General features: G+C 45.6%; 1 protein-coding gene across 2 annotated transcripts; it reads left to right on the top strand.

Annotated features, from left to right (window-relative positions):
- Positions 1-42,860: 42,860 nt before the first annotated feature.
- Positions 42,861-120,462, top strand: Kit (KIT proto-oncogene, receptor tyrosine kinase). 2 transcript variants are annotated; one of them, XM_075942986.1, is made up of 21 exons: positions 42,861-43,024; positions 75,604-75,873; positions 77,847-78,128; positions 79,376-79,512; positions 83,751-83,919; positions 88,592-88,781; positions 90,725-90,840; positions 103,790-103,904; positions 105,497-105,678; positions 107,130-107,236; positions 107,329-107,455; positions 107,730-107,834; positions 107,944-108,054; positions 109,620-109,770; positions 111,659-111,750; positions 112,272-112,399; positions 113,401-113,523; positions 116,300-116,411; positions 116,523-116,622; positions 116,967-117,072; positions 118,138-120,462. In XM_075942986.1, exons 1-21 carry the CDS (start codon positions 42,958-42,960, stop codon positions 118,267-118,269), a joined length of 2,922 nt encoding a protein of 973 aa, XP_075799101.1. In that variant the 5' UTR covers positions 42,861-42,957; the 3' UTR covers positions 118,270-120,462. The 2 variants fall into 2 exon arrangements, with proteins under 2 accessions (XP_075799101.1, XP_075799100.1); XM_075942985.1 differs by having other exon boundaries at positions 42,886-43,024; positions 105,497-105,690.
- Positions 120,463-144,179: the final 23,717 nt, after the last annotated feature.

Genomic DNA, 144,179 nt, shown 5'->3' with positions numbered 1-144,179 from the left:
CTATGTTTCATTTCCATTGGTCAATAAACTGTTTCAGTCAATGGCTTAGCAGAGTAAAACCAGGTGGGAAATCTGAACAGAGATATACGAGCGAGTAGGCAGAGTCAAGGAGACGCCATGTAGCTGCTGAAGGAGAAAGACACCAGACCTTACAGGTAGGCCACAGTGTTGTGGTGATACACAGATTAATAAAAATGGATGAATTTAAGATGAAAAATTAGTTAATAAGAACTCTGAGCTAATAGGCCAAGCAGTGTTGTAATTAATATAGTTTCTGTGTGATCATTCGGGTCTGGGCAGCTAGGAAATGAACAAGCAGTTTCCGATTACAAGCACCAGTTGCTCTTCCAGAGGACCTGGGTTCAATTCCTAGCTCCCACACCTCCATATCATGCAGACCACAACACTAACTCCAGAGAGTCCTCTTTAATCTCTATGGAAACTGTACTCAAGAATACACACGCACACATACATACACAGCTAAAAATAAAACCTTTTTTTCTCCCTAAGAGAATGAGGCCAGCTAACTGCCAGAATTTCATCTTACTAACTACAGTCTGCAAGTTTGGGGCTGACATTAAGAATACTCTGGGCCATGAGGAAAAAGCTAGATATGATGAAGAAAAGAACAGAGAAACGAACTGTGTGAGCGAGGATGAGAGGTTCCTGGAGACACAGGGTTTATCCACTGGGCACATGGAAGAATGTTCCTGCTTCATTTTCCCCCAGAAGATGTCATCAAAGACTAAAAAGTCCTCAAATTAAATCAGTTGCAAGCCATTGGCATTTCTTATAGAAAACATCATCTCTGTGTCAACATGTATAAAGTTGGGATGGCTTAGCATGCACAGATGGTTTGGGCGGAATGTCCTCCAACTCAGAATTTCCCAAATTATTTGTTCAAGTACCCTGTGGTGGTTTGAATAAGAATGGCCCCCAAAGGCTCATATATTTGAATGCTAAGTCTTCAGGGAGTGGCATTACTTGAAATGGATTAGGAGGTGTGGCCTTGTTGAAGTAGGTTAGGCCTTGTTGGAGGAAGTGTGTCACTGCAGTTGGGCTTCGGGGTTTCAAAAACCCAAGCCAGGCCCAGTGTCTCTCTCTCTTCCTGCTGCCTGCAGATCTGGATGGAGAACTCCCAGCTACTTCTCCAGCACCATGTCTACTTATGTGTTGCCATGCTCCCTGCCATGATGACAATGGGCTAAACCTCTGAAACTGTAAGCAAGCCCCCAGTTAAATGCTTTCTTTTATAAGAGTTGCCATGGTCATGGTGTCTCTTCATAGAAATAGAACCCATATTCCTATGACATTTATCAGTACCTCAGAACTAATACACTTCCCATCTGAAATTGGGAACACCCTGGTTTATCCACTTCTCCTTCTCATGGTCTGACTGAAATGGGGTCAGGGGATTGGAGGGCACTAAAGTGAAGTCAAAATTTGACTTCTATCAGCAAAATCCAAGGATAATACCAAAAACACCTACGAAGAAGTTCAACATGACTTTCAGTAAAGGATATGGGTTATCCTTAGCCTATAACCAAATTCAAGCAGAATACCAGCCCTACAAGATCCTGTTTTCTTCTTGAGCCATGTATAAATCACAGTACTGGAGTGCAGCTGCCAGAGGCCTTGCGTACCTTGTTCTTTGATTCCTACTTGCACGCACGAGGAAATAAATGGCCAGCTGTCAGCACAAACTCTAACCTGCTAATACAGGGCACAACTGTGCTACTCTGTGAAATCCACAGAACTGTCACTGCTAGCTAGCCAAGACTCAGATCTCCAGCCACCGATCTTTCTCTCCTTGACACTCCAACCCTCCTGGCTTGCCACCCAAAGTTACGTATAGGGAACAACCCCACCCCTCAGGGGCATCACTCAAGTATAGAAGGAGGTATTTGAACCTGTATCCATTAGGATGCTCTAGGATAGGCTGCGATAACAGATTCATCCAATCAGGTTATGACTTAGGTTATTTCTTGCTCACATGCTGGCCCAGAGTGGCTCAGGCCTGGTAGGGAGGGTAGGAAATGAAGTCTCAAGTTGTCCTCCACCCTCACTGTGGCATGCACTGGACCACACTCACACACATACATAATACACATGCACACAATAATAGTTGTCTTTAGAAAGATAAGATGAAGTACTGCAGATATGTCTCGGTACTTAAGAGCACTTAATACTCTTGCAAAGGACCTGGGTTCAGTTCCCAGCACCCACATGGTAGCTAACAAATGTCTGCAATTCCAATTCCTGGAGGTCTGATGCCCTCTTCTGGCCTCCTCTGGCATCAAGTGTGAATGTGGTGCATTTACATACATGCAGGAAAATTCTCATACACACATGTACACGCACACACGCGTGAGCACACACACAGACACACCCATGTGCATGTGCGCTTGCACACCTTAAATAAATAAAGAAAGACAGGGCTGCATAATATAGAGTTCACTGATCTAACAGGTGATAGGTTTGGGTCCAGACTATCCACATCCTGGCTGTATGACCTAGAACTAGTCAGTTAACTTTTACAACTCCAGTGTGTCTCAACCAATAAATCCCAAGTGCACATATCAAGACACTGAGTGCCAGATGCTCAGGGCCTCCATCATTTCCCCCATTCACTCATGGCAGGGATGAATTGTCATTGTTCAGATGGGCTGAGCAGAGTGCTTGGCGGCTGTGGTAGAAGGTGAAGCCAGCTTAGCTCAAGCACTCTATCGAAGCTCTACACACAAACAGGCCATTTCAGTGAGCCATCTATCTCTCCTTGAAAGCTAATAGAAAGACCAATTTTTCAATAAATTTTTCTGTCATGTCCATGCCACCAATAGCCTTTCTAAATTTACAGGCATTTTGCACTTGAGCCAATTATTAAACTAAGGTACACCCAGTCAGGGTCTAGACTTGCAGATCCTGATGAGGCACACACACACACACACACACACAAACAAACAAAAAACCCTGAAGATGGTGTTTCCCCATGTATTAGGGCATCTTTTATTTTCTGGTATGCATGTCTTTTTCCAAGATTCAGAATCAGCAGGGGCTATTTTGCATTATGATCACAATACTATATAGGAGTATTTTAAAAATTAAGCTGTATTTCCACTATTCTCATGGGTACTACTACAGTTCTGGTCCCCCAGGAAAATCCAACAGTGGTGGTCACGGTATGATTTGTCATGGGCAAAGTAAAGATGATGTGTGATTCCCCTCTGTATGCTGTGAATACCATTGGTTAACAAAAAAAAAAAAAAAATTGGCTTGGCCTGATAGGGTAGATATGTGGGGAAAACTAAACTAAATGCTGGGAGAAAGGAGGTGGAGTCAGAGAGAAGCCATGTAGCCCTGCTGGACACAGATGCTGGAACTTTACCTGGTAAGCTTAGACAAAAAACAAATAAATAAAAAAATATATTTTTTTTCTGGCCTGTTTTTCTATTTGTTAAACAGATATTTGCAATATGTATTTATGTTGTAGGAAGATCACTTCTTGGTTCCTGGCTGCTCAGCCTTGAAACAATCACACAGAAACCATATTTTTTTAAATCACTGCTTAGCCCATTAGCTGGCTTTGTATTGGCTAACACTTATATCTTAATTTAACCCATTTCTAGTCATCTGTGTATCACAAGGCTGTGGCTTACTGGAAAAGATCCTAACCAGTGTCCATCTCAGGCAGAGGATCCATGGCATCTATCACTCTGCTTTCTTCTTCCCAGCATTCAGTTCCCTTTTTTCTGCCTACCTAAGTTCCACCCTATCAACTAGGCCAAGGCAGTTTCTTTATTCATTAACCAATGAAAACAACACACAAACAGAAGAAACTATCTACACCAGTGGATAGATAAATGATAGGTAGCTAGATGGATGATAGGTAGGCAGATAATAGAGAGGGATAGATGATAGATAGATAGATAGATAGATAGATAGATAATAGATACATACATAGGTAGGTAGGTATATAGATGTATAGATAGACAATAGATAGATACATACATACATACATACATAGACAAATGATTGATAAACAAATTATAGATATATAGGTAGATAGATGAATGGATAGATAGGCAAGCAGGCAGACAGACAGATAGGTCAATAGATAGACAGGCAGACAGAAAGATAGAAATCAATAAAAGTAAAATCAGAATCTGGGTGTATTTTCTGACCTCTACCCTGCATTTTGTTTTATTTACTTTCATTCATTCACTTACTCAATCAGTTTTTAATATAGCATGCACAGCTGCAACTTGAACTGTAAAGCACAGCATCAAAGGCTGGTAAGAGAATTCTTAGCACCAAGCACGGTGACCTATTGAAGAAAACAGAAGGAACGCAGATAGAATAAGCTAAAGGCCACCAAACCCAGTGAGAACAGTCTGGTTCTGGTTGCAGGAGCTGTTTGAGGCTTGAGATTGAGCATGGACAATGATGGCAGAGGGGTTTTTAAAGGACAGCAAGGAAGCTGGCTTAGACTTGTCAAAGGAGATGTTCTGATCTGCATGTTTGTATTTCCCATCATGCTGAAACTCTAACCCCAAAATGACAGAGGCAGGAGACGAAGCCCTTGGGAGGTGATTAGCTCTGAAGGAATTAATGCCCCTTTGAAAAAGACCCCAGAGAGGCCCTTTATCCTTTTTGTCGTGTAAAGACAGCTGTCTATGCAGAACAGGCCCCAGCAGATACCTAGTCTGCCATCTCCTTAACCTTGAGCTTTGACGTCTCCAGAACTGCAGCAACTGAAGCTTGGTTGAAGGAGCCACTGGTCCTGGAGACAGCGTTCTGATCCAGCCAGACAGGACGGTGGCAGGCAGACCAGGAGGAAGGCAGACATGCAGAGCTCATTAGCAGATGGTGGTGACTGACTTGAAATGGACTTTCCTTTTGGAGAGAGCCAGTGAAAGGAGAGAAAGGCCGAGAGGTAAAGAGGAAAGGCCCGAGAGATGGCTCCCTGGTTGAAGAGCTTGCTCCTCTTTCAAGGGGTCAGAGTTCAATTCCCAGCACCTGTGTCCAGTGGCTCACAACTGCCTGTAACTCCACTGCAGGAGATCAGACCTTCTATTGACCTTCGAGGGTACCCACACACAGACACATACCAATGCATAAATAAACAATAAACTATCTTTTTTTAAAAAAAGAAATTGAGCTTGGCGGCACTTGCTATACATTCCAGCACAAGAGAGTGAGAGAGAGAGAGAGAGAGAGAGAGACAGAGAGAGAGAGAGAGAGAGAGAGAGAGAGAGAGAGAGAGAGAGACAGAGAGACAGAGAGAGAGAGAGAGAGAGAGAGAGAGAGAGACAGAGAGAGAGAGAGAGAGAGAGAGAGAGAGAGAGAGAGAGAGAGAGAGAGAGAGAGAGCAATGAGGCAGAGACTGAGAGAGAGAAACGAAATAAGGGCTTCCTCCCTATTTTCCCAGCTGGCACTGGGAGCTGCTTTCTCTGACCTCCCTTATGTTTATGTATGTTGGAAGCCTGACAGCAAATGGTGATGCTTTCCGGCCCCTTGAATTCCGGGTTGTGGGTGTTAATGAGGTTCAGACAGCAGCATTGGCTTCTGGGCATGAAACCCACACCATCGCAGAGGTCTCTCACTCAGAAGGGCCACAGGTCTGCTTTCCTGCTCTGCCACTGGAGTCTTGAAATCCTGCGTACGTTTGGGCATTCCCTGTGGGGGCAGCATGGCGGCCGTCCCTTGTTGTTTCATTTCCATTCCTGTTCCAGAGTGCCTCACAAACTCAGACTGGTAGATCGCTGAGGCACCAGATATCAACAAGACTCAAAACTAGGACCAACCTGAGTGGAGTCGGCGTTCCTCCCACAGGCAGGCTGCCCCTGCCGCGAACAGAGGAAGCACAGGCATTATGAGCCACGCGGGGCTCTGGTACCGTGTCCCCCTGTCGGATCTTTCTTACTTGTGGGTTTCTTGCGGCTCTATGCTGGACACTGACCAGGTCTACTAAAAAGGAAAATGGAATGAGAACTTGAAATTGGAGGGGCCGAGGACGGTGGCTCACACCTATAATCCCAAACTGAAACAGAAACACCAGCAGTTCAAGGCCAGCCTGTGCTGTATAATGAGTTCTTGGTCAGCCTGGGATACAATGAGAGCCTGTCTCAAAGGTGAATGAGTAAACGAAATGAATGGTAGGGAAAATAAAGACAAAAACAAAGGCCTGGTAAGATGGCTCAGTGGGTGAAGATACTTGTCATCAGGCCTGACAATTCGAGTTTAATCCTGGAAACCCAAATGGTAGGAGGAGAGAGAGAACTGACTCCTGCTAGTTGTCCTCTGACCTCCACACTTGTGTGTGTGTGTGTGTGTGCGTATGTGTGTGTATGTGTGTGTATGTGTGTGTGCATGTGTGTGTATGTGTGTGAGTGTGTGTGTATGTGTGTGTGCATGTGTGTGTATGTGTGTGAGTGTGTGTGTATGTGTGTGTATGTGTGTGTGCATGTGTGTGTATGTGTGTGTGAGTGTGTGTGTGTATGTGTGTGAGTGTGTATGTGTGTGTGTCTATGTGTGTGTGCATGTGTGTGTATGTGTGTGTGTGAGTGTGTGTGTATGTGTGTGTGCATGTGTGTGAGTGTGTGTGTATGTGTGTGTGAGTGTGTGTGTATGTGTGTGTATATGTGTGTATATGTGTGTATATGTGTGTATGTGTGTGTATGTGTGTGTGTATGTGTGTGAGTGTGTATGTGTGTGTATGTGTGTGTATGTGTGTGAGTGTGTGTGTATGTGTGTGTGAATGTGTGTGTATGTGTGTGTATATGTGTGTGTGCATGTGTGTGTATGTGTGTGTGAGTGTGTGTGTATGTGTGTGTGTGCATGTGTGTGAGTGTGTGTGTATGTGTGTGTGCATGTGTGTATATGTGTGTGTATGTGTGTGTATGTGTGTGAGTGTGTATGTGTGTGTGAGTGTGTGTGTATGTGTGTGTGCATGTGTGTGTATGTGTGTGTGAGTGTGTGTGTATGTGTGTGTGTGAGTGTGTGTGTATGTGTGTGTGTGAGTGTGTGTGTATGTGTGTGTATGTGTGTGTGTGTGAGTGTGTGTGTATGTGTGTGAGTGTGTATGTGTGTACACGCAGAGTCATTTTTAGGCTGTCTTGACATACTTTGCAGTTTATCCTCAGGCAGGTTCTTAGGACAAGGGTAGAAAGCAGTCACATTCTTTGCCAAAACATCTTAAGAACGGGCTCAAGCCCAGTTGGTAATATTATTCTGCTCCAAAACTTCTTGGGCTTCGCCTCCATGTCCACATTGCTCTTGGTACTGCTGTCATTCAAACTCCTCCTTGAATGGCCAGTTAATCTCCACTTACAGCGTTTAACTGCGTTCCTAGCCCAAAGTCCCAAAGTCTTCCACATTCTTCCCAAACTCAGCCCCGTCTCTGGCACCAACTTATGTCTCCGTTACTTTTCTATTGCAGTGCTAAAACATCATGGCCAAGGCAACTTCTAGAAGAAAGTGTTTAATTTAGGCTTTATAGTTTCAGAGGTCAAGAGTCCATGACCTTCAGTGATGGGTAGCGTGGCAGCAGGCAGGCACAGCACCAGAGCAGATGCTAAGAGCTCGTATTTCATCCTCAGGTAGGAGATAAAGAGAGGGGGAGAGACATTTGGGATGGCATGAGTTGTTTGAAACATCAACGCCTGTCCCAGTGACACCTTCTCCAACAAGGCCATACCTCCTAAGCCTTCCCAAGCAGTTCCACCAACTAGAGACCGAATGTTCAAATGTATGAGGCTATGGGGCCATTCTCATTCAAACCATGACAAATACTGAGTTATTTACACTGTTCAAGTTGGGTTTTGCTTTGTTCAAATTATGACCGTGCCCTGGCTTTTCCCTCTTGAAATAAGAAAGTATTTAACTTGGTTTTAGATTTTACAGGAGCCCAGAGCTGAGAGACTTTGGAGTTTTATTGAGACTTTGAATTTCTACTGAGATTTTGGATATTTTAGAGAGAAAGTAGATATTTTGGAGAGGTTTGAACTTTGAAAGAGACAGTATATTTTAAAGAAACTGAACTTTTCAAGTGTTTGAATTTGTAAAGACTGTGTGACTTAAAAAGTTGGAATGCTTTATATTGTGATATGAATATGAGATCGTGGGGATGAACAAGAAAGGAAAAGCTATGGATTAATAAGAGATATGTCTGTGTGTCAATTTGACAAGGGGCGGATTGTGCTAATTACTTTTATGTCAACTTAAGACAAGGTAGAGTTATTTGGGTAGAGTGAACCTCAGTTGAGAAAACTCTCCGCAGCTTGGTCTATGGGTCATTTTCTTGATTAACGATTAATGTGGGAGGGCTCAGATTATTGTGGGCGGTGCCACCCTTGGACTGGTAGTTCTGGGTGCTCTAAGGAAGCAGGTTAAGCAAACCACAGGGAGAAAATGAATTAATAGTATTCCTCCATGGCTTCTGCATCAGTTTCTGCCTCCAGGTTCCTGCCTTGGCTTCCAGCTGTGGCTTTCTTTGATGATGAACCACAGTATGGAAGTGTAAGAAAAATAAACCCTTGATCCCCAAGAATTCCCATCATGGAATTCTTATCACAGCAATAGAAACCCTAGTGAAGACAGTAGCTGTTTTATATATGTGTGGATATGTGCATGCCGGGACGGGTGCCCTCAGGAGGCCAGAGGCCTCAGAGCCCCTAGAGCAAGAGTTACAGGCAGTTGTGAGCCCCTTGACCTGAAGGTTAGGAACTAATGGAGGATCTTCTGGAAGCGCAGCACGTGTTCTTCATTGCTGGGCCATCTCTGCAGCCTCTAATAACATCATGTAAAAGTATCTCATTGTGCTGAATGTGGTGGCAGAGGAGGAGGCAGAGGCAGGCATTTATCTCTACGAATTCAAGGCCAACATGGTTTACATACAGACACTTCTTCAAATAACAACAACAACAATAAATTAAGTAGCATTACTGCGCTGCTCTCTACTCTGCACTCTTGACTCCCCAAAAGGAGCCACTTTCAACTCTTAGTTCTTCATCCTGGTGTGTACCTCTGCCTTTCTTTTCTGTTTTGATTCCAAACTTGATTTTACATATATTTATTTACTTATTTATCTGTGTGTGTGCACATGCATGCAAACACACAGCCCTTGTGTGAAGGTCAAAGGGCAACTTGTCAGGAGTCCGTTCCTCTCTTTCCATCCTGTTGGTTCAGGTCATCAAGCTGAGATCATCAGCCTTGGCAGCCGATGCCTTCATCCGCTGAGCCATCTCAATGGTTTATAGTGCTAATTTATTTGTCATTTTTAGATAGTATCTGCTGCATTCCTCCCTTGAATTGTCCTGCACAGATGTCCGTGTGTCATTTGCATAATTAGCCGTATACCAATTCCTCCTCTTTCTTTCTTCTAAGGTCATAACACGGACAGTTTTTTGGTTCAGATTCTCATTCCCAGTTGGCTTACTGTGACCCTGGAAGTGGTGCTCACTAACAAGCCAGGAGTTTTACTCTTATGCTTTTGCTTTGGGGAACTGACAGAGTCTTTTCCGGGTTCTCACCTGCTGGAAGACCCCCAAGCGCATCTCCAATCCCTTCACTCACCATCTATACTCTCACTTTTTCTTGACCTCCAGGCTTACAATTCCTTGGTCGAGGCTGCCAGCCTCACTGAATTCTAAACAGGACTGGAGTCATCTACTGCTAATGTGACATTTGCATGTGGGTCTAGTAGGCACCACTTAACTTGTCCACACAGAACCTTTATACCCTTCTCCCCTCAGGAAATAGCCTGCCCTTTCCTCCAGTTGGTTAGACTGTCAACCTCGGAATGCACCCCCACTCTCTGGCTCCCCCCATCCACCTACTTAAAGTAGTTAGTGTTAATTGTCAGCTCTATAGAATATAGTCGCCTGGGAGATGGGTCTCTGGCTGCAGAGAGATCATCTTGATGTGTGAAGACCTATCTTCACTGTGTGCAGGATTATTCCCTGGGTAGGGGAGCCTGGTGTATAAAAATGGAGAGGGGGAGCGTAGGCTCATCTCTCTGTGTTCATGGTTGTGGATATGATACAACCAGGAGCTGCCACCTGGACTTCACCACCATGAGACAGCATACAGAATGGGGAAAGACATCTTTGATAGCCATACATCTAACAGAAGATTAATATTAGAATATACAAGGAACTAAAAAAAAAACCAGAGTAATAATGGGGCCAGGCGTGGTGGTGCACACCTTTAATCTCACACTTGGGAGGCAGAGGCAAGCAGATCCCTGTGAGCTCAAGGCAAGCTTAGTCTACACAGCAAGTTACAGGGATTACACAGTGAGACCTTCTCAGAAAAAGAAAGAGAGAGGAAGAGAGAGAGAAAAAATAAATTCAAAACTAATGTGATGGTGTGATTTCAATGAGCTGTCCCTACACTCGGGCATTTGAAGACTTGCTGCACAGCTGGTGCTCTATCTGGGAAGGGCTGGGAGCTGTTGGAGGAAGTACGTCACTGAGGACAGGCTGTTGAATTTTCAGAGCCTCTCCCCATCCCCTATGCATATCACAGTTCAGAATGTGACCCTCGGCTTCCTGTCCTTGCCACCACGCTTGTCCTCACATCTCACTCATCACCATGGCAACAGACTCTGATTGCTCTGGAACCGTGAGCCCAGATAAACTCTTTCTTCTTTAGGTTGTCTCGGCCCTGGGGTTTCACCACAGCAACAGATAAGTGAGTACTATCATTAGTAATTACAATAATAAACCCTAAATCACCAGAAATCAATAAGTGGACTAAGAAAACAACAAGACATTTCCAAAAGCTAAAATAAATACAAATGGCAAATAAACAAGAGAAACTGTTAACCTTGCTAGTCATCAGAGAAATGCACATTAAAAGGACATTGAGATTCTTCTTCACATCAGTCATGATGACGGTCATAAAGAACACAAATAACAGCAAATACTACAAGGAAGGTGGAGGGTAGGGAATGGCTGGACTCTGAAGTAGAGGCCATGAGTCACACAGCCACTGTGGAAATCAGTATGGCGGTCCCACAGAAAGCCAAAACTAAATCTACCCTATGCCCTAGCTGTTGTATTTCCTTCACAGGACTCCAAGCCCACATGTCACAGAGATGCTTGAACATCAGTGTGCTGTCCTACCGTGATTCGAGAGCCAATGGGACCAACCTAGATGGCCAAGCAGGGAGGACACAGACGCATGGACACAAAACCATCTTTCAGCCATAAAGAAGAATGGAGTTGTGTTGTCTGCAGGAAAATGGATGCCACTGGAGCTAATCATGTTAAGTAAATTAAATCAGGCTCGGAAAGACAAATAGTGCATGTTTTTTCTCATCTCTGGTCCCTAGATTTTATACACAGTCACGAAGACATAAATGGACACATAATGCAAAAATATAAATAAAACTGCCTAAGGACACCAAGGAGACTAACAGGAAGTGGGAGGGGCGGAAACGGAAGGCTAGGGAAGTGGAATCAGCGTACGGTATATCTGTAATTTATTTGGACGTGAAAGTGTCCTTATGTGAAACAGTTCACGTCCAAATAAATTCTTCTATGAGGTGCCTCGGCCGAGGGGTTTTGTCACAATGCACCAATAAAATAATACGCATGTAAAAGTCAACTTAAAAGGAGAATATCTCATCTAACCATTTCTCACCCCCCACCCCAGCCTTGCCATCCCAAGTTTAGAACAGGGCTGACTCTCCCTGACATCGAATGGTCTTCTGCCCACCCCCACCTTGCCCCCTCAACAGTTAATTCTCCACACAGCAGCCAGCTTTCTCCTTTTAAAGGCCAGGCATATCCTGTCGCTGCTTCTTCAAATCTCTCCAGCACTTTCCTGTTTCCCTAAGACGTCTGCCGCCACCGCTCTGTCTTTGGTCTAATCGGCCACTTTCTCCTTCCTGCTCTGATCTAGTAACAGTGAGCGACTTCCTGGCTGTACCTGGGACACACTGCAAGTTCGTTCTTACTTCCGGGCTTTCACACTTGCTCTAGTGCTGTCCCCACCCCCACCCACCCAACTCCAGGCTTGTTTCTTGATTTCTCAAACGACTCTCCTGTTCACATGTCACCTCACTGCAGTGACTGTCGCCGATTAGTCCTCACGAATGAATGAATACCCTCTTGTGACTCTCTGTATACCTCTTATCTCACTTGATCTCTCCTCCCAATATTTATCACCGCCTGACACATTACATATTTATTTTTTTGTCTGCTTTCTTCCCGGGGAAGGCAGGGAATGTGTCTGTCATGTGTATCTCGCCTTATCCAGAGCCCAGAGTGTGCCTGGAATACAGACAGCACTCAATAAATATTTGATGATGGAATGGACTAATAACAAGTGTCAATAAGTACATGCATTCACCCTCCAGGGAGAAGCTGGAAGCAGATTTTTATATTCCACATTAGGTTCACACTCTCTTCCTGTTGCTTTCCCCAGAATGCAGGCTCTGTGTTTGGGTCCCTTTCTCTTCTGAGACAGGAGCTCCTAGGTGCCTGGCACGGGGCCACGCTCCCTAAAGTATTTGTACCACTGCACACTTTAGGGATTTCAGGAACAAAGGAGTTGAAAGACGCCTGAAGGTCACACGTGCTCCTCTCTGAGGTGTGCTGAGGGGTGAACCAGTTACACAGGAGTCAGGAGATTGCACAGCTTCATGCAGCCACCGATAGAGTGTTTGCTGCTCTGAGCGTCTTCATGCAGCCATTGTTCGAGTGTTGTTTGCTGCTCTGAGCGAGCATCGTGGAGCGCCTTGCCACCCACCTCTCTGACTCAACACTTTTCTCTCCTGACGTCCAGGCTACCACTCCCTCACCCCTTCCAACTGCTATAAAATGTTCCTTGGTCTGACCTCGGTGGAGCTGGGCAACAGCTGGGTCCTGGCATCTGCCTAATCACCCTTCGTCCCTTGGCAACTGTTAAGACACGTCAGGATGCTCTTCGCTGATGTCTGTCAGATTTGAAATGGGAACACTGGGTGTTCAAAGCGGAGAGGGTCTTCACCTTTGGAATAACGGCCTCCCCTTTTCCTGTCAGAGAGAAAGGCGTGGTTGGTAATTAGCGGGTCCAAGGGAACCTTCCCAGTCGGTCTTAGTGCTGGCGATGAGGCTGGAGACCCTGGGCGGACCTTCCCAATTTGTCACAACACGGGAACCGTCATTCTTAGAAACCCTGTGTGCTGGCCCAGTTAAAGAGGGACAATGGTCTAAGCATGAACTTGAGTTCTATTGTGTTAGTGCTGAGCAATTTCAAAACACCGGGGTGGGGGGGGGGGGTGGGGGGGTGGGGGGGGGGGTGGGGGGGGGCCCGGGCGGTGGTGGCACACGCCTTTAGTCTCAGCACTCAGGAGGCAGAAGCAGGCAGATCTCTGTGAGTTCGAGGCCAGCCTGGTCTACAAGAGCTAGTTCCAAGCAGGCACCAAAGCTACAGAGAAACCTTGTCTCGGAAAAACAAAACAAAAATTAAATAAAAATACGAAAATACGCAGGGAGAGAAATGAGGCCTCTCTGGGGGCGGGTGCTCCCTCCGGGCAAGGAGGGAGTTTCGGGCTGTTTCTTTACAAAGTCAAGGACTCCAGCATTTCCTCTTAAACCCCTTGCTTTCTTTGGATGGAAAGGTAGACTTGCCGCAGTCGCTGAACCTCAACCTGCTGTGTTATGCAAACACATCTGTTTTATGGGAAAGTCCCCTGGGGCCTTTAGCTGGAGGCCCTGTGCTGAGGTCAGAGGCCAAGGATTGGGAGGGCCTTTACCAATTGATACAATTTTGCAACAATCACTCAAAAATAGTGTCCTTTTGGAAAGCTGAAAGCTTGCAGGTTAAATCCATGCTTGGGTGCAACATACAAGAGGTAAAAGGTTCATCTTTTCAAATGCTACATCACCGCTACCCCTTCCCCCAAGCGTACCTCATTAGCCCTAGCCGGGTGGTCTTTGGATGAGCAGGCAGCCCTGTTCCGTGTCAGAAGACTGTGGGTTCCTCGGGGGATGGCGTGCCCTCAGCAATTCGGGTAACACTTGGCTCTTGCCTTCTGTTTTTCTGACTCCGGAGCTGTTGTATTCAAAGTGCCCCAGCCGTACATATGCAGGTTGAGCGTTTATCAAGAAGGGGTTTGGGGCTCATTTGCCTGGAAAAGCAAGCAGGGTTCCAGGCTTTAAAAGAAACTCCCTTTGGCTCCCCATATCTGTACCTGAGCAGCGACCTACTCTGCCCTAATGAGGGGGGTTGTTGCCCAGAGTCAGCTTGCTGGGCAGCTCCCCTGGAGTCAGTTCATGACCCGCGTGGGGTGGGATGAGATGGGGGCTGACCTCTGTACCCCTCCTAGTTGAGAAAGAGCATCTTTCTTTTCTCTCCCAGACTCTCAGAATCTGGCCAGTGATGAACTCTCCGACAAGGTGATTGTCTCTGGGCAGGTGTGGACTCCGCCTTTCTTAAAGGGCCCTCATTGTCTTCTGCTTTTTTATAATGTTTTCAGAAACTCTTGCCCAGTGCTTTCGCAGCTTCTGAACCTACATTCTCCCGCCCCCTCCCCGCCCTCTCCTGCTGCTAAGTCTCCTCTTACCATGGATGGAAGCCAGCTGGGCAACTTCTGCCTGCTGCCCTGTACAACACCGTACAGCCCAAGCCACCTTGGTACCAAATAAACAAGCACTGTTTGTTTTTGATGGTGATAAGTCGCCAAGCTCAGATAGTAAAGACCCAAAGCTCAGGGGCTGCAAATTCCTTTTCCAACATGACCTTGACTTTGTAATACTAGTCGCGAGAACTCAAGAACTTCAGATAACTTCCCAGGGCTATTTTGAGTAATACATATTAATTGGTTTAATCTCACAGTGATTACAAAACATTGTAAACGCAAAGCTAGAGCCACTCCAAGCGAATCGGCCTGATTCATAAACAGATGGACTAAAGGAGAAATGCCCACCTTGTTTTTGGTATTTACTCCCATTTTCCCTTTTCTTAAACTGGAGCTGGCAGGTGTAGGTGTGTGCTCTAAACGCCTGGAGTTTGAGCTCCAGAACCCACATTAACGTGGATGGAGAAGAGAAAATGGACTCCATAAAGGTGTCAACACACACACACATAGACACACACACACACACACCCTACCCCATTTTAGCAACAGAGACAGTGAGGCACAGCACAGCTCAGTAAATTCCCAAGTCTTGAGGCCAGGAGTCAGGACCACGGTGAGGCCATATTCCTTCATTTTCAGGGTTGCCCTCCTCCTCTCTACTTTAATGGTCACCTGTGTGTGTCTGATAGTTTCTCAGATCACTATGAGAAAGTTTGTAATTCTATTCAACTAGACTAGAATTGGGACTGTTGAATGAAGTGCTTTCTAGCTAACGTTTGTTCAGTCAGGTACAGTTACACAGACTAGACCATTAAATCCTGGCCTCATTATTAGGGCTGTTATTTCCACATCACAACTGAGGCACAGAGATGTTCAGAAATTTTCCCGAGGCCACACAGCTATTCAGTGGCAATAGCCGGCTTTGCATGAACCAGAGCTCATGCTTTTAATAAACATGCCAGATTAATACAGATGTTCCTCAGTGAGGTGTGGTTACATCTCAATAAGCTGATATTATAATCAACAGAAAACCAAGGGCATACATAACGACCGCGCCTTCTTTGCCGGCTCAGACCTTATGCGTCCTTCAGAACCTTCTGTATTGAAGGGCTGGGCCCTGTTAGGATACAGACTTGCTCCTAAAAAGCAGGGGTTGTTTTTTTTTTATATTTATTTATTTATTAAAGATTTCTGTCTCTTCCCCGCCACCGCCTCCCATTTCCCTCCCCCTTCCCCAATTAAGTCCTCCCCCCCCCCAGCCCGAAAAGCAATCAGGGTTCCCTGTCCTGTGGGAAGTCCAAGGAACCCCCACCTCCATCCAGGCCTAGTAAGTTGAGCAGCAGGGGTTGTTTTTAAAGGGCCAGATTCCAAGATGGCATGAAGAGATCAGAGTATGAGTTCCTGCAGCCCTCTTGGGGACAGAGACTGAGAAGCTGGCTGTGACCTGACAGCTCTCCATTGACAGTGTCTGGCTCCTCTGTGCCCTTTGCTGCGTACACTAGGTGAACTAAATCTCAAAACCTTCCTGCTCCCTTCCCCACAACGTATAAAAGTCAAATTTTCCCTTTGTGCTGGGGAGTTGCCTGGGACTCCTGGGAGGTGAGGGGCTTGACCCGGAAGTGTTCTGAAGGCTTCCTTCTGGAGAGGGTGCTCTGGTCTCCTCCTGCCAGCCCTCTCGTGGTGGCTATTCTCTCTCCCCTCCCCCCTCATTTTTTGTTTTGTTTTTGTTCCATTTTTTTTTTATGACAGTGTTTCTCTGTAGCTTTGGAGCCTGTCCTGGAACTAGCTCTTATAGACCAGGCTGGTCTCAAACTCACAGAGATCCACCTGCCTCTGCCTCCCAAGTGCTGGGATTAAAGGCGTGCGCCACCACCACCAGGCTATTCTTAACGAGGCACCTCTCCAGGTCATTCTTAACGAGGCACCTCTCCAGGTCTTTCTTTCCTCTTGAGGTCCTATCATATTTAGGTCACCAAATATTGTATTGTTTCTCTCTAAAGTTTTTTCCCCCACTTTGAGGTCTGACTGTGGAGGAAGAGATGCTGGGACTGTGGTAGGAAGAGTCCAGCTTCACAGACAGCTTTGCCACCATGCTGTGACTTTGATCTGACGCCAGGAGGAGACCAATCCAGTCCTACTGTTCTAGCTAAGTGTAGTGGCAGCGGCTCACTCTTGTGATCTCAGCTCTCAGGAGGCCAAGAAAGGAAGATTTTTGAGTTCAAGGCTAACCTGAACTACTTAGTAAGACTCTGCCTCCACCATTCTACCTCCTCAAAAACACTAAACTCTAGCGGGGTGTGGTGAGGCACGCCTTTCATCCCAGCACCTGGGAGGCAAAGGCAGGTGGATCTCTGAATTTGAGGCCTACGGAGCGAGTTCCAGGACAGCCAGGGACACACACACACAGTGAAACTCTGTCTCAAAGTAAATAAAATAAAATAAAAGCCAAGTTTCCAAAGAGTATAGAAGGCTTTAACGGGGGACAGATTGGGTTTAACGTCACCTCTGCCACTCATTGCCTCTTTATCACATGTCAAGGCCGGTGCCTGTGAGTTTTTATATTACTGTCATCTTGACACAGCTAGAGTCACCTAGGAAGAGAGAACCTCAGCCGAAACATTTCCCAGATCAGATTAGCTTGTGGCTACATCTATGAGAGATTGTCGTCATTGATGATTGGTGCAGGAGGGCCCAGCCCACTGTTTGTGGCCCCATCCCTACACAGAGGGTCTGGTTGTGTAAGAAAGTCAATTGAAGCCGGGCGGTGGTGGCGCACGCCTTTAATCCCAGCACTCGGGAGGCAGAGGCAGGCGGATCTTTGTGAGTTTGAGACCAGCCTGGTCTACAAGAGCTAGTTCCAGGACAGGAACCAAAAGCACAGAGAAACCCTGTCTTGAAAAACCAAAAAAAAAAAAAAAAACCAAAAACAAAACAAAAAAAAAAAGAAAGCCAATTGAGCGACAAGCATCATTCCTCCTTAGGTCACACTTCAAAGTCCTGCTTGAGTTTTTACCCTGACTTCCCTCAGTGGTGGGCCCTGACTGGCAGTGTAAACCAAATAAACCCCTTCCTCCCTTTTGTTGCTTTTGGTCAGAGTATTTATCATAACAACAGAAAGAAAACTAAAAAAGAGAGTTTTTTGTGTTGGTAAAATACCACTAGGTGGGACACAGTGAAAGACACAGGGAGGTAATCCTAGCACTTGAAAGGTGGAGGCCAGAGGGTCAAGAGTTCAAGATCATCCTCTGTGACTTCCTGAGTTCAAGGCTCCGCTGGGCCAGGCTGGCTTTAGTGGTAAGTCCTATCCTGTTGGGTAAAAAAATAAACAGCTCTCAGGCATCTCAAGTCAGAGCTAGACAGTTTTTTGGATTCATTTAAACGTTCTTCAAGACTAACCCTTCATTTGTTTATTTTGGGTTAAAGGTCACAGTAAAACTTGTTTAAGTATGGTGTCAGGATTTTTTTCTTCTGTAAGAAAGCAAACGAGCAAATATACTGAGTATTTTGATAAGACATGTTCATCGCTCTCAGAACTCAGAGAACTCTCGGTGACTCAAGCCCTTGGCATTGAGGGAGTCATTTAGACACATCACACCCTTCATCTCCAGCTCTGTGAACTTACACGCAATGACAGTCGGTCCAGAGACACTGATGTCCCCTCCCAGTCCCAACATTCCTAGCAGGAGTTAGAGAAAGCTTTCAGCCCTATGATGTTTGTTTCCTAGAGAAAACGTAAGAATGAGCAGATAGAGTCGTGGGACTTGAGGGGAACCCCAGAAGACCAGTGGCTCTGAGATCTCCATCCTTCTACAATGCCATCACTCTGGGGTCGTCAACCATCACGGTAGGTTCTTCCCTACAGTTGGCTGCAGCTTGTTCTCACTGCCTGGGTCTGGACTGACCTTCTTCATATGTGCATTCTGCACATACACAGCAGCCAGGGTGATATGTGTAGATTAGATCCTGCCTCCCTTGAGTGATGTGCTTTAGTAACTTCCTTTAGGCTTGGGGAACAGCCCCCAAGCTGACCACGCAGTCCCTGCTTGTCTTTCCAGGCTCAACCATTGTCGTAGAGTTATAGAGGCTTTATCCCACGGCTCCACTGTAAGAAAACTATGAAAACCTTATTATATTCTGATCTATTTTAAAATGTTCTTTTTCCCCATCCCTCACTCCATTGTCTCTCCTCTCTCAGCTTAAACATGGCTTCCTTGTGGACCATCTTCCTGATCATCCTACTTAAATAAGACTTCTGTTTTTGAAACAGGTTTGCTCTGGAGCTCAGGATGGCCTTTAGCCAGACACTTCTCTACTTTAGTCTCCTTGTGCTCTTCTTGTTTCTTTGACAGAAGATCCCATGATGACCTCAAACTGCCTATGCAGTCAAAGATGGCTTGAACTCCAGACCCTCTTCTTGCCCTGGGTGATCTTGAGCTCCTGATCCTCCTGCTTCCACTTCCCAAGTCACGGGCCCACAGCATGATGCCTGACTTTCACATCTTAATTGACTCATCTTTAAAATCTTTATCCCCCGCCCCCGTGTGTGTGTGTGTGTGTGTGTACATATGTGTGCACAAGCAAAAATCATCTACTTTCAAATTTATTTGCTTTTTTCCCCTTTAATTTGTTGTGTCCACGGGGGATGGGGAGTCAACTCCTCATACTTTGTTGCCTCATTCTTTATGAATTCCATGAGCACAAATACATGCTTCATCTTATGTGTTCTGATGCTGCTGTCTCTTCAGCGTCTACACCACTGCTTGGCACATGACAAGTGTCACCTGTGTATTAGCTGCCATAGCAAAGCTTCCCAGGTAGACATTTCTAAATTGACTGAGTACTAGGCCTACAAACCCACAGCGTAATGCTTCCTTCGTGGTTTGCAAAGTCTCAGGCTGCCAGTTCCAAGTGTCTCACAGAAGTGTATTGTTTAAGCCTGCATAACTTTAATCCCAGCACTGGAGCATGCTCGCCAGATTTATAGGTAAACGTTAGCCTGAGGTTAACAAGCCCCCTAAGGGGCGGGACTTATTCCTACATCTCCCCTTTTTGCCTAAATAAGACAGAACTAACCCAAATACAACTATATACAATAATAACAAATAATAAATATAACGAACAATATTGAGAACAAAAGTTTTGCTAAACATTCTATCTTAAGGAGCCTAAATAATGTAGAGAGTAACTACAATTATATAATCTTCAACTCCATCAAAGATCCGAGAAGGGAATAAATATTACTTAACAAGTGAGATATATCCAAAATGTGCAACAATTGACAGAGACAACTGACTACCTGGGAAATCACCCAAAGTCTCGTTTGCAATGTTGAGTCAACCAACTTTGGCTAAGGCCTAACATAACTGACATACCATTATTAAAGGCAAGGAACTTTTCAAAACTATCTTACCCTGTCTTGGTAGGATATGACAGTCCTGTTTTATCCATTGATGCATGCTCAGTATCTCTGTCAGTGGTTGAGGTATGGGCATTTCTTTGCCCAAAGGCCAGTTCTGCCAAAAAGAAAGGCTTCAGGTGGAGTGTCTTTGGTGCTCAACATCCTCTTGGGAATAGAGCTGTGTGGCCAGGAGCAATTGTGTCTCACTATCACAAAACTTTGAGTTAGATTAAAGGGCTCCAGTTATTGGAGCATCACGGACGATTCGAGGAAGGATCCAAGAAGTTCTCTTTATGAAGTTAAGCCTCTTGCTTTTTGGATAGTTGTTATTAATGTCTCCCAAAAAAATTAGCACAAGCCCCACGTTGGGCTCCAAAATGTAATGACATAAACGAATGCAGACAGATTGTAAAAATATATACAGCTTTAATGGAGAAAACAGACTTACAGAACCACTGTTCCTGCGGAGACCAATCAAGTCCATCTTCCTCACCATCATCTGCATCATCCTCACCATCATCTGCATCATCCCCACCATCATCACTCATTCCTGTCATACCCCTTCATCTTCCCGATCAAGTCCGTCATCCCCACCATCATCTACATCATCCCCACCATCATCTACATCATCCCCACCATCATCACTCATTCCTGTCATACCCCTTCATTTTCCCGATCAAGTCCGTCATCCCCACCATCAACTGCATCATCATCCCCACCATCATCACTCATTCCTGTCACATGCTCTTCATCATCCCGATCAAGTCCGTCATCCCCACCATCATCACTCATTCCTGCCACACGCTCTTCATCTTCCCGATCAAGTCCGTCATCCCCACCATCATCACTCATTCCTGCCACACGCTCTTCATCTTCCCGATCAAGTCCGTCATCCCCACCATCATCTACATCATCATCCCCACCATCATCACTCATTCCTGCCACACGCTCTTCATCTTCCCGATCAAGTCCGTCATCCCCACCATCATCTACATCATCCCCACCATCATCACTCATTCCTGTCACACGCTCTTCATCATCCCGATCAAGTCCGTCATCCCCACCATCATCTACATCATCCTTATTATCATCCTCCTCAACCCCACCACTGTTCCTGCCATTGCCTCAGTATCGCCATCATCATCATGGAAATTTGAGTTTTTAATATAGATGTTTGAAAATACCTTCCCCCCCAATATAAAATCAAATTGTTTATCCTTGCTAGAGAAGGGTTAAAGTTATATTTTTTTATCAGAAAATACTCTGGCTATGTGGATAACAGGGTGGAAATCAGAAGAAATGAGTTTGCTCCCAAGCAAATCCGCATCAGTTTCAAAATGATAATTAAGTTTATTGTAAGCTTTTTGCCTTTTGCCTCTATTCACTGTTTTGGTCACTGTGGGAAAAGAAATAGACCTGATGAGGATAAAAGCATCCAGCAGTACTGAGTCTGATTTAGCCTAGCAATTAGATACATTTTTATAAGTACTAATTGTCCCTTAAAATAAACTGGAACGCTGTGAAAATGGATGTCACAGTCTAAAATTACTCATCTATTTTGAAATCTAATTCATAGCTTCCACTTAAATGTTTACAAATTATAGTAAAAAATAAGAACTATCAAAATTATAAAATGTTTAAGTATAATTTATGACGAATTTGTCATTCATGATTTAATTAAGTAGTTCTTTGCAGCTGTTCAGGTTCATGCCTGAATAAAAATATCTAATTCTCAATTCTACTGAAAACCAGAAGTTTTACCTCACTATCTTTTTATCTTCTATTTTTAATCTTTTTTTTATTATGTATGTGAAAGAGAGTGTGCCTGTGTGCATGGGGCGTGGTCTGCGGTAGGGTCAAAGGACCATGTGCAGAAATCAGGGCTCCCCTTCCGTCATCATCATCAGGCGGGTCCTGGGGATTGAACTCAGATCATCAGGCTTGGCAGCCAGCACTTTTACCCACTGAGCCATCCAACTGACCCATTTTTTTCCTTTAAAAGCCTGAGAAACATGAATTTGGGAAATGGAAAGATTCATTTTGTGTGTGTGTGTGTGTGTGTGTGTGTGTGTGTGTGTTCTTGTTTGTCTTTAAGACAGGGTTTCACTACAGAGCTTTGGCTGCTAGAACTCAATATGTAGACCAGGCTGGCTTCAAATTCACAGAGCTCCAACTGCCTCTGCCTTCCAAGTGCTGTGATTAAAGGCGTGCGCTAAGTCTTGAGGATGTATGTATCCCAGGTTAGCCTTAAGTTTGTTACATAGCCTAGGCTAACTTTGAACTGTTGATTTTCCCGCTCCCACGTCTCAAGAGCTAGCATTACAGGCATACATCACTACTAGGCTCATATGGTCTTAAATGAAATTCAGAGCTTTCTGAGTGTTAAGAAAGCCCTCTACCAACTGAACTACAACCCCAGCCCATGGGAAACAATCACTTTCTGTTGCATGGGTTTTTTTTTTATCTGATAAAGGGTCTCACTATGTAACCCTGGCTGTCCTAGAACTTATGTAGATCAGACTGGCCTTGAACACAGAGATCTGCCTGCCTCTGTCTCCCCAGTCAGTGTTTGGGGTTAAAAGAGTGTGCAACCACTACTTGGAAAACCTAAGTGTTTTTTGTTTTGTTTTTTTTTTTTACTGGGACAGAAGCACAACTTGGATAAGGGTTGATCTGGGGTTTCTATATTCTCTTCCCGGCATAGAGTGGCCAAGTTTCACCTTGTAGGAATTTTCCTGTCTAGTTATTTATTTAGAAACAGGATCTTGCTATGTTGCCTAAGCTGGCCCTGAACTGCTAGGTGGAAGCCACTCAGGGAGCTGGAACTACAGGTATTACCACCAAGTCAGGTTGGCAAGTGTCCACTCAAACTACTGATGTCCTTCATGCTTCTGATTACTTGGTTCTTATTTGATCTAGACATCCACATATTGTAGGGCTCCTTGGGTATATCTGATAAGTAAAATTAGGGAATTGTCTAATTCTTCAGAATTTTTGACACATGATATTTACTTATTTTATTTTACGTGTGAAGGTATTTGCCGGCATGTAGATTTGTGTATCACCATGTGCCTAGTGCTCATGAAGACCAGAGGAAGCACTGGATCCCCTGGAACTGGAGTTACAGATGCCACGTGGGTGCTAGGAATTGAACCCACGTCCTTTGGAAGACTAGTTTAAATGCTTAATCACAAGTCTGTCTCTCCATCTTCTATTTTTAAAAAGATTCATTTATATTTTTGTGTGCTTGTGTATATGTGTATGACATACATTCTTGTCATATATACATGTATGTGTATGGAAGCCTGAAGAGGGCATTGGATCCCCTGCAGTTGGAGTCACAGGAGGTTAGGAGCTGCCTGGAATGGGAACTGCCATCCAAATTCTGTCTTCTGGGAGAATAGCAAGGGTTCTTAACTGCAGCTCCATCTCTCCCACCCCATGATGCTGTGTTTGAAAAGAAAGATAAAATTTGAGCCTATAAAATAGCAGAAGATATTTAAATATCTCTGTGTGGGGAAAATAGGCACTGTAATTTTTAAATGTATCTCTGTGTGTGTGTGTGTGCGTACGCACATAGATATAAGTAAGCATACCACACATGTGTGGAGTCAGAAGACAACTTTCTGGATGGTTCTCACTTCCATGCTGAGACATGGTCTCTCTTGTTTCTGCTGCTGTTCTGTGTATTCCAGTCTAACTGACCCACGACCTTCCCGATGAGTCTCTCTCTACCTCGACTATCTCTGTAGAAGCACTGGGATTACGGCTGTGTGCCATTATGTCCAGCTTTGTAAGGGTGAGAAGTCAAACTCAGGTAGTCAGGCTTGAGGAATTTGCACCTTTACCCACTGAGCCATCTCCTGGGCAGCCTCTGGACGCTTTCAAGTAGACTATTGTTGAGAGGTAAGCAGTGTGCTGTGGATAATTGGGCACGGTAGCATTGTGATTGGGCCTGGAACGTTGATTTAGTTGAGGGGTGAAGTAGTAAAGAACATTTACGCAGAAGACTTTGGCAATCGGCAACACCTGATCCAGGTCTGCTGGGGCTGGAGTTAGAGCTTCATGGGAGAGGGGACAAGAAACGAGGCTAGAAAGCTGGGCTACAGCCGAAGCAGAAAGGTCCCAAGTGTCAAGGGTCCCAAGGCACCCAGACAATATCTTTGCAGGAGTGAATTGTTTGTCTCTGCTGTTAAGACTTCCCTGCTATGATGCAATGCATCCCATAACTGTCAGTCACAAAAGCCTTCCTCCCCACCCCAAAAAAAAAGAGGGAACTGTTTAAGGCTTTTGAGCAAGGCATCAGAATTATCACATTTTTATTTTAATCAGACAGCTGTCACCACGGTGTCCAGCATTCACTAGAGAGGTAAGGATGATTGGGATAGGGAGAGAGGGAAGAATCAGTTATTCTGAAGTTTCTAACCTGGGCTTGTCATTATCTTTAATCTTACAGAATGCAAAATATTGATTAATTTCTATTTTGTTTAATGACGGTCTTGAATGTGAACTTAAGGGCAGGCTTAAACAATACACCTCCCAGGAAAGTGATTTTTCTTTCTTCTTTAATTGAAGGGATAGATATTGAGATATTGAGAAAGGGCTGACTGTGTACACATAAATTGAGCATGCTAAGTAATTCTTAGCCACTCTGCTCTAATCCTAATCCTCAAATTATTATTATTTTTCAATTGAATTTATAAGGTTTGGGCATAGATCAGTTGGAGTAGACTTGCTTCTCCTCCATACATAGGAAGTAAATCTGGGTAGATAAATCTACAAAAAAAGAAAGAAAAGAAAAAGACCAGGCAGTGGTGAAGCCTTTAATCCCAGCACACCAGAGGCAGAGGCAGGTGGATCTCTGTGAGTTTTAGGTCAGCCTGATCTACAGAGTGAGTTGGAGGACAGTCAGGACAGTTTCACAGATAAACTCTGTCTCGAAAAGAGAAAGAAGAGTCAGGCAATGGTGGTGCATGCCTTTAGGCCCAGCACTCACAAGGCAGAGGCAGGTGGATCTCTGCGAGCTCGAGGCCAGTCTGGTCTACAGAGCAAGATCCAGGACAGCTAGAGCTGTTAAACAGAGAAACCTTGTCCTGAAAACCAAAAGAGAAAGAGAGAAGAAAAAGAAATGTATTATTACTCAAATATACTTCATTGATAAACCAAAAACTAACCACATTTATTTAAGGATTGTATGAGACACATGCCATGAAGAGTACTTTCCCTCCCTCCCTCCCTCCCTCCCTCCCTCCCTCCCTCCCTCCCTCCTTCCTTTCTTGCTTTTGAGACGAGGTCCTGCTTGTCTCCCTAGCTGTCCTGGAAACTGCTGTGTATACCAGGCTGGCTTGGAACTCACAGAGATCCACCAGCCACTGTCTCCCGAGTGTGGAATGGGAAACTATTAAGTAAACTGTAGTAGCAAGTGAGCAATCCGATTGTGATAGGCTATGGAGAAGTAAATAAAGCAGGGCTCCCTGAGGTAACAACGGAGTGTGTTCACGTCCTGCTCTTCTCTGTGCTGCTAATGTGGGTCGTTATATATGGAACCTGTTTCAGCCGGACAGAAAACAGGTGATTTGGGGGTAATGTCTACCAGTGACTGTCCTTTGAGGCCTTTGAAGGAAAAAGAGAGCCCTGAACATAAAATCAGAACTGTGTGAAGTGTCTTTTGGGGGTTAGAACTCTGCTCTGGTAGAGATGTCCCTTAGATGTCCACTTCCTATGAATATGCAAAGTGACAGCAAGGAATATAGGACTGTTTTATAAATTTCACATAACGTGGGACATTCTTTCACCAGCAAGCACAGCTGGAGAAAAAGCAGTGAAATTTGGCAATGCCCTGGAACATTTCGAGTTGTTAGAGAGAAGGGGGCATGGGGCAGAGATGTGGGTATTGAGTGAGTGGACCGGGCCCACGGACAGTGCTCAATTTTCCATGAAACACAGGACAGCCACAAAACACCCACGGCAAAGGAAAGACTGAACTTGATATTTCATTATCTCAATAATACTTTTATTATTTTGGAGAACTACTCATGAACTCCTTCATGAATATTTTTATTAAACATTACTATTCCTAATTATAAGTCAATATTATCTTAATAAAAATAAGCCAATGTCAGGATGTTTTAGTTGGGAAAGGTGGCACAGAGTTGACATTTTCTTTTTGAAGTCTAATTTCTATTTATTATTATTTATTTTTCACAGGGATGGAAAATATGTATTTTGAGCAAAAGAAGGCAGAGTTGAAGTCATCTGCTTCCAAGTCCGTAGAAGGGGACGTTGGTGGACACAAGGAATGTGTTGTGAAGAAGCATGTTATTTAATGTGAAAAGCAAAGACTTGGTCAGAGGTCGCATGCTCGTGTCCACACACAGTCCATCCCTAGAGTAAGGACTCCGGAGTCAGTCAGCTTTGGACTAGAAAATATTCTGCTGCTATGAGGTTCAGAGTAAGTTTCTTACTGACCTTGAACCTAGGTTTTCATATCTGCAAATAAAAACAATAATCTTCAAGGTGTGTGTACATGTGCGTGTTGGGGGAGGGGAGGAAATTCGCCAACAGCAGGCTTCATCGCCTTTGAAACTGACAGTGCTGGGGACAGACAGTTCTTTGCCATAGGTGACTGTCCCGTGCTTTTGGGGAAAGTTGAGCAGTGTCCCTGACTTATCCACTCAATGCCTGTATCCGTTCTCAGTTCCCCTCTACCCTAGTCCTGACAGTTCAAAATGCTCCAGATGGATTTGCCGAGTGTTCCCTGAGGGACCAAACAACCCCCTTACCAAACCTCTGACTTTAAGAATTGATCTTGTGAGACAGGTAGGGGTGGCACTTGCCTTTAATGCCAGCACTTGAGAAGCAGAGGCAGGTGGATCTCTGTGAGTTCAAGGCCAGCCTGGTCTACAAAGAGAAACCATGTCTCAAATAATGAGAGAGAGAGAGAGAGAGAGAGAGAGAGAGAGAGAGAGAGAGAGAGAGAGAGAGAGAGAGAGAGAAGAAAAAGGGAAAAATTGATCTGGTATATAATAAACGGTCAAAGAAGCTTAGCTGTTACTGTCATCATCGGTGCTACTTTCAGGAGCAGCAATTCTGTACTCACGACAACCTTTGTTCCTTTTGTTGGACCTCATTAGGATGTGCAAAAAAAAAAAAAAAACCCTCAAATGCAAGAGGGAGAGAAAGAATGGCCTGAAGTGTAATCAGCTCCCAAACACTTTCTCTAAACACAGTGATTTTCTCTCCTTCTTTTGTGAGAAGATAGTGACCCTGTAACCCTGTAAGCCACTTTTTGGATGGTTCCCAACATTTCCCAAGTCTTACCAGGTCCTGCAGCTGCCTGGGTAAAGAGAACCTTGTCTCCGTCCCGAGCTCGCTGTGTGAGGAAGGGGACAGACAGCCTGGTTAAATCGCTGGCATGCTATTATCCAAGTTTCGCTCTGGTGAGCCAAGCCGTGCTCGAATGTAATTTCCGTGTATTCCTTCACCTCTCACCTTCCTCCACAGTTATTACTTAACCCACTGACCCAGATAGCTGCTTATTAACATTTAATACATGTCGAAGTGTTACTGGGGCTTTGAACAAAACACGAAGAAGTTTCTGATTTGCTTTCAACTCGCTGCCCTTGAACTGTTACACGAGTACATCTGTAAAACTCTGCCCTGCCGTGGCTCTAACCGGAGCGTATATTATGAAGAAGTAGCAGGCCCTCCCCCACACAGGCCAGCTTTCATTCATTTAGCAGATAGTGATGAGCTTCTATTGTAATGGCCATGTGACAGAAAGGAGGTCACAGTGCAGACTCGCAATGCAGAACAGTTTATTCTGCTGTTGCTGGTAGTGGGGGAGGGAGCCCAAATGAGCCAAAGGCACAGTCATCCAAACAGATCCCCTAATCCTGTTAGACGTATCTGGGAAGGAGGAAACTCGGCTAAGGAATTGCCTCCATCACATTGGCCTGTGGGCAAGTTTGTGGGGCATTTTTTGATTAATGACTAATGTAGGAGGGCCCAGCTCACAGTGGGTGGTGCCACCATGAGGCTGTGGTCCTGGGTGGTATTCGAAAACAGGCTGAGCAAGCCATAGTAAGCAGTCTTCCTCTATGGCCTGTGCTGTTCTGCCTCTAGGTTCTGCCTTGAGTTCCTGTCCTTACTTTGCTCAAAGATAGACCACAATCTTTGAGGTTCAATAAACGCTTTCCTTCCCAAGTTGCTCATGAGTACGGTGTTTGTCATAGCAATAGAAACCCCAAAAAAGACAGTTCCTTGCATTTAAAGATCAAATGCAAGGTGAGCGTGGTGATACACACCTGTAAACCTAGCACTTGGGAGGCTGAGGCAGGAGGATGGAGAGCTGAAGGCTAGCCTGGTAATTTACATAATAAATTCAAGGCAAACTGAACTTCCCTCCCTGTTCTCCATCCCCCAGTTTCACCCTTTCAGCCAAAGAGGAACAATGATGGTTTGGTGCATCTCCTTCCAGTGAGCTTGTAGGACAGAGTGATTCTTTTTACTTCTAGTCAAAGCCTGCTGACTCGTCCACAGTTCTGTAGCATCAGCTTAGCATTTGAGCCCATTGAGATCGCCCTCCACATACTTACGTTAACAACTCATGCCATTAAACATACTTGCTCTTCACGTAGCCAAACATATCATTCTTGTTTACCATGCACAGACAATCTCTAAACATACTAATAAATGAATCTTGAGAGGATGGACGGAGGCTACAGAGAGAGAAAATGTTGCCCATGGTGGAGAGAGGGAGAAAATTACTCGCCACAAACTACATTAAAAAAAAAAATAGTGCCTGGTCACCTGAGCTTAGTATATTCAGAAGGTAGAGATTGTTTCAAACGGCCAGTGTGCTGGGTTACAAAGCTTCTCAGTGTGCAAACAAAAGAGCACCCTAGCCGCCTTCCCTGAGCTGGGCTGGCTCTCTGGTTGGTGTAATTTACCTCCCAGTCACCCAGTGCTCTCCCACAGCTCGGTGCCGGGCTCCAGGCTGTCTGGGAGAGAGGCCGGCTGGCTCCACGACCCTGGGGCTGCAGTCTGCGATGCCAACTAAGTTTTTGTGTTAATAACAAACATTAACTTATTTTTGGGGGGTTGTTGGACTCTTCGGGTGCTACCAGATCCTTCTAGATCACTGCCTAGCTTAATCTGTCAACCTTTCCGGCTTTTCATAACAATGCCCTTAGACGAAAATTGGAGTGCAAACAAGGCTGGATTTAAGGTCAGAAACTTGCGTTTAAATGTCTGCATAGCTGTTTATTAAAACAGATAGACTTTGACCAAACTGCTGTCATTACTGAGCCACAGTTAGTTTCCATAGCTATTAAACAGAGCGAGGAAAAGGTGTATCTGCCATGGATGGGGTGTTCAGTATATGCTGGACACAGCTGGCTCTCTGCACTGTGTAGGAATTATTTTACTCGCGTGACTGTGACTGTCGTCATAGCCTAAGGAGGTGGTTAATGTTCTCTACTCACCCCGTTTTACAGACCAGAAAACTGAGAGGTAGTAAGGGCCCCAAGTTAGGCTGCTATCAGAGCAGTGTGCCAGGTGTGAAGAGGGATAGACAGGATGGTGTGGTGTCCACAGCCTTTCTTTTTAAAAACCACTTTCTTATGACAAACTCACAAATAAAAACTCTACACAGCTAGACTAATGCAGCCACGCAAACACAAACTCTTGCCCAACTCCAAACTCTATGCAACTCAGTGAACTTCTGTGCAGTTAAAATGACCGTTCTGAAGCCAAGGAACTTTCCTGGGGTTCTACACTTTTACTACCAATTACATTTTTATAGAATTATTCAACATGCACAGAAGGAAAGAAAGGAAGGGAGGGAGGGAGGGAGGGAGGGAGGGAGGAAGGAAGGAAGGAAGGAAGGAAGGAAGGAAGGAAGGAAGGAAGGAAGGAGGGAAAAGAAAAAAAGCCCACTAATGGACCCAGCTATTTTACCACTGGACACATACCCAGAGAAACTCCATATCTGACCACAGAGATATTTACACATCCATGTTTATTGTTGTTCTGTTTATGACAGTACTGGACATCTATCAACAGATGAATGGATCATGGAAATGTGGCATATATACAAAAAGGAATATTATTCAGTGAAATAGAAAAATGAAGTCTGTAGAAAAATGGATAGATTTAAAATGTGAGATTACCCAGAAATTTTGAAGAAAAAACATATTCTCTTCATATGTGGATCCTCCGCTATAATGTATACATGTTTGTATACCAAAAGGATGAAAGCATCAGTTTATTGCAGCGTTTAGAAGAGACCAATAAAGGGTAATATTAGATCATGAGGAATTACACAGTGTAAGCAGGAACGTGAGACATGAAGGACGATAAGAAATGAGTTGTTTTCCTAGTTCCAATCTTCATAATTTTTTTCCTTTCTTTTTCTAAGCAGATAAAGGTTCACTTTTTTTTAATGACTGGTCTATGTGATCTATTACCAAGGTCACTAAGTACAGACATGGGAGAGATAATTTAAACATATGGAAAACAGTAAGTTTGCATGCCATCTTGCTCAGAGACCACACTAACTTTCTCTGTACTCTTTCAATTGTAGCAGAAATGCTCCTGAAACAAGTATGGTCATTTCCCTTCCTCCCTTCCTCCCTTCCTCCCTTCCTCCCTTCCTCCCTTCCTCCCTTCCTCCCTTCCTCCCTCCCTCCCTCCCTCCCTCCCTCCCTCCCTCCCTCCCTTCCTTCCTTCCTCCCTCCCTCCCTCCCTCCTCCCCTCCCTCCCTCCCTCCCTCCCTCCCTCCCTTTCTTCCTTCCTTCCTTTCCTTCTTCCCGTATGGATAAACCCACAATTCCTCTTAAGATTGAGCTGGCCACTGCAGAGGTGGTCGGTCAACACTTCTGTTTAATTTTCCCCTAGATGAGGACTGCTAACATTTCGAGCTGGATGGAGCTTCAGAGAGTGCCAAGGACAAACCTCTCAGTTTCAGGCAGGATGATTCTGGACCCAGAGCAGTCAGGGGGCTTGGGTGCAAGCATAGATTTAGCTACCCCACATCTGTTTGTTCCCATGGCTTTCTTTCTCCATTTGGTCAAAAACCACAATTTTTAAAATCCCCACAACCATTTATTTTGGATAAAGGCAAATATCACAGTAATATATGTCCTCCAAGGCCTCCACCACAGCTTCAACTACCACTTGGCTAATCTTGCTCCATCCACATTCCTTCCTTTCTGTACCTTCTTCTCCCATCTTCCTCCCATTAGAAAATTTCGGAGTGATTCTTGAGCATCAAAACACCTTGTCATAAGCACAGTATACATCTTTAAACTGTAAGGTCTCTGGTTTTAACGTTAGTACCATGCTATTATTATACTGGGATTGCTAATCTTGACTTTAAATTTGAAAGGATTTAAAATAACCTAGGAGACAAAACCCTGGGCAGGTATTTGAGGGTGTTTCCAGGGAGATTTAACTAATGTGGGCTGGGGTCCAGGCTGAACAAAAAGGAGAAAGTGAACCAAGCACCAGCCTTCCTCTCTCTGCTTTTTGACCCATCGATGATACAGTGAGCAAACTTCCTCAAGTTCTTCTCTGCCTTGACATCTCTGCTATGGCGAACTACCCCTTCAAACTGTGAGCCAACATCAGTCCTCTCTCCCTGGTGTTGATTTTGTCCATGATGCAGCATCTAATAAAAATAACAAAACAACAACAACAAAGTTTTGGAGGTTGGAGCAATGGTTCAAGGGTTGTTAAGAGCACTTGTTGCTCTTGGAGAGGACCTGGTTTTAATTCCCAGGATGCATAGAGGGTGGTCATAGCCATCTGTAATTTTAATTCTGACCTCCTTTGATATCGGGCACACATGTGGTATTTAGGTAAACATTCAAACAAAACATTCATACACATAAAATAATAATCCAAAAACAAAAATAAATAAAAGGAGTTGGGAGTTTGGTGGCTCATGCTTTTAACTTCAGCCCTGGAAGGAGGCAGAGGCAGGTGGATCTCTGTGAGTTTGAGATCAGCCTGTTCTATATAGTGAGTTTCAGGACATCCATAGCTATATAGCGAGACCCTGTCAGGAAACAAACAGTAACATAGAACTTTGCTCAAAATCACCAACCATGATTTCAAATTGTTTCATTTGTCACAGATTAAAATATTAGTTGTTCTATAGTAAGTGAATATGGAAATTTTTCTCCTCCAGCATTCAATGCTGTGGGGGATACAGGGGTGATGCTTCAAAGTGGTCCTGCCCTCTGGTTCCAAGCAGTTTCATATGAAGCTGGAAACAAAACCACAGTGCACCATGGTGCAGAGTCGGGCAACCCACATAGAAGCCATTTAGGCTGTCAGGGTCCCAAGACTGCTCTGCCGCTTCCTAATCAGGTGACCTGTGGGTGAATGCCTTCCTTTCCCATTGACTGTGGGGCTGCTAACAGACCTGCCTGAAAGGACTGTGTTAAAGAAAAGTCTTGTAGTACAGGCGGTCGGGTCCATCCATGGAACTTCATAATCACTCAGGAAACAGCAAGGTTATATCCATCACGGGTTATGACCTGTTAATAAGCAATAGGCAAGCCTCTCTGCCGGCTATGTCACAAAGAATAACACATAACCTTTACTGTATGTCATTATTATAATAATGATGATTTGGACCAGGAATTGCTTTTTGCTGTGGCTGTGATTTTTTTTGCAAACAGTCTCTCTATGAAGCCAGGCTGACCTGGTATTTTCTATGTATTTTCCCAGGCTGGTTTTGAACATCCAATGATTCTCCTGCTCACGTAAAAGCAGTGAGGCCCCTTAAGGAAAAATGCTTCCTTCTGGTCCAGAGAATGAACTCTCTGGCCTGGGTGGTGACCCAGAATTCTAGTGCCTAAAGCCTATCCCTCAGGAAAGCAGTGTATTTGTGTTAAGCTAAGCTAAAGAGACGGGAGAAATAATTAGTCTGTTAAATGAGACAATGTTCTTTTCCTTCCCAGAGTTCCCTTAGAGCCACAGCCATACTGCTTTGTAAGGGAGCCATAACTTTTCCCCCTTCTTTCTCTCCCTTTTCGTTCTTTTCTTTTTAACAATGTATTTATTTTTACTTTATGTACATTGGTGTTTTTGTGTGCAGGTATATCTGTATGAGGACATCAGATCCCCTGGAACAGAAGTTACAGACAGCTATGAGCTGCCATGTGGGTGCTGGGAATTGAACCCAGGTTCTCTGGAAGAGCAGTCAGAACCCCGCTTTCTCTTTTCTTTCTGTTCTCTTCCCTTTCCTTTTTCTTTCTTTTCTTTTTCTTTTTTCTGTTTTGAGACAGGGTTTCTCTGTAGCTTTGGAGCCTGTCCTGGAATTTGCCCTGTAGACCAGGCTGGCCTTGAACTCACAGAGATCCACGAGCCTGCCTCCGCCTCAGGAAGGCTGGGAGTAAAGTGTGTGCCATCACTACCTAGCCCCTGGTTTTTTGGTTTTTTTTCCCCCTCTCTCTCTTTTCTAAGCATGCTTTCTTTAACACTTGGAATTTCACTTTCTCTGAGCTCTTCCCCACAGTGTGTGACTAACATCCTTGCCTGACTGACTCAAACTCACGCCCTTTTCTCTGCCTTTTCTCCGTTTTCCTCTTCTAGGCAACTGCTGAGTTTACAGCTTGCCTACTCTGGGCTGTGTTTTTGTTTCTCAGCTCAAATAAGATTGTCCTCGACTTTCCATTTGAATTTGTCCTTAAATTCTTTTATTAATGAGACTCTTCCAGAGGGAACCCTGATTTTCCCCAGTGACACTATCTCAGCCTCCCTGGTGCTGGGATTACAGCCCCTCTACACTAAACTTTGCTGGGAATTTCCCTCTCTCTCTCCCTCCCTCTCTCCTTTCCTCCCTCCCCCTCCCCCCTTCCTTTTTACCTTCCTTCTTTCTTTTTTACTTTTGGACACAGTTTCCTGTATACCCCAGATGGCCTTGAACTTGTTAGCAAAGAATAACCTTGAACTTCCAGTTCTCCTTTTCTTTTTGCCCTCTGTCCATTGTTTAGGACTGCAAGTCCGTGTCGGATTAATGCCATGAAAGCTGTCAAACCCAGTGTTTAAACCAAGACAGTCAAGCACTCTGCCGACTGAGCTAGAATTACCTTTATCAGTTTTTAACAGTTGTGTGCATATGTGTTTGTGAATGGCCTATGGGACTGGTCGAGGAAGTTGTGTAGGTCAAAGGACAACTTTCTCGAGTTGGTTCTTTCCTCCCACCTTTAGACGAGTTCCGAGGATCAAACTCAAATCGCCAGGCTTTGGGGACAAATGTCTTTGACTGCTGAGTCATCTCTCAGGTACTGAAAATGCTTTTCTTGTACAAGCCAATGCTACAGAGACTGGGTACAGCCACCTCTAGGCAGAGATCAGAAGCTTTCAGCCTGTTTAGCCACAGTTCCAAGATGTTTGTTTCCACAGAGGTTCAAATCTCAGAAGAGGAACCATGATTGACACAGAAACTCCAGGTTGTATCTGCCTGTAATGCCAATTAATACTATGGAGGCTGAGGCAGGGGGGCCTTGAGTTGTAACCAAGCCTGGGCTGGAAAGTGAGTTCCAGACTCTCCAAGTAAGATCGTGTCTCAAGATAAAAGAGAATAGATAAACAAAGCAAAGGAAGCAGCAGAGGCATGGCTGTTACTCAGAACAAGGGGAACGCCACCAGAAATATCCCAGGATGGATGATAAATTATGCAACCACCCCACCCACAGCCAATGCAAAACGTCAGGCTTGTTTGTAAAGATCACAGTTTACTCATCTTTCCCCCATTCAGCTCCATACTCTTGCCTCTCTTCCTAGGGCCATAAATAGCCCCACCCCCAGCCACTTTAACCTCCGGAGCCTGGGGACTGAAGCCTGGGGACAAGCCCTGAGCTGAGAGGCTGCATCTGGCTATGCTAGCTCCAGCTTCCAGTCTTTTCCTTGGTAAAAATAGTGTCTACCAATTAAAAATAAGAGGTAGACCCTAGCGTGAGTTAATCACTTGCAAGTTTTAGGAGCCGCTCAAAGTTTGCAGACAACTGTGCCTCCCTGTCTCCCACCTATCAGGAAACCTGGTTGATCTGGACTCTAGTTAAATACATATTTACTTCTTATATTTACTCAACCATTGGAGACTTGCAGACTTAAAGTGTTTCTAACTCCTGTAGCAGCAGCGTGACTTCTTTATTGGATGAGAAGGAGAATACAAAACGATGAAGAGGTTAGGATATTTACTGTGCAATTAACCTAGATTTAGATTACATATATTTGTCAAAATAATAATGAGGGTGCTGACATTGGATTTTCTGGATACAAAGCAAACCCTGAGGAAAATTTTAAAACTCAAAGAAAATGCACTAAGATGCATGATCAAGAATTCAGTTTTGCAAACTTGCGGGGTCTATTAGGTGCGTGGGTTTTGTTTGAGTAAGATTTCTTGTGAGACCCACAGTTGAATTACAGTGTAGTTTCCTCAATGAGTTGTTACTTAGTGGAGAGAGTATCACAAGGTTACAGATAATTCTCATACAAGCCCAAGAAAAATGTGTGACCTAAGTGGTGTGCCAACCAGCTTCCGAGGGGATTTATGAACTCAGAATGTCTCCCCTCTCTGTAGGTGACAGGGATTTAGATAAGGGGCCCTACTCTTGCTTATTTCCTTTTCTCCGGGTCCTAGGGATCAAATCCAGGCCATACACAGGGCAGGCAAGAGCTCTACCACTGAAATAAATCCCTCGCCTCAGTTTTACTTCTAAAAAATATTTAAGATAGCATGTCACTAAATTGTTCAGGCTGTAAAGTCTATGGTCTTCCTGGCTCAGTGTCCTAAGTAGCTGGGACCATAGGCCTGTGTTACTAGGTCTAGCTCTTTAAAGAAAAACACAAAAACAACAACAACAAAACCAAACCTGTTTGAGCAGTACCTGGGATGCAATGGTGTGCACCTCTAATCCCAGCCCTAGCGGGGCAGAGGCAGGCAGATCTCTGTGAGTATGAGTGTTAAAGAAAGCATGCTTAGAAAAGAGAGAAAGAGGAGAAAAAAAACCAAAAACCCAGGGGCTAGGTAGTGATGGCACACACTTTAATCCCAGCCTTCCTGAGGCGGAGGCAGGCTCGTGGAACTCTGTGAGTTCAAGGCCAGCCTGGTCTACAGGGCAAATTCCAGGACGGGCTCCAAAGCTACAGAGAAACCCTGTCTCAAAACAGAAAAAAAGAAAAACGGTCACCCAAACAGCCTAGCTTAAGTCTGGTAATGTTGGAATTTAGCATGAGTGACTCCATTTTAATTTTTTTAGTCTTGTCTATCGGCAGAGTCTAGTCCAAAACAATGGCTTCCTGTAATTTTCATTCAATATGCCTGTCCTTTCCACGCGGGTAACTCCCTAAGGAGACAACATCTGCCTTCTGCCTTCCTCGTCATACACTCAACGGAGTGAGCTCAGCCAGAGCCAGGCTGCAGCTGCCTCTCTCTGGGGCTCCCGTGCTGAGCCCCAGGCCTGCACGTCTGGCTGCGTGCATGACGCTTCTCACTGCTCCCTTCCAACTGAGTTGTCTGTCATGTTTTAACTCATCCTTCCCTGAGCTTCCTCACTCCCTTTACAAGAGCCCTTTAGCGAGTCTGTGTCCTTCAGGGGATGAAGGTCCTATTTATTGACTTATGAAGACTCTTGTCTATGTGTGGTCCATCGTCTTACCTATAGGCTCTCTTTCCTCCTCCTGCTCTTCCTCCTGTTCTTCACATCCCACAACTGTTTCTTGCCTCAAGCCCTTTGCCGGGAGGGCTTCCCACTGTTTGCTCACTACGTCTCTCCTCTTTGCCCTTGTCCTCTTCCCTGTCCACAGGATCCAATGGCTGCCTCTTTGAGGAAGTCTCTTGGAGTCACGGCATGTCTGATTTAGGTGACTTTGGCTTCAAATACCATCCAGCGAGTAACTGTTAGAAGACATATCAATGTAGTTCTTGCGACTTCCACGGGGTTCACTTCTTCCCCTGGCAGTTTCATGAGGTCAGCATATCTGCGTTTCAACAAACTTTGTTTTCCGTGTACCTAACACGGTACATTTGGCACACCAAAGATGTTCAGTACATACTGCATCAGGGACCATCCTCACAAACCGTGAGGTATTTTGTTAACAGTGTGTCTCACAGTGAGGGTCCTCTATGCCTGCCCTTAACAGAAGACTTCCAGATGACTATTGACCAAGCAAGGACTGTTAAGTAACAATGCTGAAAAGGCTTATACTGTTGGTGGAGGTGGCACAGCTGTGTCCAAGGCCCCTTAGGGAAAAGTTCTGGTCTTGAAAATACAATCTCTGGCCTTGGTAGAGCCCTGACATTCCAGCTGGGCATGGTCAATGACCTGGCTAAGGGGTCACCATTCAGGAAGGTGGAACTGCCCCTGGGAAGGCAGGACCATCTCCAGGAAGATAGGATGATTCCCAAGAAGGCAGAACCACACCTTAGAAAGGCAGGTTCTCCTTGAGCCATGCTAAAGAGATAGGTGGAATAATTATCCTTTTAGTAAGAGAATGTACTTTTCCTTAGATGTCTGTACAGGGTCACGGGCGTGCAGCTTCGTAAGTCTGCCAGAAAAGCATTGCTTTCTTCCTTTTCTTATTTTTTCCTGTGTTCTAAGATCATTTTCCCTAAGACTTTGGGCTTCACTCTCTAGCTCCACTTCCTCCCTACCTTGCTGCCAAGGGCCACACTGATTTAACTCAAGCAGCAAGGCTTTTATTTTTATTTTCTTTCCCTTTCTTATCCTTGTTCCTGTGACAGTGGCCAGGATTTACAACTTGCCTCCCCAGGGGGTGGTGGGGTGAGGGTTCTTTTAAACCCTAATAAAAGTGTCCTCAAGTGGTCCCTCTGAGTCTGTTCTTAAGGGGGTTTTTGTTGTTGTTGTTTTATCAGCGAAACTAAGAACCCCTTGAAGGTACCCCAGGTTCCCTGGTATCATCTGGTGTCCACAAATGGATTCCCCCAAACTTCCTGGTAGCCAAGCCTCTTCTCTTTTCGGATTCACCTATGAAAATACTCAGAGGCAGGCAAACTTTACCAGGATGCTCATCAGAGAGTAATTCACAGCAGCGAAAAACACCAGAGAAAATGCAGAAATGAGGGCTAGAGAGACAGATGGCTTAGTGATTAAAAGCACTGGCTGTTCCTCAGACGGCTGAGGGTTCAATTCCCAGCACAGATAGCAGTTCACAGAGGTCTGTAACTTCACTTCCAGAGGATCCAGTGCCTTCCTCCGGCTTCCTTCTGCTCTAGGCACACAAGCAATACACAGACATAGAAGCAGGCAAAACACCCATACACAGAAATCAAATTTATTAAAAAAATACAGAAATAATTGGGTGTCTAGAATTGTGATACAACCATACAATTATACATTGTGCCGCCATTTTCCGTTATGTTTCATAGAGCCCTAAGTGATATGAAACAACATTCATATCACTTACAAGAAACATGGATTGAAAATTAACAAATGCAGTAAGATCTTAAATTACACAAAGGAAAAACCACACATGCTTGCAGAAAATGTTAGGGGGGAAACATTAAAACGAACTGTTTGATGTTGACACCTTGATTTATTTTTGGTTTGTTCTTTCTGATTGTTGGTATTTCCTAAATCGTCTACTTTTAGAATCAGAACTCTTTATTAAAAGCAAAAAAATACTGGGCGTGGCACATATCTGCATCCCAGCCCTTGTGAGGCAGAGGCAGAAAGATCGGTTCAAAGCCATCCTCACTTACACATAGTGAAGTCTACCTTGGTTGTGTGAGTTCTAGAGTAAACATTGTTTATTTTTTAAATAGGTTCTCACGATGTAGCTCTGGCTGGTCTATAACTCCTTTGTAGACCAGACTGGCTTCGAACTGACAGACTGGACTGCCTCTGCCTTCAGTGTTCTGGGATTAAAGGCATGAGCTACCGTGCTGGGCTCAAACATCTTATTTGTCCTTCCAGTGAAAGACCTGCAGTTTTCTTTGGACACATACCCTCTACTATTTCAGCCTATAGAATATGGGTGAAGAAGACCGCCAACCCCAGCTCCACTGGGGGATGGGCATATGAAACAGAACCAGCTAATCCTTGAATTTTTTTCTTTCTTTCTTTTCTTTTCTTTTCTTTTTTTTTTGAGACAGGGTTTTTCTGTGTCGCCCTGGCCATCCGGAAACTTACTGTGTAGACCAGTCTGACCTCAAACTCGACAGAAATCTACCTGGTCCTGCCTCCTGAGTGCTGTCACCACACCTGAGCCTAGGCTCTGTCTTCTATCCCTCTGGCTTCAGGGATGAGCAGGTGACTTAAGACTGGACAGTGAGACTCAGTCACTACTTTTATTTTTAATTTATGTGTTTATTTATTTGAGACAGGGTCCCCCTATGTAGCTCTAACTGTTCTGAGATCTGCCTGCCTCTACTTCTCCCAAGTGCTGGTATTACAGGCGTGTACCACCACTGCCGCCCAATCACTATTTTTATAGAAGAGGATGATGGGGCAGAAAAGTTGTGGCTCGGTTGGCAAAAGGAAGCTGTAAGCCCAGGACACCAAGAGAGCAACACAGGAAAGTGTGTGTGAGGATGGAGGTGGAGGGGGAAAACCATCTTCATTCAACACACACACACACACACACACACACACCACACAATCACCACCACCTTTCAAATCCTGACAACCTGGAGTCCTTGGATGCAAGAAAGTCTGAAATGCAAGCACCCCTGAGCCTTTCAGGTGTAAGCACCAATAAATTCTGTTTCTTTGTTTGCTTGCTTAAGTCAGTGTGAAATGCCTTCCTGCCAGCTGCAGTCAATAGCCCCTCACTAAAATAATGACAAAGACAGTAATATATATATATATATATATATATATATATATATATATATATATATATATAACACAATCATGATAGCGTCTATGGCTATCACAAATACAGTATAGAACTGACCCGTCTATACTCTCTGAGCAATAAGCAGTCCCATCTCTGAAATGTTCACTTGGACAGTGCTCATCTATAACACAGTTCCTGCCCATAGCCCTTCACTAATAGTGCCTTACACATGTCTTCATGCAGTACAAAGCAGGCAGGGGGTACTGCTGGAAATATCTAACAACCCTAAAAGCACAGGTACTGGAGGCTTTCTGCTGTGCTCAGCATTCAATTTGTAATTGCTGGATCTAAGGAGAGGTGAGGTGTCTCCAGAGTGGGTTCGAAGAGGGGGGCACTTAGGATGTGTTTAGGGGCTGGCTTTAAAAACAAAAAATCAGTACAGTAAGACTTCAATATTCTAGCAGCCAACCTGTATGGCCTTGTTGGAGTGTACGGGCTCAACATGAGCTCCGTTCTCAGATATTATTGTTTCTTATTCGAGAGGCTGTTTTCCCTGTTGCACTGTGAATTCCTATAGGCAGGGATTTTTTTGTCTTATTAATTTGTGCATAGGTCTTGGTGCCTACAGGCAAGTCCCGGGCATTCAATAATGTTTGCTGAGTGATAAATACGAATGACAATTCAAAAATTCTGTAATTCTCCATTCTGATTTTATTTTTCCCTGATAGAAATTTCTTGCCTGGAATTAGATTGCAGTGTGTTTTCTTTCCACCACACTCCCAAAGATGTCATCCTCTCTAATGTCAGCTGATTGAAGAAGAGAATCATCATTTTTCTCTCTCAGGCATAATGTTGATATTTCAACTCAAGTGGCTTTTTTCTCCCTTAACATAAAATGGATTTTAGAAATAAATCAAGATCCCAAAAATTTAGGATTTCTTTTTTGAGGTGGTTATCTCTTACCTCTGCTATCCTAAGAATAAAGTGTAGCTTGACACCTCTCTACAAATGTATGACCGGAACTATCTCCTGGGACCATGAGCACGGGCTCCTACCTTGGACCCTAAGAATTGTGATAATAAGGCCACATCTACTAATAATGTGCCTTCCTCCTCCTTGCTGTCCAATAGGCACTTCACAAACTGCTTTGAATGAAGGAACACATAAAATGGTTTCAGGAGAGGCAGTTGTATGCCTGGATCATTTGATCATCCTCTGGTACCAATAAGTTTTAAGTGGATAGCTTTAAAAAACTATTTTCTTAAGCCAACATAGGACCTGTCAACATCCAAAAGGACAGCTTCAAAATTAAATGAAGTCAGAGAACTGGGACGTGATATATCATTCTTGATGATACTCAAAGAGGCCACATGTGTGTTTAAATTGTTTTTCTTGATGATTATCTCCCTTTATTTTCCATTCTTAAAAAAATGTTTACATATTATCTATCTGTCTGTCTGTCTGTCTGTCTGTCTGTCTATCTATCTATCGTTTGTGGGTGTGTGTCTGCCCTGTTTCACTCTCTTAAGCGCCCTGTGGGGGTGTTTTATCCATTTGCCAGGATGCTCAGACCACTCAGAGCACTTGTCACCAAGCGAGACAGACAACTTGAGTTTGACTCCCAGGACCTACAGAGAAAAGAGAACCCACTCTCGAAAGTTGTTCTCTGACATACACAGGTGGCAGCTTCAATTAAGTATATCAGTAAACTAATAAAAATGATGAAAGTAGTAAAAAATATACAGGGAAAACACAGTTCCCAGAGGAAGTCTTAGAATGAGGCCTCAAACTCTAAGTCTCTCCACTATTAGGTGTGTAATCTTGGGTCACTTTAAGAACTAAAGTAATAGTCATTTTTTTTCTCCCTACTTCACAGAGTTAATTGGAAGCCTGGATAATGGGGTACAGAACTATAAAAACCCACTACGGGCGATTGTTACTGTCCACCCACAGACAGCCACAGTGACCACAAAATGCTCCTAAGTAGATGCTGTGTTAACAGGATTACTTTAGGAGCTGGAGAGATACGTCACTGGCTAAGAACAGGAAGAGTTCCCAGCAGTTGGGCTCCCAGCACCCACAAGGTGAGTCACAACCATCTGTAATTCCAGTTTCAGGGCATCTGACGCCTTCTTCTGACCTCCCTGGGCACTAGTCACACACGTGGTGCACAAATATATATGTAGGCAAAACAGTCATTTTTTTACTTTTCAATTTGCTCCTAAGGCTGGCCAGAACAGCAGAGAGGTGTGTGTGTGTGTGGGGGGGGGTTGTGGGTGGCGTGGGGATCAGGGTAGTGGGTTAGATTAAAAAAAAAAAAAGAAAACCTACAAGAGAAAAGGCACCCAAATGCAAATGGGCCTTAAAACTCGTGTTTCCAAAGCTAACTACTTTGCAAGGAGCCTCACCACACTCCACTGGCCCAGTTTCCACAAGTCTCAGCAGGAGCTTGGTTGGGCGGAGGTCCACGCTGGCCAATGGAAATCAGCTGTGTTCTTACAGGTTTCACAGCAGGTGGAGAAACTGAGCAAGAAAAATTACTTAAACGTGGGCTTAGCCTTTCATCGCGGTGCGGGGCGCCACAAATAAATGTTGCCCCTTTACTAGCAGGAACGGAGAACAATGTAGGGGACCCAATTTCCTAATCCTTTCGCCCGGCAGTCCCTACTCCACTTCCACTGCAGGCGGAGTAAAGCCTCTCCGCGCCGGACCGTGTAGGGGCGGAGGGGAGGGGGGACCCCTGCGGTTGTCCTTTATTGTCTAGGGAGCACCTGCCAGGTGGCTGGCCGGTGCCTGTCGCGCGCGTGGCGCCAGGCTTCACAAAGCGCAGGCAGCACCTGCGTGACCAGCGAGCGGCCTGGGGCTGGAGGACCACCGGTGGAGGGAGAGTGCCGGGAGGAAGAGGATCCAGGATGGAGGGGCTATGGGTGCTCCAGGTCTCAGAGGGCGCAGCGACCTCGGGATCAGGAGCTCCCGAGAGTCCCGGGCAGCGGGAGGGAGCGCGACCCGGGCTGGAGGAGGGAGGGGCGTGGCCGCGCGCTGGGGGAGGGCGCTGGAGGAGGGGCTGTCGCGCGCCGCTAGTGGCTCTGGGGGCTCGGCTTTGCCGCGCTCGGTGCACTTGGGCGAGAGCTGTAGCCGAGAGAGGATCTCAGAGTCTAGCGCAGCCACCGCGATGAGAGGCGCTCGCGGCGCCTGGGATCTGCTCTGCGTCCTGTTTGTCCTGCTCCGTGGCCAGACAGGTGGGAGAGCGCGGCAGATAAGAGGATTGCACCCTCCACCCCGTGGGTGCAATCCTGGGTCCGGGAGGGGTGCCACCAGCAGGGGTGCGTTCAGAGTGGTGACTGTTGGCTTTTCCTCCGCCTGAGCGTTACAGCCCGTGCGAAGGTGGCGGGCGGCTGCGGGACTCTGTTGGCCCGCCTCGCTCACCTGCGCCAGGAGCCGGCAGCTGCGGGCTGTGGAGACCTGGAGCCGAGAGTCTTCCGGGAGCCGGGGCCGCGGGGCTGCGGGCGAGTTTGGCGATGCTTTTGTGCGGGCTGAGCCCGGGTGGCAGTGGCGGGCGGCCTCGGGCTTCGCACCGAGAGAGTCCTCTTTCAGTGCGAGGCGCGGTCACGGCTTCCTTTTGTTAAAAGTTGCTTGTGGGTGACCGGCACCCGTGAGAATCAGCCCACGGGTCCCCGGACGCGCGCCGGGCAAAGTTGGAGAGCCGTTTTCTTTACACTGAGACCGCTGCTTTCCCACCGTGGGCGCTCTTTGTGCACAGGGCTGGGGATCCAGCCGCAGTCACTCTAGTCGTGCGCGGCGCCACCCGTGGAAATGAATCTCGGGCTCGTTTGTGACCCCCCTCCCTTATTTTGCACGGGGAACACGCGGCGTGCGGCTCTGGGGCGGGACCCCGCGATCCTGTAGGTGGCGGCTACTGGGACAACTTGAGCCAGGCGTGTGGCGAACAGCCGCTAGGTTGCAGACTTTTTCCTTTTGTAAATCTCCTGCTAAAGGCTCGCCCCTCTCTGCAGCCGCACGGTGTTCATTGCTGCCACGCGCCGGGGAGCTGCTGCAGCCTACGTTGGCCGCCAGCTCCTGGGAAGCAGGGTCCTCGTGCGGGGACGCAGCTGTTCCAAGCCACCTTGTGCGCCAGTATGAGGAACGAGCCAGGCCACCCCAGCTTTGGAAACCCTAGTCGCAGTGTATAAGACTTGTAATCGCAGGTGGCCGTTTTCTTTGGGAATCCCGAGATCTAGACACCTCCTCCCACGTGATAGCCATCCTCTGGCCGCAGTGGGTAGGGTGGGGTGGGGGGGTAAAGGGGTGAACTTCGTGCAAATCCCATTTGTTTCTTCAAGTTGTTAGGAAAACCAGGGTACCTCTGCACGGGAACTTGGGTCTCAAGGTGGAAGAGGATCTGCAGGCTCCTGGAGCTCCTTAGCCCTGCCCCTTTTTGCCAGGTGTCGCTGGTGCGCTGCCTGTGCGGGTCGCCTGGCTAGTCCCTGAATCCTTGTTTTCTGCCAGGTCGTTTTCAAAACAAAACCTAGAAACCCTTTGAGGTTACCCTGATGCTATAGGTTAGGGAGAATCGGGCTCTGGAATGAAGCACTCAACGGCCAGCAACGCTGTGACCTGTTTGGAGCCCGCCGCTGGTTGCATTTTCCAGATCCTACTCCCCGATGCTTTTGAAAGGCCAGGGAGGGCTTTCCTGTGGGGGAGACCTTGCATCTGGACCCCTGTGCCAGAGGAGGGGTCGCCAGGAAATACCAATGAGTGTCTGGATTCCTAGACGTATTTGACCACTTCGCCGAAAACGACCCCAGCGATCTTTACACGTTCCACCTTGCTCTTTAGACAAGGTGGAACACCAGAAAGATCATAGTTCCCCTTCAAAAGCTGAAACGACTCAATGATTTACATCTCCCTCCTGATTAGTGTGCTCTGACCAGTAACTTTCTGGCAACAAACCCTTGCTCTGCCCCTCCAGTTTCAGGCCCCCTTTCCAAACCTACAGCCTCCTTGATTCTGCACTCTAGGGTGGGTCATTTGAATTCGGAGTGGGTGGGGGGCTTCGGTTTCCCTGTAGGTGCTATAAGACATTGCATCATGAAGGATCGTGGTCTAAGGGATGTGTGCGTGTGCGTGTGTGTGTGTGTGTGTGTGTGTGTGTGTGACTGTTCTGCTGGGTTAGCAGGAAGCTCTTTTGTGTTTTTGTTTATGTTGTGCTCTCCATTTGGAGGGCCAGCAAGTGCCTGCTCTGTAGAAACCCCTCCTCCTTCCTGGGCATTCACAGCTTTTGGAGCTCAACAGGATGGTCCTGAAACAGTGAATCAGACCTTCCCCCTTTCCTGCAGGTGCAAGATCCTAGTAATTTATGCACCTGGCATTCTGGTTTATGATCCTACTGGAAATAATCTGATAATTCTGGAATAGAGAGAGCCTTCCCCACCCATCCACGCATTCTTTTTTTCTTATGACGTTTTAAATCATGCAAGGCGTGCCTTTGCAACATGCTTTCTAACGTGCCTTAAATATCATATCATGGATGTGCTTTGTGCATCCGTGGAACTTTATAATCAACAAATGTCTGCCAGGCCCCGTGCTGTGGGCTTTCCCTGCTGTTTCCCTATTTAGGGGGCCCGGGAGGTTGGGCCACTACAGCCTCTACTATTTTCTTATTGGAGAACAAGTTACTTGCCCAAAATAATCAGTGAAGGACCCTGAGCTCAGCTCCATATGCCCACTGCGTATCCATTTAAACAGCTCACCAGGATTTGCTGTAAAGTAAGACACGTACAAAATCATTTAATGAGTGCTTACTATATGCCCAGCCCTGTTCTGAGGGTTCAAGGACACAGGACTGCTGATTTGGGTAAGAGGGCTTCAGGCTGTTTGTCTTAGAACATTTGGTTAGTCTTTTCAATTTAGGTGAGTTAATTTGCCAGGAGGATTCACTGAATAGCTTGGACCAGGGGCATGTGAACCTGTTGTATAAGGGGTTGGGGGAGGGGTTAGCCTGTCCCATCTAGTTAGGGTTCCTCAGAAAGGAAGATAAGTTATCTCTAAAATGAAGTTGGAAACCATTCCCAGCCCCCCTCAAGTAAAGATGATTATACCGTTATATATTTGTCCCTGATAACTGGCTTCTCAGCTGCCGTTTACTCTGGCCCAGCACCGAGAAATACAGTGACCATTTTACTGCACTCCCAGAAGAAATTCTCCTCAGAAATGTGCCAAGTATTCCGTGGACTTCCTTGAGTGAGCTGAGGTTGCAGGTGTTGTTTTGGTAACGGATTTTGCCATGGTTGTTGACAGTCCTTAGAAGTTACTTCTAGGACTTTGACTCATTACTTCCAGCTGATGAGAGGACACGAGGAAATGAGCAAACCAGCCAGGATGTCCAGAACCGACGTCTTAGCTGGATCCTAAGCCCTTAGAAGCAGGGGGCCACAGTCTCATCTCTCTAGGATGAGTTAGGTTCAAGAGTTGGCGGGCGGGAGTGTGGGAAGTGCTGTAGTCATGTGTGGTAACTTTTCCAAAAGTGGGATTAAAAGACATTTGTAGGGATCCAAATATGTAAAATCTCATATGCAGCTTCAGCAGCACTAGTCGCTATTTTCACGGCTGCAGTTCTGGGGTGAGCAGAGCTTGGAAGGGAGTCAGCGGTAGGGAGACGCTTGAATCAAGGACAAATCCGGCATGGATCTTGCTGAGCCACAGAGACCTGGGAGCAAGCCTGGCCCCCTGGCTTGGATTGTGTGGTTCATCTCGGACTTCAGTCTCCACTAAATGAAGAGTCGTTTGAAGCCAGTAGCCAGCGAGCTCCTAGGCATGCTTGTTTGGCTGACTGGATGCTTCTAGAAAACATGGAAGACGATTCCAACAAAATGCTCCAACCTGATCACTTGCCATCCCTCTTATGTGTCAGCTTCCGTTTTGGCCCTGACATGTGTCCCCATGCACACCTTGACAGAATGTAGTAACGTTTAAGTTCAGTTATTTAGGGCAGATGGCATCAGAGTTCAGGGCTCAGTTTCTGGAATTGACATCCCGTTCTGCCACTTACCCGCTGTGTGATCAGATACCAGATGCTTACCCTCTGCGTGGGGGGAGGGGCGGCAGGGTCAAGGCGCAAAGGCTGGGGATTGATCACAGGAGGTTCTGTAGTTGGCATACCTAGCATGGAGCCCCTCTCAGGAAGTGGGTGGTCTCTGCAGGGCTGGGATTTTATAGCCCTCTCAGCTTAAGTCTCTTAGGGGGAAAAGGCAACCGTGCAACTGGCGTAAAACCTGATGGCTTTGGTTGTTTTATCCGTTTGGATTTTTTTTTTTATTAAGATGAAACTTATTCATTGAATGACTAGGTCTTTAAAAACATCTTCTGCCCATGGTGATGTGCGCTGCTTTTCCTGACTCTGTAGTTGACCTCACCTAGGTCCCTTGACTTTTTTACTAAAGGGCTTACAGAGTTTGGGATAAAAGTTTAGGGAGTGAGAATCCAGGTGAATAAGCCCCTCCTCTGGTCTCCGTAGTCCTTCCCTTACATAAAGTGGCTGTGCAAATATAGAACCATAGGAATTTTCCGGAGGGGCTTTCCTGGACTACTTTCCTGGGAGTGCAGCAATCTTGTAAACTTGCCCTTGGCTGGGTTCCGACCCACGGTGGGCTGGAAACCATGGCTTTAACAGCTCTGCCATTCACCTGACCACACTTTGAACACAGGCAAGGCTAGAGAACGCTGGATCAGTTTAACGAAGCTTATCAATCCTTTGCTGTGTCCTCACCGGGACAGCAGATAGGAGCTTCTGTGGCAGGGACGTGCTCAGAGTAAAACTGGGGGTGCAGATGCGTGGTGGGTGGGCAGCGGTTTCAAAGAGAGGTGTTGGGCGGGTGTTTAGCACAGACCAGGGGACTGTGGATCTCCACATAGGAGATCTTACTTTGAGATAAGACTGAACTCCTCAGAAGGGGAGCAGAAGATCTATAGTTGTGATAGTTGGAAGAATCGAGAGAAACGTGGAACAAGATGTTCAGATCTTGCTTGAGGATCACCCAATCTTTGGTCAGATGGCTGAGGGTAAGGAAACAGAGGGTATAAAGGTAGAAACCTGGGCCTCTCGATTAGATTAGCCCAAGGAATGGGACTGGGGAGGATGGGGAAGGGAAGGGAGTGTATTTGGTGTTGAGCTAGGTCCAGATTGTGAGGGAGGCCTTGGAGGCCAGGCCAAGGTGGACTTGACTGTGAACAAGGTCACCAGTCCAGGGCCACCTGCTTTGCCTTCTGTTCAGTTAAGCACAGCTTGGAAAGCAGTGCCCCGTCCTGCCCCCAAACTTGGGATAGTCTTCCTATAGGCAGTCAAGAAGAAGGGAGAGTCCTTTTAGTTATTATTTTTAAAGTAAAATTGTATATCCTAAAATTGACCACGTTAACACTTTGGAATGCACAGTTCAGGGGTATTGAGTACATTCGCATTGTTATGAAACCAGCTTTATCGCTTCATCTTGCAAAACTGAAAGCCAGTACCCACTAGAGAACTCCTCCCCACCCATCCCCCTGGCTACCACTGACTCCGAATTGTGTTCTGTGTCTGGGACTGGTAAACCCCACAGTATCTGCCTGCTGGTTGGCTTGTTTTAGTTACCATAATGTCCCCCAGGGGGTCTTGTGTGTTGTGTAAGGCCAGAATTTCATGTTAATGTTTGTGTTTCTGAAACAGGTCTTACCATGTTGACCAAACTGGCTTCTGAACTCCTGGCCACCTTGCCTCCCTCTCTCTGGTGCTGGTGCACATGCTAACACCACGCCTGACAGGGTTTCCTCCTCCTAAGACTGACCAGTGTTTCTGCTGTTAGGTGTATACTGTGCGTGCTGTTTCTCTATTCACAAGCTGATGGGCACTTGGATTGCGTCTGCCTTCTGGAAACTGTGGATGATCCTTTCATGGCGGCTTGGGAGGAGCCTTTTTTTTTTTTTTAAAGGGTGCCTCACCTCAGAATGAGAGCCCTGTGTTAACAGAGAGCTGTGGAGAAGGACAGTTCATTTAGGCTCTTCGGTGGTATTGGACAAAGGGGATGGGAAGCTGTACGCGTTAGGCATATTCTAGAAACAAGGAAGAGACGGAGATGGGTAAAGATGGCATCCAGTTGGCACTACCTGCCAGCCACCAAGCCTTGGGAAAGAGAGCTGGAGTTCTGGTGTGGCTGCCTGGGAGTAATGGCAGATGTTGGGGTTCACAGTTCAGGCCGCGCGTGGGCTCTCTATGGGGAAAAGCATGGTGACCATCTTGTTCATTCATCACCTCTGGGTTACACTTACCGGAAACTCAATTTCACAGACACAAAGCTCGATACCAATGAAATTCTTTTTTTTTTTTTTCCGGGTCAGGTCCATGTAAGAAAGAAAATGAAACCCCATAGTCTCAAACTCTGGCTCAACACTCTTATGAAAGGATTTGGGGGATTATAAAGAATTCTGTTTTAAGTGTGCACCGGTCATATGACGAAAAGAAAGATGTCGTGAAAGGAACTGTCCAGTGGGGATGTGAATAAAATGGATGCTTTGGGTGGAGACGCAGACAGAGCACTTTGGGGAAACAAGGACTTTGAAGGCGGCTTAGAGGAATTGGATTTATTAAACCTGGAGACGATAGGGTGAGGGAGGTTTAGCGACTGTCACTCTTCAAGTATTTGTAGTCTGTGACAGGAGTGTCACAAGCCGCCAGTGGGCATGCCTTGCCCTGGAAGGAGACTGGGATTGTTTTCGGGAAAACAGTTCTTTAATTGTGGGCTGAGAAGGACTACCACAGCTGGCTAATGGATCTCTGCAGGAGATAGGAGGGAAGCCAAATGTCATTTTGATATGGTCCCATCCTGCCTGTCTCAGCTGGCTTGGTGTCCCCTCTATGGTCTGCAATCCTCGTTACATAATTTGGAAATGAGAAAATAACTGGCCTTGCTTATTTCCTCACCCCATTGGTGTGGGGTGGAGAATTTCTCATATGTGTTGCGTGGGCTTCACAGCTCTTGGCTCTGTGGAAAACAGCCGGTGAGGAAGCCACAGCCTAAAAATAGGCTATTGATCTGTTGGGGTAGGTCACCTAACCACAGAGTAACTTGTGCCATGGAATGTCAAGATAAGGGACCTAAGGAAGTCTGAGGTCTAGAGAATCCATCCCCACCTGAGGATGGTATGTTGCGGGGGTCGCCTGTGCTGTTGGGGGTACCCTGCACTGTGGCTGGGCAGAAAGCTCAGCGAGGATGCAGAACGCTCAGCCAGGATGCTCAGTACCACCCTCCTTTCTCCTTGGTTACTCAGGGTGAGTTGCTCCTTCTGTGGCTTACCCAACACTCTTCCTTCCCATCTGCCCGTTTCCTTGGGTCTTTTCCCAGTCATGGTTCAGAGGCACACATTAGATCAACCGGGATCTGGAGTAAGGTAGTAGAAGCCGCGGCATGGCTCATCAGCTTCTTTTGGTCATTAACATCATGAAAGAATGAATGATGGCGTGTAAGGTAGGATTCCTGGCTATCCGTAGGGAGATCAGGGCTGAATGTCGTGTGTCAGAAGGTTTAGTTGGCAGTCTGGTCATGTGCCTTACAATTGGGTTGGCGGACAAGGCATTGCTCCTTGAGTAGAATGGTGGGTTCAGAGACATTTCAGGGACCCGAAGTAAATCTTGAAGAGGGCTGTGATTCTGTCAAGGTTTGAACAGCGAAAGTTAAGTGTTGAGTGAGCCAAAAGGCTCCCACACGAAGAGGCTCTGGAGAGTGGAGTACAAGGTGATGTGAGCTCATCTTCAGGGCACCTGGATTTTTCAGAACGCTTCAGAAATTGAAGCATTTCCCACAATGCCATATGTGATGAGATTTTTGTAAATGAAATCTGGTCAAGTAATTGCCTATTCAAAGGAATAACTTTAAAAAATGGAAAAGTATGCATCTCGCTTCTGCATGTGATTATGTCTGTGTGTGTATCATGCAAATCCAGTTCAGGTATGAGCTGTGAGTTGTTTTTAAGTCCAAGGCTAATTGCACTCCACCTTTTCCCTCCCTGCCACCCTCTGCAAGCCTCTTCCAGCCGCGATTCCTGAGCATCTGACAGTGATAGGAGATGACTCCCGTTCTTCATTCAGTGACAACGTAAATCTTTAGTGAAATGAGAAATACGGTATTCAACAGGCCTCAAAAACTTTTTTTTTTAATGTGAATTTTTTTGATCTAGCAAAACGTGGGATGAGCAAGACCTTGGAAAGGTCTCTGCTTGGGCTGAAACACATAGGTTCTTTCCAGATTCTGTGGCTGCTGCTGCTGCGTTAGAAGGCTCTTAGAGCCAAGCAGTGGTGGCGCACACCTTTAATCCCAGCACTCTGGAGGCAGAGGCAGGCAGATCTCTTTGAGTTCGAGGCCAACCTGGTCTACAAGAGCTAATTCCAGTACAGGCTCCAAAACTACACAGAGAAACTCTGTCTTGAACCCCTCACCCCCCAAAAGAAAAGGGGAAAAAAAGCTCTTAGATTACTGGTGGGCCCTCTCCCAAACAATATGGGAAAGATGGCTAGGTCTCCGGCAGTCTGTGTTTTGGAGTTTGGGAAACTGGTTTCCTTTGGACCTGACAAAGAGGAGGTGGCTGTAGTGGGCACAATACTGTCACATAAGGGAAGGTGTAGGTTCTTGACACTTGACCAAGTGGGAAAAGATGAGGAGAAGAATGAAAAAGAGGAGAAACTTGTCTTCTTTGTCCGCCTCTTTAAATTGTGAGGCAAAATATCCAGCTTGCCTCAAGTGACTTGGAGTGTTTCAAAGGTTTAGGAAGTGGGGGAGGGGTCCTCCCAAATGTTCTGAAACTACCAGTAATTTGAAAATAATAGTCTACTCTTAAGCTGAGAGTTTTCTTTCTGTGTTGAGAACAAAGAGACGGTGGTCACAATGGATTTGACAGTCATTGTGTCTCTATTGGGAGGAGCTACGCACAGAATGGAGTCCAGTGCATGTATTTGATTCAGGGGGGAAACTGTACTGGGGATATTAGAATGTTCAGGGTTGGTGGCATTGACTGTCATTCTACCAGGCTAGTGTATGCTTAAAAATGAAACAGAACTGTATTAAAAGCAGAGAAATTAGACAGGCATTTTAAAGGTGCTTATTAGGTCGTAGAATATTTGAAACACATTTCTGTTTCCATCCTAATTGTCACAGTGTAGATTTCCTTCATTGTTTGACCCCACAGTGTCTCACTATGTAGCTCAGGCTAGCCTCATAATTACTATGTTGCCCAGGTGGACCGCAAACCCTTGATCTTCCTGCCTCACCCTTTCAAGTGCTGGGGGTATAGGGATGTATGTGCCGTGCAACCAGCTGTGGTTTTCTTAATATGAAGGCATTAGAATAGCTAGTAACAAATTTGTCCTTGAATGTTCTTGGATTTATTTTCATATACTATGTGTGTTTAATGCAGGGAAGTAGTAGGTACGTTTTGAACTGGACCAGAACCAGAAAGCACCATTTTGATAGAAGACCCCCTCCCCTGCCCCTCCACCCCCTCCCTCCCCCGCCCCAGTTTTAAAATAAGCTAGCATATGTAGAAGGGGTTTTGAGGTTTTTTCTTCAGATCTGAATGTGTTGCCTAATTTACATTTCAGCATTTTCAAGGGACATTATTTAAAATGATCATCCAGTTTAGAACCCCTGTCTTCTAAAGGGGCCGGGCGAGTGAGGTGCCAGTGGGGAGGGGCCCCTCCCGATACAGGGGGTGCGTGACAGACAGCTGACACAGGAAGTGTGTGACAGCCGCGGTGGTGTCCTCCGAGTGGTGGCGCAGCTTCATTCTGTCATATTGTTCTTTTGTTTGTTTTGTTTTCTGAGACAAGATTTCTCCATACAACAGCCCTGGCTGTCCTGGAACTCACTCTGTAGATGAGGCTGGCCTTCAGTGAACTCACAGAGATCAGCCTGCCTCTGTCGCGAGTGCTGGGATTAAAGGCGACCACTGCCCGGCTAGGCTATTGTTCTTAAGTTGAAGTGTTGGGTGGGGGATAGCAGGGAACACCCTTGACCTGGGGCCTCTGTTCTAGTGAATTCTTTTCCTCTCAAGAACCCTGTCTCGAAAAACCAAAAAAAAAAAAAAAAAAAAAAAAAAAGCCCAGAAAAGCAGGGAGGGGAAAAGAATAGAGAAAACATTTGAAGGCCTGTTTTACAAAAATCCATTGAATTTAGACTTAAAGACCAGCAGCTTCTGGTCAATGAAGGACAAGCAGAGGGAAAGGTCAGAGAAGGTGACCGTGAAGGAAAAAGAGATAGCGTAGAGGGAACAGCAAAGGAACCAGGTGGGTGGGATTTTTTGGGTGATGGGACCATTACCTTCCCGGAAAGGACTGACCATTGGCTTCTGTCCCAGTGGTTTGCCATTCTCGATTCAGCTGGAACTCATTTGACAGAAACACTGGGTCAGCCCTCACCTTTAGGATCCGGGAGGGGGGGCAGATGTACCAGTGTTTCATCCATACCGCCAACCTGGCCGTCTCGATCCCATTCAGAAAATGTGGGCTTTATGAAGAAAACTATATCCGATGATCCGCCCTCTGTCAGTTCTCTTTGTGTCTCTTTTATCCCCAAAGCCGATTCAGGTGTGCCCTTCTAGAGAGCACCAAATACACACACACACACACACACACACACACACACACACACACACACACGCACGCACGCACGCGCCGGGCGCTGGTGGTGCACGCCTTTAGTCCCAGCACTCGGGAGGCAGAGGCAGGTGGATCTTTGAGTTGGAGGCCAGCCTGGTTTACAGAGTAAGTTCTAAGATAGTCAGGGCTATGTAGAGAAACCCTGTCTTGAACTCCACCCCACTCCCCAACCCTCCCACCCCCGAAAAAAAAAAGAGGAAAAAGTCTGGGACCCAGTGAACTGAGTGTTGAAACTGTGGGATCAAGACTAAAAGGTCCTCTCTGTCTGCCCTGGATGGTGGAGATCTGGCCCTTGTGGAGGGATCTAGGGCCAGAGGATGGCCCCCCTCCACTGGAACTGGGAAGGACACCTCTGAGTTGAGGGTTTTAGGGAGGAAGCCCCAGGAGCTTGACATGTGGCATCAAGCACTATTGATAAAAATCGCTGGCTTCGAACAGGCACACGTGTGTCACAAAGCCAGTTGTCGGAAATGCTTGTTCAGAGTTTGACCTTCTGTCATGGGATAGGACCTACCGTTTGGGGTGAGAATTTCAGGGCCTCTGTTTAACTAGACCCTCGTTCCCTCTTTCTGTTGCTGTGGTAGGACTATGACCAAAGCAATTTGGGGAGGAAGGGGTTTATTTCACCTCCCTGAATAACAGTCCATCATCCAGGGAAGTCAAGGCGGGAACCTGGAGGCAGGAACCCAAGTAGAAACCATGGAGGCGTGCCGCTTCCTGGCTCCTCCCACCCGACTTGCTCAGCCTGCTTTCCTACACAGTTGAGCCGCAGCTGCCTAGGAATGGCGACACTCTCAGTAAGATGGGACTGCCGCCTCAATCGCCAATTAAAAGCCTTACAGACAGACATCCGCAGGCCAGTCCGATCAAGACGATTGCTCTGCCTGGGCTTCCTCTCCCTAGGAGATCCTAGGTTGTGTCAGGTTGATAATAAAAACTAGCGAGTATAACCGTGTTTAAATTTATTGTCACTTGTCTGGGAAAGAGCAAACACATTTAAAACAGCAGCAGGAAGCCTCTGATTTGTATTGCTCCCTGGCCTCTTTGAAAACCTTTCCTTTTGGCAACCATTTTTGTTTCAACATGGAGGAGCAGACATTAATTTTATGGTTGGATTTCCTGCTGGCCTTTGAAGACGTTGTTTTACGTAACCCAGGCTGGCTTCAAGGTAGGCAAGGATACGTCAACCTGGTCTTCCTGCTCTCAGCTCTCAAATGTTGGGATTCCAGGTGTGTGTCACCACACCTGGCTAACACAGGTTTTTATCAAAGTGACATTTCAAGGACAACACAGATCCACAAGGCCAGCCGGTCCTCATCATTCGGCCTTGCCCCTTCCCAGTTCATCTGCTTATCCCGTGAAGCGCAATTTCATCTATAAATATTTTCAGTACCTGGCTGTAAAATACCGATTCCCTTTTCTGAACAATAATCATATCATTTCTGATCATTGCACTGCCTCCCATCCCAAGCCCTCGACACGGGGGAGGGACACTCTATTTGAACTGGAACACGAATCATGTCTCTACCCTGCGGTGGAGTATTCAGTACTCACCTTTCTCCTGTTGAAGTAAGTAATATGAAGTTTGTAAATGTTCGACTGAATTGAGGAGCGCGCCTCGGTTGGTTGGGAGGTTCGCCCTGCCATTGCTTCTTGGCGGGGTTCAGCCTCGCTCTCCCGCGCGGAAGGGGTTGTGTGTTTGCCCTGTCAACGTCAGTCAGCGGGAATTACGCTGATTGCATTCCCGCCACAATTAGCATGTTTCAGTCCCTGCTTTTCCTGTAAATTGTTGATTGAGTGGTTCGAGCATGATCAGATTTTGTTTTTAAAGAGAATGCTGGGTAGACAGTGTGTTCGTCTTTTCCGATGGCAATAATGTTCTTCTAATGGGTGCCTTTAGGCAGATACCTTAGGTAGCGATCTTGTCTGCTTTTTCTGAGAGCTGTTTTCTATTCGTCTCCTACCATGAGTGACATTTGAATTAGCAGCTAGTCTGCTCCCTGTGCCTGTTGTGCTAGGAACTGGGGATTTGAAGGAGTAAGTGCCCGTTTTGCCCTCAGCTGATATCTGTTTGCAGAACTTGCTCTCTCCTGTTTTCTAATCAGCTCTTGTCTGAGGAGAGCTCACCTCTTGCCATCCATCCCTTACTTTCGGCTCTGCATGCCGGTGTACACCTGGTGCTGCTGGCGGAGGTGTTCTGTGGAGCTCCTCTTTCTGAAGGGATGCGCTGGCGGCCGTCCTAGCGATAGGTTCTCTGTAGTCTTTATTTTAAAGGTCAGATGTCTGATAGAAAGCCACAGCCATCCTGTCTTTGCTCAACTATCTTTAGTATTTTTGCTGTACTGTCTCTTTTGGTCATGAAGTGCTGTCAAAGTCAAGAACACTAATCTGGTTTTCCATGCCTGTGAGTTGGCCATACCTTTACCTTAGACACCTGTAGGAATGCTTGCTCTTACCCTCTAAAGGTCAGATGTCTGATAGAAAGCCACAGCCATTCTGTCTTTGCTCAACTATCTTTAGTATTTTTGCTGTACTGTCTCTTTTGGTCATGAAGTGCTGTCAAAGTCAGGAACACTAATCTGGTTTTCCTTGCCTGTGAGCTGGCCACACCTCTTTACCTTAGACACCCGCAGGAATGCTTGCTTTTACCCTTTGCAGGATAGTAGTTTTGAGTGTTGGCTGCTGGGGTTGACTTTCCCCCAGATGTGACTGCTCCCTTGATCTATAATCCCCAGCGTGGCTTCCATGTTCCCTCCCTGAAGACGTGTCAAAGATCAGAAATGTTTGTTCGGTTCTCCCAACGGCTTCAGAGCCACCAGCATGGATCTTCTTTGTCTTCCAGACCTACTTTTTTCTTGGGAAATGATAGTTCCTTTATCATTTGTTTAGATTCAAATCATCCTGTTTGTCTGAGGTATCCTGCCACCCCCACTCCTGCTGCTTCCTCAACCTTTAAAACAGACACACACACACACAAACACACACACACACACAAACACACACACACACACAAACACACACACACACACAAACACACACACACACACCTGCCCCTACTACTACTGATGCTGCTGCCGCCGCCGCCACCACCGCCACCACCACCACCAAAACAAAACAGTCTAGGGTCTTTCTGTATGGTCTAGGATGGCCTCAAGTTCTGGATCTTCTGCCTCAGCCCTCCAAATTCTGGGATTACAGGAAGGGCCACACTGTACGTCCTCTGTGACACACCCACTTGTGTTTGTTCTTGTGTTCTGTATTTTATTTCTGGGTGTTTTTTTAGTTCTTTCATGTCCACTTTTTAAATCTCCGTTTTTCTCAGCACGCTTCCAAGTTTTAAAATGATTTGCTTATGTGTATCTGAAAGTATATGCACACCTACATGTATGCACACACACATGTATGCTTTTGTATTCGCATGTGAATGGGCTCAGAGGAGGCTGCTGGGTGTTCTCCGCCTATATTCCTTTGAGGCAGGCTCTCTCCCTGAATCTATAGTTTGGGTTTTCTCAGCTAGACTGCAGTAGGTTTCAGGAACTCTTTTCTCTCCTTCCACACCCCTCTGGGCTGGGATTACAGGTGTGTGCTGGGTGCCAGCTGTCACTTCTCTAGAGGCAGTGGGACCTGAGAGAATGGAGCTGATAGAAGGGGCGGGCTTAATTCTCATGCCACAGCCAATTTGATTCAGAGAGCCTCAGGCAGTTCATATAAGAAAGTCACACGGGTTAAGTTATCATAAATGCAAGCTGTATCTATCAATCACAGGGACAAGATCTGGCTGTGTTTACCTCCCGAGTGCTAGGGTTAAAACCAAACTTCACTATGCCGGTCTTCCATATGCTTTTTTTGTTGTTGTTTTTTGTTTGTTTTCGAGACAGGGTTTCTCTGCAATTTTGGAACCTGTCCTGGAACTTGCTCTGTAGACCAGGAACTCATAGAGATCCTCCTGCCTCTGCTTTCTGAGTGCTGAGTCCTGAGTGCTGAGATTAAAGGTGTGTATCACCACTGCCAGCCTGTTTTTTTTTTTTTTTTTTTTTTTTAGGTAGGCTCTCGTGTATCCCTGGCTGGCCTTGAACTCACAATTTAGTTGTGTCTGGCTTTGATTCTTCTTCCCTCACCTCCTACATACTGGAATTACAAGGGTGTGCCACCAGCTGAAAGATTTTATTTTCTACACTGGAGATGCTTTTCCTCTCTTTAGTTTTTCTCTCTCCTACCTTTTGAAGAGGGCAGGTCCTAGCTATCTGCTCTTGTAGCTAAATGGTAATCTTACTGTCTTTTGTGCCTGTCCCCAGCCCCTCTGTCTAGTCCTTCCTTCCTTCTCCTTGCCCTCATTCTGTTTGTAGATCCCATCCCCACCATGTCCCTTCAGAACTCTCCAGCATGTTGGACACAGTACTTCCCTGCCTCCCCTGCCCTCATCTTTACTGGCTCTTTTCAGAGTGAACTGTGGCAAGCCATGTTTACAGCTGGTCATTTGTCCCACTCTGGCGAGCCACGCACCAGCTCACACAGGGCGGTGACATCATACTCTGGGTGCCCCACCCACCGGATCACACAAGGCTGTGATGTCATCTGGAGTATTGGATTCTGCTCTTCTACCCAGTTTTGCGATTGAGATTCAGCAACTTGGTTACTACCCCTGAAGCCAAAACAGCTCCCGGACACCAGAGCCCCTTTTTACTGTATAGTTTGTTAATTTTTGGATTTGCTAAGCCTGGGCCAAAGTGAAATATTAAAAGACTTGCTGCTGCCTTTGCAAGTACTTTTCTTTTAAAGTATAATTTAAAGACATTTGTCGTGGAGACGAGTGGCATTCGTAAGCTGTCTGGAAAGAGATTAGTGTGCAAACGTACTTCCTAGCCTCTGACGTCGGCTGTGTAAGCTTATTGTTTACAATAAAACATAATGGTGGAAGCCGCCAAGGACCAGGAAGCTCATTACTGAGCTGTTGTCTTTGAGGAACATTTGTAAGAAATGACTCGCTGTGCCATTGGTCCGCCTGGGAGTTCTGAAGGAGACAATCGGTTTGTAGTTTTTCAAAGCATTAAAGCCACATCTATTCTTCTAATGCCATCTAGTAAAAGATATCATTGCCACCTGATTTAGGGTGCCTTTTCCTCTTTTTCCCCCCAGTGGAAAATATTTGTCTATTTCTAATTATAGTCATTTGAAAAAAATGTTGCCAGCGCTTGAAATATTAATTTAAATTTCCAGAAATTACCAAATTTTCTTCCTCCAGCGTGAGTTTCAGTTGATGAAATCAATCGGTGATTGATTTCAATCACCATATTAACAGGTTTCTAGCCAGACGTAGAAGTGCCTACACCCCTTGCACGCCTTTAACCCCAGCACTTGGGAAGCAGAGTCGGTCAGGAGGATCTCTGTGAGTTCGAGGCTAGCCTGGTCTATATAGAGAGGGGCAGGACTAAACAGAGCCTCAAACAAAAGGAGGCTCCCCCACCCTCAGGGATGGCCATATTCTAAAGCTGTGGGAAACCAGGGACATACTGGAAGGGTTTGCTGTTGTTTATTGTTGATTTTTCTCAGTTCTGGAAAACAGATCAGTTACAGTCATTTTCTGCTGTTTCCTACAGGCACTGAGATCATTTTACACAAGGGGCCACTCATTAAGAATTCCTTGCAAAAGGGAAGCGGGCTTAATGTGTTGCTCCGAGAGAATATCACCCCAGAAAACTTAAGAGAAAAGTGAGCACTCATTAAGCAAATTGACCAACAAGCATCCTGATGAATGTTGGATCAAATCTGAATACCCCCAATTTTGTCCATTAGTGTGCTTTTAAAACCAATGCGATTGTTTGGGTCTAATTATTTTCTATTTTGTGTATTTGAATGGAGAATGGCTATAGAGTTAACTCTTGCAGGGCAATTATCTCATTAGCAATCGAGGAGAAAATGGTGACTGGTAGCTGAGTAACCAAGAAATGCTTGGTTGGTGATGAAACAATGCTGCGGGACAGACAGACAACCGCTTGGCGAGGGCTCGCTCTGAAGAGAGTTCAGGCCCCGGTGTTAACAGACCAGCGGGATGGGGGTCTCTGAGGAAAACACCCACGGAGGTTCTGTTTCTCCTGCAGGCAACAGTTACTCCTGTTTGCGAGAATCGAGAATAGTCAGTCCTGTGTCAGAGCACGGCCTGTGGAAGCGACCCTGGTGTTCCTTGATGCACCAGAATGGCTCGGAGGACTCCGGGGCGGGGGCGCAGGAGGATTGGGTGCCAGGCCCTCTGACTCACTGAGCCAGATTGAGGTCTGATGCGCTGCAGAAGTTGTCTTCGTCACCAGTGTCACCGTTCTGGAGTCCTGTAGCTGTGACTGGTGCATTCTGCAACATTTCCCACTTGAAAGCTTGGGGATTTGAGAAATCTGTGCGCGACTGGCTGCCAAGGCTTGTCAGGGGGACCCAGCGCGAGGCCGATTTCTAGGTGTAAAAGCCAGGCAGATTCGCTCACTCAAGAAAATCTGTTTCTGCAGGTTTGACTCGAGTTCCAAGATAGCGATCCTGGTACAGTTTCTTGCTACGCTAATGTCCCGAGTCTGGGTTCTTCTGCTCACTGTCTGACTACCGTGTAAGGTAGGGGGCTACTGGTTCCCCAGTTGTGGTCAGGATCAGCCACAACAACAGCCCCTGACACACCAGGCAAAGATATCAGCACCCGCCTCGCCGAAACCTGCTGCGTTGGCAATGGTGGGAACATGGCTTCCCAGTCCCTTTAACCAGCCCATCAGGGGAAGCCGTTGCAGGCTGAAGGCTGAGAACCACCGACTAAGGGTGTCGGAATTGTTGAGCCTCATCTCAGCACGAAGCCCGGGGCCTCTTGAGTCTCTTGGTGTTCGGACAGGGTGCAGTTCTCAGTTCTCCTTCTGTCAGCCTAAGAAAGATAGATAGGAGTTTCAGTTAGTCCAGACAGGAAGACAGAAAGCTGCAGCACTGAGGGGCTGTGCAGAGGTTTCCAGAAACATGCAGCAGGAGAAAAGTCCTTTCTAGAGGTGATATCTTCAAAGGATAAGTAAGATTGATACCTGCCTGACTCCATGCTTTCAGAGACTACCCGCCCAGTGCTGCTCACCTACATGGGGAACTACAGATATCCCCTTGGGGGGGAGCCTGGTTTTCTACTGTTCTCACCTACATGGGGAACTACAGATATCCCCTTGGGGGGGAGCCTGGTTTGCTACTGCCCTCACTTACATGGGGGACTACAGATATCCCCTTCAGGGGGGCCTGGTTTTCTACTGTTCTCACCTACATGGGGAGCTACAGATATCCCCTTGGGGGCCTGGTTCTCTACTGCCCTCACCTACATGGGGGACTACAGATATCCTATTGGGGTGCCTGGTTCTCTACTGGCACACCTGCCTCCTCCTTTGCACTCAGAGCCCCTTGACTTCCATAAAGGTATGAGCTTCCTGCCCTCTGCTCACTGTCTGGTGCACAGAGGAAACGGTGCTTCTTTCTGGCCTCCTGATGCACCCCAGTTTCCATCTCCTGCCTTTCCCCCTTGCTCTTCCACCCCTGGGGGTGGGTCAGGTCCGCTCGCTCATGCTGCCTGACTCTTCACACTTATCACAGAGTAATTATACAAATGCATAATTATTGGTCTATTGCCTAACCAGGAGATAGTATAAACTGCACCATGGGGGCGGGGAGGGCTGTGCACTGTTGCTCCAGGGGCCCAGCACATAGCAAGACTTCAGTGTGATATTTTTGGATGGACGAATGATAGGAATGGAGGCGGAGTTCAATCCTCACCATTATTTCAAGGATGCCTGGATTGAAGGCTACATGATAACTGTCCGATTTTGCTGAATTTTAGGAAGGCTGGTCCAGCTGAATTGGCAGCAGCATCTTCTTGCTTGGTTTTCATCTGAGTTCTGGCTGTGGGGTACTCAAGAGAGCAGGTTTTTGAGTGTTGTCCTTAAGACAACAGGGAGGTGGTGGAAGGACAAGCTCCCCTTGGGGATGTCATGGTCCAGGGTCAGAGGCCAGCAGTCTGCACTGGAGAGGTGTGCTGGGAAGGCTTTTGTTGAGACGAGTGCTGTCTTGTCTCCTCCAGGGCTTCTGAGCACCGCTTCTTTCTTCGTACACCGAAGGGGTGTCTTGTGCGTCCCACACAGTAATAGAAGAGACATGCAGGGGCTGGAGAGATGGCTCAACGGTTAAAAGTGCTTTTCGTTTTTCTAGAGGAATCAGTTGAGCCCTAGCAACCAGCTGCGGTGCCTACCACCACCTTAGCTTCAGGGGAGAACCAGTGCCTTCTTCTGGCTCCTGAGGGTGCCTGCACACAGACGGACAGACAGATACACACACACACACGCACACACACACACACACACGCACCCCACCCCACATACACAAACAGACATAGACCCACGTAAATAAAAATGAAAAGAAAGATACAGTTACTGGCATTGGTTTGTTTTGCCCTGGCTCAAGCCTTGTATTCCCTTCCTAGAAGGTGACAGCTTGTGAGCCCAGCCATGCAGAGGCTTGAGATGGGGCCTTTGTCTAAGATAAGAAAGCCAGCTCCTTTGGTCTTTATGTGAAGAGTTACAGTAACATTCATGCACACCATTCACAAAAACCGCTTAGTCTTGAGCCTGGGCTTTGAGGATGGCATTTTAAGATCTATAGAGAAGTGCCCAAAGGCTCATGGCAGTCTTGCTTTGGGTAGAGAAGCTAGTGATTTGTTGACTATTTGAAAATTGTCAGGGGGTGTGTGTATTCGTGTGCATTTTACATTGACGGCCCTACACGCTCTGTTTTTGCCATGCTAAGGCTCGAACCAAGGGCCTTTTGTGTGCTAGCCAAGCACTCTGCCCCTGAGCTACACATAGTAGTCCCCTCAACATACTTTTATACCTGTTGTAAGTTCTGCTTGATTGAGTAAATTTAGGGACAGAAGCTCCAGATTTTAAGAATCGTGTGACAATAACTATTGTACATAGCTGGCTGGGGGCATTGTTACCCCAAAGGCATGTGGTTTTGGTTCCTGTGTCCTTTGTTTTAATGGTTTCATCAGGTACCATTACCCCCTAATCTCAGCACATTCTGGACTGCCTTTCCCTCACTCCGACTTCCTACTTGTCCTGGGCCCAGGGAGTGTTTTCTTCCAAGTGCCCTCAGGTCCTTATCCTCTGGCTATCACATCAGTGATGGCAGCAGCATCACAGCAAGTTTTGTCAAGCATAGGTTCTTAAAGAATTTGGAGATGATGCAAGGATCCCGAACAACTCTGTGCATGGCTTCTAGACATCGTCACTGAGGCCTGGAGAGGCCAGTGGACTTCCCCAAAGCTTCGTTGCCTTGGCTCGGGGTCCCTGTACCTGGCTCTAAGACCCCACTACCTGTGCCACACTGTATTCCTGGGGTATCACCTGCTATCCTAAGGTTACTGCAGCACCTGCCACTTACACCCTCTGGTCAAGATTTTAAAAAGTGATGTATGAAGTCACACAGTTGGATCCCCCCACGCCTGTGCCTGTTAAGGGTTTTGATTTTAAAAAGTGATGTATGAAGTCACACAGTTGGATCCCCCCACCCCTGTGCCTGTTAAGGTTTTTTTTTTTTTTAAATCTGGGTAGTGTGAGGTGGATAATTGCAAAGGCCCAGAGAAGCTGCAAGGTGGGTGCAGTGGGTGCAGAGAACTCCAGGCTACAACTGCTAGCATTTGATACTTGCTTTTTTTCTCTGATGCTCTGAAAAGCATCTCATGTGCTGGTTTTCTGAGCACATGCAGGCCACCCAGGCTGCCTCTGCCCTTGGCTAGAGGGCTGTTTTCCTACCTTCCGGGAAGGACCAAGAAGGGCGCTTCAGGTTCCTGAGGGAGCCCCTTAAATCCTGTACCTTCTGCGCAGGCTCACTCTCTTCCTAGAAATCTCTAGCACCAGCAAAACAGATTTTCCTCTTTGGCAAGATAACAGGAAGGAGAGTGGAGATGGGCTCCCCAATTGGTTCCCTGGGGATTCGACCCGGCCTGTTAGCCGGCCTGCGGTACACGGTTGCCCCTCGAGGCACTGAAGTCTGGTGGCAGAACAGTTGCCACTGCCTCTGCCCCCTTTCTCCAGCAACTTCCTCAGATAAAATTTCTTGTCGGAAGCGGTACTGCTTTCGTCCCTGCTTCTGTGAGATGACATCTTGACAGTAGAAATAGAAGGAAGATTTCCTGTTTGCTCTCGTGTGTAGGAACGGGGAAGGTATGACTTTCCTTATTTGACAGGTCCCTTAAAAGTAGATTTTTAGAGTATATTTATGAGTAAAATGTATCGACTTACCCATTATGAAGAAAATTAGCATATTCATCTAGTTAAGTCAAGTATAATTAATTCCTAGCATCTTTCAAAGCTAGAAAATCAGAGAGGCGTTTCCAAAGTGTTGATCACAGTTGAAAATGCCTCAGGGAAACCATCCAAATGTCAGGATGAGCACAGAAGAAAGTGTGGCACACACTCACAGTGGAACATTATTCAGCCTCGAACAGGGGTAGCGTCCCGACACGCGACGGTGTACGTGGGTCTCTACGGCATGACGAGGGGAGCGTGCAAGTCACGCGAGGACAGATAGCGTATGAGTACTCTTACTCACGGTATCTAGGCAGCCACATTCAGGGAGTGGGAAAGTAGGCTCACGGAAGTGGTGGACATAGGTGTTGAGAGTTACTGGCTCGTGGGCAGCGTTTCTGTAAATTTGTAAAAATTTGTAAAAAACGAATGACGATAACGGCCTAACAATGCCAATGTACTTAATGCCACGACTTTCAAATGGTTAAAATGGTAATTAAATATTATGCATATTTTCGCTAATAAATTTCTGAGATGCCCCAGTTACCATATGCATGTCCATATGTATGTGTATGTGTGCACACACATACACACGAATGTGTGAAAATGTTAATCGTTTTCTTACCTAATGTCTCATTTGACACCATTCGAACTTGATGCTGTAGGATTGGAACTAGAGCCTAGGGTCGCTGATGCTTTGTTGGCAGAAGTTTGTTAGTCCCCGTCACCCCTTACTTTCCCTCCTGGGCCTGCAGAATTCTGGGACTCCTGAGAGAACATAGCATGCCGGGAGGATACAAGCTCTACTGTATCCATGTGTACAGGCCACTCCAGCCACAGTGAAGACAGAACACTCCTGACCTGGATCTATGAGGCGCCTACATAGATAGATGCCTGCAGGCGTGGCTGTGCGGAGCTGTCTGTGTGCGTGGCCGACCCTTGCCTCTCTTCCTGACCCATCTCCTGCCTTGTTCTCTGCTGTTCTTTAAGTTAAGGAAGTTGGTGTTGAAAGAAGGGGACATCCTCCAACACCATCCCCAGCCCTGGCTGAACAGATGGCCGGGCCCCTTTTTTCTGGTGTTTATTAGAGGCCGCTCCTAGCACTTCTTATCTGGTTCACATTTCAGTAAGCGCTTTTCAGAAATCCAAACACGGAAACCTACGTATTTACAGCAGGGGCTGTGCTGGTGGTGGGGAAACCCAGTGGAAATGAGGACGGCCTTCCTTCCCTCTGTGCTGCGGCCAGTCTGTTGTCCTTGTCAAACCCAGGGCTTATCTGACTCCCCAAAGGCCAAGTCCATGAGTAAGGAGCCTTTCCTCTCTCTCTCTGAGTCTTTGAGTGACTTTGGGAGTTGGGGGGCAGGGTAGGAGTCCTGCTTCCTCAGACGCTCAGCTGGATTTTTCTTGGGATGAGAGAGCAGGGATTGTTTCAAAGGAAAGTATTGTCCGGGGAAAGCCTGGACTTCTGGTAACTGTGTGTTTGGAAGAAGTTCTCAAAAACAAGAATCTTTGTTGGAGTGTGGGTGTGAACCAGGAATTACTGACCTGTGGCCTTCAGTTGTGCGACAGGCATTCGAGAACCTTCTGTGTCCAGCCCCTAAGTCTGTGAGGAGAGTTCTTTATCTCCTTACATCTTTGGTTCTAAGTATTTCATTATAGGTCTTTATATTTATCTTTAATTTTATTATTTTATTTTTAAAAATATTTTATTTATTATGTGTACTGTATTCTGCCTGTGTATATGTTTGCATTCCAGATTGCCCTGTAGTGAGATTGTGTAAAACAGATGGTTGCGAGCCACCATGGGGTTGCTGGGAACTGAACTTGAGACCTCTGGAAGAGCAGCCAGTGCTCTTAAACCTCTGAGCCATCTCTCCAGCCCCTTAATTCTTATTTATTTACTTTGTGTGTGCGTGTAAGGGCATGCGTGCGCCACAGTGCATACGTCTGGAGGTCAGGAGAGAATTTTCCAGAGTCTATTCCTTCTTTCTAGCCTGTGGATCCCAGGATTGAATTCAGCTTACCAGGCTTCCGGCAAAGTTCCTGCTGGCTGAGCTGAGCTTTCTTGCTAGCCCCCTGGAATTTTAGGCAAACACCTTAATAGCAGTGATCTAACTTTCCTGTAGTGGTGGGGGCTTTGAGACAAGGTCTCAACAAGCCCAAGGTGGGCCAGGAGCTGGTTGAGGTCAGGGATGGCCTTGAACTCCTGACTCTTCCTCAGCCTTCAGGCCTGTGTGCCTTGCCCCAGCATAAGAGGTCCTCAGGAGTCGAACCCAGGACCTTTGGTGCACTAGGCAGGCTTTACCCAGCAGGCCCCGGACTCTTAGTGCCCTTGAGACTTTTGAACTTTAATTCTTGGGTCAGGACAATTCCGAACATCTGGGGGTCTCCACCTGGGGTATTCCTCTTTATCCTTAACTAGTTGCTTAAAAACAAACAAGAAGCAATTAGGTGTTTTATTTACATGTACAAATATTAAATCACGTCTAAAGCAAACATTTCCCATTTTTGCTCATGTCCTTCAATCCATGCAGGGCTGTGCTGAATACCGCGGTTGTAAAATCCTCGGCGTCCTTGTCAGTCTCTTAGCAGCGGCTGAACATGTGACATCCCTTTGATCTCAGGGATGCTTCTCACGGGGCACAGGCAGCCTGAGGGCATCTTCTTTGCCACTGGAGAGCTTGCTTGGGATTTTGGGGTGGGACACATCCCGCTAAAATGAATTCAGTACGCAGCAGAGTAGGAGGTCCGCCGGGGGTGTCTTTGTCTGTGCCCTCCTCTAGTCCTTACTGCTCAAGAGTAACAGAGATGAGGAACTTGGAGGGGGGGCGGGTGTCACCTCAACTCTGGCACTGAAGACCAGCCTGAGCCACATAGCGAGATTTCATCTCAAAAGATTGAAACAACAACCAAAATAAAGCCCCAAACTCCAAAAACCAGATTGGCAGGGATACACGGACATTACAGGAAAGGCAGTCTATGAGCCCCCGGCTGTCTGTGTGGTGAAGGCAGAAACTGGGGGAGCTGCTGAAGCCGACCGAGTTCCTGCTCTCAGTAGCAGAGGCAGGAAGGGGCCAAGCTGCAGGTGGATCCCCCTGGCCCAAGTTTCCCTGCAGCAGAGCAGGTAGAAGGGAGGGTGGAGGGGGTGGGCAGCCTCTTAGCCCTGCCTCCCCAGAGCAAGGGCACTCCTGTTTGTCAGGGTTTCCTTCTCTAGTGCTTCTTCCAAGATCCTGGGGATCCCCCCATCTCAGCCTTTTAAGCAATGGAACTGCAGGCTTGCCCCACACTGTCCAGGTCCCAGCTCTTTTATGAAATCTGGGCAAATCAGCGGTCTCATTGTCCGCTGTTCTCCACTTGGACTCCTGTAGAACGCAGCCAAGAGCCTCATCTCCCCTGTACTGCAGATATTTTCCTTACAAGACTGGGTCCAAAATATGAGAGGCTTAACATAGTGCCTTACCCTGACTTTGGTGCCCTTCGGCTATCATGGGCTCCAGTAATACCGAGCCTCCTGATCTCCCAGCTGCCCCTGGTCCATTTGCACTATTCCCGTGAAATGCCCTGGATTAACAATCTGCTTCCTCCTTCACTGACAATGGGTCCTGTCCTTGATATCTTTGGCCTTTGTAATCCACCCCTTACCCTAGTGATTTTACAGATACCCCTAGTTACTATTTGGGCTAGTAGGAATAAGTGTGTCCCTGACCCTCGCCTCTAATCTAGAGAGTTTAGCCACACACGGGGTCAAATGCCCCTGAGTCTGTTTTTCTTCTAGTCACTTGACACTGCTATCATCCCATCACAGAGAGCTACAACAGGTCTTGTTTCTTCACCGACCAGGGCCAGCCCACCCCGAGTCCCCTCAAGCACCTGGGTATGCCCGTCTCACCTGACTGTCCTATAGACCGCTTGTTCTCACCGGCTGCTGCCTTAGGCTCTTCCTTTCCTCAGCTGGCTTTGTTCTAGTCCTGTTCCTCAAATGGCAGTCAGGGTAGGCTCTCTACCCCTCCTACAGAGAAGCAGGCCCTGGGATGGTCTTCCCCACCCTAACCTCCTGCTGATACGGGTACTCGGGGGGGCCCCTTGTTGCCCTCTCTCATCCCACCCTCAGCCTGGCCGCGCACTTTCTTCAACTTGAACTTGGAACTCTAAGGAACCCCTTTCTGATTGTTAACATTCCATTTCTCAGACCATTTCACTTTAAATATTCCTCAAGTTACAACAATATCAGCACTAATAAAATCAGTGGAAGTTTTCAATGTATTTAATGAACACGCCCAACCTTAGCTTAGCCTACCCGATCTGAGACTAAGAACACCGTTAGCCCACACTTGGGCAAAATAATCTAGAACAAAGCCTGTTTGATTTTAAATTGTTTATCTCGGTTGGCAGAGTCCTTGTAAGAAGTACCTTGCTAATATCCGAAGCCCAATTTCCTCTGAGGATTGCCGCTGGGCCCTCCGAAGGTGAAGAGCCAACCATGGCTAGCACTTCTGCCAATGCTAACTTCATTGTATGGTAATGACCTCTGGCTGGGAGCCTGCCTCCTGTCAGGTGGGGTGTGGGTGGTGTTTCCTTGACCCTCACCTTCCCCTAGTTAACTGGAGGGGCTGAGTTACCAACCGCAGCTCACACCTGTTGTGTTAATTTCTGGCATGCCCACTTTGGTGTGTCGAGTTTCTCAGCTCTCTTCTGCAGACAGGCTCAGCTTTAGGCCAGCCTTGCCGTACACTGCTCAGGGAGCTGCTTTTAAAAATACCCCGCCAAGATGCCTTGTTATTTCGTGGGCTCCGAACTGACTTGCAAGCGGCGGCATTTCTGTTGCTTGAAACAGCACAAATTTGGCTCATAAATCTGACAGACTTTGTACAACCTCTAAATAATCTACATCTAAAAGCTAAACAAATTTGCGTTAAACCAAAAGGTTGTTTTCAAGGCCCGGACCTGGGAGCTGCTGTCAAAGTTCATTTACAGTATTGTGTCTGAACCTGTGTGACCTTAATGATGACTTCTACTAGAACTTCCATCTTTGTGTTACTGGGTTAAATGTTACTCAGAAAGTCCTTTGGGGATCTCAGAGCAGTGTGTGTGTGTGTGTGTGTGTGTGTGTGTGCGTGCGCGCGCGTGTGCCCGTGCGTGTGTGTGCACGTACATGCTCAAACTTGACCAGGAAGATAACTTTGAAAGGTAGGCAGTCCTTAGTAGTTTGGGCATAAAGTAGTGTTGTTTCATTTCAAAGTGTGTGCTATCCCCCAAGTACATTTTATTATTTTTATTGTGTGATATGTAAAACAGAATAAACAGGTAAGGTTAATTTGCCACACATCGTGTTGGGATTAAAGGCGTCTACCACCCAGCTCCCTCAGGTTACACATTGGAGCTGACCTTAATCAAACACGTGAGCAAACAGTTAGCGGCCCCTCTCCTGGATGCACCTTCTCGTTCCCTGCCCTCTTGCGTTTACTGAGCTCATTCTGTGCCCCTGGTCTCTAAGAAACTCCCGAGACACAGACAGCTGCAGGCTGTACTGGAGGCTGAGAGCTCACCACTGAGGTACTGCACGTTCCTGCCCTCCCTCACAGGCGTAGCTGACCCTGAATCCCTGACACATCTGCTTTGAGAAGTTGCTCTCTGCCTGAAGCACAGGTGCCGATTCCCCAAACTCAGGAGTCATGGCCGCTTCCCCCAGACGTCTTTGGTCTATAGGGCAGCGTACCAGTCTTCATTCAGTCTGTAACCCGTAGCTCTCTCACCTCGCACTGTCTGTTCCTTTCATATCATCTGTCTCCTGCACAAGGCTCTGGGGTCCCCACCAGCAATGGGTTTTAGTTATGTAACGGATTTGTGCTAAAGGAGTTGGCCTCTGCCTAGCAGCGTGCAGATAGTTCTAGACCCTGCATGGCCTGTGTTCCCCTAGCGTGTGGGTGACCCGGAGTCCCCCTACCCCTGGGAGTGGTTCGAGGGCCCCTATGACATTCACTGAGCTCTTCCTCACTGCCCCCAGTGGTGTTCGATTCCCAGTATCATCTTTGTGAGGTCTCCGGGGTATTGTGGGTAATTACTAGCTCCTTCCATCACGGTTCTTAGCTGCTCTGGTCCTACGGGGCTGCAAAAGTATGTCAGAAACAATATGACACATGCATCATTAGCTTTTGTTTTGATTATGGGTTGTAACCAAACCATACAGAAACTGAGGAGTAGTTGAACTACAAGGTGGAGGCTCTGTCTTCTCCTGGCCTACTTCCCCAAAACCAGGCCAGGCCCCTCTGCATGGGTTTCCTTCCCAACCATCGTTTTACCTGGTTCCTTATATCCACCCCCAAAGGCAGAAAGACTACGAAATGACTTCCCCACTTTTAACCCCAGCTAGAAATCCAGGTGTTGCCGAGATGATCCCTTGTCCAAAAATACGGCTCTAGAAGTCAAGGTTAGTAAGAGCCAAGCACTACCGCAGGGGCTGGAGACCAGCAGACTCCAGAGGTCTGTGAGGATGGTTTTGTTCATTGATATATTGTAACAAATGCCTTAGACATTTTTTTTCTTAAAAAAGAAAGTTGGCATATGACATGCATACTATATCTCCAGTTAGAGGACCGAATGCTTTTGAGCCGAGTTTTCAGGAACACTCTGAGTAGCCATCCTTGCTGTACAGACACCATACCCCAAATGCAAGCTCTGTGGATTCTAGCTTAGTTCCTCCCAAGCCCTCCTCAGATATGCTGAATGCGGCCTGCGAGCTGGAGGCCCTCTCTAATCTCAATCTAATCTAAACGTTTCACCCACGTTAAATCCAACAGTGGATGGCAAACAGAAGCACCCCTTAGAGTTTCCGTTAATCACAAGCCTTCAGCTGTTTCCCCCTTACACGCATGCACACATTGTGTGTGTGTGTGTTTTCACAACATGTACTTCAAACATGTGTAGTAGTATGCACATCCTGAGCAGGCTTGGGGATAAAGTGGGAGTGGCTGTTGGCTACCCTGGGGCACACATGTTTTGGGCTCCAGCCTGTTATGGGGTCAGCATGAGCTCCCGGGTCTCCAACTCCGAGTGAAAAAAACCTCTGATATACATTGGCTGCTTCTTGGAAGGGACAGCGTGAACATACCTGCGTGGAACAGCGGCCAAGGAGGGGTTTAATGTGTTTTGCTTTTGTTCGATTCAAGCCACACTGGGGGCCTCAGCAGCTTGGTCGGGGCTGGGAGTGTTATTTAGGAAAGATGGTCCTTGTTGAGAGTTTTTGCTTGTTTTGTTTTATTTTAATTTTGCGGTTTTTGTTGGCTTGTTTTGTGAGACAGGGTTTTTCTGTGTAGCCCTGGCTGTCCTGAAACAGAGTGTAGACCAGGCTACCCTCAAACTCAGAGATCCGCCCACCTCTGCTTCCCAAGGGCTGGGACTAAAGGTGTGCTCCCCCGCTGCCTGGCTTAATTTCAGGTCCGACATACGTGACATAGAGTGCTACCTTAAATGATCTAGTTCAGCTCTGAGGAGAGCGAGTACGCGGTGTGGGTCAGCCACTTTTCCTTCTCATTCCAGGCCTCTCCACCCTCCCAGACAGGGCGGCAGAGCTGCCATCTGTTAAACGGCCTCTTCTTTCTCCCCCATCTCCAGCCCCTAGCGACCTCTGTGCTACTTTCTGTCTCTGAATGGCCCTGCTCTGTGTGCTTCGTGTAAGGAAGTCCTCCCTGCATCCGTCTGTGCCCTCCCATGCTGTAGCCTGTGCAGACGCTTTATCCTTTTTTACAGCTTACTAATATTTCATTGCACAAACAGCCCACATTTCATTTTGTCTTTTGGCAGACAGTTGTGTTCTTTCTGCCTTTTGGCTCTCCTGAATGGCGTTCTGGGTGTTGCCATCCAGTGTGCTCGAGCTCCTGTCTTTAGCTGCCTTGACTTTGGACGGATTTTACCCAGCTCACAGGGAAGACCTGCGTGTGCGTGAAGAGGCTGCGAGCAGAGGCTACGCCAACATTTCTTTCGCACTGGTGTCCTCTTCGCTGTTTGTCTATGTGCCCCTCCCCCCCACCCCCGCTGGTCCCTAGGGTGGTGAGGCTCATCATATGTCATTTTCTTTTGGCTCATTAAGACACTCAGGGACAAGAAAATAACTCTCACTAATATCAAGGAAGTATCACATCTGGTGATACAAAAGTCCCGGCGTAGACAAAAGACGGCCAAATCGTTAAATTGTTGGAGGCTTGCTGAACAGCAGGTATACATTTCAGAATGTATATCTCAGAGTGGTTTCACAGCTCAGCTGAAGTATTGTGTGTGTGAGTGTGAATGAGTGTGTGTGTGTGAGTGTGTGTGTGAGTATGTGTGTGTGTGTGTGTGTGTGAGTGTGTGTGTGAGTATGTGTGTGAGTGTGTGTGTGAGTGAGTGTGTGTGTGAGAGTGAGTGTGTGAGTGAGTGTGTGTGAGTGTGTGTGTGTGAGTGTGTGTGTGTGAGTGTGTGTGTGTGTGAGTGAGTGTATGTGTGAGTGAGTGTGTGTGAGTGTGTGTGTGAGTGAGTGTGTGTGTGTGAGTGAGTGTGTGAGAGTGTGTGTGAGTATGTGTGTGAGTGTGTGTGAGTGAGTGTGTATGAGTGAGTGTGTGTGAGTGAGTGTGTGTGTGTGTGAGTGAGTGTGTGAGTGTGAGTGTGTGTGTGAGTGAGTGTGTGTGAGTGTGTGTGTGAGTGTGTGTGTATGTGTGTGTTTGTGTATAACGGGCACCTACACCCCTGTGCACAGAGGTCGGAGGAGGACCTCAGGTGCCGTCTTTGCTGTTTGTTACCCACACACCGGAGACAGGGTCTCTCACTGACCTGAAGCTGCTGTCTGGGCTGGGCTGTCAGAGAGTGAGCTTGTGGGATCTCTCTGCCTGCCAGGCTGGACTCACAGGGACACTCTTTCATGCCTGGCTTTTTATGTTGTGCTGAAGATCCAGACTCAGACTCTTGGGCTTGTTCGGCAAGCCCTCCTACCCGAGCATCCCTATAATCCTGGAGTAGCTTTCTGAGGGGTGCTACTTCAGTGTGAATCTCTAGTTTTCTGAACCTGAATCTCTGTTACTGTTATTTATTATTGTTATTTTTAGAGAGGCCGTGATGACAACATTGAAGATTGTTTGGAAACAAGGCAATAAACATCACCTTCACTTTATCCATAATAAAACTATTTTTATTTTATATTGTTTATGAAGACTGAACTTACGAGTCATTTTTGAAAATAAAACCCTGAAGACTCCTAGTGGCAGTTATTTTTAAATTCCACGAAGCGATGTAAGGCATCAACTAAATTTTTGGATTAAATTTGCTGTCAGTGTCAGAAGCATGCATTTTCCATTCACTGGAACTAGTTCCTCCCTCCCTCCCTCCCTCCCTCCCTCCCTCCCTCCCTCCCACTTTTCCACAGGAGGCTACATAATTGGAATATAAGGAACTGCAACAGTAGCCTCTCCATTTGTTGCTACCTCCACTTTTCTTCTAGAATGCTCCCTAGGCCTCTGGAAATGGTCCCCACTGTTCCATGTCCTTAAGCAGGCTGCGCCATTGGGCTCTGAGGCCTGGTAGCCCAGGTAGGCTCTGTCACCCCTATAACGTCTCGCTGGTTTCCGGTGCTTAATGGCATCTGATGGCTAAAATCCCTGCCATTGTTATCCTGGGCAGAGTCTTTGCTCTGGGGTGACCCTTTGCATGGCACAATGGGACCACAGTTGAGCCGTTGGTCTGGATTTAGACAGGGATTGAAACTGAATATGCATACATAAGCCCAGAGAGTACAATTTGAGCCTTCCTCTCCAGCGCCTTCCTTCTGTCCCCTTCTCCAGGCTCTCTGCCTTCTGTCTGCACTCCCCTGCGTTCCGTACTTCGCAGACGTCTTTGCCTGTACGTTTATTTTTTTTTCTCCGTCTCTTGCCATAAGGAGAGCTCCATACTTGAAGCCACCTGCCCTGGAACAGGCAGAAATTCCACTCCATTGTGCCCCTGAATTCCAGGAGTCTCTTAGGTTGTGTGTGTGTGTGTGTATATGTGTGTGCGTACACACACGGTATCTTTATTTTTGTTGTTGTTTTGTTTTTGTTTTTTGAGACAGGGTCCTAGTGTGTAGACCAGGCCTCAGATTTACAGACATGAGACTATCCCTGCCTCCCCGGTGCTGGGATTAAAGGTGTGTGCCTGGCTAGCTCCCAGGTGTGTTTTGTCACTGACTTAGAGGACTTGTTTCTTGCCTGAGCTCTTACCATGTGGTATCTGCCTCAAACCCACTTTTTTTTTTTCCTGGCACTTTTTAAAGCACAGTCTTGCCTTGGCCTCCCTTCTCTCCTGTACTTCCCTTCCCTCCCTTCCCTCCCTTCCCCCTCCTTCCATCATTGGTGATTTAGCAACAGTTACCACAAAACCAGCCTTTGCACGGCTTTCCCACCTGCTTTGGTCTGGTAGGACCCTTGTTTTTATGGGTTCCCTCCTGAAGCCATTCCTGTCCAGTGTTCATCCTGCAGGCTGGACCAGGCTTGCACCGAGGTGTGGGGACTCTAGGTGGTCTTCCAGGCTCTTCAGCCTTACCCATCACGCCCCACAAGGACTGTGGGCACCTCATACATGGGCTTTCTGGAGGCCCTTTTCCCTCGCTGCCTAGTCTCCTAAAGTCTTGGCTTCCACTTTATCTGGTAGGGCTAAGGTCTGGCCCGCCTCTTTTTCTTCACTCTCAACTTACAGCTGTATTTCACTTACTCTTGTACTTGAAGAGAGTCCTTTTAAAACATCTTTATTTGTTATTACTGCATGTGTGTGTACACTCATGTACCTTCAAAGGTCAGAGGGCAGCTCTTAGGGACGGGGTCTATCCTTCCACTTTTAGTTCTGATGGTCGGGTTTCCCTGACAACGCTTTCCACCCTGGCTTCTGGAGGAGAGAGTTTTTTCCTCAACTCTGAAATGTGTGTCAAAACCCTACGCCATGCCGATGTGGACTTTCTGGGCATTCGGTTGATCAGATTGGAAGCCAACAAATGTGGTCAGCTGTCTCAGGGTCTAATCTGGAAGGTGCGGTCATCATTTTTACCTTGACATTTGGAGCTAGGTAGATATTTATTTCTGTGAGCATTGTCATGTAAGGAGTATTGTGTGAAAATAGGTGAATTCCGAAGTTTGAAGAAAAACAGAAGGATGTCTTCCTGTCGTGTACACTCTTATTTTTGAATTTTTCACGGTTATATACACACATTATATATGTGTATATATGCATATGTGTATTCATCATACCTGCTGCTATACATAATATTTATCATAACTGCCTACAGCTGTCCTGTCTCCTCCCTCTCCTCTCAACCTCCTCATCCCCAGCCACCTCCTCCTTACAGAAAGTCTTACTTGTTTTACCTTTGGTGTGACCCACTGACTTTAATGTGAGCCATGTTTATGGGTCATCTCTTTAAGTTGGGGCAACTTATCAGGGGCTACCCCACTGAGGAATAAGTCATGTCCGTGCTTCCCCAGAAGGGTGAACAGTGGATCATCGTTGTTTCTGGTTTCCATTGCTGTGGTTTTTAGGGTGAACATAAGTGTTGTAGCGCCATGAGGGGCAGACCTTCATCAGTGCAAGCCCTGTGCGCGATTGACCTGAAGAAAGGCGCGCATCCAGCTCAGGAGCTCGCATACCAAATGTGACCCATAGGACTAATTGAAGACTGCAGAAAATAACTTTATAGATGAATTTAAACTTTAGACAGAATTCCCTTTTCAGCCACAAATAGCAGGGCTATTTTTATTGTAGAGTACACAGAAGATGGAACTCAATATTAGAAGAAATGCTTTATTTTGCCAAGACAGCTCACACTCAACACAGTCCTTGTTTTTCTTGGCAGGAACTTCCCAGCCATCTGTGAGTCCAGGGGAGCTGTCTCCGCCATCCATCCAGCCAGCGCAACCGGAGTTAATCGTCGAAGCTGGTGACGCAGTCAGGCTGATGTGTGTCGATCCCGCCTTCGTCAAATGGACTTTCGAGACCGTCAATCAGATGAGTGAGAATAAACACAATGAGTGGATTCAGGAACCAGCCGAGGCCACGCACACGGGCAAATACACGTGCATCAACAGTGCTGGGCTCAGCAGCTCTATTTACGTGTTTGTTAGAGGTAAATGCTGGCCTTTCTCTGTTGCCGTGGCATAGAGTGTCTTGTACCCTGTTCTTACTTAGGTGACAGGTAGGTGACCAAACCACAGACAGGATTTTCCTGGCTGGTCCTAGAAGGCCTAACATAAATGTTTGCCTTTGCTGGCCTCCTTCATCTTTTGATTGGCAGTGGCTTTGAGTGCAGCCCTAGCTGGGGGTCTCCAAGGCCATAACTGGATTGCAATCTGGTTAGCCCATTTGTCCTGGTTCTTGGAGTCAACCCTCAGAAAAAAATTAAGCCCTTTGGGAAAACTGCATTTTAATGCCTTGAGATACTAAATATTCCCACTTAGTAAAAACACTTCAGGGAAACCAAAGGCCTCCAAAGTCCTAAACAGACTAGTACTTCAAAAGACTTGGCCCACTCTTCAGGGAGTAAATTCCAGAGAAACATCTCAGACAGCTAAGCATCCCTTATCAGTCATATGTTATTTTGGAGTTGGCTCTTTTCAACAGTCACAACCCCTTCAAAACAAAAGACGAAGGGATGAGGCTTCTATTCCCATACCTTGTTTCCTAGACAAATCCATCAATCTATACGTGAGCTTTTGCTATGAGGTCAGAGCCCAAAGGGCTGCATCCTTTGGGTGACATTAAAAACAAAGCTAACGACAGTTTAAGAGGCAGGGAATGAAAGCCCCGTCCTGGCACTGGGGGCATTGGTACCGGGCCTGTCGTTTAAAACGTGCTTGCGGTTCTGAGTGTACATAGGAGATGTCATTTGTGCCTGGGAGGTGAGCTGCCTTGCCTGGCACCTTCATTTCTCACTGTGGTCCTTAGATAAGATGAGCAGTCTCCCTTAGGGGATTGTTAGGGAGACACAATTATAAAAATCTTCGCATGCTCAAACAGGGGTTAATAAAGCTGCCTCGGAAGATTGCCACGAAATTGACTGCGCCTCTGCCTGCTTTATCGGTTGTCCTTCCTTAAGTGGGCAGCTGAGGAGACCTGCTCGCCTGATAAGCCACGGTTTAGCTTCAGGGTTCGGCTCCGAATCGTTAAGCCCACCCCCAGCTGCTGGTGACATTGGATGGAGAAGAAGGTGTTCTGTAATTTCCAGGCGGTAGTGAAGGGACCATTAGGCCTGACGATGAGCTGCATAGACAAGTGCCTGTCTGAGGAAGCGGCCGAGTTAGCTGGAGCAAAGCTCACACCGTTTCTTCACGCTCAGACCCTTAACCAGCCTGTGGCATTGTGAGGAAAGAGAATGGCACCTGTTGGAGACTACACCCTGGTGACAGAGAAAGTCTAGGTAGAAAGCCAGCTGTGGCTTCTGATCATAGTCTGGTCATGAAGGTTTGATTTTTTTTTTTCCTTTTCCTTAATTAAACGATAAACACGTGTATTTCAGTGGCAACAGATTCCGTTTGTGTGTTTGTAGCATTTGATTTCCAGGTGGAGAGGATAATTTTAAGACAGCTTCAGGGGGCTGGGATGCTTGCTTAGTGCAATGAGTGCTCTCCACACAAGCTTGAGGGCCTGCGTTAGATCCCTGGTGCTCACACAAAAGGCCAGTGTGTTGGACGCTGGAGAGGAAGCACCTCCTTGAGGGGCACACGCTGCTTTTACTGGGGACCCAGTTTGGTTCCCAGCACCCACACAGGGCAGCTCACAACCACGTATAACTCCAGCTCTAGGAGATCTGACACCCGCTTCGAGCCTTCAGTCTGCATGCACGTACTTGTAAATTCAAGTTTAGAAAAATGGAAAGCCATTGTGTTATGCAAGCTTGTAATGCTTTAAGTCTTAAAAATGTTTTCATGTGGTAGTGTACCCCTTTAATCCTAGCTGAGGCAGGTGGATCTCGTTTGAGTTCAAAGCCATCCTGGTCTACATTCGAGTTTCAGGACAGTATAGTAAGACCCTGTCGAAACAAACAGAAACAGTGTCCACGTCCAGCCACGCAGCATGCTGACTTTTTGTTCTGCTTCACAGATCCCGCCATACTTTTCCTGGTTGACCCTCCCTTGTATGGGAAAGAAGACAATGACACGCTGGTCCGCTGCCCTCTGACAGACCCGCAGGTGTCCAGTTACTCCCTCAGGGAGTGTGATGGGAAAACTCTCCCCAAGGACCTGACATTCGTCCCAAACCCCAAGGCTGGCATCACCATCAAAAACGTGAAGCGCGCCTACCACCGGCTGTGTCTCCGCTGTGCTGCCCAGCGGGGAGGCAAATGGGTGTTGTCGGACAAGTTCATCCTGAAAGTGAGAGCAGGTATGCTTGTGTCTTACGGCTCGTGGGAGATGGAGACCCTGTTCCCGGCGCCGGCTTCTCTCTGCCCTCTTAGCCTAGGTCATCAGGACACAAGCTGCGATAGTAAGATTACCAGCTTCCAAAGTAATGCCATTTGTGAATTCCTGTAGGGCGACAGGCCCATGGCAGCTGCTGGCTGAGATGGACACTAAACTTGCTGGTTTAGGGCATCCCAAAGTGACAGCATCCTTGCCACCAGTGTTCCTGCTCAATGGGAAGATTTGATTTGAGAAGATTAGTCAACAAGGGGTTTATTCTTTAATTTGCTGTGGACAAGTGACTTGGTTATTATTTCTTTAGCTGATTGGTTCTAATGCATTCCCAAGCCATTCAAGCTCTGAGAAAGAAAGTGCCCACGGCCTGTGGACCTTAACTACTGTGGGGTCACATCGAGCCTCTCAGTAGCCGAAAGATGAGCAAGGCTTTATATTTGAGGTTATTTAAATCAGCATCACTTTGGGATTCAACTGATGAGGAGAACTTTTAGTCCACTTTTGAAAAGCTGTATTCATTAAAATGAAGGAAATTTTAATTATTTAAAACCTGAAGTTTTTAGAAATAAGCAAGATGTGATTGTATAATACATAGGAAAGGTACCCACTGGCTAAGAGCCTATTCTTAGCTGTAGGCGAGGTCCTCAAGAAATCACCCAGTGTGTCCCAGGTAGAGATTAACCCTGCTTCACTATGCTAGCATCTTCCACCTGGCTGGAAAAGCCAGCGGTATCTATGATCTAGTGGACACTCCTGTGTATTTCACTCAGCATGAATGGCTATACGTCTGGGATAAATGGCATAACTGGTAGTGTATTTAGATGTGCAAGCAATACCCATAGATTAGCATGTATTGTGTTTTGTATTTTATTTAATGATATAATGCAAGCTATCCACAGTTAAGGAAAAGCAAGTTTGGGCCTAGAGAGGTGGCTCAGGAATTAAAAGTGTCTGCTACTTCTCCAAAAGATCAATTCAGATCCCAACACTGATCTTGAGTGGCTTACACCTGTCTGTATCTCCAGCTCCAGGGTGCCTACACCCTCCTTTTGGCTTTCCCAGACACCCACAAATGGCATACACTTAGACACACACACACACACACACACACAACTAAAATACTTTTTAAGAAAATGACCATTGAACTAAGAGAGGTTAAAATTCGTGCTGTGTTGGAACCACTGACTTCAGGCGGATATTTTTTTCTGATTCTAGCCATCAAAGCCATCCCAGTTGTATCTGTGCCCGAAACAAGCCATCTCCTTAGGGAAGGGGACAAATTTACGGTGACATGCACCATAAAGGATGTGTCTAGTTCCGTGGGCTCCATGTGGATAAAGGGGAACACGCAGGTAAGGAGCTTTGCTTATTCCTAGTGGTTTGTGGCTGTCCCTGTGTGGGAGATTGTGTTCTCTACAAACCTGCTTGCAGATGACTCTACTGGCGGACACCACATGGCTGTTAGCAACTCGCCGAGAGTGTGTTCGCTTGCTGTTTGCCTGTATATATTACAACATATGCATTTTTATTATTAGTGGGAACTATCTGCCATATTCTCACTATATTTTGAGAAAAGAGTGGACACTAGCCTCAGGTTATTGCTTAATACTTTCCTATTCTTTCTTTCCTTTTTTAAACTTTAGTAAGGAAATTCAGAAACAAAGCAAATGAATCACTGTATAACCTGCTTAGGCCAGATGATAGCAAGCGTTGCCAGCAACCCTCTGTCCTTTTGGAGGATAAATGGTGTGATGTGGGGCCCACAAAGCTCTTCTGAGCCCTGAAGAGTGGCCAGGGATGGGGTTCTCCCTTCACGCAGCTTGAACTCCCCCTTTGAGCCTGGTTACCTGAGATTAAGTTGCTAATGGTTTTCTGTTTGTTTTAGTTGCTATTAATAAAACTGTTGTCGTGAATGTGAAACGTTTGGACGTGCTTATGTTCTCATTCAGTTGACAAATTCATATTGAATGCCTACTGCATGTCAGATTCGCTGTGTTGGGCAAATCTGTCTATCTTAAATAAATTCTAGCCAGATACTCCACTCCCCCATCTCTCTTTCTTTCAGTGCAGAGACTTGAACCCAGAGGCATTATGCCTGCTAGGTAGGCAAGGGCATTGTCATTACAATTTTAGACAGTTTTATTCGGAGATTTCTTTTTTTTTCTGAAATAACTCAACAACAAGGCTTTTGAAGCGCTTAATTTTCCTAACATTTTGCATTAAAATTCCCATTGACTGAGTTTCCTTCTATTTTTAAATAATTTTAGTAGATGATTCCCTAGCCCATTCACATATGGGAATGTGAAATGAAAAAAAATACATTTCATTCCTCCTCTTCCTCCTCCTCTTGGCCAATGTTCAACGTTGACAATTTCATGCCTGCATAAAGAGTTTTGTGCTAAACGCATAACCATGGTGATCCTCACAATGATGGTATTTGTCCAGACCTTGATGGATGATATCTTGCTCCGTCTATGAAGCCTGCTCCTGGCCTGGAGAATGGCTTGTACTGGAGACTCATTCTTTTAAACCAATGACTCAGAGAAGCAAGGCTTAGTTTTTAGACCATTTAATGTAATAAAAAGCATAGCTTCTGTATGGATTTTGGGCTAACCTTACAGAGCGCAATCCCATATTAATTGGCTTTCTATAAATTCTTGATTTCAGATGAGAGAACAATTTAGGCTGTGTGTGTGTGTCTATTTGGAAATTAGCCCTGTTAAGATGAGAAATTCAATTGCCCCAGGTGGTTTTGCTCTGAACCACGTTTCCCAGGAGCCCTCATGCCATTCCCAATTAACCCTCTGGCGATGCTAGCTAATTCTTTAGTGTTCGGAACTCTTTGGGGAGCTCCCAGTGTGTGCCTCCAAGGGTTAAAGCAAAGCAAATCATGCGCAGACAGCATGCAATGTGTGACTTGCAGATGGGGCTCTTGGCTCTCAGCCAGGGTTCACCAGGAATCTTTTATTGATCCTTTGGCATAATTTGGAATGCTGTTAGCACTATCAGATTATTTAAAAAATCCATAATATTTGCTCCTGACCATTTAGAGGAAGTTTCACTCATGAGAAATGGAAGCCACAATGCGATCCTAAGATTGGCTGTGATTATTTGCTCAAGCGTACGTCTCGGGGTTTCTGTGGTGGCTGTTGATCTCGGCTGGCTTTCCTAGTGCTTTCCAAACGCTAACGTTTCTATTCGCTTTTACTTCTGAGCTTGGTGGTTGCTAAGTTGTGGTATTTGACTTGAGGTGTTGCTAGGATGCCATTTTTGACCAAGCTGTTTTGTTCTGCTCTGACCATCTCAGAGTTTGTGCTGAGCGCCCTTTTGGGGGACTCTCTGACCCTAGAAGGGAGTGGTGTCCCATCTGCTCCGGTGTCACTGTGGCTTTGGAGAGAATTCAGAAAGAGTGGCCTGAAGGCCATCATGAGGGTGGTTCATTTTGTTTCGATAGTGATCCTATGTGGGAGAATGGCAGCTTCCTACCACTTATAAACACCTAGAAGTGGTGGCCTGGAACCTGCAGCTGTCTGTATGGGAACAGCGTTTGAAGCACTATTGTTAGCTCACACCTTTTAGAAACAGAGGCCGAAGCCAGCTGTGTCTTTGACTTGATCAAGAGCTCACAGCCAATTAATGGCCACATAGATTCTCTTTTATTAATCCTCGGGCCATCAACTTTTATGTATGCTTATTTTAATGTCATGGGATTCCAAACCTCGTGGGCTGGGTGTCAGTTCTGTACCAGAGTGCTTGCCTTGCCTGTGTAAGGCCTTCGGTCTCCATTCCTGAATAACAGTTCTTAAACTATAATTATACGAGGAAAAAGAAAGGCATTGTCTGTGTTTGTCGCTAGCAATGCTGTATATATAATGGAAATCTAATGTGACCTTCACAGCCTATTTAAAAATTTCCAGTAGACACATTCCAAAAGTAAGTGGTTTTAATGTCATATTTGACTCAGAAATAAGAAATACCATCATTTCTTACTAAAATTACCATAAAGGTTATTAATGTATTCTGCATCTTAGCTAATTCTAAGTAGCCAGAATCTGGCATATCTTGTATGTGGACTCACAGCCACCACATTTGGAGTGCGTGTTCCATGGTCACAAGTGGCCAAGTAGCCTGTGTGTTTGCCATGTTTGTTTCTCTTGTCTTTTCCCCATTGTGCGTGCCTTTTCATTTGGTTGCAGTTGTAAGACTGATGCTTGTTTGTGATAGCTTCTCACTACTGTAGCCCAAGCTGGCCTTGAACCTGTGGCCGTTGGCCTTTCTCAGCTGCTAAATGTTGGCTCTACAGAGGTGAGCTACCCTGCCCTCTCCTGTGCTAAGTAATAAAAAATATTTCTCTCATTTCCTAAACAGTCATAGTCTTCACTGTGACATCCACCTGATGGAAATTCATGTTGTTTCAAGTGTAATGGCAGTCACATCCTGGAACTTTTGTCTTGTCCCTTAGACACAGATGATCTGAGGACCTGTGGGTCCTTTCCAGCATGGTTCCCATTACGAGCACCGGCCGTGGGTGAGCTGCTGGGGCAGTGTAGCTGGCCATTGCTCTTGCCCTTGTTGCCTGTATCAGCTCCTGCTTGCTTGTGTTCTTTAGTGGCTCTTTCCCTATTGTAACAGCAACACACATTGTGCGCATGGCAGCAAATGCAGCCTAGCGCTGGCTGCCTGTGGTTCTTCCCATGCAAGCGTCTCTCCATGTGTGGTCTGCAGCCAGATCACAAGAGCCGTGTCACAAGGGCAGAGCCGTGGTCCTTTCTGGTCAGCCTGCTCAAATGCTTTGTGATGTGGTCTTGTATGTGTCATGTGCCCCGTCCCTTCCGTAGTTCAGAAAATGTGACAGGGTTGATTAACTGTGGTGAACCTCCAAGTCAGCTGTACGTATTGTGACTCCCATTTTAGTTTGGAAGAGACTAAATGTTAATACAGAGATTATATGTTTCCTTTTGGTCCCTAGATGCACACATGAAAAGGTAACAGGAGGGACTCGAGATGGAGCTCAGTGGAAGCCTGCTTGCCTAGCACGCATGCGTGTGAAGCCCTGGGCTTAGTGCATAGCACAGCAGAAACTGTGGCATAGACCAGTGACCTCAGCACTCACGCGGAGTAGGCCAGTGATGCCAGCACTCAAGCAGAGGTTCTAGGTCATTCTTGGCTACATAGGGAGTTAGAAGCTACCCTGGGCTATCTTGGGCTGCTACATTGAGATCCTGCCTTCAAGGGGGTAGGGTCGGAAATGTTCCTATGATGTAAGTGTGCTGACTCATTATGAAACATCAGTATTCTGTGATAGTTCTTCCGTGGGGACGACTAAAAATCTAATACGGCGGAGAACTTGGAATGAATTTTTCTCATTTTCCCCCAATCATTCATAATGACTATCTTTCAATATAATCCTGTGATATGAAGGGTTCTAGTGACGGGCTTGTCACGACGCCTTATTATTCCTCCTCGGTAGTGTATAATGAATGCTAATATGGAGAAGTTAATTGCTGCTATTTTTAATTTAGGAAAGATCTTGAATATAAATTATATGGTAATCTTTGATTTTTTCCCCCTCCCTTTCTGAAAACCGCAGGCTAAAGCGCAGGTGAAACAGAGTAGCTGGCATCGGGGTGACTTCGATTATGAACGCCAGGAGACACTGACTATCAGCTCGGCAAGAGTTAACGATTCTGGAGTCTTCATGTGTTATGCCAATAATACTTTTGGATCTGCAAATGTCACAACAACCTTGAAAGTAGTAGGTAAATATCTCTATGGGAATGTATAAATTACCGGCAATAGTGAGAGGAGAAACTGCTAGATAGTTTCCTTTTTATGCAAATGGGATTCTAAGAACCGATTCGTAGAATGTATTATCGCCGAATGAATGAATGAGTGAATGTTATCCCTGGAGCCTCTTGCCAGAAGAACACCAAACCAAATCCTACCAGTTGGTCCCAAAAGACAATGGAGAACAGCCCCTGAAGTTCATTCTGTGCTCCCACCTTCCTCTCCCCCAGCAAGCAGAGCACACCCTGACTTTGCCCCCACACTGTAGCCTTTGCTGGGGGATATGAGCCTGGAAATGACCATAGATGTTCTTTGTCAGGCATCAAAGATGCGTAGAGCCTGGAGGAGTTCTGTCTTCCATACTTTGCTTTTGCCGGTTGTCGGCTTTAGTCCCGCTGTGGTCTGTGCTGAATTGGGCTTCTCCAGCCTTTTTTACTCTTCTCCCTCTCTGCTCACTGTAGCTTGAAATTTCATCGCTGAGGCCTTCAGGAAGGTGGGATTGGTCCTGGCAAGCATTGCTTAGGGCAGGTCCTCTCTCTGCCCCAGAGTCTCCACATCTGCTCTGTAGAGTAGGGTTAGCTTTGGTCTTCCCAAGGCTAGACATTCCACAAGTGTTTACTCCCCAGACAGCTGCTCTTAAAGAGAGGCAGCACATAGTGGGTTCCTTGTTATTTTTTGTTTTACCCAGACCAGTAATAATTGTCTCAACATTATTTTATTCATAGGTTTCTTCTTTCTTTTTTTTCATTCATTCATTCTTTGTGTTTTTTTAATTGTCCATCTTTAATGTAATTGAATTGCAAAATTATATATATATATATATATATATATATATATATACCTTTTTAATGCAACCATTTTCTCGCTACTTGCCTTTTGATAGCCCACATGCAGCACGGTGAAACCCATCTTCGTAAGCAGTGATAAAGCAAAGCACTGTTTGTTTTCGTCTCTCTTCTTTCCCCACCCCAGATTTCAGCAGTTTATGGAACAGAGCTCTGTGTGGTTTTTTTTTTAATCCCCTTTAGTTATGTCATAAAAATTTGGTGTTTCTGCCCAAATTTCTAATGGGAAGTCTCTCAACAGACAAACACAGAGAAGATTCTCTGCTTGTAATTATAGAGTCATCACACAGAAAATGTGCTCCTCGGTCCCCAAATGTGATCGTGAGCCATTTATTAATTTGAATAGAGGGCTATGCTTTTAAAATATTAAACTCCATAAGCACTAATTTGCTAAGTTGATTAGGGAGCATGTTGATATATCCTCTTCAGCTCCAGAAAGCAATTAGGAAGGATGTTTTGAGCATATTGTAGTATGTAATCGGATTTTAAAAATCCATTCATCAGTTTCCAAGAATTAGAAGTGTGTGACTGGAAAGCCAGCCCCGTGGCTGTGAAATCCGAATCTGGTTTTACCGTGGGTTAGGAGCCGGTCGTGGTGGGACAGGAACAGGAAAGGACAGTGAGGGGGTTCGGATCCAACCTGGGATGGGTGTTAGAGTAAGACTGTGGGATCCTGCTGACTTTTATTTTTATTCTTTAATATTTAGAATTGTGTACAGTGAAGGCCCACGACTCATGTTGCAGGGCTGCATCTAGATCATAAAAAGTTTATGATCGCAAAGCAAATGAGTACATCCACCATCTCCCACAGTACCCTTTGGTCGTTTTTTTTTGTGGCAAGAGCGGATGGAATCGGGCCTGGGTTTGGGTTAGGGGCTCTGCCACTGGCTGTCTAATGCCCCCCAGTTTTTCTCTGCAATCTCCAGCTCCCACAGCATTGGAGATGAGGAGAGGGAGTGTCAGACATAGCGTTTGAGCCTGATTGGAAGTTAATGTGTCACCAATTTCTTAATAAAGGGGTACTTGAAAAACGACTGGATGTAGCAGTGTGTTTAGTCTCTGTTTATGTTATAGTACCTAAGGTAGAGTCTTAATAATTCTTACGTTATAGAAATGTAAAGCTTCATTCCGCCACAGAACATAATCCTACTGTGTTAAGTCAGCCTTTGTTAGTATAGCAAAACACCCAACACAAGCAGTTCAAAGGAGGGAAGATTCTATTGCTCATGATTCCTTCTGGAGACTTGAGGCAAGTCTGGAGCATCGTGGTGGGAGCAGGAGGCGGAAGAGAGGCAGAGAGATGCTCACAAAGGACCAGGCACAAGACAGACTCTTCAGAGACATACCAATAATGACCCCGTTTGCTTCAAACAGACCCCTTCCTGTTCCCTTCAGCAGTAGAGTTACCAATGGATATCCATTGATGAATTTAGACCCCTCATGATCCAGTCACTTCTAACAAGCCTTTTTGCTAGCAACTAAGCCTTTAACTTATGGGCCTGTGGGAGGAATATCCTTAATCATAACACCAATATTGAGCAAAGGAGACTATAGAAAACCTAGGACCGCTTACATATTTGCTTTATGGTAATTATGTTATGTTTTTCATTGTGCGGTATTTGGATATATGACCTTGGGATGCAACATTTCTTTTAATATAGCAAGATCTAGCAAACAATAAAAACCCCTGCTTTGTCTTGAAGAGTGGCAGGGTTTATGTTGTTCGCGATTCTGATGTTAGGACAGGACCAGCTCCAGCTCCAGTTTTTTTTATTTTGGAAGATTTTTTTTTCATTCCACCCTGAAAATAATCCTTTTCGAATTGGTTCAGTAGCCAGAGGACACTGGAACAAACCAGTTTTTGACTCTGAACCTATAGGCAACCAGAGAGCATTAAAAACTGTAATGACTCTCAAAAAGCCAAAAATGGGGGGGAAAAACCCAACTGCAGTGACAGTCTCTTGTATATATGCAGATAATGCAAAGTAAGTGAAAGTTTACAATTAATTTTAAGCATTTGAAAATGAAATAGAATAAAATTTAAACTTTAACTTGATGTAGCTGATTTTAAAGATTTGAGTATTTTGCTTATTTTTGTATATGGGTTTTCATTATTCATTATACATACAGTTTTATTCATGTTCTTATTCTCTCTCACTTAACATGTATAGAGACTCTAAAAAAAGAGGCCATTCTTGGCTTCTCTTAGACCTGTGTTCGAAGCTAGACTTTGCTTTATGTTTTTGGATCCAAATCTAAGTCATCAGTTTCACCTCTAAATTAGAGATAACAAGCATTACCTGTAAATTAGAGTTATCTCTCCATCGCTAACCTGGAGCTGGGGAGATGACTTAGTGGATAAGAGCACTTGGTCTGCAAACCTCAGGAAATGGAATTCAAATCCTCAGCACCTACATAAAAACAACCAAACTCGGCTTGCATGACTGTAGCCCCCTACGGGGGGGGGGGGGGCAGAGATGGTCAAGTCCCGAGAGCTTCCCTGCCAGCCAGTCTCGCTGAAATGGTGGGTCTCTGACAGAGTGGGAGACCTTGTCTGAAGGCATCAGGTTGGCCCGTGGTGAGGCAGGCACCTGGCGTGCTGCTCTAGCCTGACAGGCATTTCTGCTATTTATGTGCATGTACCATACCCCCAGACACCAAACACAACATACATACATGCAGAGAAAACCCATAACCTGCTTTTCATCTATAAATTAGAGGCTGCAGCTCTATGTTCCAGAATGACATAATGTCATAATTATTAAATAAAATGTGTGCTAAAGTGCCTGGGGCAGTTCTTGGCACATAGTGAGCATCCCCTAAATGGTGGCTATAAAAAATAAAACTGGGCAATTAGTTTATTGCTCCTTTTCAGACTGGCTCTTGGATTGTTATGTGGCCATTTCGAAGGCTGCATTATTTACTTCACCAACGTTCTGTCATTTCAAGAGTTATCGTAACCTGTACAAATAGCACTTCATGCATCTCTAACCCATTTTAAGAAGAGTCCTCAAATGGAAATTATAGGATTTAGACTTAAAAATAGATAATGTAAAAAAAGAAAATCTCGATCGCTCACGGGTTCTGAGAAGAAGCGTGCCAGTTTGTCGTGTGTGGTTCTCTGCGCTGCTTTGAACACACTTGAGATTCTTGGGTTTATTTTAAATTAGTTTTGCTATTTTTAATAAATGGAAAGTGCTCTCCATATTTTAATTACCGGTTTAGCTAAACATTCTTCCCCCCCATAGCTGTAGTTTAATGTCCTCTTTCCTTAATTCAAATTTGCCCTTCACGATATTCTCCTTTAGTTGCTTCCAAAGTCACCCACCACTATTCCCCCATAAGAAGCAAGAGTCCTGTTTTCGTGTTAAAACGCTGTCTGACTGGTGGCCGGATCCTTCTCTTCAGATACACAATGATGTTTTCATCACACATTAGAGCTTGGACTAGTCTTCACTCGGTGGTGGTACTTTCTTGCTACGTTTGTAATTGTTCTGGGTCTAGATGGGGGCTATTTTAGTAAAACACCCTAGGCCTTGAACCTCCCAAGTGTGGAGGCAGTGGCTGGAGAGGACCTTTTAGGGAATTGCTAGTGATGTGTGATACAAGGCGGGGACTTGGGTGTGTGCCTCTTCTCACCCAAGGATGGAGTGAAGAGCAGGAGGAGGGCAGAGGCGGGCTCACATCTTCTCCCTGGCTGCTCATCCACACTGGGAGTCATCACTTTTGTAATCCTAAGGTGGCGTGTGTTCCTTGTCAGTTGTGAATACTGATGGCTGTCTTATACTGTCACAATCAGATAAAGGATTCATCAACATCTTCCCCGTGAAGAATACTACGGTATTTGTAAACGACGGAGAAAATGTGGATTTGGTGGTTGAATATGAGGCCTACCCCAAACCTGAACATCAGCAATGGATATATATGAACAGGACCTCCCCTAACAAGTGGGAAGATTATCTCAAGTCTGATAATAAAAGTAACATCAGGTAAGAAAGGGACTCGAGCCCTTCTCTCCCGGCTGCCTTCCCAGGTCCTGGTGACCCGGCCACGCGTGGAGAGATGTCAGATTAGAGCCACCCGTGTCCTCAGCCTGAGGATTCCATGTTGGCGTGGGTTAGAACGTTCACTGCACACAGCTGTATGCATGCCGACTCAGTTTCTCGTTTGGAAAGTGGGGGTTACGTTTCTCTTAGTTTCTAAGGGTCACCCAAAGCAATGACTGTCACATCTTCAGGACACAAGAATTCTCCTTAGGAAGAAAGGGAAGATAGAATAGTCACTACTTTATTAAAACTCTGAGGGTAACTATTGATAACTATGAATTATTAAGCTTTGGGCCAGGTGATCAATTGCTTTTCTTTGCTATCAGATCTCTTATTAGATCTTTGAAACATTATAGTTCCAATAGTAGCGGTAACGATACCTTGTGTGCTTTCTTTCATTTGTTTCTGTCATTTTTGCCTGACCTGTCTCAGCGTAAATCTTAGAAGGACACTTAATTTTTTTTTAAAATGGAGTTTGTTATTGTGTGGCTGTGTAAGGACGCAGCGAGTGGCATGATGCATCCCTAGAGCGTCCCACAGCACGCGTGAAGCTCACAGACCCTTAGGAGTCAGTTCTCGCCTTCTGCCTTTTCCATGCGTTCCCGGGATCAAACTCGGGTGCTCTTGTTGGATGCGTCTTCACCCACTCTTCTCACTGGCTCCGGAGCACTCTTAATCCCCCATTTTTGTGCATGAGGAGACCGAAGCCCAGAAGGGTGAACTGAGGTGACCATGATCAAATGACTAAGAAGGGGCTGGTAACTGGGTGGGGTTTGTTATTTCACTCCGGAGCTGCTGCCTGTTGGGTGAACACAAATGAGAATGGGTAGGCTAGCCTGGACTCTTGATGGTTGGGCTGAAGAGGGTGGAGTTGGGGAGTTGGGGAAGGAGTGGCCCAGTTGGTGCCTGCCCAGTAGGAGAGGCCTGGCTGAGGTGAGGGGCACTTACGTTGGGACCTTGCATGCCTTTGTTTAAAAAGGAATTGCCACAGGCCCAGTTCCCTAGAAGCCGAGCCTGAGACAGGAGTTCAGTGGCGTGGGATTTCTGCAGAGGGAAAGCTGAGGGAACAGGAAAGCTGCTGAGGAAGGACCTTAGGGAACTCTGCACTGAGCTGCTGTACCTGGCTGTTCAAAGGGACCCTTGGGTGAAGGGTACAGATGTGAGGTGTGCTGAACTGCATCCCATAACAGTGGTCCAAGGGGGCATGGAAATAGGCCCGGAGAGAGGCACAGGGCAGAGAGGGGCACCTACACACGAGGTTGAGATTAGGAAGTTGGATCTAGTGGCAGTTTGTCTACTGAGTGGTAGAAAGATAGAGCAAGGGCACCGAGCAGGGTAGCTGGCCATGGTCTTGCACAGCTGATCCGTCCATCTAGAGCTCACACTAGCTCATGGGTTATACAGTGTCCCATCTTCACAGCCATCTTGTAGGTCCCTGAGTAGAGCAGACACTTGAATAACAAATATTGCCGGCAACCCTGGGAGTCAAAGGAACATAGCGTTTGTTATTGACAGAAGCAAGGCAGGGTGAGAATGGGTGGAGGAGGTCGTGATTATGTGGATCCCAAGGGCCTGAGGAATTGATATGAAGATAGAGGGTGTGTGCAGGCTATTGAGCTAGGACAAGAGTTCAAGGTACTCTACAGTGTGCAGAATAGGAAGTGGTCAGGAGGGTACCCCAGGGCAGGTAGGCAAAGGCTTGGCTAGCCTATTACACACACAGGTTTTTGTCCTAAAAGCAGTGATGTGCATGTCAATGTGAATTCAATGATTCATTGATATTTTTCCCCCAATAGGCATCTCTTTCTAAGTAGAAACAGCACCAGATACTTGTATTTAAGGACAGACTGTCCACAGGGGGCTGATTGATTGTCCTTCCTTTGCAGGTACGCCAGCGAACTTCATCTGACCAGATTAAAAGGCACAGAAGGAGGCACTTATACCTTCCTGGTGTCCAACTCTGATGTCAGCGCTTCCGTGACATTTAACGTTTATGTGAACAGTAAGTAAATTGCAGGACTCCTTATCTTTTTATTTGGTGCTATTGCACGCAGCAGCTCGTGTGTATAACAGCTGCCAAGCTGCGTTTCTTGTGTGCTATGTAAATAATGTTTCATGATAATTTTGACCTTAACAAAGACCTCGTGGTTTGGTGGTTGGAAGAGAAGCCGATTCCCTGTCCTACATTTCACTGGCCACACGACCTTGCAGAAGCGGTGTGAGTTTCTGAAGGCCGCCTCTGAAGTAAACAGAGGAGCCTGGGGAGGCTGACATTAGCAGTGAAGAGAAAGTGTATTATTATTGATTGTTTAGCTGGAGAGCCAGATGTTGAATGGGAGCTGGGATTTGCCGCTGGGTGGGGGAAAGGTACTGTTAAGCCCTGACATGAATTTTTCTTCCCAGAGCATTCTCTCTTCAGGCTGTGATATACCATTTATGTTTAGATTGTTCGCCCACTAAGATCAATGCGATATTGACCCAGCTCGATGGGTCTTCCTGAGTACTTTAGGAGTACCGAGGGAGCAGACCGCAAGTGGTTTGGTGGTGGTGGTGGGGGGCGGGCAACTGCCTGTCGTCATGGGAACTCAACACCAAAGTCCTGCACTACTGTGGTTCTTAGAGAATATCTAAGCGGAGGTGGAGGCCAAGTCGACAGGAGTCAACCCTTGCTGCAGCTTCTGCCCAGTGAAGGGTTTCTTCTTGGCTCTGTTCTGGGTCCAGCCTGCATGGACAAGGAAGAATTATACCTACCAGAGTGTTCCAGAAGGTGGCCTAGTAAACATGTGACTGTTAAGAATTATCATCCATCCTGAGTGTGTGGAGTCTGGGGGGGATGTTCCCATATTAGTTACTTGTTGCAAGAGAGTGGAGAAGAGCAGCTTGAGGGAAGGGGATTTGGGGTTCATGCTTGTGGGGAAAGGGAGGGCATGGCTCTGGGGTTAGGTCTGTGGCAGTAGGAGCTTGCAGCTTAACTTGTTCACCTTATGACTAACCAGGAAGTAGAGAACTGAGGCCGGAAGCTAGTCCACAACCCTCAGTGGTTGTAGATGGTGGTGGGAGGGTAGGGTAGAGTGTGGGGGGCACAGCAAGGGTAAAGCACTATTAATAAATATTTAGAAGGAGAAATTGGGGGGTTCAACCTGAAGGTCAGAAAAGCAAAATAGCCAGCCACTGGCTCTTACCTCTACCTCAGTCTGAAATGGTGATCCCGCCTCCAAGAATCTCAGAATGGGATGGACCAAGAGCTGTCTCCTCCTGTTTTATAATCCTCTCTAGGGCTGGGATTAAAGGGTTGCACCATTGCTGTCTGGTTGCTATGGCATGCTGGTGTGGCAATTTAATTGGGATTAAAGGTGTGTATTATTGCTGCCTGGTCTATAAGGCTACCCAGGGTGTCTGTTTTACTTTTCTATCCTCAGGCAAGTTTATTCATTTATTTATTAAAATACAAGTAAAATGCTACTGCATGAGGGGAGCGTCTTCCTGCCCTGGGACAGCTCACTGCTATGGTTTCACATATTCATTCCATTTGGCCCCGCCTTTCTTTATAGCAGGTTGGGTGGGGTCGGATCCATTTGTTATTGAAGAAGGGAGGCAGCTAGCAAAGCTCTACTCTGGACTGCTTTTTCTTGCCATCTAGAGAGTTGCGTGATTAAGTACCTTTATGTTACTGACCTTTCCAGAATCCCTGTTGACTGCTCTGCCTCCTTGAAGGGGGACGGTGTGTGGGATGGGGTGAACGATCCCAAACTCTGGACCCCAGAGCTCCTCCTTTCCAAAGGAAATGTTAATTAATATTTCTGTTCCTCAGAACAGTTTTGATTATTTGGTATCTCATTGGCCCTCAATTCAAATATTTCTAGATTAATTCAGATGTTAATCAAGGGAGCTTAATATATTACACATGGGCAAAATTACCTACTTCTGGAAACCTTAATATTCAACTAATTTAAGAGACGACAGTAGGCAAATGAGTATCTTTGCAAGCATAATGTAGAAATTGTTCATGCAGACCTTGATTCTGGGTGTACTGGGCGCCTCTCACCTACCTGCTCCAAGCCCTGCAAATCCATTGCTGATCAATACTCCAGAAAATACAGTAAGAGCCAGTTAATAGAGAAGCAAAATAAAGAAACAGGTGGACAGCGCATAAGGCTTCGCCAGGCTTCACGGGTATGAGAAACATACTTCCAGGTCGTTCCTTCCAAATGCTGCTTGTGTATTCCTGTGCTTTCCCGCTGTGGACCGGAGGCAGCAGATCATAGGGGAGTTTGCTCCATGGAACCCATCGAGAAGCTCATCCCGTTATCTTTTTGCCTGGGCCTCTCAACTCAGAGGGGCATTTAGATAGGTGACTCTTTCCCCTCTTTTCCCAGGGTTATCATCTGCCACTTGGGCATGAGACACTGACCCAGTACAATTCTTTCTCTCTCTGGTGGGAGAATTGCAGTCGTTTGATTTATGACGCTGCCTGGCCCCACCAGGCAGGGTCATTTACAGTCAGGTCTGCTGAGGAACACCACTGACTTCCAACATGATCCGCCCCCTGTCAGGAGAACTCTTGTCTAGGGCTGGAGCACCTTGCCCTGGCCCGTTTCACCACTCTGGAAGTGTGGAGGTCGGTGGGGTGGGCTCTGCTCTCCCAGGCTAAACTCTTCGGGAAGCCTTTTCATTCAGTCAATTTCTTGCAAATGCTAAGTTGACAGAAGCCATTCATTTCACTCAGAAGGCACATTGGATTTACAAATGGCTTTGACGGTGAACACAGCAGTTCAAACTGTCCACCTCTTGTGAGGCCTGTCGCAATTGCTGGTATACTTGACAGTATTATGGGTTAGGTTTCTTTCTTTTTTAGTTTTTGCAGTGGACTTAAAATCAAAAGCTAAAATCAGGGGCTAGGGATGTTGTTCAATTGGTAAAATACTTCCTTATTGTGCTCCAGCCCCTAGTATTGCAGAAAACCAAGCCTAAGTACAAGGCGGGAGGGTCAAAAGTTCAAGGTCATTCTGAGCTCTGCAGTTAGTTGACGCCAGCCTGAGCTGTGTTTGAAACCAACCAACAACCAAACAAAGCTGTTTTAAAATCGGGACCCTGGGAATCAGCGGTGCCCATTTTGACATCCTAGGGTAACGCTGACAGTTATGGCTAATGCTATGCATGGTTTCTTCTGTAAATAAGCTTAGCCTCCAGGGGGAAAGGAATTATGTTCTGCAAAAATTAGAATTAATAAAAGTCAAGATAATAAATGCACCGGGTTAGTACAGGAATTCAGGCTACTTAGTGACACTGACACATAATTGCTTATAAGATTCGGTGCTAAGAAATGCTAATGCAAGTCCTTGATTTGTCGTGGTCGAAATTCTTGAGAAATCCATTTATTCTGAAAATTTCTCGTGTTGATTTCAGTATAGTTAGTGTGGGGGGCGGATATATATATACATATATATACATACACACACACACACACACACACACACACACACACACACACACACACACACATATATATATATGAGACTTGGAGTTATCATAAACACAAAATAAAGTCACACTTTTTCCCCCCATTGAATTTCATTATTGTAAGTCCTCTTGGGAGTGCTTACCCAAGGTGTATGTAAAAGTCAAATTCTTAGTTCTGAAAAGTTTGATGCCCTTTGGGGAAAATGGTGATGTGTTTCCCTTGCAAATGAAACTTTGGGGAAAGCATATCATTGTAAAAAGCCCAAACTTTACTCCAATGTGCTTTCTCCATTAGATACTACTCTCTCCCAGAATCCTCTCGATATTGGAAAAAATTCTGTGTGGGTAGGCCTCATTTCTCTTGTCCTTTCGTACTGGGAGAAATAGTTAATAGATAAACCGCCCTGGATTACTGCATGGCTTGCTTATCCGGAGCCTCTGGTGGCGGTTACCACACAGGTCAGAGACTTAGGTGTCTGCCAGGAGAAGAAAATGAAAGACCAGATTCAGACATTCAATTGAACTCATTCACTTGACTTTTGGGATTTGTTTCTCTCATTCCAAGTCTGTACTTTTTGAATAAAGGACAGACTTTCTAATGGATTTCAAAAGGCGATCAGCAAAACAAATCTTTTTTATAAATTTATTTTGACTTTTAATCTCAAATATCCCTGTGAGTCTTGGAGTTATTTATATTGTTGTTGGAGAAAATGATGCTTGCTATAATGTTCGTTATTGTTCAGACCTCTGAACATCGTCTGATAGCCAAAAATGTGGTCTAAAGGGGTCATGGATAGCTCTTTCTCTAGTCTTAAGGAGTTTCCTTCAGTGACAAGCATCAGCCATTGAGGAGGGCTACTAAGGTCCACAGGCAAGGGGCCAGCAAGGGCTCACCTCCCTCAGGGCAGTCTACAGAGCCGACTGGTGGTAAGCTACACTGGAGTCCACAGGGCTGGACCACACCACACTGACTCTCTGCGCCACTACAACTTCACTCCATTCCTGGAAGGGCGCTAACAGGGCGCCAGAGGCAATTTGAGAGAATGCTCAATCATGGATTATTTCTAAATCCACTGCATCAAATAATTAACGTCCTGCTTGGTGCTCACGTGATTATTTATAGATGCTGAAGTATGCCCAAATCAGCCAAAGTAATAAATCACCCGAAATGAAGCTCCGTGATGAGAAAGTTACCCTTTGACCGCATTTGCAAAGCCCAGACTGCTTTCGATGTGTTTTGGGTTATCAATAGATAGACCCGGTTACAGATGGCTAGAGTAGAGCCTCGCTCGGTAGAAGCAAGCCCATCTGCCAACAGCGAAGGTGGACCTGTCAAGCCAGCCATGGAGATGGCTTCAGACCGCCTGCCAGCCATCTGGGTTGTCCACCTGGCTGGAATCTCAGGGTCTTTGTACCAGTGTGAAGACAAGAATGGCTGCCTGCCTTCAAGGGACTGTGCAGTTTGGGGGCTTGGCGTGAGTCTGCCCTTGAAGAAGGCTCCTCATGGAGCAATGAGAGCAAAGCTAAAACTTTCCAGAACTGGAGATCGCCTCCTACCCCTTAGCTACATAGAGCCTATCCCTGCCTTCCTTCCTCTTTCCTCCTCTTCATTGATAGATTTTGGATACTAGAATCGAAGCCTAAGACTTCTGCAGGCCCTCTTGTCTCTGAGTTGCATTTCCAGCACCCCTGCTTTCTATTAAAAATGTGTAAGATTTTCCAGACAAGTGGCTGTCTGAACCAACATGCTTTTCTCTGTGGTGGGGTTTTGTTTTAAAAGGCTTTTGCCTTTTAGTGCTGCTATGAGGGTTGCTCCTGCAGTCAGTAGCTGGGATTCTGAAACAGAATAATAACAGTAACTAGAGCGGTCCTTCGTGGAAGTCCAGACCGTTTACTTGCTTCTCGAAGCTGTGGCCTTCCAAGGTGACTGGAATGTAGGAGTCACTTGTAACTTTGCTGTCTTGTTCCAGGAGGAACTTTCAAGGCCATGCTTCCAAAATGAGTCTTCCCTGAGGGCAGGGACTTCCTGTTTTCTCACTGGTAAAGGACCCTGAGATTCCAGCCAGGTGGGCCACCCGGATGGCTGGCAGGCGGTCTGAAGCCATCTCCATGGCTGGCTTGACAGGTCCACCCTCGCTGTTGGCAGATGGGCTTGCCATGTGATTTATATGCAGGCTGTTCCACAATGTAGTTGAATATATCTGCTTATATGTTTTTACATTCAAGTTTTTCTTACCTCAAAAGTTAGGTTTGGTAAACCCAGAAAATGTATCAAGAAGTAAAATGAAAAGCAAATTGTATGCTACCATTTAAGAGTTTTTTTGTTTGTTTTCAAAAACAGTTTTCACTGTTTCTCATTGTTTATATTCCTTATTATCTTCTTCTAGCTCGTGCACGTGTGTGTGTGTCTGTCTCTCTGCCTCTGTCTGTCTGTCCATCTGTATGTGGCTATCAGCCGGATGCCCTTGCAGAGCAGACAGATTTGGTTCCCAGCACTCACATGGTGGCTCACAACAGTCCTTGACTCAAGTTCCAGGGGATCAGTTGCCCTTTTATGACCCTGTCTTTTGACCCTGTCCAGACACATACTTGGTACACATACGTGGTACACATACATACATGTAGGCAAAATACTTATATACATGAAATAAATAAATCTTAACACAAATGAGGTTATGCTAGCTCATATCCTGGCTTTTCAATGCTGAGCACAGATGTCCTGAGAATGTCTTTCCCAGCCCTGCGATAGTCTTGCACAGATTCCCTGTGGTATCTCCTTCTACGGGTCTTTCATAACTCCTTTGAGCCCACGTCTGATACAGTTTCGAGACATTATACAGTACGACGGCTCTAAAATGATGAGACTGAGTTTTAAAAGGAATCTGTCAGGAGTTTATAATCATCTTGTTTAATCTTGAATGAGTGACCTTGCCCGAGTGCGTGGAAGTTATGAAATCGCCATCTGTCATTGTGTTTCATGTTCTTCTGTCTTCCACACACTGTCAGTTCCCAGGACCATGCGAAATTAAGGAATCGCTCTCAGGTTGTCTTTAGAATGGTAGTTAATCCATCTAAAAATAGTTGCCGGTCTTTTCATATTAATCTATTCATAGACTTCATACATTTATTTGAGATCTGGCAGTACTTGAACATGTTTTTATTGTCTCTTAAACCCAGCCTGAGTAATGTTTTGATGTGACTTTTAAACAGTTGTTTTTAAAAGTTATGTAAAAAATTTAATTCTAATAATTTAAATGTTTGTTTAAAATCTTTTCTTTTTTTTAACATCATTCCCGGGCACTCACACACATCCATCCATGCCATCCTTGGGCTTGAACTCAGGGAGTCAGGCATGGGGACCAGTGCCTTTACTCACTGAGCCGTCTTACCGGCCCCTTGTGTGACACCATAAAATCTCTTCAGAGAAAGGGACTCTCTTAGGTACTAGAAGGGCTATAGATGTTGAACTAGAAGGAAAACAGATGCAGAAACGAGCCATTAACATAGAACCTGAATCTCTCTTCTTCTGAACAAAAGGCAGCAGTAGATGTACTTCTAAACATTTTTCTCTGGTCCAGTGCTACCACCATTCCTTTCCTGCGTATCTGATGAGATAATCGCGACACTCATGGGAGTGTCTGTGAATGCCAAACCTCTTAGAGAGTGCAGTCACCTGCCTAGGCCCCTGGGCCCTTTATTGCTTATGTGGCTCCGGTGGTCTAACCGTTTCTTCCTAATTAAATGGTGGAAAAGCCGAGAAATGCGTTCAGGGTGTGACTGTAAACTTGGATGCCGATGCCCCCTGGCTCTTCCTGACAGCTGCATGAGTGGTCCTTTTAGACTGTGGACCTTCTGCTGTGTGGAAATTTCCTTTTCATTTGAGCCAGGTGTGGTTTTACATCACATTAGCCTTGTTCGTTTATAAATGTATGCAGGGTCGCCTCTAATTCACTGGGAATTTAAATTAATCCAAGAATAGGTACATAATTTTGCTGTGGGCATTATGTCAATATCCTCTGAATTATGTGGCAAAATGAATTACCTACTTTGCAGAGTAGAAAAATGACATTTCAACCTGTGCCTATGCGTCTTGGCAGCCCGCATAGCTTCGTGATGGGTGTTTGGGTCCCCTGCTCACATCTGGACCACTCAGCACTGAGGAACCATGAATTGAGCTCATTGAGCCTGGCTGAAGAGGCTTTTTCCAAGTAGAGACATTATTTGGAGATTCCATATTGAAACTGGGAGGGGTTCTATGTTTGTTTGAATTGTGTATGCGGCACCATGCATGTGCGTTTGCATGTTTCCGTGTGTTTGCACATGCATGTGGACAGTGTGTAGAGGCCAGAGGTTGAACATTTTTTAAATCAAGGTCTCTCCCTTGAACCTTGAGCTTGCTGATTCAGCTAGCCTAGGGAGCCAGCAAGCCCTGTCTTGGCCTCCAAGTACTGAGGTTACCAGTGGGCTGCCCAGTAGGTGCTGGGGCTCCCAACCTCAGTTATCATTTCCTAGCTCTTGTCCAGCAAGCGCTTTACCATTGAGCCAGCTCCCCAGCTCCTAGGGGTTCTTTCTGGTGGCTTTTCAGAGCAGGGATTCAGAAAACTGGGCTCCCATGTGGCCACTGGGTTTGAGCAGCCAGTGGATCCAGAAAAAAATTTAAGTAGTTCAAAAGGTCAAAAGAGTTTTAAATAAAATAAAGAATAAAACTCATTATTTAGCTGGGGATACCACTTCATTAAGGTGGTGTTTTGTTAAAATGGGTTCTGTGTTTAAAATATATGGTATAGGAGACCATAGTTGAAGGTTTTATTTTTGTTTGTCTGTCGAACCAATTTCTGTTTTAAAATGTCTATTTTGGGGTTGATGGTGTACGTAGATCAGTTTGTAGAACTCGCTTATCACGCACGAGGTGCCCTGGGTTTGATCTCCAATGTAAATGAGTGTGATGGGAGACAGGAAGATTAGAAGTTCAAGGTCATCCTTGGCTACCTAGGAAATTTGAAGTTAGCCTGGGCTAGATGAGACACAGCCAGAATACCCATTTGACACTTTTAGATACCCCTAAGAAGGGACAAAAGATGTTTCCAAAGTATCTATTCTGAGGATCTCTGTAACACTAAAGGTCAGCTGCAGATATTTTGCTACTGCTTGATCTGGTCTCTGTTCCCTCCCATGCTCACAATACTGTGGCAGAACTCACTATAGCTTCTATCCAGACCCAACTAGAATGGCGACAAATTGCTAAACATGGCCACTGCATCAACATTCTGTCCCAGCAAAACCAGTTATAAAAACAGGAATCCATCCTTCTGACCACTACCCATTTGGTCTTTTTGGGGACCCGAGTCTGTCCCCTCTCAGACTGATTATAGAATGTGGACAAACTATTCCACATGGGAGCTGGTTAAGGTGAGCAGGGCCAGAGATCTCTGCTCAGGGCCACTTCCTTGCAGGAGACCAAATGAAAGGCGAGTCTCCCAGCTTCCTTCTGTGTGCCTGCGGCCTCCCAGTGCTGGCTGCCAGCTCTTGTTATATGTACCACATTCTTACAATTAATTTTGTTCTTGCTTTCCACATGGACCTGATGGTAGTGAGAAGAATATTTTTCAAAATCACCAATCTGCAGGGTAAACCAGTGTTTAGGATTTTAATTGCATGAGCAACAAATTCTCACATTTCATTAACAAATGGCCGCCTACAGGCTGATCGCCGTTGTTGGGGGCACCGGATGGCTTAAGTCTGCGATGCTGTCCAAATAGAAAAGGCTAGTTTAAAAAACCTACACAAGAAACATGTAACTTAGACACTTCTTAGGCTTATCAAAAACCCCAACTTGGGAGGAATTAGGGAATGTGTCATTTGGTAGCCTACTTATTTCAGAATGTCTAAGAAGCTGCAGCTCTGACTTAACCTGCAGAATTGCACGAGTTATGTATCTTTAGCAGTGAAATGCATATTTAATGCCGTACATGGTGCATTGAGCCACTTATAAAATGCAGATAAGCTCAGATTTTCATTTTAGGAATCAGGTCTACCTAGCTCATTCTTTATGCATTAAACATTCTCCTAATACAACCTGCCATGGACAGCCCACGCTGGACCAGTGTGCCTTAGCCTTTCAGAACGAGATGTCACACCACCAGTATTGAGGACAGGGCTGGGACTAAGATTAAGTAAGGGAACAGAATTGTAGGAGGAACTCACACACTGGTCCCCATGTGCACCTTTGGATTGTCGCACGTGGGCTGCTGCTCTGACCCCTTCTGGCCCTGGCCTCCGTTGGGGGTCCTTTAAGGTGCTTTATTTAGAAAACAAAACAACAGCAACAGAACCACACAAAGTGCTGACTCAGGTCTTTAGCTTGCAGAGGAAGCTGGGGGTTGGAGCAAGAATCTTCAGAGAGTCTGAGGCACAGCTAAGGTTTAGGACCTGCTGAGACCCAATAGGGCAAAAGGATTCAACTAGCCTCAGGCAATGACCCTCCTGGGAGAGGAGCTTTAAAAAACAGAACACCACCACCAAAACCGACTCAGTTAATCAACAAAGGTAGGAACAAGTAGTCCAGCCAGACCACAGCATTGCTGGCCTGGTCCAGTCATTACGTAACTGCTACCAGGTGTCGCGCTAGAAGGCTTGGATCCTAGAGAACGCTTGTCACTAAATGTCACTAAAGCGAAGGATAATGGATGGTTCGTGTTTGCGCTGTTCCAATTTTTTAATGGAAAGTTTTTATGCAGTCATTTTCAGCTCCATGTTCTCTGTATGACAAAAAAGGCAGGAAGAATAAAGCAGAAGCAATCCATATGCCTTCTAGCCAGTGTCAACACTATTAACGTCAGAAAGTATCCTTTTAGCATTTAGGAATTCTTTCTTCCATTGCGCTAACCCGAGAAAAACCCATCTTAGGACATGATGACCCAAGCGAGGACAAGTGACAAAATAAGTAGATCCCTAATGAACCTGAGAAGTTCGAGTCCTGCCATCTTTGCCCCCTTTGTGTTCTTCCCTATTTATTGTCAGTATTTTTTTTTTAACTCCATGTGTCTATGCGTACCTGTAGATTTCCTGTCTTTTGCTTCCCTGTCTTGAGAATAAGGGGACGAGGTCTCCTGGTCAGGAAAGCCTCAGTAAGACTCCTCTCCCAGTTATCTCCTTGTCACATCAATCATTTGTTCACTTGGGGGGGTCTCATATCCACCAGCTCTTGCTGCCACCAGACCTCCGTCACTAGTCTAACATGTCACTCTGGCCATTGAGAGGCAAAGCATGAATGAGCTTGAATAACAAAATTGGGTGCTCCTCAGGGCCCCAGGAACGGGGATAGCGACCTACTCACTTGGCTTGAGAGAAGTGTGGGGTCCCCTGAGAAAAGGGAGATGACTCTTGAGTTGAGTCTGGAGATGAGAGAAGTGTGGGGTCCCCTGAGAAAATGAAGATGACTCTTGAGTTGAGTCTGGAGATGAGTGAAGTGTGGGGTCCCCTGAGAAAAGGGAGATGACTCTTGAGTTGAGTCTGGAGATGAGAGAAGTGTGGAGTCCCCTGAGAAAAGGGAGATGACTCTTGAGTCTGGAGAGACTGTGGCTCCTGCAGTCTCCAGCAAAACAGCATTCTCCTAAGAGCCCACTGTTGTTTTGTGTCCTACTTTTCAGCCTGATCCCACAGTTGCCCGTGATAATTAAATGAAACTTGCCAGATGGATGCTTTCGCAAGACGATGGCTCGTCTTCTTGCTCTATTTGCGAAAGCTGGCATTAGATCCAAATTCTCAAGGATGCTCCTACCTTGAGGATGGCTTTGGAGAGTAGTGGCTCTTTTGTGGTGTTTGCCAAATGGCCTGCCATCCGCAGGACCAGGTTGAGTGGCAGGTGGGTGTGTCATGCATGTGGACACCGATCCCTGCCAACCCTTCTTGCCTTCGAGGAGGTGGGGTGCTGAGCGGTGGCTCTCAGAGATGTCATTTATCATGGTTGCTTCCTTTGGGGAAATGAAGTCCTTAAGCTCTTGACCCATCAGTCTTTCTGTCTCTGATCTCGTGACTAGTTCATGTGTAATTGATGTTGAAATCCCCGTGCTTCAGCTTCAAACACACTGTCACGCTGTCCTAAAGAAACAATTTACAGAGCATTAAAGGGAGCTTGAAGGGTGTTAAATATTGTCCACTCAGTCTGTAATCAACTTGCTTAATTGGGGAGCATAGCATTCCAATAGAAAGCCAGATCAGTAATAATAATAATAACAACAACAAATGCATCATTATATATCTGTGAGTCATTCTTGGTTCTTTTTAAAAAACATTTATTATATTTACTTAGTTGTGTGTGTTTCGGGACAGTGTGTGCAATGTGCCTCAGCCTGCTTGTGAAAGTAAGAGCGTACGAATACCACCATGTGCACATGCTTGTGAAAGTAAGAGCGTACGAATACCGCCATGTGCACATGGAGGTCAGAGGGCAGCTAGTGGCGGTCGGTTCTCTCCTTCCACCACGTGGGTCCCGCTGGGACATCTCAACATTCTTAGGTCTTTGCCACACTTACTCATCACCCTGCCAGGTGGTCACCATGGTTCCCCTTCGATGAATGAAGAGTTAGGAGAGGCATGCAGAAGCTAAATCAGTTGGGATTGTCCACTACACCCTGCCTTGCCGGTTCGTGTAGCCTGGGCTCATCTTCAATGATATTGGTGACTATCTACCTGCGTACTATTGACTGTCTACTGCATTCGTCCTCAGAGGACTAGCGTTGAGAATATCGCCCTCAGAACCATGCAGTAGAAGTTCATCTTTTCACTTGAGAAGTAATTTCAAGAACTTGAATTTGTTGAATATCAATTGATTATTGTAGTTACACAGGACTGTCAAATTAGAGTCTTCCTGCTGGTACAATTTATGTTTTTGCTGATTGTACTTGGGCTGTAGATATATGTGTGAACAAAACTCTGGGGCTGGTTTCCTCTTCCATTTTCTGTCTGTGTTTCGTGTGAAATAAAGGTTTAGATGCCCGCACTGCCCTTTGCCGTAAGAATAGCAATCCCATTCTTTCATCAGCGCCGCCTCTTGTACTTCTTAAAAGGAGAGTATAGCTTCTATTTTTTCCACAACAACTCCTAATTTCATCCATCCCAGTGCCCAGAATTTGACATGAAGTCTCTGGGCAGGTGGAGTGGCTTGAACTCCTATTGACAAGGAGTCTAAGTTTAGGATGCTGACTGTCGACCTGAAGAAGCCAATCAGGTTGGTCTTGGGAGCCTCTTGCTATAGAGAGTTTCTCAGGATCCCTGGGCCTTCAGGTGGACAGGCAGGGTCGGTGCAGGCCTGGACACCGTGCCCTCGGAACCCTCGTGCCACCTCTGGGTGTCTCCCAGCTCTGGTTTGGGAGAGCAGCAAGTCAGGTTCTTCAGCTGCCTCTGGAAGGACCTAGGGATGGGATAAGAAAGGACGGAGAAAGCCACCCGGGGTTGTCTAGCAGACTGACATATGGCTATTTTCCCTACAGCAAAACCGGAAATCAAGACGTCTGACAGGCTCCCGAATGGCATGCTCCAGTGTGTGGCAGAGGGATTCCCAGAGCCCACAATAGATTGGTATTTTTGTTCGGGGACAGAGCAAAGGTGAGAGGATTATTTTTGGCGCTGCTTAAAATTCAGAAGGGAAGGGCCATACTCCAGTTGCATTTCAAACGTGTTTTCAGGCTTACTATTATTTATTTATTTATTTATTTATTTTTATTTTTGAATAAAAAGCTGCTCCTTGATTACTTCTTTTTCTCCTATATCTTTGCGGCTTTTTAAGAAGGGATAATGGCTATATTTTTCCTGGCCAACATTAATTTTGTTTGCTGAAAAATGATTACTGAATGCCTTCTCTATTTTGGTGGTTATCTTTTTTGGGTTTATCATGCAATTTCTAGCCTGCAGGTAGATAAAGCAATTTCCCTGGACAGAGTAATTAGATTTCCATTCTATACACAGGAGGTAATGTGTGTGGGAAATGTGGCTGCGGTTATCATGAAAAAAATTACTTCGGAAGTTAATTGCCAAGTAACCAAAAAGTAATGATCGCACAATTACAACATACATATGGCATTTGTGAGCGATGGGTTTGAAAAAGTGTTTCTCCTTGATTAGGCGCTCAGCCCCCGAAACAAGGAACATCTGCCGTTGTGTGGCTTTCCCTCCCTGTCCACACTTAAGCCTTAAATTGTCCTCTCATATTACCTGAAGATGAAAAAGGGGTCAATGTGCCATTTTTACACATCAAATACCGTGTTATACTCCAGCTTCAAAAGCTTAGTTTGGCCTCATGAATAGTCAGAATGGCGGTAGAAATTTTATTTTTCAAGGAATACATTTCCTGACAACACGTTGGGATTGATCATGTTGGATTATTGTTTTGGTGTGGGTTTTAGCAGAATGTTTTGTTTGTGGGTGCATAAAAGCCCTGAATGTTGTGTCTTCTATGATGTGGCCTGAGTAAAATGTTTATGTGGAAGCAAGCCGTGCGCCAAACACTGGTCTAGCGTACACCATGCTCGGCTGCTCTGCGTGGGTGAATCTGAATTCTGGTGGGTGGAGAGAGGGAGCAGACGAGATGAACGACTAGCGTGTGCAGGTGCTGAGAAGGCCACGGAAAAGAGGCCTTTGGGGACTGTCTCCTAAGAGAAGATCCTTTTAGCCAGAGTGGTCATTGCACACATGGGATGCGCCTCTGCCTCTGGACCTCAGGCTCCTCCCCCCTGCACCTTTTGAACCTTTCTTGTTTTCATTCTTTGTTGATTTCCTACAGTTTCCTCCTACCCTTTTTATCTTCAATCGTCATGCACCCTTTCCAAATTCATTTCTTTCTAAGAGTCTGTGGTGTGGCAGGATCTGGTGCCGGTGGCTGTTCGAATCCCTTTCTTTCAGCCTCCCCTTGAGACAGTATGCCACAGAAACCTAGCAGCGGAGAATTGACGGAACCCTGCACTTGGTGTTAGGACACAGGTCCCTGTCCAATCTCTAGACCATCACTCCCTCTTTCTGCTCTGCGACAGTACTCAGAGGACCTCCAGGGGTCAGTCTCCTCGGGCCATTCTGGACTGACTGGTTGTGAAAGGGAGTTTTTATGGAGTCTGGGTTTCTAGTCGTGCAAGCGTGCCAGATGAAGGGGTCGTGTGCTTTTGTTTAGCTTCCTGGTGTAAGCCCACACTGCCGTTTTCTTCTAGGTGTACCGTTCCCATCCCAGCGGTGGATGTACAGATCCAGAACGTGTCTGTGTCACCATTTGGGAAACTGGTGGTCCAGAGTTCCATAGACTCCAGCATCCTCCGTCACAACGGCACAGTGGAGTGTAAGGCCTACAACGATGTGGGCAAGAGCTCCGCCTTCTTTAACTTTGCATTTAAAGGTAACAACAAAGGTATATTTCCTTTTAATCCAATTTAAGGGGATATTTTAGCTTCTGTGTACCATACCATGATCTTAACTCCATCTCATTATTGGCCATATCATTTCTGGTAATGCCTGCATCATACCACGCTGTCATCAAACTCTTCATTCCATGTTAGTCTGCTGATGATGTTTGTGCTTTTACCAATGTCATCTTGGCCATTTTGTTTTACCGGTTCTCTTTGTGCGTGTATGAGTTTCTCGACAAGTTATATGTGTGCAGATAAGTTGAGTGGGGGGACATTCCTGCCTTGTACAGATACATAATTGGGGCACTTTAACATTTTTAAATGCACAGGATGTGATGGCACATGCCTTTATTAGGCCCAGCACCGGGGAGGCAGAGACAGGTGGACTCCGTGAGTTCGAGGCCAGCCTGGTCTACAGAGAGAGTTCCAGGACAGCCAGAATTACATAGAGAAACCCTGTCTCAAGAAACAGAAACAAACAAAATAATAAATAAGTTCAATTTAAAATTTTAGTTATTTAAGATGAGTTACATTTTGTTAAATATTTGTATCAAAATATTAAGCGTCTTTTATATGATCTTGTCAGCAAATGATTTTCCCCTCACTCCCGTGGTGTGTGTGTGTTTGTACATGCTTGCCCATCTGCACTGTCAGAATCATACAGAACTCTGCATGCGTTGTGTGTGGCCTTCTGTGAGCTACACTCCTTGTCCAGCCAGTTGTGCTTCCTGAGTGGCTATCAGGCCCAATGACCCTTGAAAGCACTGCTGAGTGGGCACATATGAGACAGGGAAACTGGGCTCTGGGTTTGTTTGTTTTTGTTTTGTTTTGTGCCCAGTTCCTGTGGTGGTTAGCATTGGCCGTAGGGCTCATGCCAAAAAGCCGCATGCCCTCAGCTTTTGGATATAAGGAGGGACAGAACCATAACACTGCTCTCTGTATTGTTACTTTTCCCAGGCAGAGCTAAGAAAGGGTGCTGCAGAAATGCCTTTCTTCTCTGTAAAAGACGTTTATGTTCAGTGTAGAACATTCAGAAAACATAAGAGCACAGAAAGAAGAAAAACGCAAACCACCTAGAAAGAAAACCCATGCAGACGTCGCTTTTCATTAACATTATGCGTGTGCCTCAGAAAGTTGATTTTCTTTGTAATCTGGTCCCCAACTCACGTCTTTAAAGATGCTCATGCATCCAGTGAGGTGGACGTGGGTGTGGCACGGTGTCAGCTCCATCCCTAGCACAGAATGATAATATAATAGTGACAATAATGTATTAACATAAGAGAAGGAAAGAAAGAGAGGGAGGAGTGATGTCTTTGAGTACCAAGAGTAAGATGTGTCCCCTGCATGCGCCAGGAGAGCAGTGGTTCGGCTGGGGACAGGTGGTGGTAGCCAGGCCGTTGTTCTGCCCACAGCTCACCATCACAATTCTTTTCCCTTGCAGAGCAAATCCAAGCCCACACCCTGTTCACCCCCCTGCTGATTGGCTTTGTCATCACAGCTGGCTTGATGGGCATTATCGTGATGGTCCTCGCCTACAAATACCTCCAGGTGACCATTGACTGTGCTCTCCTCCCCCGGATGCCGCAGGGACCAAGGCGCTGATGGCTAACCGGTGACATGGCTTTCCCTTTCTCTTCCAGAAACCTATGTATGAAGTACAATGGAAGGTTGTCGAGGAGATAAATGGAAACAATTATGTTTACATAGACCCGACACAACTTCCTTACGATCACAAATGGGAGTTTCCCAGAAACAGGCTGAGTTTTGGTCAGTATGAAGCAGGGGCTTTCCACCCAGCCCTCTCTGTGTACACATAACAGTGTGTTTTTAAGGAACCTGCATAGCTTCCTTTGTCTTGTTTCACCTGAAACGAGAAGTGCTTTCTGTCAAACCGTACAGAGGTTGGCTGGGTTGGCACAAGGAACAGAACAGTGAAGTGTCTCTGTCTCCAGACATATGCACCCTCAGTTGCCTTGTTGATTTTGGAACCTCCTAATTGTCCCGTCGGGTCCTCCCGCTGACCTTGTCTTCCTCTCTAAAGGGAAGACGCTGGGTGCCGGTGCCTTCGGGAAGGTTGTCGAGGCCACTGCCTATGGCCTAATTAAGTCGGATGCCGCCATGACGGTCGCTGTGAAGATGCTTAAACGTAAGTGACTGTAGGGCCAGGGCGTTCGCTGCCTGTACTCACCGCTGCCAGTTTGTCTCATGGGTTTGCTTGTCTTTGTTTTGCTAAAATACAGTGTTTTCCATTTTAGCAAGTGCCCATTTAACGGAAAGGGAGGCCCTCATGTCAGAACTGAAGGTCCTGAGCTATCTAGGCAATCACATGAACATCGTGAATCTCCTTGGAGCGTGCACCGTGGGAGGTGAGTCCTGTCATCACGGCACCTGCTGTTGTCTGTTGGGCGATCAAAATATGATTTGGATAGTGCTTAATTATAAGTTGTTTGGGAGGGCATTTTTTTTTGTCTTTAACCCAAACGTTTTGTTCTGTTTTGATAGGTTTTATTTTCCTTTGCACTCCTAAAAATGAAGATTTCTTTAAAAAAAAAAATCATTTCTGTGTGTTGGGAGCCTTCAGGTTCCTGTCCTCTTGTTACTTTGAGATGTTGGCTATAGCTGTCATGCTGGGTTATAGAGCATTGGAGAGACACCCCACAACTGTTCTGCTGCCTCTCATTCCTCTGCCCCCCGACAGTCTTATGGACTGTCTCTATCCAGCTCTCTGCAGGTCAACATTTTAACTCCCACAAGTGTGGGAGAACACATGGGATTTTTCTTTGTGTGGAACTGCGCAATCCTCTTTTGCCCATTATACTTTGCATGCATGTGTTGAATTATAATGCCCGCCCCCCTTAAACAGGTACAGGGATATAGCTTCTGGTTGTATCATCCCAAGTGGGGGGTGGAGGTGGAGGAATAGCCAGGATATATACAACATACTCTCACTGATGCTTACATCAACATGGGCTCTTTGCTGACTCGACTCCCCCAGAAGGGTTTTCTGGTCTTAAAGCTTTATATATTGCTGGGTCATAATTAGTCACTCAGGAGTTAATGTTCATTTGCCTGCTATAACTGAAAGTAGCCCTGAGCCTCCCACTTCTCAAATGCACACCAAATAGAGCAAGCTTTTCACTTCTGATAAAAAAAAAAAAAAGAAGAGGAAGAAGAAAAAGCTTCCAATTTTAACCCCTTAGTCAGTGTTTCCATCGAGGACGTCTTGACATTAGCAGAAGGCCTGTTGTTCTGAAGGAACAAGGTGTGTAGAGTGAGCTGTTGCTAGAGCCACGGCACAGTAGACAGGTTTGAACAGTGTCTCAGGACAGCCCCCGTGACTAACTGTTCACAAGGCGGTTTCTACCCACAGTATTAGTGGCCTGTTAACTTCGGAACCGTGCTTTTAAACATTCAGCGCACCAACTCTTTTCAGCCAGTGGTGCTTGGCGAAATGGGTGGCGTCAAGTTCTTCGCCCACTTTCCAGTCGGGGCTTAGCTGCCTGTTCCATGTGGTTACTTCCCTACCAGGCTACAGCTCAGGTCCTTCGTTTTCATAATAACATTACAGCAAGGACACAGAAACTTGTCGTACACGGAAGTGAATCAAAGGGTTCCCGCAGAGGAAGCTTGATCACAGTAGAGCCTTTGAAAGCAGTCCCTTGTGGCTGCAAAGCCAGCAGTCACGCCTAGCCCCTAACGTTCATGTCACTTAGACATCCAGGTAGAAAGGGGATTGCTTGTTTTATTTCACTCAGCACAATGCTGCTTTTTTGATAAGTGATGTTAATAGATAGAATTATGTTGGTACTAAGAAGGCTTAGCACTGAAGCTGAATGCTAATAGCCACAGTCACCCTTGGGTATTTCTACAGGAGGCTGGATTATCTAGAGTGTATCTTGCGTCTTCCTAACGTTTTATTATATCCTCATAGGGCCCACCCTGGTCATTACAGAATATTGTTGCTATGGTGATCTTTTGAATTTTTTGAGACGAAAACGTGATTCATTTATTTTCTCAAAGCAAGAAGATCAGGCAGAAGCGGCACTTTATAAGAACCTTCTGCATTCAAAGGAGACTTCCTGGTAAGGCTGATTTGCATAAATAGTCAGCCGTTGACAGGCAGTTCAAGGGGTCATAAGGGTTTGCAATCAAGGCTGATTCTTACTTTTAAAAAAATGAACTGAGGTACTCTGAGGTGTGAAATCAGAATTATTAAATTATTTAAATGTGATTCACTATTTCAGAAGTTCAGATAGTACCCTTGAAGATTCAAATTGAGATCGCTACTGATTTCTCTTAGTGCATGTTTCTGTTCTTCCCCGAGCCTTGCTTCTGTGGAACCGAATGTGTTTTCTACCTCTTCTTTTTACTGTGGCTCCATTTTCTGCTTCCATTTGTGTTCCTGAGCTTGGGTCTGCAGGCATCTTCATAGTGGGATTGTTTATAGGGAAGAGGGAAAGGCTGTCATACAGCCAGGGTTAAGTCTGGGGACTGAGCATACTTCCATATGTAGACTTCTTGTCATCATAGTGTTTTTCTGTCTGCCATGTCCCTCGTGTCATTGTTATAAAGTCATCGCTATTAAAGAACGTTGTTTGCCCTCTGGGCCTCTCTGAGATTGGCCTGAGGGATGAGGATGCAAAGGATGGAATATATGCAGCTTCGCGGTCCTTGGAGCAAAGTTAGTTTGCTGTGCAGCATAGAAACAAGAATTATGGGCTAATGTAAGTTATAGGAATTAGTTAATAAGAAGCCTACGCTAATGGGCCAATCAGCTTATAACTAAAAAAAGAAAAGAAAGAAATCTCTGCCATGGCTCTTGTTTCCTCTTCTCAAATGTGGTTGAGTTCCGCCATGGAAGAAGCCTTCCGAGATCCGCCAAACTCGATGGAACTCCTAGCCACGCCCTAGACCGTGTACTTTATACCGCTGTAGTTGTGTGGTGGATCTTACCTACCTCTTCTCGTCTTTCCTCTATGCCCTGGGTTCAAATCTTAGCCCCAGAAACTAATGAAATTCCATAGGAATTGGACTCTGCTTTAGATGACAGGCTTTTGTCTTCTGAAGTCTCAATTCTAGACTTTTAAGGAGACCTCAGTAAATGTGGAGGGACAATTACCTAGTAAAGCTTTCCCCACTACTCATGCTTAAAGTATCAAGGGAAGCTTTGTGTTTTCATTTTAATCCTGAAAGCTTGAGCCGTTTAGTGGGGTAGTGAAATGCCGCAAAACCCACCTTTTGTTATTTCTTCATGAACACAGACTCTTCACAGAGAGGCAGGAACCACTTTGCCTTGAGTCTGGAGCCTGGGCCCTGTGTGTGTTTTTTCCACTCTGATATAATGGCCTGAATTGTTCTGTCCTGTGTGATGTTCTTTGCGCTTTGGGATCCCATATGGATTTGGAGCCACCAGCACGCTCTGAAGGAGGTTGTTGTCATGGTGTTTCTATGCTAATCAGAGGCAGGAAGTACTAGAAATCTTGAAGAGTCTCCAGCCAAATGTTGCAGATTCAAGAGGTCCAGATGGTCTAGAAAATCATCCAAATTATTGGTGTTTATCTGAACCAAACTTGGTTTTTCAAAACCTTCTTCCCTCAGTCTCTGTGTGCTTAACCATCTCCCCGTGCACATGTCTTGGAAGTGCCTTGTTAGCTTCCGGCTTGTCTGAGTAGGGGCTCATTCAGAGACAGGAGTGGTGTGAGGTAATAGGTTTTGGCTCCTTTTCCCCATTATATCATTGTAGCTAGAGATGGGACTCCTCTAACCTGATCCCCACGAAAAAAGACATTCCTGGGGACTGGACCTGAGCAGTAAATGGTAGACACTCATTTCTCACAGAACTGTTTCGAAACTCTTCATTCACATAAAATCAGTCTGCAGTATGGCCTAGCAGCTGAGAGCGGTAGCCTGACCTGTCCTTGTCAGGGCTGTGTTCTGTTTCCTTCTGACTTCAGTGTTTCCTCTCCCCAGCAACGACAGTACCAATGAGTACATGGACATGAAACCTGGAGTTTCCTATGTTGTACCAACCAAGACAGACAAACGGAGATCCGCAAGAATAGGTACGTCCTTGCCAAGCGGAAAAGCAACCCGGCACTGTGGTTTTTTGATCACTGGGATTGTGATCGAACCGTGTTCTTTATTTTTCATCTTGTCTCAGGGAGATGGGCTGGGGGTCAGGTGCTGAGCTTGTAGAGATGTAGGATGAAGATTTGGCTTCTTTCCCACTAACGGGAATGGCTGTGTCGTTCCCAGGAGGAACCTGCTGTGGCCAAGCAAGTGGCCTGTGGTCGTTAGGGCTCACAAGTAGATGTGTCGGACGAAAGCAGGTTTTGTATCTAATATCTTACTATTAGAGACGTGAGATTTTGAAAGTGGACCCACCGTTGCCCTAAGGATTTCGAAACCTTCTGGGGGTTATTGGCTTTGTGAGTCAGTGTCCACCTTTCCTCCTCTCTGAGGAGGTGATTGGCCCAAGAGTTCACTCTGTTCATTCATTGCTAGCCTCTGGTACTGTGACTGCTTCTGTCCTCTCCTAACCTCTTAGGTTTCTATTGCTAAGAAACCCCTGTCTTCCTAATAGACTCGTATATAGAAAGAGACGTGACTCCCGCCATCATGGAAGATGATGAGTTGGCTCTGGACCTGGAAGATTTGCTGAGTTTCTCCTACCAGGTGGCCAAGGGCATGGCGTTCCTCGCCTCCAAGAATGTGAGTGGCGGTGACTCTGCAAGAGGCACAGAGTCTTTTTTTTTTTTTTTAACTTGAGCGTTTCATCATAGTCCTAGTTAGAATGCAGAGTGTCATTTTGAAGTGTGGTAACCAAAAGCAGAGGAAATTTCATTTCTTCATGTTCCAACTGCTGTCTCTTTGGAATTCCTGCTTTAATTTCTGAGCTCGAAAGTGCAGACCTGTCTAAATGAGCTTCCACAAGTATTCTTTCCTATGCAGTGAATTCATTTAAAACTTTGGCTTTAAGATACGTGTGTAGAAAATAGAAGGATAATGGTTTTATCATCAAAGGCGGGAGTCAGGAGCGTGCCTCATTGTTACTATGGCACGTAGCTGGGCTCCTGCAGGGTGAGCCCCATAGATTGTATGTGCGGAGTGTTAGGCAGTAAGAGATCAGAGAAAGAAATGAACAATTAAGAAAAGGATGGCCAGGTCTGGGCAGGGGGGGGGGGGGATGAGGCTGGATTCTGGAGGGGACAGAAGTGTCCCTCGGGAGAAAGGAATCATCCCAGAGCTCGGTCACAGCGACTGCTCTAGTGATATTTCCAGGCAGCTTCCACACTAAGAGATGAACTAAAATGAAGCTTCCTTCCTTGTGTCCTTAGGAAAGATCAAGTTGAAGCTGTCAGATGTTTTTTTAGGAGAAGACATTCAGAGATGCATACAAAACAAACTTTCAGTTTAGCAAAGCAATTTGACTATTTATAATACATTTTCCTATGAATGAAAGCCGTCGAAGGGGGAGAAAGACATTTATCAGGACTGAGTTGGAAGGCAATTATAGCAATTAGAGTCCTGATCGTGTGAAACACAAAATGTGAATAGCATTTGCGGCATAGTTTTTATTTTTGGGCTACTAAATACTTCTTTAAAACAAAAGTTTTTTTTTTAAAAAATGTAAACAGCGTTGTAGTATTAAAAATAGTCTTCTCTTTGAGCACTGAGATGAATGGCTGTCGCTTTCTCTTCTACCCCAACAGTGTATCCACAGAGACCTGGCGGCCAGGAACATCCTCCTCACTCATGGTCGGATCACAAAGATTTGTGATTTTGGTCTTGCCAGAGACATCAGGAATGATTCGAATTATGTGGTCAAAGGAAACGTGAGTGCCTCTCTGTCCAACTGATCTACACAGAGAGTTTTGGGAAACTGGTTTCTATTATTGTCGTAGTCCAATCCCTACCTTGTAATGCCAAGTATTTCAGTAAAATTTGCACGGAGTGCTGAACGCTCCTACTACTAACGTTTGATAATAGAATTCTTAGTTATAATTGTATAATTAGAGGGCATATGAAGGAAAGAGAAATAGCCTTAATTTTCATTATTGCCTGAGAATAGCAATGCATTTGATTTTTTTCAACTGTAACAAATGTAGACCTGAAGGCCACAGTAGGCTTTTTTTATTTGAGGTTGAAATACTCTGTGAAATGACTACAGTCTAAGATGGTGTCAGAGTTAGCTGTATTTGGAATGCTGGGTCTTGTAGTCAGTATGGCATTGGCTATTACGTAGACTCATATATAACGGTTGGTTTGTGGAACATAGCAAATTTTCCCAAGTGCTGTATTTCACCACCAGCCTTTTCTGTAACCTCAAGACAAACCCGTGCCTTAGAAAACATTGTCTTCCAATTTTTACAGTGGGAGAAACTAAGGTGCAGTATATTTCAGTGATTTATATCTGAGGTAGCATAGTCAGTAGGGGCCATGGGTATGGAAGGCCATAACCTCTTAGATATATATTCCTAGGTACCCGTTTTTCCCAGGCCCATTTGAACAGTCCATATTTCTTCCTGGAGGTCAATTTTTGTGTCTGTCATGATGATGCATGCAATGCCTTCTCTTTCATCGCTGTGGCTCCTCTGTTGGAAGGCTGTGCACAGCTCGGTTTTGTGAAGGTATTGCTGGCTTTATATCCTGGCTCAGTCAGACGGTTCTGAAAAGGCTCCATCAAAGTTAAATTTTTTTTTCCCCCAGGAGATTTGATGAAACCAACTTCTTCCCATCCTGGTTTAGTACATAAAGGAAAATGGAAAATGCTTTTCTATTCTATCCGCTAAGTGAATATATATGTATTCATTTTATATATTCATATATATAACATTATACACAACATAATTTATATTGATATATAATATATAGATAGAGGAAGTGAGTTGTCTAGGTCCAGCCTGGCTGAGATTGGCTCTGGTCCCATTCAGCGGGTTTGTAACTGATGAGAGATGGTTACTCTGTATTCATAGGAGTTAATCATACTTGGCAGAGTTCTCAGAACACAGCCAGGCCCATTCTTCTACTCTGTGGTTTGGAAATTGAAGCCACCAGGATAGGGCTTGTGCCCCAGCATCTCCCTCGCTAATTCTGCAGTTAACAGGTCAAGTCAGCTGAACTAAGCGATTATTTGAGAGTTTAAAGCAAGGGGATGTACATGACACAGTACTGCGTAGACGTTCAAGGGTAGTCACTGTAAAGTCCCTTTGTTCTCTGAAAATTCTCTCAGTTCTTGTGAATTCTTAATCCTCAAGATTTTTCCACCCTGGGCTCCGAGTCCAGGGTAGCCTGTGGGCTCCTAGTCAGAATACCATTTCAAACGAATGGACTACTCAGATTCACTTAGAAGTCAATGTCTTTAGATACCCAGCCCTCTTGAATTCAAGACAGTAACCGATCCCTGGTATAAAATCTGGGGATGCATAGTAGATGGTTTTATAGTTTGTATGTGTATCATTCCCTGCCCCACCCCCACACTAAAATAACCTAACCCAAGAGGAGGCTCTCTCCCCAGCGTGCAGTCCTCAACAGACTTAGAGGATTGATTTAGCTTCACGTGGCAGATTAGTATCCCGAAATCCTGATAGACTGACTCTAAGAGGCATAGTCACGGTGAGTTCAGTTTACCAAGTAAAAGGGTCCTGAATGTCCGCCAGTGTTAGCACCGGTTCTGCCGTTCCCCACCTCGGAGCAGCCACTGCCCTTATCAGCCTGTGTTAGTCCAGGTGGATGGGGGTGAGCGGGACCCTGCTGGGCATTTTACCTGCATTACCTCATTTACCATCCCACGAAACAACTCCTTGTGTTTGAAATCTTATTTTTTTTTTTTTGCAAGGTGATTCTGAGGCTGGCTTATCTGTATTTCGGTAACTTCTCCAGTGGGCAAGTGAGGGGTAGTACGGATTGCGGGTGTCAGAAGTTCAAGAGTAAATGAACGGAATTGGTCGAGGCCAAGGTTGGCAGAGACGTTCCACAACAGAAAGCTCAGCACCAAATCCTCCTGCCTTTCTGGGTTTTGTCCTTTCTGTGCATAGCCCTCCTCATCCTGGTCAAAGATGACCAGAGATACAGCTAGCAATCTTGTCTATGAGGCAGATACGTGATGGGGTGACACAGGAAAGAGGATTCAGGTGCATAAACTACAGTATTTTAAGGTGGTTTTTTGTTTTTTGTTTTGTTTTCTCATGCCACTGCATAAAACTTGAATCTTTGCAGCTAAAACTAAGTGGTCTGGCTATAGCTAGCTGCAGAGGAGGCTGGGAAATGTAGTTCTAGTTGGGAGAGGCCATATATTTTGTTGGCAGGGAGGAAGAGTGAAACATTAAGGCTCTTCATTGTTCGAGGCCATTATTGGAAGGGAGGTTAGGACCCGTGAACTTGAATGTGTACGTTCTTCATTTACTATACTGACTCAACGCCCCCACTTTTGAAAGGGAGCTATTGGAACCACGAGTTGAAAGTAGGAAGCGTCTGGGGGTCATGAAGTTTCGAGGTCTTGTTAGGTGGTACTCATCGCTACATTCCAGCCAGATCAGCGCCAGGACAGCTTTCTGTTTTATCACTTGAGCCTCCTCATTCACTGGCTGAATCTCCCGCGTTTCCTTCAAGGCCCGACTGCCCGTGAAGTGGATGGCCCCGGAGAGCATCTTCAACTGTGTGTACACGTTTGAAAGTGACGTCTGGTCCTATGGCATTTTCCTGTGGGAGCTGTTCTCTTTAGGTAAGGTGTTCCTTGCCAGAGACTGCCTCGTTGCCCAACGGCTTCTAGAGGCTTCCTTTATATCCTCCTCACTCACGAGTAACACTGGTTTGCCCCCTCTCTGTGCTCCAGGAAGCAGCCCCTACCCAGGGATGCCAGTCGATTCGAAGTTTTACAAGATGATCAAGGAAGGCTTCCGGATGCTGAGTCCGGAGCACGCGCCTGCAGAAATGTGAGGACCCCTCAGGCTTTTCCTTCAGACGCTTTCCTTTTCAAAGGCAGAAGCCCCAAATGTTGACGGTTTTTTGCTAGCGCAGTTTGAAATGTCACTGGGTTCCTTTGGTGGCTACCCCTGCTCAAATGTCACGGCTGTGGTTCTTTTCATAATCTCTTGTCACTGATAGCACAGAAACTTTTGACAGTATCTCACGCATACAGGGTTTTATTCTGTCTATCTGTCACTTCACACGTCCTGGTGCGAAGCCCAGATTTGTTACTGAGGTTGTCCTGTGGTGAGCAGCAGACAATGGGTTAAGGGCGCCGGGGAGTTATAGACATTGGCCCCCTGTTTTGCAGATACGACATAATGAAGACTTGCTGGGACGCTGATCCCCTGAAAAGGCCGACGTTCAAGCAGGTCGTGCAGCTGATCGAGAAGCAGATCTCAGAGAGCACCAAGCATGTGAGTAACCGCCGGGCCCAGAACCCTCTTCCTCCCTGTTCCAGGGTCGTGTTCCCCAGGCTTCCAGGACAAGGCCCAATCTCCCCCATCTCCCTGGCTTGGATTATAAACGGGCCTTCTTCAGAGGGTAGACATAAAACAATGGAAGCCCTTTCTTTCTGCTCACATCCTCCCCGACTTCCACTTCCCTTCTAATCCAGGGAGATGTGAGCTGGGGGAGGGGAGCCTCGTGCTCAGACCTGTGGAATTAGATGTTATCATAAGGCCAGGCCATGCTTCCTCCCTGTCCTGGAATGCCGATCATGGGACTGTCTAGTCTCCTTCTCACATGGCGGGACCATTTCTCCTGGGTGGGCTGGGGTGAACTAGAATGGAAGAAGACAGCCTGTAACCACAGTAAAGCGAGCTTTAGACAGTGAGAACCAGCTAGTCACAATGCCTGCTATGCCACAGCCATATAGAAGGGTTGTTTGAAGTTAGGACAGCGCTCCTAGGGATTCAAGGAGTGTGGAATGAAATAAATCCATTGTTTCCTATTTGGCTTTTATGGAAGAATTAGCCATCTTTACTGGGGCTAGACTTCTGTTTTAGCTGCTTCCGCCTCCCCCGAGCCATTGCCGGGGGAACTATCTTTTCTAATAGCGCACCGCTGATCCTTGGGCAGGGTTAATGCTTGCTCTGTGGGGCATCAAAGCAGATTTCAAACGAAACATCCATCTCCACCCAAGTGCTTTGATTCCTGACTAGCGACTGTGGAAGAGTCCTGCAAATTACCCCAGCAGTTGGCTCTAGGGATCCGTAAGCCCTCTTCATCGGCTGACCAGTGCTTGCTTTCAGATGAATCCCACAAGGAGAGAAGCGCTCCACACATTGTACACTTAGTACCTAGTGTAAAATTATTTCCTCGTTGGGGGGTGGGGGGGGGCTGAGGTGTAAACCCGATCTGGGTTTCGGCCACTGCTTCCTGCCAAACCCTTGTCTTCCGCATTCTGCAGCCATGAGTGCCCCTGCCTGTTGGGTTTTTAGAGGTGGTGCTGTGTTTGACTGTGGCGTCTTTCTCTACAGATTTACTCCAATTTAGCAAACTGCAATCCCAACCCAGAGAACCCCGTGGTGGTGGACCATTCTGTGCGGGTGAATTCTGTCGGCAGCAGTGCCTCTTCCACCCAGCCTTTGCTCGTGCACGAAGACGCCTGAGCAGAAATCATGGCCACCAGGCTTCCTTGCTGTCTCCCTCCCTGGTCTTTTGGCTCCCATGATGGTTGTTTTGTTTTCCTTTGACTTGTATCCTACTTCAGGGTAGCTGGTCCCCCATCCCCACCCCACTGTGATCCTGTCTTTATGAGCACACTTTAGTGGCTGATGACCTTTCTCATCAGCCACCGTCCCACTGCGAAGGTCCGAACTGTATGTATATATTTTCCTAATAGCAAAGTAGCTCCTACTGTAAACAGAACTCCTGCTTTAGAGGAGGGAGGGTGGGGTGAAACTAGGTGCCCAGAGTTCTTTGCAATGCTCCTCTGAGTCTGTCTGAAAAGTATGGCCAGTAGTTCATTTGAAGAATAGAAGTAGTCCCATTTGGCCTAGCGAGCCCTCCAAGATGATGGGGAAGACGAGGAAGACTAGAAAGTGAAACCCAAGCCTTTTGTGTGGAAAGTAGACCATTATCAGAACAGAGGACACGTGAAAACATCTGGGCTTAAGAACTCTAGTAGTTCATGCTGAGAAGGAGACCTAGGCTGTGAAAGAAAGTACCCCGGAAGCACGAACAAAGATTCTTTGCTGTGGGCTGCTGCACAGGCTTTTGTACAACTGACCTGGTTTTTAAATAGAGTTCGCTGTTAGGGAGTAGAATGGAGACAAGGCCTCCCTAGCCAGCATTTGTAAATACTCATCTATACGTTGTATGTGTCCATACATTGGAGGGGGGAGCCCCGCGAGCTTTAGTTTCTGGTACAACCCTGGCATAGGTCTGCTGTGTGTAAGAATAGATTAAGAGCCATACAGATTTGAAGGAAACAGTTAATGCCTTTTTTTTTTGAAAGGAAAAATGTTAACTGCTAAGCACAATTTTTATAAAACCTCTTAGCCAATGTACTTGCTCTGTAGATTGCCGAGAACAAGCCTCCCAGCTTCAGAGGGGCATTGCAGCCAAGGGAACTGACGCCCTTCTGAAAAGATTACCATTTTACCCCGAGATTCCCACAGGAGTGAGAAAAGAGTGCGGTCCTGGTTTGGATTGTCACATAGCAGGAAGCGAAAGTTAGATTCTGCCTTTTTTATAGGCACATCCTGGACATCGGGCCAGTATCTATATAAGTGTGTGAGTGTGTGTGTGTGTGTGTGTGTGTGTGTGTAGATGGCGTGTGGGTGAGATATCTTGGGGACCTTATTGCCCTGAATCCTGGAGGTCCCCCAGTACCCAAGAAGTAACAGCTTTTTTTTTTTTCACTTCTCCTGTCTCTCTCCTGTTTCCCCGCGTATCGCCCACCGGCCAGAAGAGATTACCCAAAGCCACCAGCGGCTTAGCAGAGTGGAGTGCTTACGGATCTATTTATTTGAAATCCACCTGCACTTATGACACTCTTATCTATACTCAACATACTGTACCCATCCCTTAGACCTTATAGAATGTGATCATTCCAGGACAGCGTAAACTGGAAGCCTGGATGTTACCATGTAGTTGCCACGCCTGCCCCCACTCCCCATCATCACTGTCCAGTATAAGCGATAAGTGTGTCCCTGGCAAGATTCCCGTGTTGTCTTGCAGGGTTCAGGTATGTTGCCTTCACGGTTTCCCCCCAACTCTTGACCCCTTAGACTACATTCAGAGACATGTGGCCATCCAGCTGGAAGTGACCGCTTGCACTGGTCTTCTACACTCTCGCACCTTTCTAAAGTTAACTGATGTGGCGGTTGTGTTGTCACGGACGAGGCTGTCACTGTTTGCCATACGGTGTCCGAAACATTCCTTTGCATTCCTATCGACTTTGGTTATAATAAGGAAAGTAGCTGTTAAATATGGATGTCTAGGTACTTCAGGGGCGCACCATTGAGAATTTGTCTTGGATATTCTTGAAAGTTTATATTTTTATAATTTTTTTTACATCGAATGTCAGATGTTTCTTTCAGTTGCTTGATGTTTGGATTTATTTTGTGGCTTTTTTTGTAAATATTGAAATGTAGCAATAATGTCTTTTGAATATTCCCAAGCCCCATGAGTCCCTGAAAATATTTTTTATATATACAGTAACTTGATGTGTAAATATATAAGCTGTGCAAGTTTGAACATGTTATGGTTCATGTGTGTGTTTTTTTTCTGATATGTTGTCCAATTGTTGACAGTTCTAAAGAATTCTAATAAAAATGTAAATATATAAATCAAATAAATTTTTCTGTTTTTTTAAAGTACATCCACCCAGGCAGAAAGTTTTGTGCACCATTTGTATAAAACACACATAGGACTCTTCATCACACTAGGATTTGTATATGGAAAAATCCAATAGACTTTTATTAGTAATTTTAGTGTGTGCTGTTTTCTCCCCTTAGAACCCAGGGTCTCTATTTAACTTGAGAGATGTAGAAAACATTTGGAGAGTTTTCCGCATAGCTATGATTAACATTAGGTTGATTCACGGGGAGTGACTATTTGTTGGCAAAATAACAGTAAATAACAGCAATTTCATGTGGTCCAAGCTAATTCACACAGCATGTTTTCTCCTAAAACAGATGGACTAAAAGTTAGCTTCGGTAGTAGTGTGTAAGGTTATATCAGAGATCTGAAGAAGGCAGCTTGTGTGTTTGGTGTCGGGTTTGAGGTGACGTGACCTCCTCATGAGACGAGGTCGATGCTCTTGGCCCCTAATGACGGACGGAGTTCAGCATCCTCACTTGGATCAAGGAGGCTGTTCTGTGACAGGATCCTCCTGTGATGTACCAGCAAACACCAACCAGAGCACTGGAACCAACTGAGACAAAGCTCTTTCCTGTACCATACAGCTTATTAGGAATGGGTTAAGGGGAGGTGGGGGTCAAAGCTCTCTCAGTAAAGGCATGTGTTGTACCTGAGTTCCATCCCCAGAACTCATTTTTAAAAAGGAAAAGTCTTGATGTGCTAGCACACACTTAAAAATCTGATACACACTTATCTCTGTGATGGAGAGGTGGAGAAGGGGCTATGGGGCTCCTAACCAGTGAGAGAAGTTATCTCAAACAAACCATGAGCAGTACTTAATGAATGAAACCTGAGGTTGTCCTCTGGCCTCCATATACATGTACGTGTACACTCAACACACATGAACCTACATACACACTGGAATGGATCATATACCCGAACACCATCACTCTTGACTTGCTGTATAGATATGTCACGTACACCTGCTGAAGTGTGTCCCAAACGGGAAAGATGAACTAGAATGAAGACAAATTCTTCCAAATCAGAAGAAACTTTTGTGGCTAGGAAGGCATCAACATCAATAATCGACATTTCAGTCAGGCGATGGGCACTGCCATATTGCAAACAGAAATGAATGCTAATTGGCCGTAGAACAAAGAGGCCTTTTTCCAAATGCTTTCACTGTCATTTAGCCTTTCCGTGTTTAAAATCTTGAGTTGGAAGCAATTGAGGAGCTCATGCTATGTAAGTCTATATTCTTTCCCCCAAATGGCCCACAGGCCCTTGTCATGTCATTCAAGCTCAAATTGAGTGTAAATCTTGGTTTAGCCCTGCCTTTGTCATTCCCTGCTGTGTGAATTTGAGCTGATTGGCTCTTGAAATGCAGGTTTTATAATCTAGTAAGTACTATAACGCTCTAGTAGGAAACTGTTAAAGAATACCTACCTTGTATGCCTAAACATAGGCAGTGCTCAAAAACATGACACGGTTCATCTTGGTAAATTGGGCTTAGTAAGCAGCAGAAGGAAGTGCTGTACTCCGGTGATGATGTCATACGTCACAGACTCAATAATCACTTCCAGTTATATTACCTCCTTCCTAGATGCAAATGGCGTCCTAGTGCGGACAACTTTGCAGGTGAGATTTACACGCTCCCATCAAAATTCCACCATCTTAGCAATGCAAGACTACCTCACCTTCTGGGCTTCACGTCCATGCTCACCTGTCCACACATGTGACCCACCCTCCTTTTCTGCTTCCAATATCACACCTCATATCTTCCGTGTCCTAACAAGCCCTTGTCTTTTTTTTTTTTTTTTTTTTTGGTTTTTCGAGACAGGGTTTCTCTGTGGCTTTGGAGCCTGTCCTGGAGCTAGCTCGGTAGACCAGGCTGGTCTCGAACTCACAGAGATCCGCCTGCCTCTGCCTCCCGAGTGCTGGCAAGCCCTTGTCTTTTAAGGCCAACAAAAAATCATCTTGGAAGTCGCCTCTCAATTTCCACACCATTCCATGCTTCTGGGGGCTCTTAGCATCAGTTCTGTCTTGCACTAGAGTTATTCTGGCTCCCTTGTCCACCTTTATCTAGTCTTAATTAGCAGAATACCCATATGCTCACTAGTATGTACCTGCCTAGTATTGGATCATGCAGTCATTTGGAGATGTTCTAGTATGATGGTTTTCTATTGCTGTCTCAAAATACCACGGCCAGAAACAACTTGGGGAGGAAAGAGTTTATTTCAGTTTACAGTTGTTGATCATGAAGGGAAGTCTAGGCAGGAACGTGGAGGCAGGAACTGAGTCAGAGACCATGAAGGAAGGAACACTGCTTAGTATCTTGCTCCCCCTGGCTTGCTGAGTTGCTTTCTTATACCCTCCAGGCTCACCTGCCCAGAGGTGGTACTGCCCACAGTAGGTTGGTGTCAACCATCAACCAGGAAAATGGCCCACAGGCTTGCCTACAGACTAATCTGATGGGGGCATTTTCTCAGGTGAGGTTCCCTTCTCTGATGACTCTCACTCATGCCATATTGACCAAAAAAAAAAAAAAAAGACTCTAGCAAGCACAGAGATTAAAATTGCCTCAAAGGTAATGAGTTCCTGAAGACTTCTCCCTTGGCGGTTGATGGAACTATAATTTCATCCAGATCTTCACTTCAGTCAGGGCAAATGCCCAGTCTTCCTGTGTTGACACCTCCCACTTCCGTGTCTTTGGAAGACGTCACTCATCCACCACAGTCCTTCTCTGGTCCAGCCTTGGGAACTCCAGCCTTAATCAGGTATACTGTGCTTTGTCTTGAGGGAGACCAGGCTGCCTCTCCCTGCCCCCCTGCCCCCGAAATGGTCAACAAGTTCCTATGTTCTTAATGGTCAACAAGTTCCTATGTTCTTGAGGCATGTTCCTGAAGTACAAGTGTCGGTGTCCCCCTGACAGACCCCAGAGCTGGAAGTACACTGTTCCACAAGTGGTTAGTTAATTAATAGTTCTCGTGTAAGTAATTAAACATTCCATCAGTTGGGAACGAAGGAGTGCCATCTGGGAGGAAACAGTCCCAGGAAAGCCAAGACAAAACTGGCGAGAGCGTAGACCTGAAGAAGCATCCTCTATGCTGTGGACAAGGGGGAAGAAATGCTGAGAACTCCTCTGGGCCGCCTTAACAAGGCCTGGTCAGCTGCTCCACCAAGGGGAGGGAAGGCTACGGGAATGGTAAGGGTAGAAAGAGGAGTGGTGTAGCATGGATGAGAGAAAGGAAATTGGCACAAATTCGCTTCCTCTTCAGGAGAGGAGGTAGGCAGACAAACATTCAGGACCAGCAAGAGCTAGCTGAGTTTGCTCTACTCTCTGTTATCTTTTGGCAGATTACTGGAGATTCTTGGCTTCTGTATCTCTGCCTCTCTCACCCCCAACCTGTGTGTGTGTGTGTGTGTGTGTGTGTGTGTGTGTGTGTGTGTATGTGAGTGTGTGCATGTGTGTGTGTGTCCCAAACCCCTCCCTTTATTTAAGAATTCTATTTTTTAACTATTTCATGCCATCTCAGATCATCTTTTTCAGTTATTTTATTTATTGTTTATCTGAAATCCACATTGAACTCGGTGCCCTTTTGTTTGTATGCTAAATCTGCTCGCCCTTGTCTGGGTGTTGAATGTCTACATTTTGATTTGCAAGCAGTTAGCCATAGTCAATAGTCAAGATTCCGCTCACAAAGCTCCTTGGTCTACGTCACTTCCCCTTTGGCTTGACAGTCTCACTGACACCGAACTCAGGGTAGTGACTGGACTTTTTAGCACATTTGCTTCCTGCTTCTTCTGGTTGTCATTGTTACTATTGGGAAGTCAGCTCGTGGGGCTGGGAAGATTAAAGGAAGAAGTGTTTGCAGAATAAGCACGAGGACCTGAGTTCAACCCCCAAGACCTGCCTAAAAGCCAGGGGGAGCATCCTAGGCCTGTAATCTCCACACTGAGGGGGGCAGGAACGGGAGGGTCTCTGGGGCTTAGTGGCTAGCTGATTTGGCTGAATTGGTGAGCTCCAGGCCAGTGACACTAAAAATTAGAGATTGGCAGACACCGACGTCAACCTTGGGCCATTTTGCCATTTCATTTCATCTTTAAAAATATATTTTAAAAAACGGTAAAGAAATCAGAACGGCTGCTTTGCTGTCTGCTGCTAATGTGTCTAAGATAATGGTGAGAATGCGGTTGACCGTGAGTGCTCACATGAGGGAGGTCCCAGGGCCATCTCTTTTCATTCTCTCATGTGTCTCATGAGTGTCTCATGGCCTACAGGAACCCCTCTTCCTCTGTGTTTCAAAGAACTGCCTTGTTCATTTGAGCCTCATGAGAAAATGCATGTGCTGGATTCCCTGAGGGGTGTGGGACTGACAGGGGACGAGGCAGGAACCCCGGCTTGTAGGCTTGGTGTGCAAGCATCTCTTTCTCCTGAAAGCAGCAGTTGGTTCTGTCGTTACCGATCAACAAGCTGCCCTCCATATGTCTCCTCCACTGCCGATTGTACCCTTGTTGGTTGAATGCAGCTTTTCTGATGTGGGTTTTTCTCTGAAGGGTTTGACCTCCCAAGGCCTGGGTCCTCAGCAGAGATACTCCTGGGCGAAATGAGTGTTCTTGAGTGGGGGCTCGTCGGCGTGTCTCCCTTCATGGCTGGCTTTGAAGTGTGCATGCTTTTCTGAGCGCTTCAGCGGGACCGTGATGTGTTTTATGAGAATGACCTTTTTCTTTGTGGTCTGTGGCTTCACAGTTGCTCTTGTTCTGTAGCAGCTGAAGAATGAGAACAGGCAAAGGACTTTCCTCATGGCTGCTTGTTTCTGTGTGAACAGGCACTCTGGAATCCTATGGGATGCCTGGTGGGAGTGCCACGCTTGCCTTTAAGGCAGTGCTGCTTGTGATCAAGCTATATGTGACTCCTACAGAGTGTTTGGTATAGAAAACTGGCATGACGGAAATGCCTTTCTCTGTTGCTTCAGCCAGATTTTCTAGTGGACCCAATGTGATAGAAAAAATCGTTTCCATTTGGTGAGCCAATCAGTTAGCAACTACATAAAGTAGCTTATTAAGAGCACAGATTTGAAACAGGTTCTGGGGAAGGAATGCTGTAGATGGCTGGTTCTGTCTGTCTAGAATTAGGGGTGGGAATTGCATTAAGTGTGCTAACTTTTACCCAGCACCCCTTTCACACTCTAAATGTTTCAGTCTGTCAACTGATCCATTCTTTTCAACAATCAAATGCAACAGTTATCTTTTCATAGATGAGCAAAGCATGATGGCCATTCTTGGCTGTCAACTTGACTACATCTGGAATTAACTAACACCCACTTTCTCCTACAAATGTCCTAACGTCTTACAAAATGAGATGGCTTTTTCCTCAGCAATAGAAAAGGAATTTTTCTTAATTAAATCATTTAAAATGGGATGACCCATTTTTAATCCAGATCGTTTGAGGTGGGAAGATCTACCTTTAATCTGGGCCATACCTTCTGCTGGCAGCCTATATAAGGATGTGGAAGAAGAAGACTTTCTCTCTTTGCCTCATTGCTTCTGCTCCTGCTGGCAATTCCATTCCTTCACTGGTGTTAAAGCCTACTTCTCTGAGGTTCTGGAGTATACTGAAGACCAACTAAGACATCCAAGCTTGGGGACTGAACAACTGCTAGATTCTTGAAGCGTCCACTGGGAGACAGCCATTGTTGGACTAGCTGGACCCAGCCTGTATGCCTAATAACTTCCTATCTATCTATCTATCTATCTATCTATCTATCTATCTATCTATCTATCTACCTATCCTGATATATTCAATCAGTTCTGTTCCTCTAGAGAACCCTGACTAATGCACAGAGGTCCGGGTAACTCACCCAGGCTCACATAACTAGTGTGTGGCAGAGGCAGAATTTGAGTCCACAGAGACCAGCTATAGATATTGTTCTGAACCATGATGCCAAACAGTCTCTATGCATTTTTCCATTCCAATGGACGACAACAGGGGATGGAAACTGGCTAGGCACCTTCAGGATAAAAGATAAAACATCTGTAAACCTTGGCCAAAATCCATTTCAATAGAATCAGAAAATGAGCTTCAAGTTGTTTCTGTGACCGATGAATCCCAGGCTCCTGTCCCTTCCCACAGTGGCCCTCAGAACCTGGTCTTTTGTAGACAACCTCTGTGAAACCGATGCAGTCCCTTGTAGTTTAACATCCCATCCTCCCAACGCGTGCTTGGCTGTAAGTGACTAACCTCTCCTGTTATTGTACGACTTCCTGTCTTTGGGATGTTTGGGGGATAGTCCCTAGCTACTTTAACGCAGACTGCCCAACTGACTCAGACAGGAAGATGCGGAAGGACGTCACCTGTGTCACGGTTTCTCAGGCATCGCTACCTCAAAGGAGCTTATCTCCAAATTGCTATTTAATTTTTTATTAAATATAGCTTGTTTCTTCATGATTGCGGGGAGTTGATTCCATGACCCCCTGCAGGAAGGAAAATATGAGGATGCTCAAGCCCCTTATTTAAAATGGGTTATTTGCATATAACACATGCACACCTTCCCACTTGCTTTAAATCGTTTCTAGGTTACTTATAATACCTAATATAATGTAAATGATATGCAAATGGTTGATATGCTGTATTGTTTATGGAATGACATGGAGAAAAGTCTGTACAACCTCAGTACAGGGACAGTGTGTGTGTGTGCGTGTGTGTGCGCTGCATGCATTCTCACAAACTTGTATATATGTATGGAGGTCTGTGTGCAGCATGTGTGTGCATGTGGAGCCCAGAGGTGGACATAATGCTTTCTACCTTTTTTTTTTTATGAGACAGAATCACGTACTGAACCCTGGTCTTCTTAGTTGGCTTGTCTAGCTGTCTGGCGATCTCTGCAAATTCTCCTGTCTCCTCCTCCCTGTAATCTCTTCCTATATTACACCGTGCCTGACTGTTTTTATGGGGAACCTGGGAACCCAAGCTCAGTTTTTCATGCTTATTCAGCAAGCACTCTATGCCCTGAGCCATCTTCACAGAGTGAGAGGTACAGGTTAAAATCTTCTTTATCCTTCTTGGTTGGAATATGGAACCTACAAACTTAAAGATCTGCAGTATTTGCCCAACTCACTCTCAAGGTATCAATGATAGCTTTGATATGTTTTTCCCTTCATTTTTTATGTGTGTATTATTTAAAAGAAATAGAATCATCCACTTGCATTTTTAAATTTTATTTTTATTTTGTGGGTGTTGGTGTTTTGCCTACATGTGTATGAGTGCTGGATCTCCTGGAACTGGAATTAAAGACAGTTATGAGCTGCCCTGTGGGTGCTGGGAATTGAATCAGGGTCCTGTGGAAGAGTAGCCAGAGCTGTCAATATCTGAGCCATCTCTCCAGCCCTTCAACTTATATTTTTAACTTAAAATGGCTCCATATTATCATAAATCTCTGTAATTGTCCATACTATGCACACACAGAAAAATCCAATATTTTCAGGCAAGAACTTGCTAATTGGCTATGGGAAATCCGAGATCTGTTTTTCCATCCACGTCTAACCAATACAGAGGCTGTCACATATCTGGGTTAAAAGCTACATCAGGAAATGTAAGTAAAATCTGACTTTAGTTGGTTTATTAACTAAAGATAAGCCACATGAGAGAGCCTAGCGCTGTGCTGGGAGAAGTGTGTGTGCTCACTAAAGTTAATTAAATCTGAAAATATAATCCACTGTAGGAAGTAAAAATGTCCTGAGAAAGTAGTAGGGATACTGGTGTTCCTGGGTTGATTTTTATCGAATGTATTTTAAAGAAAAATTACTAGCCTTTCTTGGAGTGTCTAAAGGAAACTGGAAGAAAAGGGGTCATTTTTAATCACACACTTACTTCTATAGGTGAGCTGCCTGTGATTAAAATATAGGCGTACCACCTAGGAAGGAGCAAAAGACAAGATCTGGTAAAGAGTGGGGGAAGGAAGGCAAGTAGGAAAAAATATACAGCACAGTTAAAAACAATAAATAAATAAAAAATGAACAAAAGATAGAGGCAGACCACATAGGATAGCATTAGGTATTCACCCTTCTGATAACAACACAGCAGTCTATCACTTTTCTGTTGAATTGCTCTCCAACACCCCCCACCCCCTCATGCCAATCAACCCTTCCTTGCTTGCTTCTATTTGGGCTGATTGGGAAAGTTTTAGTCTACTCTTGATGACAATGAAAATAGCTGCCCTATGGGTACTTGTCAGGCCAAGTAACCTCTGACTCCCTGGTATTTAGAGCCCCTCAAATGCCTCCTTGATAAAAAAAAAATCAATGCTTGCATATCGTTGTCTGAAGAAGCGCCTTCTATCTGACCATTCCTTTGAAATCTGAGGTCTGTCCATGAACATAATAAGCTGCGTGTGATCCTATCATAGCAGAAGGGCTTCACCAGATTATACTTGGGGTAATCCATCAGTTTCCACTTTAGATTAAGGAAACAATGGTAAGAGAGGAATTAGTGTGATCAAGGTTCGGTGCCTGGAGACGAGACGTCTTTAGTTCTCACTTGGCTCTGCTGTGGGGACTTTAGGGGAGTTTCACATAGTGTCTGAGCCCAGGTCATTTCCTGCTCAGAGGCTGGCTGTAGAATTCACAGAGATACCACGTTAAGGATGGGCAGTTTAGTTCTTAGTAGACGCCACCTTCCTGAAGCCACCATCAATTTAATCATTGCCTTCTAGTTCTCCTGTCTATTCTAAAGACTCCTGTTCAAACTCATGGGATGTTCTGGGTTGACTTATTCTCTCATTTGCCCGCCCACTTGATCACACCAGCAAAACTGTATGCTTACTAGAGTCTGTGCTGTTTTCAGACATATCTACTTCAATTGAACTTGTTATTGTCATAATATATTATTTACATTAAAGTATTTCAAAAATAAGATTGACTTTGTTATTTCAATAAATTCAAGGGGGATATTTCGAAAGACTTCATGAAGGTGAGCGTGCTGGGCGGGTAGGCATAGACATGACTAGAACAGCTGTACTCTATGTGTTGTGTAGATGTGGCTATAGCAATTACAACAGGAAAAGGAGTATTTTTAAAAATTCTAGGAAAAAAATGCACCCACAATTCTTCATGAGTTGTCAGATCTTGTGTCCCAATTTATACAAACTGAAAGCTCCAAATCACAGATGATGTATTGTAGATATGATTTATATATGAAAGATGGCACTATAATTCAAATCAGAGGACTCTTAATCGGAGAGAGAGGGGAGCTTTACCCTGCTCTGAGAGACTGGGGGATTGATGCACATTCATGGGATTAATTGAAGTAGAAGTTTTCAGGTATGCCTGTATGGCAATGGTGTTTGGAAATGCCCCACTTTTTCCAGCTTTCTGCTCTTGTTTCTCATTAAAAACAAACATTAACGACCCAGATCACTTCTACTGACTTAGCACAAACAGTACATTCTAGATTCATAAGGGAATCTCTTCCTCATCCCAAAACAAATGGTACTTGTCCATGGATCAAATGTTTCCGCTTCTGGTTTTGTGAATCACACAATTGCGTCTTCTCTTTGTAAAAGCCGCTCCTGGAAAGCTTACGGACAGTCTAGCTTCCCCTCCTTGCAAAAAGGGAAAATTGATAACACGCTTTTTGTCTAATCTTGTGCTTATTTTCTGCTCATTTCATTTTCCTTTCATTGTTGTTTAAGGTTTATAATGTTTTGTGTAAGTCTATGTATCCTTCAGAGAACACACGCAAAGTCTGATGACCTTACCGACTCTTTCAGGCAGAGAAGGGTTTAACGCAGGGAACTGCATGCGTAATTGAAGGAGCTGGATGGACCATCATGGGCTACCTCCTCATCACTAAGACAAAAGCAGCTTGAGGACTAAATGGGTTATTTTGGCTCAGACATAATAGTGGAGGGTGGATGCTCACATTCAGTATGAATTTTCCTTGCTCAGTTAAAGCTCTCTAGAAACATCCTCCAGGCACTCATAGAGGCGGTCTCCAGGTTGTTGACAATCCAGACTAATCATCCATCACAGGTGGGTTCTAGACTGGTACCCAAGAATCTGTTCTGAGAAACACTGCCAAACAGACCCCGAAGGACAACCAGGAAGTGAAAGCCAAGAGGAGCCCAACGGAGTTGACTTCTCAAACTCACCTCAGAGCTGCAGCCTGAAAGGAGGAAGCTGCTCTCCTGAGGTTTTGCTGTCACTGTTGTTTTGTTCCCTTGAAACTAGGCCTGGCGGTGCCGGGCAGAGCACACATCCCCCTTTCCACAGGTGCTGCCAGCAGCTGAAGTAGGAGGGAAAAGATGGCCTCCCTCGTGAGCCTCACGGAAGCTCTCCTGATCCATAGACCCCAATATACAAGAAGCTAGTTGCTTCCCAAGTGCCCAGGGAATGCTTCCCAGGCAAGCACTGTGCACTGCTTCACTCAAAGCAGAGGTTGCAACGGACACTGAGGGTCACTTAAAACGCCTGCGTGCTCAGGAACTGCCATAAATCCTTTCTCGTCCAAGGCAGGAAGCATTAGATTAGCACCGCCCCCTCCCCCAGACCCTTTACTCTAAAACTGCTCTGGGGCGATAGCTCAGTCAGTAAAATTCAAGGTTTCCGTTTGGTCCTAACAAGCTTAGCATCTGGGCTGGAGGCCTCCGAGATTGCCCTGAAATTACGCACACTGGAGAAGAATCGACAGCACTATGCTAATCGCTGCGATTAGCAGGCGCGTTTATGGGAAAGGAAGCAGAGGGGCATCTGGAGCAAACCTCCGTCAGATCTGTCTCGTGACATCAATACGCTGAGCTAAGCAGCCTGTGACTGTGCAGGGTGTGGAAGCTCCGAGGAGCTGGAGGCACCTTTGACATGAGGTAGTTGGGGCACGCTGATGGTTCCCAGTACACTCAGTGGACTTGAGGGTTGAGGTGGATGAGACTGCAGTTCTCTGATTCAGTTTGAACCGTTAAAGCCCTGATACTTCATGTAGCTTATGCATCTAGTTAAAAGGAAGGAGTTCTACTACTTAAATGAAGAAGAAAGGGGCTGAAAACTTCTGACCTGGTGTATCCACAGGGTCTGAGATGCATGTCTGCAGCTGAGTCTGCTGAGAAGGGGTGGTGGCCTCTTTCTAGCATATTCTCCCATGAGAGCTCCCCTCTTAGAAACAACCAAAAGGTGGCCATGAGGGGTTGTGGTTATTAGACCATAACCCAGAGGTGAAGCAACAGAAAGAATTCCCCTGGACTGGGAAACCAGAGTCGAGGGCACCAGGGCCTCCTGTCCATTTAGCCTTCTCCCTGGCGTCTAAGAATGTTTATAACACCCCCACCGCTGTCTGATCTTGCCTGGAGCTATATAAGTTTGAGGTAGATGAATCAGGATCCTAACTGGCAATCTCACAATCTCTCTGCCAGCTGCCTTACCTGCTGCTTGGGTACAGGCAGTGTCTGCATTAGTCAAGTGGAACCCACAGGCCCTAGAAGCCGAGACATTGTCTCTGAAGTCAGAGCAGATGGTAGGAGATAATCACCGAATCCCTACAGTCTTCCATCCAACACGTCTCTGAGCACCTGCTCGGTATGAAGCACACAGCTAGGTGCCAGGCACGGAGACAAATAAGGCACACATAGACAGTGTCCTTAAGGAGCATATGGGCTCACGGGGCAGACGGATCATGAATATACAACTGATTTGGATGGAATCTGATGTACGTGCAATGCCTTGGGAGCACAGAGAGGAGTCCAATTGGCTTTGATATAAAGAGATTTCAAGATACCTGGGACACAGAAGCCATTCAATAAAGTGACAGTCGAGATGATGGACTCTAGGGACAGGCTCTGCAGAACTGAATCTAGCTCCCGTTCTATCAAATAGGTGACTGGAAGCAAAAACCTTCTGTCTCAGATAGCTTTTCTATCTGAAAATGGGGCTGCCTGTTCTGACCTTCCCTCTGCGGTGAGGATTAAGGATTGACAGAAGTGTGATGCTTATCACAGAGTTTGAGGTATAGAAAAAGCTCCCGGGGCCTACTGATGACTGCGGGCAATGAATAGGAGCTGCAGGGAGGAGAAGAGAAAGGACAGGGCTTTAAATACAGCTAAGAAACAAGAGGAAAGTTCCAGAAATCCTGAAGGAAGGTTCTCTGATGGGAGTGTGTAAACTACATAAACAGTGAGGAGCGATGGCTGAAGCACAGTTGCAGAGCTGAGGTGTCATTCCCTTTCACCCTCGCACCCCGAGCTCCTTACATTCAGAAACAGGCAGGAAGAAGAAGCCACAGCAGAAGGCTGTGGAGAAATCTGGTTTGCTGTCTCAAGAGGGGCCTTGGTTCTTCCATTCGGCAGACAATGCCCAACCCCGCCCTTTCTCAGAACAAAGGTAGAGAGCCGTGGCACTTACTATCCAAGCAGGGTCCCAGATCTGAGACAGCTTCCAAGGGGAAGGTGGACCATAGTGAGCGAGACTGCAAACAGGATGCTTTGTTTTCCTGTGAGGAAAATAAAACAGTTGTTAATGAAGACATCTGTGCAGGGAGGCAGCTAGCTTTAAGATGCACGGTCCGCAAAGTCTACCTATGGTGCTGCACTTTGAGCAGGGTCCTCAACAAAGAGAAGCAGTAGCCACAGAGAGACCTGGGCAGGGCACCCCATCTCAATGCCAAAGTTTGAAGGAAGGTGGGTTTAGGGAGCAAAGACTCCAGAAATGGATCGTAGCATCCTCAGATGGAAGGTGATGGACCACGGAGTCGGGAAAGTGACAGTGATCTCAGTATGCGTGGTCTTTGTAAGCTGTGTCTCTAGGTCTGTGTTGGGAACGACAGAGATGGGATGGAGGAGTCTATGAGCCTAGGTGTTCATCCAGGGGCTCTCAGGACAGAGGGACTGTGAGGGACAGAAGTGGAAAAGAGAACACGTAGCCATAGCTGGCCTTAGCTGGTGCTCCTGCTGCCATCCCTACAAGCGCCAGCCCCAGAGCACCAGACAGCAGCCCCAGCCCTGCTTCTGCTCCAAGTGAATGAGTGACATCTCCTCTGGCCCCATGTCAAAGCTTGATTCAATGGCAGGAACATTAGACAGGGATGTCCAGAGATTTGCTGTAAGGAATTGGCTTTGTCTGTAGAGAGCAAGAATCCCCAAGGATATTCCTCTAGGCAGCTGAAGTCCCAGGAACAAAGATAATAAGGGTCTAGCCCAAACCTTACAACACGAGGTCTAAAGGCAGGAGAAAACTGACGTCCAGGCTTGAGGTTAAGGAAGCAGATAGTGGATTCTTTTCTCCTAAGACTTTTGCTTTAATCCCAGACTTTCAACTATTTGGATGAGACCCACACTGAGATTTTATCTTCTTTAGTCATTCTGTCCATTCAAGCATTGAACTCACTAAAAAAACATCTTCACAGACACACCTAAGATAACGTTTTACCAAATATCTAGACACCCACCACTCAGTGGCAATAACACACAGCATGAGCTACCACAGTGGGTGAGTACTGTTGATTAGCTAAGAGTCATGAGTCTACTTTCTGGGGATGAGGAAGCTCAGAAAAGAGAGAAGGTGGAATGTTCTAGAAAGGATAGCGGTCATCCTCCCATCAAAACTCCAAAGGCAAGTTGGAGCTTGTAGAAACTGAGTTAGGATTCTGGGTAACCAGAAAATGACAAATGTCCTGTATCATGGCAAACATTACCTCTTCTTTTAAGTACGGTGGGAAGTCAGTAGAGGACTTTGAACAGAAAGTGATATGAACTAATTTATTGCTTTACTTATTTGTGGTGATGTTGGGGATTGAACTGAGGGCCTCATACATGGAAAACTGTACCACTGAGCTATAGCCCCAGCACCAATTCATAGTCTTAAATGGTCACCCTGGGAGAGATGGCTCAGCTGGTAAGTGCATGCCACACAAACGTGATGACCTGATTCTGATTCCTGGAACCCACATGAAGGTGGAAGGGGGGAAGTGACTCTTCAAAGTTGTCCTCTGATCTTCACACACGTGCTGTGGCATTTGTATGTCCTCTCAGGCACATCATATATACACAATAATAATAGATTTAAGAAAGCAAACGCCTATATTTGCAGGAAATGACTGCCAGGGCCAAGAGTGAGAGAGAACATAGGTGTGATCACCATGGCTACAGTGAGGGCTTTGAGAGACGGTAATGAGGCAAATATTGTGCAAAGATTGCTTACCAAGCTGGGATACCTACCTGTATCAGTCCACACATACCTGCATCAATCTATACCTGCCTGCACCAATCTACAACTGCCTGTATCAATCTACACCTGCCTGCATCAATATACACTTTCCTGCATTAATCTATACATGCCTGTATCAGTCTACACATGTCTGTATCAGTCTACATATGCCTGCATCAATCTACACCTGCCTGCATCAATCTATACTTGCCTGCATTAATCTATACTTGCCTGCACCAATCTACACATGCGGCATCAATCTACACACACCTGCATCAATCTACACACACCTGCATAAATCTACACCTGCCTGCATCAATCTACACACACCTGCATCAATCTACACACACCTGCATCAATCTACACACACCTGCATCAATCTACACACACCTGTATCATTCTACACACACCTGCATTAATCTACACCTGTCTGCATCAATCTACACACACCTGCATCAATCTACACACACCTGCACCAATCTACACATGCGGCATCAATCTACACACACCTGCATCAATCTACACACACCTGCATCAATCTACACACACCTGTATCAATCTACACACACCTGCATCAATCTACACACACCTGCATCAATCTACACCTGCCTGCATCAATCTACACACACCTGCATCAATCTACACACACCTGCATCAATCTACACACACCTGCATCAATCTACACACACCTGCATCAATCTACACACACCTGCATCAATCTACACACACCTGCATCAATCTACACACGCCTGCATCAATCTACACATGCCTGCATCAATATACACACACCTGTATCAATCTACACACACCTGTATCAATCTATACACACCTGTATCATTCTACACACACCTGTATCAATCTACACATGCCTGCATCAATCTACACACACCTGCATCAATCTACACACACCTGCATCAATCTACACATGCCTGCATCAATCTACACACACCTGCATCAATCTACACACACCTGCATCAATCTACACACACCTGCATAAATCTACACACACCTGCATAAATCTACACACACCTGCATCAATTTACACACACCTGCATCAATCTACACACACCTGCATAAATCTACACACACCTGCATCAATCTACACACACCTGCATCAATCTACACACGCCTGCACCAATCTACACATGCCTGCATCAATATACACACACCTGTATCAATCTACACACACCTGTATCAATCTATACACACCTGTATCATTCTACACACACCTGTATCAATCTACACATGCCTGCATCAATCTACACACACCTGCATCAATCTACACACACCTGCATCAATCTACACATGCCTGCATCAATCTACACACACCTGCATCAATCTACACACACCTGCATCAATCTACACACACCTGCATAAATCTACACACACCTGCATAAATCTACACACACCTGCATCAATTTACACACACCTGCATCAATCTACACACACCTGCATAAATCTACACACACCTGCATCAATCTACACACACCTGCATCAATCTACACATGCCTGCACCAATCTACACACACATCTTTGGGAACAGAGGTAGTGTGTTCATCCAGTCTGAACTGGTTTTAGGTGCCTGTGCAACAAGGCAAACTGTGTCCTATAAGTGAACATTTCAGAGAAAGACTCCATAATATAGTTGTACATGGTTAGATGTGCATATGATTAAAACAGGTGCATCATGGGAAAGGAGGTGCACAGCTAACAAAGGTGTATATAGTTCAAGCCTGTCAGTCAAAACAGAAAATCACCCATAAACCCCTAGCAACCAACCTTACCACCACTTGCATAAGGAAGCCCCAGGAGTTAGCAGGCTCCTGAGAGCAAACCTCCCTCAGAGCCTGCTGCCGTTCTGCAGTCTGTCCAGTTTGTACTTTCCCTCTGCCTTTGGATGACACCTTTTGCTACTTTGCTATTGGCTGGTGTCTTCTGTTCTTTTGTTGGTTTTTTTTTTTATGGTTTTTCAAGACAGGGTTTCTCTGTGGCTTTGGAGCCTGTCCTGGAACTAGCTCTGTAGATCAGGCTGGTCTCGAACTCAGAGATCCGCCTGCCTCTGCCTCCCGAGCGCTGGGATTAAAGGCGTGAGCCACCATTGCCCGGCTCGCCTTCCGTTCTTTTGAACAAACCTCCAGCAACCTGACAAACCCCTGGTTCAGAGGGCCAGCACAGCAACAGTCAGGATTAATTTGGAGGTGGCACTAAAGGGATTTGCTGATGGATTAAGCTTGTTTAGGGGATGGGGGTTAATCAAGAATGACTTCTAATATTTTCAATTAAAATTTTTGGTGGGTGGTGATATATGTTACAGGGATGAGACAGGAACTCTGCGGGAAAGAAGGAAGACTTGACCGTTGGTTTTTGACATGTGAATTTCAACATGCATGAAATGCCTATTAGTGATCCAAGTAACAATATGCAGGAGACATTTAGTTATAGGTGTGACTCAGGAGAAAGGGCGGGGTCAGAAAATGGGCTATGGACCAGGTAGCTTTGCTGTGCCCTTGGACTCTGAGGACTTCTGTTTTTTGTTTGTTTGTTTTGTTTTTTGAGACATCCTGGGCGAGGACTATATAGACTAGGCTGGCTTCAAACTCACAGAGATCTGTTGGCCCCTGCCTCCTGAGTGTGAGAATTAAAGGTGTGCATCACCACACTCTGTGGTTCCCAGGTCTTGGAGGCCAAAACCAAGGTTTCTCCAAGGTCAGGATTGCACTGCAGGGTCAGAGCAGGGACCTCTGTGCCACAATCAGCAAGCTGAAGCTCTAGTCTCTGCCATCCCTGGATTTCCACACCTTTCTTTGTTTGTTCATACACACACACACACACACACACACACACACACACACACACACACACTATCTATATTGGTCTGGAACAGGGGAGCCAGTCTTTCAGTTTCTTTGAACCACACTGGCCAAAAAAATAATTGGGCAATGTTTTCACGGCTCCTCTTTGGTTTTCCTTTGTTCTCTTCTCTTTACTGTTATTTGTTTGTTTTGCTTTTTTTTTTTTTTGCCTTTTCAGAGTCTCACTCTGTAACCCCGCCTCTCTTTCATGCTGGGCTCACAAGGGTGTGCCACCATGTGTGTATCAGACACTGCCAGTCTTGAAGAATATAATGTTCCTTTCCCATTTTCAGGAGATAGCTCCTCTACTGAGGTTTGAGTGGTGCTTTACCTATGATCACCAGGCTCCGGAAGGAGCTGCTACCCAGAAACAATGTGTGTGCCTCTCAAGCTGCACCCTGTATACCAGTCATCTGTCCCACCCTGGCACGGTGTTTTTTTTTATTATGAATTTTTATGAAAGTACGATATATGTATACAAAATTGTACAGTTGACACTTGGGCAGCTGTGCTAGTCACCACAATGCTTTGTCCACCTATTGTCACCACTCACATCTGTGAGTGACAATCTGTGAGAGAATATCAGTGTGTCCTCAGTCTCCCCTTGCAGCTGCTCTTGACAAGGACAAGTAGTCTGACCGCCAACATCATAGGATAATGCTATCTTAAAATTTTATGTCACGGGGGCTGGGTTCTCTGTGGGACTCACTGATAGGAATGCTAACATAACAGTTAACCTCACTACTATATAATATTCCCTTTTAAGTTATCACTCTTATTAGCTGAGTATGTTGGTTCATGCCTTTAATCCGAGCGCTTGGGAGGCAGAAGCAAATAGATCTTTGTGAGTTAAAGGACAGCCTAGTCTACAGAGAAAGTCCCAGGACAGCTAGGGCAACACAGAAAAATCCTGTCTCAAAACAACAACAACAACAACAATAATAATAATAATTGAAACCAAGTATCACTATATAGCTCAAGCTATCCTGGAATGCACTCCCTTTCTGTCTCACCTCCCAAGTCTAGGGATTACAGGCATATGACAACCAGTTCATCTTTTTTTTAAAGATTACCACAGTTTTTTCATTTTATAATCAATTGACATTATAGCAGATGGTTTAGAGCCACTAGGAATACTTGTTCTGGACTACATAATAATTCTCCTGTGGTCGTATGTTGAAACCTCAGCCCCTCGTGGGCTGGCATTAGGTACTGAGGTCTTTGAACAAGGTTAAGAGGGTGGTGCTCCTTTGAGATTAGATTCTTGGCTATAACAGATGCATTAGGAGGGGTAGGCAGCGGGATTCACAGTCTGGTCTCTCTTTCTGTTCACATTCTTCTTCCTGACTGCTGGCTTAATGTGGTCAACTGGCTTTCTGTTCCAATGCTTTTCCTGCCATGGTGAACAGTAAATCCTTCTTCCTGGAAGTAAACAAGCAAAGAAAGAAAAGGAGGAGGAGCCTGTCACGTTTGCCCCTTTCCGTGATGACATACCATAAAAAAAGTGTCCTTCCTGGAATCCAAGGGTTAAGAACGAAACTTCACGATGATGGTGATCCACCTGAGATCTCCGTCTGTGGTGTCAGCATGGAATGAACTGTTCTTCCCTGTGAACGTCTTCAACTGGCGGGGCTCTCAATGATTTCAAAGTACAGCCTCCCCCACTGCTCTACTCAGCCCCTTTGGTTGGTGTGACATCATCACTAATCGTAGGTGTAGGTCCACTTTGGGCTTTTCAATGCTGTTTCTTTAGCTTATGTTCACGCCTGTGCAAGCATGGTGCTTTTATTGCCCCGGTGGTATCTGGCAATACGGCTTTCTAAGTTGGACTGTATAATTTATTGGGGAGAGGGAGTTATTGTTGAATCTTTGTGTTTTGCATAAAAGTCTAAAATTGTCTTGTTGGGTTTTAAAACAAAATATTTGCTGAGATTTTAATTACCATTACATCAGACCTATAGATCAATTTGAGGATTGACATCCTCATCATAGTGATTATTGGTTCGTGAAAACTGGGTTATCTGTGACTTCGCTTAAAGTTTCTTCACTCTGTCTGGCATTTTATGCGCTTCATTCTTTGCTATTGAAGAACTTTTATTAAATGTAGTCTTAGGTGCTCGATTGAGACTACTGTAAATGGTCTATTTTGTTTTGAAATGTCTCTGCTAGCTGTACGCCTGGCAGAATAAAGATACAAATGGCCTTTGTCCATCTTTCATTTAGCTATCTTATTAAATTAACTCCTTATTTATGAGATATGGAGCTTTCTTGGGTGTGTGCACAATCATGCCACCTGTAAAAAATGACAGCTTCATTTCAGGCTTCCCAGTTCTGTCACCTTTATTCCTTTTGAGTATTTTGTTGCATCAACTTTATCTGATGGCCAGGACCTCGGGCATGTTCTCAACTGCAAGAGTGAAAGAATTCTCATTGCCCTGTGCCCATCACAGGGTCATAGCTCTGCAGGGCTTCTGCCAGTGCTCTCTATCAGATGAAGAGAGTGTCCCCTTTCTAGGTCCCTAAGAACCTTTACCCGTGTGGATGAGAATTTCTTGAAGTGTTTTTTCCTGATTCTGTGATTTTTTTCCCCCTTTGTTCTGTTAGCATGCCAAATCACACCTATTGATTCTCAAATGTTAAATCAACTTTGAATCTTTGAATATGGATGGATCTCTGTGAGTTTGAGGCCAGACAAAGCCAGCCTGGTCTATGAACAGAGTTCCAGGACAGCCAGAGCTGAGCTGTTGTTACACAAAGAAATCCTGTTTTGAGAAACAAAACAACAATAACAACAAAAAGAATTTAGTTTCATTTCGGTTGGCCAAACAAAAATAACAACACCATAAAACAGTCGAGAAGTGTTTTTCCTTTTTCTTTCTTTAAGAAGAATTTGATAGCTTTTTTTTTCTTTTTCATTGTCCTTAAATAGCTGAGACATGCAGGAAGGAAGAAAAGTCCCTGATGGTGCCATTTGTGTCTGAGCTTCTCTGCCAGGAGGGTAGAACAGATTCACAGGCTGTGGCAGATACAGGGCTATTAGGATGCTCTGTTTACTTTGTGGGCATTGTTGGGAGGTTTCTTTTCTACCTATTTACCCAAGCGATGAGAGAGAGAGAGAGAGAGAGAGAGAGAGAGAGAGAGAGAGAGAGAGGGAGGGGGAGGGGGAGGGGGAGGGGGAGGGGGAGGGGGAGGGGGAGAGGGAGAGGGAGAGGGAGAGGGAGAGGGAGAGGGAGAGGGAGAGGGAGAGGGAGAGGGAGAGGGAGAGGGAGAGGGAGAGGGAGAGGGAGAGGTGGGGGGGTGGATCAAGTATGGTGTTGCACACTTTTAATCCCGGCACCCAACTCAGAACTCAGGATGCAGAGGCAGGTGGATCAGCCTACTCTACACAGTGAGTTCCAGGTCAACCAAGGCTACAGAGTGAGACCCTGACTCAAAACAAAACAACAACAAATTATTACTTTTTTCCCAGTCAGGGTCTTTCTATGTAACTGAGGCTTGATTTGAACTTACAGTCTTCCTGGTATAGCCTCCAGACTAACAGGTTACAAGCAGGAGACCCTATGCCTGCTTTCCATTCATCTCAACTACAAACTTCAATTTAAAATAATATTGAATCAAGCAAAAATAATATTCCTGACATCTTTTTATTATATCTTAAATGCCTGTAAGATTCACAGGGAGAGGAACATTTTCACTACCTTTAAGGCTTTTTGTTCTTTTAATTTCCTGAGTTAGCATAAAGAGTAATGGTGTTATGTCATGGTAATCACAATCAACCAAACAAATAAATAAATAGCGGTCAGTTTGTATCCATTTATATTAATATTTCCAGCTATTCATTTTTATAAATTGTTGACTTATCAGTAATATTCAAGTTTTTTATATCTACATTCATATTTTTGTCTGGTTGTTTTAACAAAACATAGAAATATGTTAAATCCTATGTATCTGTGTGGGGTTTTTTTTTTGGTTTCCTCTTTTAGGGGGATGGATATTAATTTTTATTCTGAATTTATTGAGACTTTGCTTTTCCTTCCCCAGGTCATCTGGATGGCATTAGATCAACTCAATCTACTGAGTAGTTTCGGGGTTGACTCTTCATGAAAACTGTTTTATCTCCGTGTATCTGTTTTGGGGTAGCCACCAGAAAGACTGCTTGAACATGGAGTTAAACTAATAGAAACTTTTTCTTAGCCACTGGTGACTACAGTGGATATTCAGGATCCCAGTGTAGCCCCAAGCTTTTCTCAGGGTGAGATTTTAAGCATCATCGATTCAGCAAGACTGACATATCGATTTGGCTAGATTGGCAGGCCAGGGAGCTTCAGGGAGCCCCTGATCCTTCTCTCCCCAGCACTGAAATCACAAGCCCAGGTCAGCACGCTCAGGTCATCATGCCCAGCTCTTTAAGTGAGTTCTGGAAGCACAGAACACACATCTTCGTGTTTACAAGGCAAGCGCATTACTGACTGAGCCACTGCCTAAACCCCCACTTTAGGATCTGTATCTTTCCTTTAAATTTCCCTTTAAAAACGGAACCATTAAAAAAAATTAAAAAAAAAACCGGAACCATTATTTCTTTAGTAAATGGCTTTATATCACAGAAAGCAACCCAGAGCAAACTAGACACTGAACATTCTCTCGGGATTCCCCCAGCCATAACACTAACTAATGAAATACTCCATGTGTTCCCTAAAACTAGAGGTGACAACGTAGAAAACTTTCTACAACCGCAAACACGGGTGGCCTTTTCCTTAGATCTCCACAAATGATTTCTTAGCAACCTTCCAGCTGTTCAAGCAGTCTTGTATAGACCCCTACCAGCCAATTGGTTCCAAAGCCACCGATTTTTAGCTTTTTTATTGAAACATTCCATTCCTTGCAGCAATTGCTACTTTGATTGTCCGTTGCTGCATAACAAATTACTCCACCAATTTGAGGTTTAAAAACAGCAATTTATTATTTTTTTGTGACTTCGTGGGTTGACTTGGCTTGTTTCCTGGCTTTTCACTCAGTGTCAGCTGGGCCTAGAGTTCCAGAGGGGCGGAAGGAGTGGAGTCTCCAGTACTGGTTTGCTCACATGCTCTGTGCCTGCCTGGGTGGGGGCGGCAGAGGAACTGGACTCTGCTGGACTGTTGGCACGCTTGGCCGTTCTCCCCGCTGGATGCGGTCTCAGGGCCACCTCCTTCCCACAGGTCTTCCCATCAGGGTGGCAAGACTTCTTTCAGCTGGGTAATGAAAGTGTAATGGCACTTTCATTCCCATGGCCCCCTGATTCCCTGTGAGGCTTTATTGGGTCCAATGCCTCTTGGCCACCAATAAAAAAAAGCAACAGGCGAAGAATAACAGTCTTGCTTTAGATGATCGCTACAGTGGTTTTTGAAAATGGCTTGCATCTTTCTCGGTGGCTCATGTTGGAGACATTTTCGGGAGTCTTCCCACATCCTCAAGTGAGTGAGCAAAGAGGGTGGGGAAACGGGGGTCTGTGGAGGTGAGTTTGTTTGGAGAGCCAAGAAAAGCTTTGAGGGCATGGTGATGATGACCAGCTAGACGGTGTTATTTATTTTTTTATCCCTCTGAATTTAAAAATGCAGAATACTTCGAATGGTTTATTTTTAAATTGATAAATCACTTTAACTTCTTAATGTGCCCTAAAGATTGAGAAGATACTTTCATTTTAATTTAATAAATTACGTTCCTCAAATGATCCAGGTAATATAACTGTACATCCATCTCTCTCTCTTTTAAATCTTTTATTATGTGTATATATGTGTGTCTCTGTGTGAGTATGGGTACATGAGTGTAGGCCACATGGAGGCCAGAAGGGGCACTGGGGCTCCTGGAGCTGGAGTTCCAGGTGGTTCACACGGATTCTGGGGACCAAAACTGAGTCCTCTGAAAGAGCAGCCTGTGCTCTTAGCCAGTGGTCTCTCTTTCCAGCCTACTTGTCTCTTATTTTTTAAAAGTACATTAATCCATTCAGTACTATGATGATTGTTCTTGGTTTGTCAACTTGACTACATCTGCAATTAACCAATATCCAAGCATCTGGGCAACCCAGTAAAGGCTGTTGGCTTGTTTTCTTGTCTTAATTAAGTAATTTGAAGTGGAAATACCACCTTCATTTCAGACCTTTTGAGGTGGGAAGATCCACCTTTCATGTGGGTCCCCCTTCTAATGGGAGTCTACCTAAAGGTCATAGAAGAAGGAGGCTTGCTCCCTTTGCCTGCTGGCTTTCACTCTCGCTGGCAAGTCCGTTCTTTCACTGGCAGTAGAGCCTACTGCTCTGGGTTATGCATACGGACCCGTTGGGACATCCAGCCTCATGAACTGAACAACTGCTGGATTCTTGGACCTTCCATTGATAGACAGACAGTCATTGTTGGACAAGCTGGACCACAGCCTATAAACAACTCTGATAAACCCCATATATATATATATATATATATATATATATATATATATATGTGTGTGTGTGTGTGTGTGTGTGTGTGTGTGTGTGTGTTTGTATATGTATATATATATATATACACATTTTATTAGTTGTTTCTCTAAAGAACCCTAATAGAAATATATATTCACTGATTACACTGATTAGTACTATTAATCAATTACCAGTATCAACATTTATGTCCTGATTACCCAGGTACTGGTGGGCTGGGTGGTAGACAATA

The sequence above is a fragment of the Microtus pennsylvanicus genome, chromosome 12 (assembly GCF_037038515.1).
Source record: "Microtus pennsylvanicus isolate mMicPen1 chromosome 12, mMicPen1.hap1, whole genome shotgun sequence".
NCBI lineage: Eukaryota > Metazoa > Chordata > Mammalia > Rodentia > Cricetidae > Microtus > Microtus pennsylvanicus.
The sequence above is the reverse complement of the archived record's forward strand: the minus strand, read 5'-3'. Positions and strand labels throughout refer to the sequence as shown.

Excerpts from the sequence above, each read along its gene's own strand:
- Kit (XM_075942985.1), top strand. The coding sequence starts at position 42,958 with ATGAGAGGCGCTCGCGGCGCCTGGGATCTGCTCTGCGTCCTGTTTGTC. Across the intron at positions 108,055-109,619 it reads TGGAGCGTGCACCGTGGGAG|GGCCCACCCTGGTCATTACA; the intron begins GTGAGTCCTGTC and ends ATATCCTCATAG. Across the intron at positions 116,623-116,966 it reads GAGCACGCGCCTGCAGAAAT|ATACGACATAATGAAGACTT; the intron begins GTGAGGACCCCT and ends CCTGTTTTGCAG.